This window comes from Ranitomeya imitator, chromosome 2 (genome assembly GCF_032444005.1).
Source record: "Ranitomeya imitator isolate aRanImi1 chromosome 2, aRanImi1.pri, whole genome shotgun sequence".
In the NCBI taxonomy this organism is placed as follows: Eukaryota; Metazoa; Chordata; class Amphibia; order Anura; family Dendrobatidae; genus Ranitomeya; species Ranitomeya imitator.
Genome location: NC_091283.1, coordinates 311,591,412 through 311,735,590, shown reverse-complemented (window position 1 = coordinate 311,735,590; position 144,179 = coordinate 311,591,412). Strand labels below are relative to the sequence as shown.

The 144,179-nt window shown below is 44.4% G+C and overlaps 1 protein-coding gene across 2 annotated transcripts; it reads right to left on the bottom strand.

The window, feature by feature from the left end:
- Positions 1-41,158: 41,158 nt before the first annotated feature.
- LOC138663402 (oocyte zinc finger protein XlCOF6-like) lies at positions 41,159-126,371 on the bottom strand. 2 transcript variants are annotated; one of them, XM_069749587.1, is made up of 9 exons: positions 126,322-126,371; positions 119,268-119,376; positions 114,823-114,972; positions 114,514-114,693; positions 114,307-114,430; positions 114,146-114,225; positions 113,859-113,949; positions 101,101-101,996; positions 41,159-43,752 (listed from the first exon to the last, which is right to left on the bottom strand). In XM_069749587.1, exons 3-9 carry the CDS (start codon positions 114,898-114,900, stop codon positions 42,616-42,618), a joined length of 2,586 nt encoding a protein of 861 aa, XP_069605688.1. In that variant the 5' UTR covers positions 114,901-114,972; positions 119,268-119,376; positions 126,322-126,371; the 3' UTR covers positions 41,159-42,615. The 2 variants fall into 2 exon arrangements, with proteins under 2 accessions (XP_069605688.1, XP_069605687.1); XM_069749586.1 differs by lacking the exons at positions 101,101-101,996; positions 113,859-113,949; positions 114,146-114,225; ... (3 more) ...; positions 119,268-119,376; positions 126,322-126,371 and adding exons at positions 53,505-53,595; positions 53,794-53,891; positions 53,963-54,086; ... (1 more) ...; positions 54,484-54,633; positions 85,346-85,413 and having other exon boundaries at positions 41,159-44,117.
- Between the last annotated feature and the right edge of the window lie 17,808 nt (positions 126,372-144,179).

The window sequence follows — 144,179 nt, the reverse complement described above, 5'->3', positions numbered from 1 at the left end:
GAAGACAATTCCATCAAATCTGCATTCCAAAGCTGCGCTCCTTCCCTTCCGAGCTCTGCCATGCGCCCAAATGGTGGTCCCCCCCACACATATGGGGTATCAGCGTATTCAGGACAAATTGCACAACAACTTTTTGTGGTCCAATTTCTCCGGATACCCTTGGGAAAATAAAATAAAAAATTGGGAGAGAAAAGATCATTTTTTGGGGAAAAAAAATGATACCGCGCTACGAGTGCCTAGAGCTAATCACAAAATTAGCAACTCTGCTATCCTGAAAGGTCATATTCACCACCACGTGCAAAACACTGATATGTGTGTCAACAAAGTCGCCCTGTAGAATACACACAAGCAACACCTCCTTATATTGCGCTCATATATGCTACAATCCTGATGCATGATTTAGTTAGAAAAGCAGTTACATGCCTGTTTGCAAATCTTTACATACCTAGTGTGTAGTGCAGGAAGGCGCATACTGGGTTACTGAGGACCTGAATACCCTACACGAAAAAATGTTTCTGGCTCCATAGGCCAGTGACGTCACATGCTGCTTGTCAGTGTCGGCCATTTTTTCCATGCATCCAGGGACGCCTCCGGCTGGGACGTCTCTGGCGCTGCACGGAGTAGCGTTAATTCTCCACCTGCTGCTGTCAGCCTACCCTCCAGAGCATACGGGTATTTTTCTGCCCCAGCTAGCACCGGCGTGTGCATGTTCCTCCCTCGCACCATCTGGAATGCGGCTAGCTCCTCAGTAACCCAATATACGCCTTCCTGCACTAGGTACGTAAAGATTCGCAAACAGGCATGTATCTGCATTTCTAACTAAATCGTGCATCAGGATTGTAGCAAATATGAGCGCAATATAAGGAGGTGTTGCTTGTGTGTATTCTACAGGGCGACTTTGTTGGCACACATATCAGTCCAAAAAAGAAAAGAATGTCCGGCTTCACCAAATCCGTAAAAAAAGAGTTTTCTTTACGAACCATATGGGTTAGAATCTTAACGCGTTTCTGGTCATGATTAAGGGAGCTTAGTCTCCAGAAACGCGTTGAGATTCTTACCCATATGGTTCGTGCTGAAGTCTGTATCCTCTATTTTCAAAGTTTGTGAATAAAGAAAACTCTTTTTTATGGATTCGGTGAAGCTGGACATTCTTTTCTTTTTTGGACTTTATACGCCTGGACACAGCGGGTCTGTGCTCCCGAAGATTGGTTTATGCATCACGGATGAGCTGGCTTATTTTTCTTCGCACACATATCAGTGCTCTGCACGTGGTGGTGCATATGACCTTTGAGGATAGCGGAGTTGCTAATTTTGTGATTAGCTCTAGGCACTCGTAACGCGGTATTTCTTATTAATTATCTGGTCTTTTTTTACTGACAGAATAGGCGCAGTATCTGTCTGATATACCAGCAGCACTTGTGCGCCAGTGTATTTTATTAATTTTAGGGGAAAAAAATGATGTTTTAATTTTCACTGCTCTATATTAAAAACTTTAAATAACTTTAAATAATTAGGCTTTCAATGTGCATACCACACATCTAGATAAGTTCCTTAGGTGGCCTAGTTTCCAAAATGGGGTCAATTGTGGGGGGTTTCTACTGTTTAGGCACATCAGGGGCTCTCCAAACACGACCGATCTCAATTCCAGCCCATTCTGCGTTGAAAAAGTCAAACGGTGCTCCTTCCCTTCTGAGCTCTGCCATGTGCCGAAACAGTGGTTTACCCCCACATTTGGGGTATCAGCGTACTCAGGACAAATTGCACAACAACCTTAAGGGTCTAATTTTTTCTGTTAACCTTGGGAAAATAAAAAATTTGGGGCAAAAAGATCATTTTTGTGAAAAAAAATAGGATTTTTTATTTTTACGGCTCTGCATAATAAACTTCTGTGAAGCACTTTGGGGTTCAAAGTGCTCACGACACATCTAGATAAGTTCCTTAGGGGGTCTAGTTTCCAAAATGGGGTCCCTTGAGGGGGGTTTCCACTGTTTAGGCACATCAGGGACTCTCTAAACGCGACATGGCGTCCTATCTCAATTCCAGACAATTTTGCATTGAAAAGTCAAATGGCACTCCTTCCCTTCCAAGCTCTGCCATGCGCCCTAACAGTGGTTTACCCCCACATATGGGTATCAGCACATTCAGCACAAATTGTAAAATGAATTTTGGGGTCCAATTTCTCCTATTACCCTTGGTAAAATAAAACAAATTGGAATTGAAATAATTTTTTTGTGAAAAAAAGTTAAATGTTCATTTTTTTTTTAGACATTCCAAAAATTCCTGTGAAGCACCTGAAGGGATTATAAACTTCTTAAATGTGGTTTTGAGCACCTTGAGGGGTGCAGTTTTAGAATGGTGTAACTTTTTGCTATTTTCTATCATATAGATCCCTCAAAGTGACTTCAAATGTGATGTGGTCCCTAAAAAAAAAATATGGTGTAAAAATGAGAAATCGCCGGTCAACTTTTAACCCTTATTACTCCATAACAAAAAAATGAATTGGTTCCAAAATTGTTTTCCGCTATGCCGCAAGTCTCTTCCTGATGCAGACTATTAAAGCCCATTGAGCTTCCCACGTATCAGCTGACACGCTCCCAACATGTACTCCAAGTCCCAGCTGATCCCCGTACCGTTGATTATAGCTGGAAGTGATGGTCCTGCTTTCTTGCACTGTTCCTCCACAATTGCCGGCGTCCCACTCCTGTCGCAGAAGTTGGCACAGGTCTCTCAGGCTCAAGGCAAAGAGGACTGAGCGTCAACTCTTTACAGGCGCAGTCGAGCCTCGGAGACTTTACCAGCGCAGGGTGCAGCTTCTGGCTTTGACCAGTGTAAGCTGTTCTTGGGGATATCTTCTGGGGAACAACACCTTGGTGGCGTAGACTCCCCTCTGAGGCCGCTGATCTCATTGGTGTCTCTGGAGCATATCTGCCCTGCTCCCTTCCCTGGCGCCAAATCTCCTCATGAATGGGTGTGCAGAGCTTTTATAGCAGGGATTTCCTACATTATGGCTGGTCCGAACAATTAAAGCAATTTTTACCATCAACCTTTCGTGTCTCCCCTATTTCCTCATAGATTGTAAACTTCCGAGCAGGGCCCTAATTCCTTTTGGTATCTGTTGACCTATGTGCCTATTGTTATGCTTAATGTCTATTGTCTGTACAAGTCCCCTCTAAAATGTAAAGTGCTGCAGAATATGTTGGCGCTGTAGACATAAAATTATTATTATTATTACTTTGGTTCCAGTTGATTTCAGCTGGCCAGCAGATGCCAGCCTCTCCTCATTAATGGCACCTCCTGCAAGAGTCCTCCAGATATGTCATCTTACTGTTACATTCCTCCCCCCTTTTTGCTCACCAGTCCTCGGGTGAGTGTAATTCTTTCTAATTCAAAGTTTACCCACAGGTAGGCCAAATTCGGCTAACAGTTGAATGCACCCCTTGGTCTTCTGCTGTATGTGGGACCAGACAGTTAGGAGGAATTCCAGCATTGGCCAGCTCAGTCCTGCTGAGCTCTTCCTGGAGAGGTGTGTCTGGGGTACTTGGAGACTCAACCACTGGAGGTGGTAAATTGACTCCAAGTTAGTCTTCTCTCCCACTCGAGAGCGTCAATAGCATCTCCGGTGTCATTGGCTATGCAAGCCATTGTTCCTCCAAGAGTCCGCATTGCATGACCTCAGCCACTTCTGTTGGGAGCCCCGCCTCATTACGGTCTTGTGTTTCAGAAGAGCAGGGTCGCATCATATTCCTGTGCAACACTCAAGGTGCCACAGCATTATCTCTCTCAGGAAAAACCTTGTTGATTGAGTTATTTGGGTGAATCTTCCTCACCACTTGGTAGGGTACCGCCTTTCAACGATGATCCAGCATGTTCCCAGGTCGTTTGGTCTGCACCAATACATGGTCCCCTGGCTGACGTTGTCCTCCTGACACTGTGGATCGACTTGAATATTCACCTTCCCAAAACTTTTGCTCAGCCAGGTTTTGGATTTGTAATTTCCTTAGATACAATACAGTTCAGCCATCACTCGCCCTTGGAGGAAGGCCTCTTAGTCGGAGTGAATTCGCTTCTGGCATCCATATATGTGAATGAAGTCCTGACAGATGGCTATGTCTGCAGCTCTGGCTGTCTGATCCAGAGTGGGAGTCACCACCGAGAACTTGGTGAAGTGATCAGTCATCACCAAGCAATACCTGTAGTCATTGTATGAAGCTCTGATCATCAGATAGTCGAACATCAGGACCTCTGAAGGTGCAGAGGTTCAGATAGCCTGAATAGGAGCTCTCTGATCCGGGGTTTGTTCAGTTCACACCAGTGACATTCGTCAAACTCCTTCGACCTTGTTGAGGCCAGTACACCAGTCATTGCAGCCACCAAAAGGTCTTCTCTATACCGAAATGGGCTCACTTCTCATGAGCTCTCATGTGCTTCTTTAGCCAGCTGTATTATCAGCTCTTCTTTAGCCACTACTTGCCAGATAACATTGAATTCTTGAGGGAGTTGAATCCTTCGGCACAGCAGCCCATCTTTCAGGAAGAGGCTTTCCCACTGGCCCAAGATCTGCAGGGTACTTGGTGGGGAAGCATCCCTAGCTTTCTGATCAGGCCTTTGCACCAGAGCGCCCCACTTCCTCAGCCTTGCTAGCTCGGGATCGGACTGTTGCAGGTGTATCCACTTAAATGGCCCAGAATTTGGATGGGTCTGGGCTCTTCTCTAGACTTCTGAGTGGTTGCTACAGCCACGGCAAACTGCCTAAAATCCAGGATCCATCTCCCTCAAGCTCTTCATCTATGTCTGTGTTTGCTCTGGCTTGGTGTGACTCAGAACATGGCATCTGCATGCATATTCTGGGACCTTTATATTTAATCATCTAAAAACCCTCTTTTAATTATTTTGGGTTCCACTATCTATATAATTAACAGCGTAGGGTTAATGCTCACGCTGTCGAATACTGGTTACATTAGGACCCATGCAGTGCTCTTATGAGTATCTATCGGTAGATATGATAGGCCTAAGGGGTTAATTTCCATTTTGGCCACGGAAATCCTTTCTAGGTTATATATATTTTGGGACCTATAGGAGATCCTGTACTGGTATTTAGACATCCTTGGGACCCACCACTGTTCTAGTGCTCCCAGATTCACATTTTCTAGGCAAGCCAGGGGGTTGTTGTCCATCCAAATGTATATTTCTGACCCTGACAAATACTCAGCAAATTTCTGAGTCATGGCCCATATCTGCGCACGCAACTTCAGTTTGAACGAACTGTAATTGTCTGGATACTTCTCTGTGTCTCTGTGACCAACTATATATAATATCGATGGATAGCACTCAACAAATTACTATGGGTATAAGGTGCTAGTGAAAGGGGACCACTAGCCCCATAAATACAAGTTCAATATGGAATCACTGCACTCATACAATGGGAAAAGTATGCTTCAGGTGAATATTTATTAACGGTGATGAGAGAAGCGACAGTGACCAACTGGCATACATGATCATCCACTCTCTCTTCCTTATTGTACCTGAGCCAGAACTGCTCCCAGTCCTTATAGCCTTCCATGAGTGTACAGCACGAAGGGCTGCGGGAAGTCAGAACAGCCCAAGATTGGGGCATCTGTCAATGTCACCATCAATGCCTGAAATGCTTCCTCTTGTTATTATTCCCATTGAATAGGTTGATGTTTGGCTCCCCCAGCCGTGCCCCGCAACAATTCGTTGAGTGGTACCGCAATCTTGGCGAAGTCCCTTATGAACCTGTGTTAGTATCCGGCTAGCACTAGGAACACTCACAGTTCTAACAGGTCTGTAGGTGGGGCCACTTCAGTACTGCAGCCACCTTCTCTGCGGTTGGGTTAACTCCCTCACTAGACATGGTGTGTCTCAGGTATTCAATTTCTTGCTTGAATAGATGACACTTCTGGGGCTTTATTTTTAATCTGTGTCTTTGAAGCTGCTCTAGCTCTTGCTCCAGCCGGTGAAGACGCTCTTCAAACTTGGTTTAATAAATGATTTTTGTCATCCAGACAGATCAAAGGGCTTCAAAGTTCAGGTCTGCCAAGCATCTTTCCATCAACCGCTGAAAGGTTTCTGGTGCATTCATTAGCCCGAAACGCATCCGGTTGAACTCGAAAAGGCCCATAGGGAGGACAAAGGCTGTTTTCTGACAGTCCTTCACAGCTACTGGGACTTGCCAGTAGTCACTGGCTAAATCAAATGTGGAAAAATATTTGGCTTTTCCTAACGCAGATTGGGACTTCTCCATTCTGGGCAAGGGATAAGAGTCCCTTACAGTACATGCGCTCAGCCTCTGGTAGTCCACGCAGAATTTCACGCAGTTTAACATGAAGGGACCACCCAGGGACTCTGGCTCTTGCGGATTACACCATTGCGCAGCATGTGGGCCAACAGTTCTTTCACCTCCTGGTGGATCTGAGGTGGGAATAGCCGACACCTCTCTCGAATGGGAGCAGTGGTTCCTGTAGGGATCTCATGAGGAATAGCATGGGTGCACCCAAAGTCATCTTTATGCTGTGCAAACACCTCTCGATATCACTGTAATAACTGTTCAAGCTGCCCAACTTACATGGAGGAAAACTCTGTGAGGTTGGCCTCCATCTGTTCTAAGAGGTGAAGTACAGTCAGTTGTTCGCTTCGGTTTTCCTGACTATCAAGTGACACCGCTAAGGTCCATGGGTCTCTTCCCACCGGTGTTAGTCCTATAGCATCAGCTCTGGCATCAACTGTAGAATTGCTTCATTTACGTTTTTACAGCCCTCTGTTACTCGTCCCTGTCGTACGGTGGCCAGGGTGCAGGCAACCAATAATCTGGAGATCGCTTCTTCTAAATATTTTTCTGGAACAAGCAACTTCTGGAAATTGACTCTGGAGATAGGCCTCAGGTATTGTGGTTACCTGAGACCCCGTGTCCATCAAGCAGTGAATGCATTGCCTATTGAATTCAGCCCAGGTAATGGGCCTCTCAGAGACAATATCCTCAGAATTCTCTTTTCCACCCACTGAGGCTTGAAACCCCATGGTATACTCCATAACCGTGGGGTGCATTAGTTTAATGGGTGCCCCGTCTCCTTGTTTCTCGATTCGGACAGTTTCTCGAAATGTGCCCCCTTCCACAGCATGTTCAACATTCTCACTCACATTCCGCTGATGGGCTACGTACGTGACATGATGTGGTCCGGAAAGAGCGACTTTCCCGCTCTGACCTCCTCTCACGTGAGGTCAGGTGATTAGCTAGAGGATTGGCAGCAAGGGTCCCCTTGATGCTGCACAGTTAACCTCGAATGTCCCAAATCTCTTGACCTATCTCCCGCACCCAGTCAGATTCAGTACGTGTTGACTCAGGGATGACCACTTCATGACTCCGGACTGCAGTGGTGAGAAAAGTGGCCTCCCTCTTTGAGACTCTAACTTCGGCCCCAACCTCAAGGTAGCTCAGACTAGGATTCAGGCATGGGTGCTCCTTTAAGATCTGCTTCAGAGAGGGATCCTTTAGTCCAGCAACGAATTGGTCCCGCATCACTTCGTCCAAGGGACCCAGTCTTCGGTGCCTGTCTTCGGTGCTTGTCGTCTTGGTGATATGGGCCATTACTTCCTGCAATGCATTAACAGACGTTATATTATACTCACCCAGGGGCGGTCCCGCTGCTGGTCAGGTCGGATGGGCGTCTCCGGGGGTAAACCACTGTTTGGGCACACGTCGGGGCTCGGAAGGGAGAAAGCACCATTTGACTTTTGCAACGCAAGATTGGCTGGAATCAATGGTGGCGCCATGTTGCGTTTGGAGACCCCCTGATGTGCCTAAACAGTGGAAACCCCTCAATTCTAACTCCAACACTAACCCCAACACACCCCTAACCCTAATCCCAACCCTAACCACAACCCTAACCCCAACACACCTATGGGCTATGTGCCCACGTTGCGGATTTGTGTGGGGATTTTTCCGCACCGTTTTTGAAAAATCTGCAGGTAAAACGCACTGCGCTTTACCTGCGGATTTACTGCGGATTTCCAGTGTTTTTTGTGTGGATTTCACCTGCAGATTCCTATTATGGAGAAGGTGTAAAACGCTGCTGAATCCGCACAAAGAATTGACATGCTGCGGAAAATACAACGCAGCGTTTCCGCGCTGTACTTTCCGCACCATGGGCACAGCGGATTTGGTTTTCCATAGGTTTACATGGCACTGTAAACGTGATGGAAAACTGCTACGAATCCGCAGCGACCAATCCGCTGCGGATCCGCTGCCAAATCCACACCGTGTGCACATAGCCTAATTCTAACCCTAATTGTAACCCTAACCCTAATTGTAACCCTAATTCTAACCCTAGCCCTAAGTGCAACCCTAGCCCTAAGTGCAACCCTAGCCCTAAGTGCAACCCTAACCCTAAGTGCAACCCTAACCCTAAGTGCAACCCTAAGTGCAACCCTAACCCTAAGTGCAACCCTAAGTGCAACCCTTGCCCTAAGTGCAACCCAATCCCTAAGTGCAACCCTAACCCTAAGTGCAACCCTATCTCTAAGTGCAACCCTAACCCTAAGTGCAACCCTAACCCTAAGTGCAACCCTAAGTGCAACCCTAAGTGTAACCCAATCCCTAAGTGCAGCCCTAACCTAAGTACAATCCTAAGTGCAACCCTATCTCTAAGTGCAACTCTAACCCTAAGTGCAACCCAATCCCTAAGTGCAACCCTAACCCTAAGTACAACCCTAAGTGCAACCCTATCTCTAAGTGCAACCCTAACCCTAAGTGCAACGCTAAGTGAAACCCTAACCCTAAGTGCAACCCTAAGTGCAACCCTAACCCTAAGTGCAACCCTAAGTGCAACCCAATCCCTAAGTGCAACCCTAACCCTAAGTGCAACCCTAACCCTAAGTGCAACCCTAACCCTAAGTGCAACCCTAACCCTAAATGCAACCCTAACCCTAAGTGCAACCCTAACCCTAAGTGCAACCCTAACTCTACCCCTAACCCTAACGGAAAAACAAAAATAAATATATTTTCTGTATTTTATTATTTTCCCTACCTATGGGGGGGATAAAGGGGGGAGTTTATTTACTATTTTTTATATTTTGATCGCTGTGATAGAACCTATCACAGCGATCAAAATGTACAGGGAACGAATCTGCCGGCCGGCAGATTCGGCGGGCGCACTGCGCATGCGCCCGCCATTTTCCAAGATGGCGGCGCCCATGAGAGAAGACCGAGGACACCGGGAGGGACATCGGGACTAGGTAGGTATGGGGGGGTGCGATCGGACAGTGGGGGGGGCGGAGAGGAGGACGGGGGAGGGTCGGAGGGGAGAGGAAGGCGCTTAGAACAGGACGGAGGGGTACGGAACACTGACAGTGGCTGCAGATCGCCGCCATCAGTCGGTGGGGGGGCCAGATCGGGGTCTCCAGCCATGGCCGATGCTATTGCAGCATCGGCCATGGCTGGATTGTAATATTTCACCAATTTTCATAGGTGAAATATTACAGATTGCTCTGATTGGCTGTTTCACTTTCAACAGCCAATCAGAGCGATCGTAGCCACGGGGGGGGGGGGGAGTGGGGGCGAAGCCCCCCCTGGGCTGAAGTACAACTCCCCCTGTCCCTGCAGATCGGGTGAAATTGGAGTTAACCCTTTCACCCGATCTGCAGGGACGCGATCATTCTGTGACACAGCATATGCGTCACAGGTCGGATTGGCACCGACTTTCATGACGCATACGCTGTGTCACAGGTCGGGAAGGGGTTAAACAATTTATGTTGGTTTCTATGAAATTTAACAGTAGAGGGAGTAACAACAGGTTTAGAATAAACAAGAAGGTCTTTCACTAGTTAACATTATTGTCATTTTCACAAAGGTGGTGCAAGTTTTCCTGCTAGGCCACAAGTCTCTTCCTGAAATAATCTATAAAGGCCCATTGAGCCTCTAACGCACCAACCGGCCCCCTCCCATACTACTCCTAGTAGCAGCTGACCCCGTTACCGTCGATGACAGCTGGAAGTGACAGCCCTGCTCACTCGCACCGTTCCTCCTCAATCGCAGTGACCTCTCCTGCCACAGTCTCTACACGAGTCTTCTTGGCTTGACCATCGGAGGAAGCCTCTCGGGCTCAAGACGGGGAGGACTGGGCATCAGCTCTTGACAGGCGTAGTCGAGCTTCGGAGACTTGACCGCAGTATTCAGCTTCTGGCTCTGACCAGTTTAAGCCGTTCTTGGGAAAAAAAATTTCTGGGGAATCCAGACCTTGCCAGACAGTGACCGACATCTAGGTGGCCTTGACTCCCCGCTGAGGTCTGCCACGCTGGTCTCAGCGGTGTCTCTGGAGCATGTCTGCCCCGCTCCCTTCTGGTGCCAAATCTCCTCATGGATGGCGCACAGGCTTTTATACCAGGGATGTCTTTCCTGTGGGTCACCCGATCGAGTCAAGTCCACAAGGTAAATCATCTTGCAAACCTTCCAGCACACTTTCGTTCCACTTGATTTTGGCTGGCCAGCAGATGGCAGCATCTCCTCATCAATAGCACCTCATGCAAGAGTGCTCCAGACATGTCATGGTTTCTTTATAAAACATCATTATTATCTATGGCAGGGGTGGGGAATCTTTTTTCTACCAAGGGCCATTTGGATATTTATACCATCCTTCGGGGTCCATACAAACTCAGCTCATAAAGTACATCTTGACTCTGGCACTGGTTTCAGGATGTATTCTTTCATTGCATGCCCTTCAGTGTTCAGTAGTGAATAGGGTTGAGCGAAACGGATCGGACAAATTCAAAAATCGCCGACTTTCGGCAAAGTCGGGTTTCATGAAACCCGACCCGATCCTAGTGTGGGATCGGCCATGAGGTCGGCGATCTGCTAGCAAAAGTTGCGTTTCGTATGACGCTTTCAGCGCCATTTTTCAGCCAATGAAGGAGGACGCAGAGTGTGGGCAGCGTGATGACATAGGTCTCGGTCCCCACCATCTTAGAGAAGGGCATGACAGTAATTGGCTTGCTTTCTGCGGCGTCACAGGGGCTAAAAAGGGGCGTGCACGACGACCGCCATCTTATTTCTGCCAATCGTAGCATAGGGAGAGGTTGCTGCAGCTTCATTAGAAGAAGGGATATAGTTAGGAAGGGAAGATTAACCCCCAAACCGCTTGTGCTGTAGCGATTTCCACTGTCCAACACCACCATTTTTTTGTAGGGACAGTGGAGGCTATATTTTTGTGCATCAGTGCTGTAGCTTATTAGGCTGCCTTATAAGGCTCCCTGATAGCTGCATTGCTGTTTGCACGGTGCTGTGCAAACCAACTGCTTTTTTAATAGCAAAAATCCTGTTGCTCCTTTCTGCACAGTTATATTGTTTATTTGTCCACACTTTTGTGTGCAGCAGTCCTTTTTATTGCAGCCATACTTTTCCTGAGATCATTGTAGGGAGATTGAAATTGTACTACAGTCCTTGTATTTTTTCATATATCTTCCAGCCACTTTCTGACACTTATATTGCGTTGTTTTATACACTGGGCCTGAGTTTTGGTTCAGTCTCCCCCCAAAAAAGTGAGATTCAAATTCTCACAAAGTGGATATACTGCAGTCCTGTTAGTTTCTTGTATGTCAGCCAGCCACTTTCAGCCACTTACATTGCATTGTTTTATGCACAGGGCCTGAGTTTTGGTTCAGTCTCCCAAAAAAAAAGTGAGATTCAAATTCTCACAAAGTGGATATACTGCAGTCCTGTTAGTTTGTCGTATGTCAGCCAGCCACTTTCTGCCACTTAGATTGCGTTGTTATATATACTGGGCCTGAGCTTTGGTTCCGTCTCCCCCAAAAAAGTGAGATTGAAATTCTCACAAAGTGGATATACTTCAGTCCTGTTAGTTTGTCGTATGTCAGCCAGCCACTTTCTGCCACTTAGATTGCGTTGTTATATACACTGGGCCTGAGTTTTGGCTCAGTCTCCCCCCCAAAAAATGAGATTCAGATTCTCACAAAGTGGATATACTGCAGTCCTGCTAGTTTGGTGTATGTCAGCCAGCCACTTTCTGCCACTTAGATTGCGTTGTTTTATGCACAGGGCCTGAGTTTTGGTTCAATCTCCCCCCCAAAAAAGTGAGATTCAAATTCTCACAAAGTGGATATACTGCATTCCTGTTAGTTTGTCGTATATCAGCCAGCCACTTTCTGCCACTTACATTGTGTTGTTTTATACACTGGGCCTGAGTTTTGGTTCAGTCTCCCCAAAAAAAGGGAGATTTAAATTCTCAACAAGTTTATGTACACCTTCTACCTTGTTTTACAGTACCATATAACGGTTGTTATTTTGGTTAGATTTTCCAAAAAATGAGAAGTCTGGTGGAAGAGACCATTGGCGGTGGTTGCCAGCTGGTACTGATGGTGGTGGTGGGGGTGCATCTGGTGGTAGTGGCAAAAGCACAATAGCACCTAAGGCTGGAGGTGTTGAGCCAGCGTCATCGTCTGGCTACACAAGGCCTCAAAGGCTCCCTTATCTGGGAGTAGGAAAACAGCTTTTAAAGCCGGAACAGCAGGAAAAAGTTTTGGCTTTCCTTGCTGACTCAACCTCTAGCTCTTTCGCCTCCTCTTCAGAAAGTTCCAAATATAAAAGCAGCGAGTCGTCAGTGGATGCTCCCGGTCAGGAACAAGACGTTTCCTTGTGTCCTTCACCCAAACCAAAAGTGAAGGATGCGTCAGGCGACACTACAGGTTACTCCATGGAGCTCTTTACACATACCGTGCCTGGGTTAGAAAGGGAAATTGTTAACTGCCCATTACAAGATGAATCGGACATGGAGTGCACTGATGCACAGCTACAGCTAGATTATTATACTGTTCCATTGACTCAGATCACTACATTGCCCTCGCAGTGTACTGAGCTAGAATCTGACCCTGCTGAGACTATAGTGCCCTGTCCCGAACGCTATAGCACCTTACACGGTGACACAGAGGAAGGTGCACATGACATTGAAGAGGAGGTGATAGATGACCCAGTTGTTGACCCAGATTGGCAGCCATTGGGGGAAGAGGGTGCCGCTGCCAGTAGCTCAGAAGCGGAGGAGGATGATCCGCAGCAGCCATCTACATCGCAACAGCTGTCATCTGGCAGGCCCATATCAGGCCAAAAACGTGTGTCAAAAACAAAAACAGTTTTAGGACAGCGTGGCCATCCGGTGAAAGTAGCACAGCGTGCAATGCCTGAAGAGGTATTCCATAGTAGGAAGAGTGCACGGGGGGGGGGAAGGAAATTTAAGTAGGGATGGGGGGATTTATTATGTGTGGAGAATTTGAGTGGGGATGGGGGTTTTTAATGTGTGGGGTGAAATTTGGAGTGGATGTGGGGGGATTTAATGTGTGTTAAGAGATTTGAGGACACAAAATGAAGAGCAACGGGGGAGATGGGGAAACGGTACAGGGGAATGGGGGCATGTATGAGGAAACAGTACTGGGGAATGGGGGCATGTATGAGGAAACAGTACTGGGGGAATGGGGGGCATGTATGCGGACACAGTACGGGGGAATGAGGGGCATGTATGCAGAAACAGTACTGGGGAATGGGGGCATGTATGAGGAAACAGTACTGGGGGAATGAGGGGCATGTATGAGGAAACAGTACAGGGGAATGACGGGGATGTATGAGGAAACAGTACTGGGCAATGGGAAGCATGTATGAAAGAAACAGTATGGGGGAATGGGGGGCATGTATGAGGAAACAGTATGGGGGAACAGGGGGCATATATGAGGAAACAGTACAGGGGAATGAGGGGCATGTATGAGGAAACAGTACAGGGGAATGAGGGGCATGTATGAGGAAACAGTACTGGATAATGGAGGCATGTATGAGGAAACAGTACTGGGGAATGGGGGCATATATGAGGAAACAGTATGCGTGGATGGGTGCAGACAGTATGGGGAGCGACGGGGGAATGTATGTGGACACAGTATGAGTAGCGATGTGAAAAATGTATGTGGACAGAGTACGGGGAGTGAGGATGATGGGATGTGTGGAGACACAGTATGGGGAGTCAGGTGAGCAGGCAGTATGTGAAAGGGGTAAGTGAGGGGGTAAATATATGAGGAGACAGTATGGTGAACAGGAGGGATGTGAGAGGAGACAGTATGAGGAGGGAGGGGAATAGTTTGAGGAGACAGTATGGGGGGACAAAAGTGAGTGGGCACAGAATAGAAACTGAGCAGTGGGTTCGTAGCATGGGGTGACAGTGTAAGGACACAGCCAGGAGGGGACAGTATTCTAAGGAGGGGGAGTGTGTAGAGAGAGTACGGTATAAATACTGGGCCCTACAGAGGGATCACAGTGTGAGAGGACAGTGTGAAGAGGGGGCCGGTATGGAAAGGAGAGGTCAGTGTGAAGAGCATGTACCATAAGAGGGACAATGTGGGGGTCATATTTTGTACAGACAATATAGTGAGGGGCATTTTTTTTATTCAGGAGCATTATAATGACACTTGTATCTTTAAGGGCATCATGTGGAGATTTTCTGCAAAAGAGCGGAGAAGATGGAAGTCTGCAGAGACGGCTGTGGATGAGAAAACTCATCATGGGGTCTGGACAAGATGAAGAAAAGAAGGAGAATGGCTCCAGAGACGACTTCATCTATAAGGTACCTGGATGTAAATGTTATTTGTGATACTGACTAATTCTCATGTTTTTATTTATGTTAGGAGCATTAAAGGGGATTTCCAGGTTTGTGATGAGTCTGCAGTCATTCTATGTGATTGCAGACTTCTGAATTCTCACAGTGTGCACTGCACGCTGTCAGGATTCTCTCGTGCTGGCGATTTACATTCATGAAACTGTGAGTGTGAAACTGTTAAACTGTAAAGCGCTGCTGAATATGTTGGCGCTATATAAATAAAGATTATTATTATTATTATGTGGTCACATGCTGACTAGACATGTGTGACCTCACATGAAAATGAACTGAGCGATGCCGGGCACGTCTAGTCGGAATGTGGTCAGAGGTATGCAAATCACATGTTTGTGCTGACATGACTGTCCACCGGCCAGGGAGAATCCTAAAAGTGTGCAGTACATTAGTTGTGAGAATTCAGTAGCCTGCAATGTCAGGATTCAGCTCTGCAGGTTCCAGTAGTCGTCACATGGACACTTCACTCATATGTGACTTTCATACTTATGGTCCTGTGACAACGAGCTTCTCTTCTGCTTCTCTGTTTTTCACTGAACATTGAGAGCATTAGGCTACTTTCACACTAGCGTCGTGCACTGCACGTCGCTATGCGTCGTTTTGTAGAAAAAAACGCATCCTGCAAAAGTGCTTGCAGGATGCGTTTTTTCTCCATTGACTTGCATTTGCGTTGCATTGCGACGCTTTGCCACACGTCACAACCGTCGTGCGACGGTTGCGCCGTGTTGTGGCAGACCGTCAGCTGCAAAAAACCTCCCCGCACCTCACAATGGGGCAGCGGATGCGCTGGAAAAATGCATCCGCTGCCCCCGTTGTGCGGCGCATTCACTGCTAGCATCGGTACGTCGGCCCGACACACTGCGACGGGCCGAGTACGACGCTAGTGTGAAAGTAGCCTTAGGGAGAGGAGCTCGTGGGTACATGACTAAGTGTGCAAATCACATATGTCCTTGGCGGGGGGCAGGCCAAAATAAATTCTTGCCCCGGGTGCCAGAAACCCTAGATACATCTCTTCCGGTATGCTACTGTGTGCTTTGATTACCGGGTCCGGTGGAGGGAGGTCTGTGCACAGTGCTGCACAGGCAGTGAGGCAGGGACTGAGGGTGTGCGCAGAGAGAGAGAATGGAGGCCCGTTGACTGCCCGTCCCAGTCTACGCCGTAGCCTGGAGCCCTCATTATCATAGGAATATGGCAGGTAATAGTGTAGTTTTAGGTCAGAGAGGGATGATTAGGTATGAGCTAGCAAGGTGCAGGGACAGGGAGTGATCGCTACTTGTAGACATGTGCGGCACTTGCTGATTTGCACTTACAGTGAGACAAAAAAACACTGCTAGCAGCGTTTTTTTTCCATTGCTGTAAGTACCGCATTTGCCAGATCGCTGCAAAACCGCAAGTGCCGTACATGTCCGCAAGTCCTATAGGGAATGAATGAGGCTGAACGCAGTGTTGCCGTAAGTGATTCGTTACGCAGCAGATGCGGGAAAACTGCCGGATCTGCTGCAAAAGGCTACTTTCACATCAGCGATTTATGGCAAAGTCATTGCTGATAGTGTCATGCTCACCAATGGGGGAGGCAGCCCTAAAAGTGCCTAGGGCAGCAGAAACTCTAAATACGGCCCTGTATATACTGTATACTGTTTGTAATCTATTCTATCTGTTCTATTTTGTTGCGTCACGCTGTGATTCTACTGTGCACGGCAGTTGAATTGACGGCTTTTCAATATACAGGTCCTTCTCAAAAAATTAGCATATAGTGTTAAATTTCATTATTTACCATAATGTAATGATTACAATTAAACTTTCATATATTATAGATTCATTATCCACCAACTGAAATTTGTCAGGTCTTTTATTGTTTTAATACTGATGATTTTGGCATACAACTCCTGATAACCCAAAAAACCTGTCTCAATAAATTAGCATATTTCACCCATCCAATCAAATAAAAGTGTTTTTTAATAACAAACAAAAAAACCATCAAATAATAATGTTCAGTTATGCACTCAATACTTGGTCGGGAATCCTTTGGCAGAAATGACTGCTTCAATGCGGCGTGGCATGGAGGCAATCAGCCTGTGACACTGCTGAGATGTTATGGAGGCCCAGGATGCTTCAATAGCGGCCTTAAGCTCATCCAGAGTGTTGGGTCTTGCGTCTCTCAACTTTCTCTTCACAATATCCCACAGATTCTCTATGGGGTTCAGGTCAGGAGAGTTGGCAGGCCAATTGAGCACAGTAATACCATGGTCAGTAAACCATTTACCAGTGGTTTTGGCACTGTGAGCAGGTGCCAGGTCGTGCTGAAAAATGAAATCTTCATCTCCATAAAGCATTTCAGCCGATGGAAGCATGAAGTGCTCCAAAATCTCCTGATAGCTAGCTGCATTGACCCTGCCCTTGATGAAACACAGTGGACCAACACCAGCAGCTGACATGGCACCCCACACCATCACTGACTGTGGGTACTTGACACTGGACTTCAGGCATTTTGGCATTTCCTTCTCCCCAGTCTTCCTCCAGACTCTGGCACCTTGATTTCCGAATGACATGCAAAATTTGCTTTCATCAGAAAAAAGTACTTGGGACCACTTAGCAACAGTCCAGTGCTGCTTCTCTGTAGCCCAGGTCAGGCGCCTCTGCCGCTGTTTATGGTTCAAAAGTGGCTTTACCTGGGGAATGCGGCACCTGTAGCCCATTTCCTGCACACGCCTGTGCACGGTGGCTCTGGATGTTTCCACACCAGACTCAGTCCACTGCTTCCTCAGGTTCCCCAAGGTCTGGAATCGGTCCTTCTCCCCAATCTTCCTCAGGGTCCGGTCTCCTCTTCTCGTTGTACAGCGTTTTCTGCCACATTGTTTCCTTCCAACAGACTTACCATTGAGGTGCCTTGATACAGCACTCTGGGAACAGCCTATTTGTTGAGAAATTTCTTTCTGGGTCTTACCCTCTTGCTTGAGGGTGTCAATGATGGCCTTCTTGACATCTGTCAGGTCGCTAGTCTTACCCATGATGGGGGTTTTGAGTAATGAACCAGGCAGGGAGTTTATAAAAGCCTCAGGTATCTTTTGCATGTGTTTAGAGTTAATTAGTTGATTCAGAAGATTAGGGTAATAGGTCGTTTAGAGAACCTTTTCTTGATATGCTAATTTATTGAGACAGGTTTTTTGGGTTATCAGGAGTTGTATGCCAAAATCATCAGTATTAAAACAATAAAAGACCTGACAAATTTCAGTTGGTGGATAATGAATCTATAATATATGAAAGTTTAATTGTAATCATTACATTATGGTAAATAATGAAATTTAACACTATATGCTAATTTTTTGAGAAGGACCTGTATATATATATATATATATATATATATATATATATATATATATATACTAGATGGTGGCCCGATTCTAACGCATCGGGTATTCTAGAATATGCATGTCCACGTAGTATATTGCTCAGCCCACGTAGTATATTGCCCAGCCATGTAGTATATTGCACAGCCCACGTAGTATATTGCACAGCCCACGTAGTATATTGCCCAGCCACGTAGTATATGGCCCAGCCACGTAGTATATTGCCTAGCCACGTAGTATATTGCCCAGCCACGTAGTATATTGCCCAGTCACGTAGTATATTGTCCAGCCACGTAGTATATTGCCCAGACACATAGTATATTGCCCAGTGACGTAGTATATTGCCCAGACACGTAGTATATTGCCCAGACACGTAGTATATTGCCCAGTGACGTAGTATATTGCCAAGACACGTAGTATATTGCCCAGCTACGTAGTATATTGCTCAGTGACGTAGTATATTGCCCAGCTACGTAGTATATTACCCAGTGACGTAGTACATTGCCCAGTTACATAGTATATTGCCTAGTGATGTAGTATATTGCGCAGCAACGTAGTATATTGACCAGTTACGTAGTATATTGCCCAGTTACATAGTATATTGCCTAGTGATGTAGTATATTGCGCAGCAATGTAGTATATTGACCAGTTACGTAGTATATTGCCTAGTGACGTAGTATATTGCACAGCCACGTAGTATATTGCCCAGTGACATAGTATACAGCACAGAGCCACATAGTATATTGCCCAGCGATGTAGTATATTGTCCAGTGACGTAGTATATTGCCCAGTGACGTAGTATACAGCACAGAGCTACATAGTATATTGCACAACGAAGTGGTATACAGCACAGAGCCACGTAGTATATTGGCCAGTCACATAGTATATTTGCCCAGCTACGTAGTATATTGCCCAGCCAGGTTTGTCACAGGTTAAAAAATAAAAAATAAACATATACTCACCTTTCTGAGGGGCCCTTGTAGTCCACGGCAGCTTCCGGTCCCAGGGTTGGTATGAGCGCAGGACCTGTGATGACGTCGCAGTCACATAAAGATGACGTCATGGCAGGTCTTTCTAGCGCAGGCGCGCAGGGCCTGTGATGACGTCGCGGTCACATGACCGTGAAGTCATGGCAGGTCCTTCTCCCATACCATCTTTGCCACCGGAAACTGCAATGGAAGATGGCGGCCGGCGCGAGCGACTACGGAGGGTGAATATAGCAGGTTTGTTTTTTTATTATTATTTTTAACATTACATTTTTTACTATTGATTCTGCATAGACAGCGTCAATAGTAAAAAGTTGGGGACACACAGGGTTAATATCGGCGGTAACTGAGTGCGTTACCCGCGGCATAACGCGGTCCGTTACCGCCGGCATTAACCCTGTGTTAGCGGTGACCAGAGGGGAGTATGCGGGCGACAGGCACTGACTACGGGGAGTAAGGAGCGGCCATTTTCTTCCGGACTGTGCCCCTCGCTGATTGGTCGCGGCAGCCATGACAGGCAGCTGGCGAGACAAACCAGCGAATGAATAACCGTGACAGAAGGACAGACGGAAGTGACCCTTAGACAATTATATATAAGATTTGATTTATTATTTTCCTGATTTTTCGCGGCCAGCCGGCGCGACATTGGCGCGGGATTTAAATCCCGCTTCCCTGATTGGTCGCGCCCAGCCGGCGCAACCAATCAGCGACATTGGCGCGGGATTTAAATCCCATGGCAATGTCGCTGATTGGTCGCTGCTGCGGAGGCGACGGAAGGTGAGAATGTCATGATTTTTTTTTTTTTATTATTTTCCTGATTTTTCGCACCCAGCCGGCACATCGTTGGCGCGGGATTTAAATCCCGCTGTCCTGATTGGTCTCGCCCAGCCTGCGCGACCAATCAGCGACATTGGCGCGATTTATATCCCGTGGCAATGTCACTGATTGGTCGCGCCGGCTTGGCGCGACCAATCAGGGAAGCGGGATTTAAATCCCGCGGCGATGTCGCTGATTGGTCGCGCCGGCTTGGCGCGACCAATCAGGGAAGCAGTATTTAAATCCCGCGGCAATGTCGCTGATTGGTCGCGCAGGGTGGCCTCGACCAATCAGCAAAGCGGTGGGACCGGAGCATCGCGAGTGGCAGGGCCGGTCACTCCCAAGAGTTCATTGTGGTCTCGCGAGATGATGACGTGGCGGTCTCGCGAGACCGCACGTCATCATCTCGCGAGACCGCAATGCATGGACCCGCGTGTCGGGAAGAGCGGGAAAGGCGCCGGAAAGTGAGTATGTAATGATTTTTTGTTTTTTTAATTATTTTTAACATTGGATCTTTTTACTACTGATGCCGCATAGGCAGCATCAATAGTAAAAAAGATGGTCACACAGGGTTAATAGCAGAGTTAATGGAGTGCATTACACCGCGGCATAACGCGGCCCATTAGTGCTGCCATTAACCCTGTGTGAGCGCTGACTGGAGGGGATTACGGAGCGGGCACTGACTGCGGGGAGGAAGGAGCGGCCATGTTGCCGTCTGACTGCGCCCGTCGCTGATTGGTCGTGGCTGTTTTGCCGTGACCAATCAGCAACTTGGGATTTCCGTGACAGGACAGACAGACGGAATTGACCCTTAGACAATTATATACTGTATATATAAATATACAGTAGAGACCAAAGGTTTGGACACACCTTCTCATTTAAAGATTTTTCTGTATTTTCATGACTATGAAAATTGTACATTCACACTGAAGGCATCAAAACTATGAATTAACACATGTGGAATTATATATCTAGAAATTATATAAAATATAAGGCATTGATATTGAAAAATAATAAAATCAGTTTTATTCTTGGCAGATGACTGTGGTGTCAAATCAGATACCTATCAAAAGCATGCCATTATTCCAGTTATACCTCCAGCCCTTCAGAGCAAAAATCAGTCATCGGAGCCTTTTCAATCAGTCACCTATTTGGATTCATCACAGACTGTTAAGCAAAATAAAAGCCGCAAAAGTGATGTTGAACATCAAATAATTCCCACAGAGAAGAAACCATTTTCCTGTTCAGAATGTGGGAAATATTTTAAATATAAATCTCAATTGCTTATACATGAGAGAAATCACACAGGAGAAAAGCCATTTTCATGTCCAGAATGTGGGAAATGTTTCAACCAGAAAGCACATTTCCTTATGCATCAGCGAAGTCACACAGCAGAAAAGCCATCTTCATGTTCAGAATGTGGAAAATGTTTTAACCTTAAGTCAAGTTTGATTACACATTACAGAAGTCACACAGGAGAGAAGCCGTTTTCATGTTCAGAATGTGGGAAGTGTTTTAACCATAAGTCAAATTTGATTACACATCAAAGAAGTCACACAGGAGAGAAGCCATATTCATGTCCAGAATGTGGGAAATGTTATAGTTTGAGTTCAAAACTTGTTGCACATCAGAGAATTCATACAGGATAGAAACCATTTTTTATGCTCAGAATGTGGTAAATGTTATTCCTGGGAATCATATCTTCTTCATCATCTAAAAACACATGTAGAGAGTTAAGGAAATAAATAATAAGGGAAATCAATAAGGCTGTAGACTTACATTTAGTTGACAAAGGGGTCAAACTTTATACTGTATATCAATATTGCAAGCACAAAGGGGTTTTTGCTGGAGGTAGGTGTCAATCCTGGCACTTTAGCTCCTGGATTCTCAGCTAAAGGTACCGTTACATTAAACGACTTACCAACGATCACGACCAGCGATACGACCTGGCCGTGATCATTGGTAAGTCGTTGTGTGGTCGTTGGGGAGCTGTCACACAGACAGCTCTCTCCAGCGACCAACGAAAAGACTTCGGCATCGTTGAAACTGTCTTCAACGATGCCGAAGTCCCCGGGTAACCAGGGTAAACATCGGGTTACTAAGCGCAGGGCCGCGCTTAGTAACCCGATATTTACCCTGGTTACCATTGTAAAAGTAAAAAAAAAAAAAACACTACATACTTACATTCCGATGTCTGTCACGTCCCCCGCCGTCAGCTTCCCTCCCTGCACTGACTGTGCCAGCGGCGCCGGCCGTAAAGCAGAGCCAGAGCACAGCAGTGACGTCACCGCTGTGCTCTGCTTTACGGCCTGCACTTAGTAACCCGATGTTTACCCTGCTTACAAGTGAACACATCGCTGGATCGGCGTCACACACCGATCCAGCGATGACAGCAGGTGATCAGCGACTAAAAAAAGGTCCTGATCATTCCCCATGACCAACGATCTTCCAGCAGGGGCCTGATCGTTGGTCGCTGTCACACATAAGGAGATCGTTAGCGAGATCGTTGCTACGTCACAAAAAGCGTGACGTTGCAAAAGATATCGTTAACGATATCGTTATGTGTGAAGGTACCTTTAGGGGGGATATCAAATAGTCTGTACTAGAAGGAATTTCTCCTATTGTCTCTGTAGGAAGAGACAAGTATTTGAAAGGGCACAACTTGGCTCATTGGCCATTCAAAGACAGCATTGTTTAACCCATTCCCGACTGGCGCTGTATATATAAGATTCTGCAGGAGCTGTGTTACCACAAACCGCTATACGGATATGGCTCTGTGATCAGCTAGATCAGCGATCTGTCATTATACAGTTGATGTCCCATCCGGGGACAATATAAAAGAGTAAAAAAAAGTTAATAAATTGTAAAAATATATATTTTTAAAAATCACAAAATAAAGAATAAAAGAAAGAAAAATTATTAATCCAATAAATACATTTATATATGTTTAAAAAAATAAAAAGTACACATATTTGGCATTGCCCCTTCTGGAACGACCCGACCTATAAAACTGTCCCACTAGTCCCTATAAAACTGTCCCACTGTTCCCTTCAGTGAACACCGTAAAAACAAACAAAAAAAAAACAAGGCAAAAAACTATGCTTTATCATCATATTGCTGATCAAAAAGTGTAAAAATACGCGATTAATAAAAAGCAATCTACATCAACTTGTCTTGCAATAAATAAGCCGTCATATGGGTCCTTCAGCAGAAAAATAAAAAAGTTATAGCTCTCATAATAAAGCGATTTTTTAAAAATAAAATAGTTTTTATTGTGTAAAAGCACTAAAACATAAAAAATAAATGAGGTATCATTGTAATCGTACTGACCGAAGAATAAAACTGCCTTATCAATTTTACTACACTGTGTGCAGAATTATTAGGCAAGTTGTATTTTGATCGCATGATACTTTTTTATACATGTTGTCCTACTCCAAGCTGTTCAGCCTTGAGAGCCAACTACCAATTAAGTAAATCAGGTGATGTGCATCTCTGTAATGAGGAGGGGTGTTGTCTAATGACATCAAAACCCTATATAAGGTGTGCTTAATTATTAGGCAACTTCCTTTCCTTTGGCAAAATGGTTCAGAAGAGAGATTTGACGGGCTCTGAAAAGTCCAAAATTGTGAGATGCCTTGCAGAGGGATGCAGGAGTCTTGAAATTGCCACATTTTTGAAGCGTGATCACAGAACAATCAAGCGTTTCATGGCAAATAGCCAACAGTTTTGCAAGAAGCATGTTGGGCCAAAAAGGCGCAAAATAACTGCCCATGAATTGAGGAAAATCAAGTGTGAAGCTGCCAAGATGCCATTTGCCACCAGTTTTGCCATATTTCAGAGCTGCAACATTACTGGAGTAACAAAAAGCACAAGGTGTGTGATACTCAGAGACATGGCCAAGGTGAGGAAGGCTGAAAAATGACCACCTTTGAACAAGAAACATAAGATAAAACGTCAAGACTGGGCCAAGAAATATCTTAAGACTGACTTTTCAAAGGTTTTATGGACTGACGAAATGAGAGTGACTCTTGATGGGCCAGATGGAGGGGCCAGAGGCAGGATCAGTAAAGAGCAGAGAGCTCCACTCCGACTCAGACGCCAGCAAGGTGGAGGTGGGGTACTGGTATGGGCTGATATCATCAAAAGTGAACTTGTGACCTTTTTGGGTTGAGGATGGAGTGAAGCTCAACTCCCAGACCTACTGCCAGTTTCTGGAAGACAACTTCTTCAAGCAGTGGTACAGGAAGAAGTCGGTATCCTTCAAGAAAAACATTTTCATGCAGGACAATGCTCCATCACATGCCTCCAACTACTCCACAGCGTGGCTGGCCAGTAAAGGTCTCAAAGAAGAAAAAAATAATGACATGGCCCCCTTGTTCACCTGATCTGAACCCCATAGAGAACCTGTGGTCCCCATAAAATGTGAGATCTACAGGGAGGGAAAACAGTCCACCTCTCGGAACAGTGTCTTGGAGGCTTTGGTGGCTGCTGCACGCAGGGGGTTTGTTTTTACATGTCAGAAATGTTTATTTCTAAATTTTGTGCAGTAATATTGGTTTACCTGGTGAAAATAAACAAGTGAGATGGGAATATATTTGGTTTTTATTAAGTTGCCTAATAATTCTGCAAAGTAATAGTTACCTGCACAAATAGATATCCTACTAAGATAGCCAAATCTAAAAAAAAAAAACCACTCCAATTTCCAAAAATATTAAGATTTGATATTTATGAGTCTTTTGGGTTGATTGAGAACATAGTTGTTGAGCAATAATAAAAGAAATCCTCTAAAATACAACTTGCCTAATAAATCTGCACACTGTGTACATGCGGAACAGCATAAAAAAAAGAAAAATATGTGAACCTTTTTTTGTTCATTCTGCCTCTCAAAAATAAAATAATAAAAATAAAAAGCGATCAAAAAATGTCATGCGTCCGAAAATTATACCAGTAAACATCAACTCATCCTGCAAAAAAGAGGCCCTCACATGACTCTGCCAGCAAAACTATGGAAAAATTATAGCTCTCAAAATATGGTGATACAGTTTTTGCAATAAAAAGTGTCTCTCAGTGTGTGACAGCAGCCAAACATGAAAAAATATATAAATCTGGTGTGATGACACAGCATTTTATCTTAATTACCCACACGTCTATTTTCTGTAAGCCAGGAGGAATAGACTGTTATCAATATGTTTGAGTTTTGAATTTATGCATTTGTTTTTCAGTTGGTCAAGAACCATATACTGTTGTCATATATTAGTCTTAAACATTGATTTTTTATCATTTTGAATAGCTAATGTTTGTCTCTTACATCAGCTCCTACAACTTATTGTCTATCTTTAGAATACAGTGATGTAGGGTAATTGAACACTGGATTTTTACTTAATCTGTTGAATGACCATTGTGTGGGTCCTGTGGCTTGTTGACTTTCAAAACAGAGGATTAAAAACTTTGCAAATTAATTAAGTAGTCAAACAATGCAAGGTAACCTCATCACATCTTCCTCTTGACCTCTGGATGCTGGCTTGAATGACAACAGTTGTGAGCTATATAAGTGGAATATGTCTCTAACAATATACAACCAGACATCCAAGACATCAAGAGAGCCCAGAGATCCAAATAACTAGAGACTCTTTTCAAAACCACAGCCAGGAACACTCTACAGGATAGCTGCCAGATCATGGCTCCATCACGAGGGAAACAGATTTGACATTTTACAGGATAGCAGCTTAGGGAACCATGGCTCCATCTGAAAGAATAACGATCTGCTCCATTGACTGTCACTGTACCATAGTTATGTTTGGGGTAGACAGGATTTGGACCCACCTGTCATCTGGCTCCATAGAGATGTTCAAAGAAGCTAGGATGTGATTCTCCAGTCACCTGGCCTTGTACTTCAATGGACTGTCAGCTTCCTAGGCTTGTTGCTACCTCCTCCTGTGCATTCCACAGGTGGGGTAGCCAGCCCTGGAAGCTCTGAAGGCACAGCTTCTCTTCTCTTATCCCAGCGAGTCAGCGGAAGTGTGAGACTCTATAAGTTTACACTATCTTGAGTATTTTTCTGGGACTGTTCTACAGGGTGGGCCATTTATATGGATACACCTAAATAAAATGGGAATGGTTGGTGATATCGACTTCCTATTTGTGGCACATTAGTATATGGGAGGGGGGAAACTTTTAAAGATGGGTGGTGACCATGGTGGCCATTTTGAAGTCGGCCATTTTGGATCCAACTTTACTTTTTGAGGGTCATATGACATATTAAACTTAATGAGAATTTAACAAGAAAAACAATGGTGTGCTTGGTTTTAAGGTAACTTTATTGTTTCATGAGTTATTTACAAGTTTTTGACCACTTATAAACTGAGTTCAAAGTGCTGCCCGTTGTGTTGGATTGTCAATGCAACCCTCTTCTCCCACTCTTGACATACTGATAGCAACAACGCAGAAGAAATGCTAGCACAGGCTTCCAGTATCCGTTGTTTCAGATGCTGCACATCTTGTATCTTCACAGCATAGACAATTGCCTTCAGATGACCCCAAAGATAAAAGTCTAAGGGGGTCAGATCGGGAGATCTTTGGTGGCCATTCCACTGGCCCACGATGACCAACCCACTTTCCAGGAAACTGTTCACGTAGGAATGCTCAGACCTGACACCCAAGATGGTGCACCACCACATGGGGTGCAGAGTGTACATTAATAAACAAAAATGAACTTTTTTGAATTTACCAAATGTCAGCAATGAAACAAAGAGTAAAAAATTTAAAGGGGTCTGAATACTTTCCGTACCCACTGTAATGAGGCAGATGAAGTCACTGTGGATGCTGTGTGGCTTCCTATGATCTTGCGGCGTCTATCTTTTTAGGAATGCATAAAAGCGCAGTCAACAGAGATTCCACGTCTCAGAGCTCGTTCTATTGTTTTTGGGTTTTTGTCAAATCACTGTATGTGCTCTGATTACTGGCACACTGTGTTACTGGATTGCAGTCATAACAGTACAAGGAGCCAAAACTAATGATTCTCAATAGAGGGAAAAAAGAAGTTCTGACATCATTTTTTTTTCTCAGCTCTGTGTTCAGTCTTTTTTTTCCCCTAGACATTAGGGTGCTTCAGGACACAGCTGTGGACATGGATATTCAGGCTCTGTGCTCTTCAATGGATAATCTCGTTATAAATGTACAAAAGATTCAAGATACAATTGATCGGAAATCTATGCTAGAACCAAGAATTCCTATTCCTGATTTGTTTTTTGGTGATAGAACTAAGTTTCTGAGCTTCAAAAATAATTGTAAGCTATTTCTGGCCTTGAAACCTCATTCTTCTGGTAATTCAGTTCAACAGGTTTTGATTATTATTTCTTTTTTGCGCGGCGACCCTCAGGACTGGGCATTTTCTCTTGCGCCAGGAGACCCTGCATTGAGTGGTGTCGATGCGTTTTTCCTGGCGCTCGGATTGCTGTACGATGAGCCTAATTCAGTGGATCAGGCTGAGAAAAATTTGCTGGCTTTGTGCCAGGGTCAGGATGATATAGAAGTATATTGTCAGAAATTTAGGAAGTGGTCAGTACTCACTCTGTGGAATGAATCTGCGCTGGCAGCTTTGTTCAGAAAGGGTCTCTCTGAGGCTCTTAAGGATGTCATGGTGGGTTTTCCTATGACTGCTGGTTTGAATGAGTCTATGTCTTTGGCCATTCAGATTGGTCGACGCTTGCATGAGCGTAAAGCTGTGCACCATTTGGCGGTTTTATCTGAGCATAAACCTGAGCCTATGCAGTGCGATAGGACTTTGACCAGAGCTGAACGGCAGGAACATAGACGTCAGAATGGGCTGTGTTTCTACTGTGGTGATTCCACTCATGCTATCTCCGATTGTCCTAAGCGCACTAAGCGGTTCGATAGGTCTGCCGTCATTGGTACTGCACAATCCAAATTCCTTCTGTCCATTACCTTGATATGCTCTTTGTCATCGTATTCTGTCATGGCGTTTGTGGATTCAGGCGCTGCCCTGAATCTGATGGATTTGGATTATGCTAAACGTTGTGGGTTTTTCTTGGAGCCTTTGCGGTGTCCTATTCCATTGAGAGGAATTGATGCTACACCTTTGGCCAAGAATAAACCTCAGTACTGGGCCCAGCTGACCATGTGCATGGCTTCTGCACATCAGGAAGTTATTCGCTTTCTGGTGCTACATAATCTGCATGATGTGGTCGTGTTGGGGTTGCCATGGCTACAAACCCATAATCCAGTATTGGATTGGAACTCTATGTCGGTATCCAGCTGGGGTTGTCAGGGGGTACATGGTGATGTTCCATTTTTGTCTATTTCGTCATCCACTCCTTCTGAGGTCCCAGAGTTCTTGTCTGATTATCAGGATGTATTTGAAGAGCCCAAGTCCGATGCCCTACCTCCGCATAGGGATTGTGATTGTGCTATCAATTTGATTCCTGGTAGTAAATTCCCTAAAGGTCGTTTATTTAATTTATCCGTGCCTGAACACACCGCTATGCGCAGTTATGTGAAGGAATCCCTGGAGAAGGGACATATTCGCCCATCGTCATCACCACTGGGAGCAGGGTTCTTTTTTGTAGCCAAGAAGGATGGTTCGCTGAGACCGTGTATTGATTACCGCCTTCTTAATAAGATCACTGTTAAGTTTCAGTATCCCTTGCCATTGTTATCTGACTTGTTTGCTCGGATTAAGGGGGCTAGTTGGTTCACTAAGATAGATCTTCGTGGTGCGTATAATCTGGTGAGAATCAGGCAAGGAGATGAATGGAAAACGGCATTTAATACGCCCGAGGGTCATTTTGAGTATCTAGTGATGCCGTTCGGACTTGCCAATGCTCCATCTGTTTTTCAGTCTTTTATGCATGACATCTTCCGTGAGTATCTGGATAAATTCCTGATTGTTTACTTGGATGACATTTTGATCTTCTCAGATGATTGGGAGTCTCATGTGAAGCAGGTCAGAATGGTTTTCCAGGTCCTGCGTGCTAATTCTTTGTTCGTGAAGGGATCTAAGTGTCTCTTCGGTGTGCAGAAAGTTTCATTTTTGGGGTTCATCTTTTCCCCTTCTACTATCGAGATGGATCCGGTTAAGGTCCAAGCCATCCAGGATTGGACTCAGCCGACATCTCTGAAAAGTCTGCAAAAGTTCCTGGGCTTTGCTAATTTTTATCGTCGCTTCATCTGTAATTTTTCTAGCATTGCCAAACCATTGACCGATTTGACCAAGAAGGGTGCTGATTTGGTTAATTGGTCTTCTGCTGCTGTGGAAGCTTTTCAGGAATTGAAGCGTCGTTTTTGTTCTGCCCCTGTGTTGTGTCAACCAGATGTTTCTCTTCCGTTCCAGGTCGAGGTTGATGCTTCTGAGATTGGAGCAGGGGCGGTTTTGTCACAGAGAGGTTCTGGTTGCTCAGTTTTGAAACCATGTGCGTTCTTTTCCAGGAAGTTTTCTGCTGCTGAGCGTAATTATGATGTGGGCAACCGAGAGTTGCTGGCCATGAAGTGGGCATTCGAGGAGTGGCGTCATTGGCTTGAAGGAGCTAAGCATCGCGTGGTGGTATTGACTGATCATAAGAACCTTACTTATCTCGAGTCTGCCAAGCGCTTGAATCCTAGACAGGCCCGTTGGTTGTTATTTTTTGCTCGCTTCGATTTTGTGATTTCGTACCTTCCGGGCTCTAAAAATGTGAAGGCGGATGCTCTGTCTAGGAGTTTTGTGCCCGACTCTCCAGGTTTATCTGAGCCGGCGAGTATCCTCAAGGAAGGAGTCATTGTGTCTGCCATCTCCCCTGATTTGCGGCGAGTGTTGCAAAAATTTCAGGCTAATAAACCTGATCGTTGTCCGGCCGAGAAACTGTTCGTCCCTGATAGGTGGACTAGTAAAGTTATCTCTGAACTTCATTGTTCGGTGTTGGCTGGTCATCCAGGAATCTTTGGTACCAGAGAGTTAGTGGCTAGATCCTTCTGGTGGCCATCTCTGTCACGGGATGTACGTACTTTTGTGCAGTCCTGTGGGATTTGTGCTAGGGCTAAGCCCTGCTGTTCACGTGCCAGTGGGTTGCTTTTGCCCTTGCCGGTCCCGAAGAGGCCTTGGACACATATTTCGATGGATTTCATTTCTGACCTTCCCGTTTCTCAAAAGATGTCAGTCATTTGGGTGGTCTGTGATCGCTTTTCTAAAATGGTCCATCTGGTGCCCTTGGCTAAATTGCCTTCCTCCTCTGATTTGGTACCTTTGTTCTTCCAGCATGTGGTTCGTTTGCATGGCATTCCTGAGAATATTGTTTCTGACAGAGGTTCCCAGTTTGTTTCAAGGTTCTGGCAAGCCTTTTGTGGTAGGATGGGCATTGACCTATCTTTTTCCTCGGCTTTCCATCCTCAGACTAATGGCCAGACCGAACGAACCAATCAGACCTTGGAAACATATCTGAGATGTTTTGTTTCTGCAGACCAGGATGATTGGGTGTCCTTTTTGCCGTTGGCTGAGTTCGCCCTTAATAATCGGGCCAGCTCGGCTACCTTGGTCTCTCCATTTTTCTGCAATTCTGGGTTCCATCCTCGTTTCTCTTCAGGACAGGTTGAGTCTTCGGACTGTCCTGGTGTGGATTCTGTGGTGGACAGGTTGCAGCAGATCTGGACTCAGGTAGTGGACAATTTGACCTTGTCCAAGGAGAAGGCTCAACTTTTCGCTAATCGCAGACGCCGTGTGGGTCCCCGACTTCGTGTTGGGGATCTGGTTTGGTTATCTTCTCGTCATATTCCTATGAAGGTTTCCTCTACTAAGTTTAAACCTCGTTTTATTGGTCCGTATAGGATTTCTGAGATTCTCAATCCTGTGTCCTTTCGTCTGACCCTCCCGGACTCCTTTTCCATACATAATGTATTCCATAGGTCGTTGTTGCGGAGATACGTGGCACCTATGGTTCCATCTGTTGAGCCTCCTGCCCCTGTTTTGGTGGAGGGGGAATTGGAGTATATTGTGGAGAAAATTTTGGATTCTCGTGTCTCTAGACGGAAACTCCAGTATCTGGTTAAATGGAAGGGTTATGCTCAGGAAGATAATTCCTGGGTTTTTGCCTCTGATGTCCATGCTCCAGATCTTGTTCGTGCCTTTCATGTGGCTCATCCTGGTCGGCCTGGGGGCTCTGGTGAGGGTTCGGTGACCCCTCCTCAAGGGGGGGGTTCTGTTGTGAATTCTGTGGCTGAATTCACTCCTGTGGTCACAAGTGGTACTGCAGCTTCTGGGCTTCCTCCCTCAGGTGTTCTGGTGAGCTCGTTGGCTGCCTTGTTATTTAACTCCACCTGATTCTGTCTTCCTTGCTCCTTGTCAATGTTCCAGTGTTGGATCTGAGCTTCTGGATCTTTCCTGTGGCCTGCTGCTTTGCTTAATAATAATAATAATAATAATTTTATTTATATAGCGCCAACATATTCCGCAGCGCTTTACAAATTATAGAGGGGACTTGTACAGACAATAAACATTACAGCATAACAGAAATACAGTTCAATACAGATACCAGGAGGAGTGAGGGCCCTGCTCGCAAGCTTACAAACTATGGGGAAAAGGGGAGACACGAGAGGTGGATGGTAACAATTGCTTTAGTTATTCGGACCAGCTATAGTGTAAGGCTCAGGTGTTCATGTAAAGCTGCATGAACCAGTTACCTGCCTAAGTATGTAGCAGTACAGACACAGAGGGCTAATACTGCATAAAGTGTATGAGAACATGATGCGAGGAACCTTTTTTTTTTTTTTTTTTTTTATTATAAATAGGCCACACAGGGATCGTTAGGTTAATGCATTGAGGCGGTAGGCCAGTCTGAACAAATGAGTTTTTAGGGCACGCTTAAAACTGTGGGGATTGGGGATTAATCGTATTAACCTAGGTAGTGCATTCCAAAGAATCGGCGCAGCACGTGTAAAGTCTTGGAGACGGGAGTGGGAGGTTCTGATTATTGTGGATGCTAACCTGAGGTCATTAGCGGAGCGGAGGGCACGGGTAGGGTGGTAGACTGATACCAGGGAGGAGATGTAGGGTGGTGCTGCTTAGATAAGTGCTTCTTGCTTTTGTTGCTGTTTTTTCTGTCCAGCTTGTCTATTCGTTTTTGCTGGAAGCTCTGAGACGCAAAGGGTGTACCGCCGTGCCGTTAGTTCGGCACGGTGGGTCTTTTTGCCCCCTTTGCGTGGTTTTTTGCTTTAGGGTTTTTTGTAGACTGCAAAGTTCTCTTTGCTATCCTCGCTCTATCTAGAATATCGGGCCTCACTTTGCTGAATCTATTTCATCCCTACGTTTTGTCTTTTCATCTTGCTAACAGTCATTATATGTGGGGGGCTGCCTTTTCCTTTGGGGTATTTCTCTGAGGCAAGTCAGGCTTGTATTTCTATCTTCAGGCTAGTCAGTTCCTCAGGCTGTGCCGAGTTGCATAGGTAGTGTCAGGCGCAATCCACAGCCGCCTTTAGTTGTGTGTAGGATAGGTTCAGGTATTGCGGTCTACAGAGATTCCACGTCTCAGAGCTCGTTCTATTGTTTTTGGGTTTTTGTCAAATCACTGTATGTGCTCTGATTACTGGCACACTGTGTTACTGGATTGCAGTCATAACACTAGAGCCTCGAACAGAAATGCTGGAGGCGGAGCCAAGAGCAGGAGGCGGAGCCAAGTGCGGATATGCAGGAGATGGGGCAAAGAGCAGGAGGCGGAGCCAAGTGCAGAGACGCAGGAGCCAAGTGCGGACACGCAGGAGGTGGAGCCAAGTGCAGAGACACAGGAAGCAGAGAAGGGAAGAGCCGCAAGAAGCGGAGCAAGGTAGAACTGCAAGGAGCGGAGCCACAGAGCGAAGCCACAGAGTGCAGAACTGAGAGCAGAGCAAAGTCAGAGTGCAGAGCTGAGTGCAAAACCATAGAGTGCAGAGCAAGGTCACAGAATGCAGAGCAAGGAGCAAATCAAGGTCACAGAGAGCAGAGACGAAAGCAGAGCAAAGCAAGACACAGAGTGCAGAGCTGAAAGCAGAGCAAAGCCACAGAGTGCAGAGCAAGCACAGCAAGGTCGCAGAGAGCAGAGCCGAAAGCAGAGCAAAGCAAGTCACAGAGTGCAGAGCAGAGCAAAGCTAGATAGAGTGCAGAGCAGAGCAAAGCAAGACACAGAGTACGCACAGCAGAGAAAGCAAACCAAGACAGGGATATAAATGAACACAGGAACAGGACTAGACTAAGACAGAGTCAGGAAGGAGACAAGGCACAGAGTCACAGACACAAGCCAGGGTACGATGCCCCACTGGGTGGCTACACAAGGACACAGGCCAGGGTACTTAGCCCCACTGGGTGGCGGACACAAGAGTCACAGAAACAGGGCCTGGCACCTCAGCAGCTAAGAACTGACTGAGGGAGTAAGTTGCACAGGCCCCCATCCATGGGTGGGGATGTCTTAAATACAGGAAGCCTCATGGCAATTGGCCGGGGACACCTTAGCAAGGTGCAGAGAGTCTCAATAAGAAACAGGAGTTGCCAGTGCGGCCCCCCTATGCACACAGACACAGCATGCACAGAGCAAGCAGCAGACATGAGGCACACAGCATGGAGCTGGCAGCAGAGAAAAGTCACAACATGGCCCAGAGAAGTAAGATAGTTTGAGTGTAATGCAGGTGGGGATGGGAGGTCATGCAGTGATGCCAGCAGGGTTGTTGCAACAGCCTGGTGCCCAGAGCCTCAGTTCCTGTACTGATTGTGCTGTAATGGTTTCTGTGTGTGCTAAGGGCGTGTGCGGCCACACCTCCCCTGCTTTTATCAGGGTTAGGGTGTGTACTTGAAATGTTGTCCTCAGCCAATTGCTGAGGGGCAGCTCCTATATAAAAGTTCCCATGCCCTATGGGCAGGACCTGAGCTACTCACAAAGCTCCTGAACTTTGCTATATCTGTTTGTGTAGCTGCACCTCTCCTGTCTATGTTTTGGTACCAAAGTCCTTGCCTTGATTCCTGTTTTGTTCTGTTCAGTCGCCTGTCCTGGAGGCGGTATATCCAGGCCCGAATCCTTGATCCTGTAACTGTCCTGTACCTAAACTGTGTCTGCTGTGATTATGTTCCTGGAATCCCTCTGCATCTGGAGCCTCGCCCCCATTGACTTTGAGTCTCTTGTAACTGATGTTTCTGCTGAGCATCTACTACACTGTGCTCTGGATACCATGCGGTGCTAGCTCCTGGCAGGCCCAGCAATCCTGTGGCTCTAGCACCATCCCGCTTGAGTTCCTTCCTAGGTCCGATGCCTGGAGCCTGATGACTGCTGTCTGGAGCTTGGAGCCTGATGACTGTGGTGGTGCCTGTAGGCCATGTCGGATGTCCGGAACCGAACGACTCCTGTCTGATGTCTGCCGGTGACCCTGGGTCCAGATGTCCTGTCTGTTCCCTGATGTCCTGCCTGCATCCTGATGACCTCATGTACCCCGATGTCCTGATGACCTCATGTACCCTGATGTCCTGATGACCTCGTGTACCCTGATGTCCTGACGTCCTCGTATGTCCTGATGTTTTGCCTGCATCCTGATGACCTCGTGTACCCTGATGTCCTGCCTGTGTCCTGATGTCCTGCCTCTGTATGTCTTGGAGATCCGTTGGTGCCTTGGGGTCCACTGGGTGGTACCCTTCTGGGAGGTGAAATCGGGAGCCTGGCATAGTCTTGTTTGGTTTATATACTGTGTGACTTTACTTTAGTAAACTTTACTGTCTCTATACCTGAAGTTGTGCGGTGTCATCAAGTCCTACCTGTCTCTTTCCTTGTCCACATGCTCAGCTGCCACAGAACCCTGGTCTCTGCCCTCCCCTAGTTTGGGTAGGCCCAGATCCCCCTCTGCGGTATAGAGTCCGTATTGCATCACTGGGGGACGCGCACCCCACGTCTTCTGAGGTCGGTCGGCTTTGGGGCGTCTAGGGGCTAGGCTGCACCAGTGGCTGCAGCTGATCATGACATGACGTTGGCCCCAATGGACGTGCTGATGATCGACTATGTAACGATTGGACCAGCCTGTCAAGGATACAAACATTGTCTGGTAATGTTGGATCACTTTACTAAATTTGCAGCAGTGACCCCAACCCGAGACCAAACTGCAGAGTCCGCAGCCTATTCCATCTGTAAAAATGTCATCCAAGTATATGGTTGCCTGAAGAGGATACATTCATATCAGGGAGCCTGCTTTCTGGGGAAAGTGATGGAAGAGCTGTATCGTTTATACCAGATTCAGAAGTCACGGACAACCCCTTACCAACCTCAGGGCAATGGAGCTTGGGAAAGTTTCAACCGCACCCTCATTCAAATGTTAAGGACCATGGAGGAGGATCTTAAGGCCCGTTGGCTGGAATTTGTGCCAGAGCTGGTATGGGTATATAACACTACGGGATACATACCTTACTTACTCACCACTTATCTGCAGGCCCGGCAAATAGATTACGGAGCTGGAACTGGACCCAGAGGAGGACAACCCATGGACAGGGGTGTCCAACTGGGTACAAGAACATCGGCATCGGTTACAGACTCTGCATCGCCTGGTATGAACTAGGTTTCAAGAGTTGGAACATGTTGCAGTGGCTCCACTGCGAGGGACAGCTCTGCCAGAGATCGGGTGCTGGTGAGACAAGCGTCCACAAAACAAGCTTGGCTATCGGTGGGAAGAAACACCACTCCAGGTGGTACGTCAGGTCAACCCTGGAGGGCCAGTCTACAAAATTTGACCCGAAGAAGAAGGTGCCCCTTTTCATGTGGTGCATTACATCATCAACATGCTCCGGCCATGTGTATCCAACGATCCAATTGTAAAAGAGGAAAAAGAGGTTCCTCCTGCCGAAAGACCTCCGTTAATTCATGTTGAGGAAGAGGAATATGCTGCACAATTGCCAGTGGGAGAGAGAGAAGAACGGACACCTGAGACATCTGAGGCTCCTGTAATTCCAGAAATGACTGTTCTACCTGAAATGGGTGTGTCCCCAGCCCTGTAAGTCCAATCAAATGCAGCCATCTCCCAGGACCCGACAGCGAGTCCCAGTTTATGTCTTTCTGAACTCTCAACCGTAGGAAAACATCCTAACCATTTTGATCAGGAACACTTCATCTGGTCAAATGCCTACTGCAAGAAATCTCGCCCCCGTGGAATGGTGAGCACAAAGGGCAATGTAAGGAGGAGAGCCGGCCTCGGCGTGTCTTGTCTGGGACGAGTCCGGAACTACTGGTGATGTCAGCCGAGTTGCAGGAGGGAGAGTTTAGTTCCCTGGACAGACCTTTGAATTTGAGACCAGGGGGCGTGGAGAGCATTAAATGGCAACAATGTGCTGGAAAAAGGTCAGTAGTGGCGGGATGCTGTAGTGTGCATGGGCTGAATGCGAGCTCTCTTGCACTGTACAGTCAGGAAAATGTAGGCCCAAGCCAAAGTGGTCTACGGAAGCTTACCGGAGACTTCAGGCGGAGACGCTTCCAGAGATCGCTGACAGTGCTGACTCCCATGACATCACTGAGCGTGAGTGATCCCTCCTTACAACTGGACAGCAGTGAGCATACTCCCAGACGTGACGACCAGGCTGCAGTCAGATACCTGTGACCGGATGTCCCAGGACCACCAACGACGCCGGGATTGAAGACCCCTTCTGCATCAGGACGACACCGGTATCTTTAAGCGTCCAGGCCGGGATGCTACCGTTATCATCTCAGAGACGGCTCCTCATCAATGCCGGAGCGATAAGTCTGATTCTTTTGAACTCCCCCCTACCTAACTACAGATCTGTTGCCCCTAAGTCTACCATACTCAGTTTCACTATCCTATTTACCATGTACTGCTTCCCTGCATGGAGTAAAGCTGTTCTATTAAATCCCTCTGTTAACCCTTGCTCTGCCTCCAACTATTACTGCATTCTTGTACCTGCTTCACCACCTCTATCTTTCCAACGCCCTATCTCATTTCTCACCACCCTCCTGGGCCTGGCAATTTGCAATTTCCTTTTCCTCCTCAGATCTTGCCATCTCCTCAACATTTCACTAGTAGAGATCCCATCTATCTCCTGGAATGAAACCCCACTAGCTATCAGGTCACAACACAACTCCTTCCTGCTCGAATTTGGGTATCATTCTCTTTTCTCCTTTTTTGATCTACTCTCTCTACTGTGCTAGTTTTGGACACTTTTTCTTTCTCTAAAGCAGATAACTGAGAAATTAAATTGCATGCTGTATAGACAGTAGTGGAATTTCCCATAAGTGCATTGAATATAGTGAATAATGGGGATTTGTAAGCAGCTGGGGCACTATGAATTTTTTCTTCAAATTATTCTTCATCATTACTGTCAACATTGCAGCGTCTGGTCCCTTCCAATCCTCTACAACAGCAAAGTGATCATTCAAATCCCATTGAGTTTGTGGTATTAATTCAATAGGAGAGTCATACACTTTTGCCACAGAATCTCTCACCAAGTGCAACAAAGAAGTTTTCTGCAGTGTACCTTGCACGTCTCATTTTTAGATGTACCATAGGATCAATACAAATACTACATAATCCTATAGCTTCTCCATTGTTCAAAATTATAGTATCTGCCCCATGATCCCATAATCTGACAATCCATGCAAACAAATTTTCTTCTGCTTGCTGCCTGTACCTGGTACCCAGTTCTGTTAGCACTCCTGCCAAGTACCCCCTAGTCTCTTTTGTCATTGCGGATTCTGCTCCAGTAGCTGCATTTCCTGTATCCATCCTATCTCCACTACGCTGTGTGACTTCACCTAGTTTTTGTTGTTACAATACGGCTAGCATGCATTCCTACCTTATCTATCTCACTGTCAGAACTGTTCCATTCTGGCAAGTCTGACAATTGTTCACAGGTGATCATAGTCCTGACCCGTCTTGTAAAGGAGTCTGACACAGGCTGCTGCCTTCTCCTGCGTCTACGCATATTCATATTTTTTTACAACATATGCTTCAAAATTCCTTTGCATATTGTTATGCTGTTTCATTTGGTCTTTCAAGGCTCATTGCAAGCTAATCCTTTGCTCTATAGCTGTATGCAGCTCTAAACACAATTTATCAATGTCCTCCTGCAAACTTTGAAGTGCCTGAACACAGACCATCCAACTGCTGCAGCAACTTTCTTTTCCTTTGCATCATACCTTAAGAGATCAAATTTGGCAGCCACATCTGGGGATTTGGACCATCATATACTTGTTACATTCCTGTGCCATTGGGGTCCACGTTCCTGATAACACCCATTCTGGCAAGGATCTGACACTCTCAACTACTTTCCTGTTCTTACCAAACTTATTCAATTTGGCACACATTTATATTTAAAACAATCCCACTTCTGACACCACTTTGTTTTGCAATGGATTCAAAGGATTGTGATGAATAAGAAATGTTAACAAGAGAATTGAGTAAACAAAATTGAATTTACTTAATAAATAACATTAAAACAATAAAGTAAAATACATGTGCATCAAAACAGGCATTATTCATGCATTACAAGGTAGATGTCATCTATCTCTGTATGTCCATCTCCCCTGTCTGTGTCCGTCCCTCCTTCTCATATAGTCCTCTTTTTATATGTTAAAACTGTCTATTGAAACTTCTTTCAATAGGCTTTGATCTATCATTGTATGCCAGTGTGAAAACCCATTAAACCAAATATATAAGATTTCACCATGTCATCCCTGGGAACCTTGTGATTAGGTGACTCCTCTTAGAAGATAAGTGTAAATGACCGGGTCATTACATTCCTTTGTTAGATGGGTTATCCGTTTAAACATTTAACTTTTGATGAACTTTTGCCAACTCACTAAACGTAATGAGATTATATATATATATATATATATATATATATATATATATATATATATATATATATACATATACATATACACACACATACATACATACACACGTTACAGCCCAAAAGTTTGGACACACCTTCTCATTTAAAGATTTTTCTGTATTTTCATGACTATGAAAATTGCACATTCACAATGAAGGCATCAAAACTATGAATTAACACATGTGGAATTATATACTTAACAAAAAATTGTGAAACAACTGAAAATATGTCTTATATTCTAGGTTCTTCAAAGAGGAGCTTCAAGAGGTAGTCACTGGGAATGGTCTTCCAACAATCTTGAATGAGTTCCCAGAGATGCTTAGCACTTGTTGGCCCTTTTGCCTTCACTCTGCAGGTCTGGTGACTGTGGAGGCCAGGTCATCTGGCGTAGCACCCCATCACTCTCTTTCTTGGTCAAATAGCCCTTACACAGCCTGGAGGTGTGTTTGGGGTCATTGTTCTGTTGAAAAATAAATGATGGTCCAACTAAACGCAAACCGGATGGAATAGCATGCCGCTGCAAGATGCTGTGGTAGCCATGCTAGTTCAGTATGCCTTCAATTTTGAATAAATCCCCAACAGTGTCACCAGCAAAGCACCCCCACACATCACACCTTCTCCTCCATGCTTCACGGTGGTAACCAGGCATGTAGAGTCCATCCGTTCACCTTTTCTGTGTCGCACAAAGACACTGTGGTTGGAATCAAAGATCTCAAATTTGGACTCATCAGACCAAAGAACAGATTTCCACTGGTCTAATGTCCATTCCTTGTGTTCTTTAGCCCAAACAAGTCTCTTCTGCTTGTTGCCTGTCCTTAGCAGTGGTTTCCTAGCAGCTATTTTACCATGAAGGCCTGTGGCACAAAGTCTCCTCTTAACAGTTGTTGTAGAGATGTGTCTGCTGCTAGAACTCTGTGTGGCATTGACCTGGTCTCTAATCTGAGCTGCTGTTAACCTGCGATTTCTGAGGTTGGTAACTCGGATAATCTTATCCTCAGAAGCAGAGGTAACTCTTGGTCTTCCTTTCCTGGTGCGGTCCTCATGTGAGCCAGTTTCTTGGTAGCACTTGATGGTTTTTGCCACTGCACTTAGGGACACTTTCAAAGTTTTTCCAATTTTTCAGACTGACTGACCCTAATTTCTTAAAGTAATGATGGCCACTCATTTTTCTTTACTTAGCTGCTTTTTTGTTGTCATAATAAAAATTCTAACGGTCTATGCAGTAGGACTATCAGCTGTGTATCCACCAGACTTCTGCACAACACAACTGATGGTCCCAACACCATTTATAAGGCAAGAAATCCCACTTATTAAACCTGACAGGGCACCATTCTCGGTGACTACCTCTTGAAGCTCATCAAGAGGATGCCAAGAGTATGCAAAGCAGTCATCAAAGCAAAAGGTGGCTACTTTGAAGAACCTAGAATATAAGACATAATTTCAGTTGTTTCACACTTTTTTGTTAAGTATATAATTCCACATGTGTAAATTCATAGTTTTGATGCCTTCAGTGTGAATGTACAATTTTCATATTCATTAAAATACAGAAAAATCTTTAAATGAGAAGGTGTGTTCAAACGTTTGGTCTGTACTGTATACATATCAATAATTAGTATTAATTAATTGGAGTGTTGACACCATTTATAATAACTTACTACACAGCCCCTCTATCCCTCCACAAGTTACTTATTCGGGGGACAGTATGTCCTCTGAGATGTGGTCTTACATTAATACTGTACGGGCTGCTCCAGTGTTTATCATGAATGAAACAGTTTATCTCTACCTAAAGGTACCTTCACACATAACGATATTGTTAACGATATCGTTGCTATTTGTGACGTAGCAACGATATCGTTAATGAAATCGTTATGTGTGACAGCGACCAACGATCAGGCCCCTGCTGGGAGATCGTTGGTCGCTGAATAAAGTCCAGAACTTTATTTCGTCGCTGGACTCCTGCTGACATCGCTGGATCGGCGTGTGTGACACCGATCCAGCGATGTCTTCACTGGTAACCAGGGTAAACATCGGGTAACTAAGCGCAGGGCCGCGCTTAGTAACCCGATGTTTACCCTGGTTACCATGCTAAAAGTAAAAAAAACCAAACACTAGATACTTACCTACAGCCGTCTGTCCTCCAGCGCTGTGCTCTGCACTCCTCCTGTACTGTCTGTGAGCCAGAAAGCAGAGCGGTGACGTCACCGCTCTGCTTTCCGGCTCACAGACAGTACAGGAGGAGAGCAGAGAAGCAGAGCGCAGCGCTGGAGGACAGACAGCGGTAGGTAAGTATCTAGTGTTTGTTTTTTTTTACTTTTAGCATGGTAACCAGGGTAAACATCGGGTTACTAAGCGCGGCCCTGCGCTTAGTTACCCGATGTTTACCCTGGTTACCGGCATCGTTGGTCACTGGAGAGCGGTCTGTGTGACAGCTCTCCAGCGACCAAACAGCGACGCTGCAGCGATCCGGATCGTTGTCGGTATCGCTGCAGCGTCGCTTAATGTGAAGGGGCCTTAAGAAAATGTGGACAGTGAGTGTGGGTCCCTGGGGAGTGACAACGGAGCACAGGGAGACATCTGGAAGACCAGTTTCCTATGGAGGGTTCAGGATTGTAGCTATTGATTCTGTAGAACATTTAGAATAAAAATTTCCTTTTTGCCCACAATACCAACATTTACTTTCCTGCAGTCTATTTCTTCCTTGCTAGTTACTTCCGCCTCTCCCACTTTCCTTTCTGGGCTGCACGGGTCCTAATTAACTCTTTTTTTTACATGCTTTCTAGTTCAGCACCCTGGGCTATTTCCTTCAGAAGAACCCATTGCATATTACACCACTTCGGACGACTAGTACATACTGCGGTCTGGACTAAAGGTCTAAAACCATTCATGAAACAATGCAGCAATAGTAAGGGGACACTATAAAATGACTGAGACTAGATCATCCTATGCGGCCCAATATGTCTCCACTGCACCCTGGAGACACATTCTGTTAGGGGTCCGGGAGCTGGTTAACGAGAGATAAGTTCACTGAGGGGCCAGGGCCAATGTTATGCTTTTGGCTATACCTGTGGATGATCATGTAACAGCAGGTTACTTTCTATCACAGAAGGTAGAAAGTGTACATGACTCGTCGTCTTCATGGGGACCAGAGGCACCTTAGGCATCCATGGCATGGGGACCCAAAAGACACAGTAATAAACCCCACAGAGATTTTGTTCGCCGCAATATCTGCAGTCTCATCCGATCATTCCTGCATAAGGTAGGGGTGTCAAAAAGGATGCAAGTCTCTGTTTTCATACTATCATAGATTATATTAACAGTTGTATGTCTATTTCATCTGATTTATCTTCACTCATTGAGATACAGGAAAGATCTTTGTACAGTGTTAGCCAGTAGATAGAAAAATATTTAGAACTGAGCGTCCTCAGTGGTTGATACCTTTTAATGGCTAACTGAAAATATAGTTACAAATTGCAAGCTTTCAAGACTAATCAAGTCTCTTCGTGAGGTATAGAATAATACAAAATCTGAAGAGTCACATTTATACACAACAGGGCACAGAAATAATGCAATAGATGAGACGAGTAACGTGAAGCAGAACTATTATTATGGGAGAGGGATAAACAGTTGTGTCCATAAATATTGGACCAGTTCATAGATAAGGAGTGTGAAAGTTTTATTGTCCTCTGATCGGGGTCTGATTCTGTGTTGTGATGCCTCCACAGGGTATGAGGAGCAAATTCCTTAATTGATGTAAAAAGACAAATCCCTGTGACACATTCATTCCTGCACTGAGTGTGTCAAAGGTTGTCATGAATTGATACTCCCACACTCTTTTGTCTCTGAGATTTGAAGAAACCTTTTAATACAAGTAATTTCATGTCCAAGCTTCTCTCCTGCATGAGTTCTTTGATGTGTAAAAAGAGCTGATTTATATCTAAAACATTTCCCACATTCTGAACATAAAAAAGCTACTCCTGTCTGTGAGTTCTCCTGTGGCTATCAAGTTGTGCTTTCCTGGTAAAACATTTCCCACATTCTGAACATGAAAAAGGCTTCTCCCCTGTGTGAGTTCTCCTGTGGCTATCAAGTTGCGCTTTCCTGGTAAAACATTTCCCACATTCTGAACATGAAAAAGGTTTCTCACCTGTGTGAGTTCTCCGGTGGCTATCAAGATGCGCTTTCCTGTTAAAGCATTTCCCACATTCTGAACATAAAAAAGGCTTCTCCCCTGTGTGAGTTCTCTGATGTTTAAAAAGAGCTGAATTATCTCGAAAACATTTTCTACATTCTGAACATGAAAAAGGCTTCTCCCCTGTGTGGGTTCTCACGTGCCTAAAAAGGACAGATTTTAAGTTAAAACATTTCCCACACTCTGAACATAAAAAAGGCTTCTCCCCTGTGTGAGTTCTCCTGTGGCTATCAAGTTGTGCTTTCCTGTTAAAACTTTTCCCACATTCTGAACATGAAAAAGGCTTCTCCCCTGTGTGAGTTCTCCTGTGGCTATCAAGTTGCGCTTTCCTGTTAAAACATTTCCCACATTCTGAACATGAAAAAGGCTTCTCCCCTGTGTGGGTTTTCACATGCCTAAAAAGGACAGATTTTAAGTTAAAACATTTCCCACATTCTGAACATAAAAAAGGCTTCTCCCCTGTGTGAGTTCTCTGATGTTTAAAAAGAGTTGATTTATCTCGAAAACATTTCCAACATTCTGAACAAGAAAAAGGCTTCTCCCCTGTGTGAGTTCTCCTGTGGCTATCAAGTTGCGCTTTCCCATTAAAACATTTCCCACATTCTGAACATGAAAAAGGCTTCTCCCCTGTGTGAGTTCTCCAGTGGCTAACAAGATGCGCTTTCCTGTTAAAACATTTCCCACATTCTGAACATAAAAAAGGCTTCTCCCCTGTGTGAATTCTCTGATGTTTAAAAAGAGCTGAATTATCTCGAAAACATTTCCTACATTCTGAACATGAAAAAGGCTTCTCCCCTGTGTGGGTTCTCATGTGCCTATCAAGGACAGTTTTTGAATTAAAACATTTCCCACATTCTGAACATGAAAAAGACTTCTCCCTTGTATGGGTTCTCTGGTGGCTTTCAAGATTTGCTTTCTGGTTAAACCATTTCCCACACTTGGAACAAGAAAAGCAATTTTTTGCTGTGTGAATTTTTTGATGTTTAAGAAAAGACGTTTTGACGGGAAAACTATTTCCACATTCTGAAAATGGCTTCTTTGCTTTAGGAGCAGTTCGTTTTTGAATTCTTATTTTGTGACTTTGATTTTCCTTAGTAGTCGGTAATAAATCAGAAGACAGGACCTGTTTCAAAGGATCAGATGATAGAGCTTTACTGTGAAGGGATGATGATATATCTAGAGTAATGGCATTCCCTTCAATTGTATCCTGTCGGATGTCAAGAACATCTGATTTAAAAATTGAAGCTTTCAGAAGTCCCTCTGGTCTTCTGGTACAGTCATCTGCCGAGAATAAAACCAATATTTATTTGTGAATTAAATATCCTTAATTTTTTTATTTTTGAACATTTCTACTTAAACTGTCAGTAAAAATAGCAAGTTATGTAAAAATACTGAATTATTCACCAAGACAATGACAGGTTTTCTATTAAACTGTAAACTAACAGGATGAACCAGTAGAGCATGGTGTTCATCTGTTTGCTCATTTTGCCTCCCAAATATGGAATAAAAAAAACACCAAACAATGTTAAAAAAAATATTGCTGGAAGGTAGATATCACAGGACACTACCTAGCTAAACTATCTGAGTAAAAAAAAAATGAATAGCTAACTAGATAAAACACTAAGGTTACTTACCGGTAGCCGTTTTTTTCCGGAACCCATGACAGCACATCTGAGAGAGGGGATCTGCCCAGTCAGGACAGGAACCCTACTGAAAATAAAAAGTCAGTACCTCTCCATCGCTTCAGTTGGTTTACAGAGCATGAGAGGCCCCCTGGTTAGTACACATGGCAAAACCATAACCACATCATATCAACTAAAAACACCCAAAACTATAGTGCACACCGAAGGGGAGATAAAGGGGGGGAATATACGAGTGCTGCCATGGGTTCCGGAAAAAACGGCTACCGGTAAGTAACATTGCTGTTTTCCTTTCTGCCATGATCCGGGTCGGCGTTTGCTTTGTTTCTCCTACTCCGGCCTGGTCATGGTGGGGTTAACTATTTCTGCCTCTCTTTGATTTGGGAGTGGCTATTTCTTGGTGCTCTTGCTGGCTGCTTGTATCAGTGAAACCCCAGTGTTCCTTTTGCCTCTGACCTCTCTTACCTTTACCTGACCTGTCTCCTGTACCTGACCTAGTGTGACTCTGGTGTGTATCCCCTCCATTTGTGACTCTGCTAAAACTCTGACTTTGTCTCCTGTTTTCCGTCTTTGTTACCACACGCCTGTCTGGCTTTTCGAGCATTTGGCTTACTCTGACTCCATTCTCTGTCTCACGTCTCTGGTACCTTTGCTCCTGGCTGGTTCTGACCCTCGGCTTGTATTTTGACCACGAGTTCGGTTTTCCCCTTTAAACTATACGATTACCGACCGTTACTGACTTGGCTTGTTTTGACCACTCCCTGTCGCCACCTGGTGGCCAACAACACCAAAAAAAAAACAAAAGCCTGGTGGCGCAGTGCAGCGTGCACTGAGCTGCAGTGCGGCAAGTGTGACCTCTTTTTCTCTCACCCACTCTCCCTCGTGGAGTCTGCACATACCTGCATTGCTGCAGCGTGACATTACCACTGACCCTGAAACATTTAAAAGAGATTTCACACTTTTTTTTCCTCTATCTCTGGTCATGGATCCGCTGCATACCTTGGCGGATCAAATAACTAACCTGACACAGATGATGCAGACATTATCCATGGAGCATAGGACCTTGACTACCTCTCAGAAGCAGGTGTAGACGAAGCTTGCAGAGACGTGTCACCTGACACGTTCTCTGGTGAGAAGGAAAAATTCCATGCGTTCAAGGAGAGTTGCAAACTATTATTTTCCCTTAGTCCCCGATCTTCAGGGGATGAGAATGAGCGGGTGGGGATAGTTATATCTTTACTTTGGGAGGGTCCGCAGTCATGGGCATTTTCCGTACCTCCAACCGCCCCTGAAAGAATGTCTGTGAATATGTTCTTTGATGCTCTGGGACTGATATGATGAACCCGGATTGTGTTAGATTGGCAGAGGACACTATTATGGGGCTCTCTCAGGGTAAGCTCTCAGCCGAGTGGTACTGTTCGGAGTTCCGGTGGTGGTCTTCAGAGGTTTCCTGGAGCAACTCGGCTCTCAGGTGATTATTCCAGAGGGGACTGTCTGAACATTTAAAGGATGCTCTGGCTCTCCATCCTTCCCCCAGTTTCTTGGAAGAGGCCATGACTCAGGCTGTCCGCATGGATCGGAGGTTACGAGAGGAGTCGTGCAATGGGAGGCACCTTTCGTTCCTGATAGGCCAGAGTCTTTGCCACCTGTTGAGCCCATGAAAGTGGGAGCCATCACTCTCAAAGAAAAGGAGAGGAGACATCGGCGACTTGGCAAACTGTTTTTACTGCGGAGATCCCGGACATTGGAAAATGGACTGTCCTTCCTGCTCACCGACTTTCAAGCGACTGAGTCTGGCCGATTGTTGTGGTGGTCACCCAGATTCACAGGTACCTTTTTCTTAATTTTCAAAGATATTGTTGAAAGTGGAACTAGCTATTATGGACTGTGTTTTTGCTACCTCGGCTTTTGTGGACTGCGGGTCCTCCATGAATTTTATTGATTCCAAACTGGTGGCCACCTGTAAGTTAGGGACAGTTAGGCTGGAGACTCCCATTAAACTAGTGGCTATCGACTCTTCACCTATCACAAAGAATGTAGTTAATTTAATCTCTGAGGAGTTTATCCTCAAGGTGGGGGCCTTACACCAGGAGCGTATATCATGATTTGTCCTGGACAATCTCCTGGCTGGACTGGTATTAGGTTTTCCATGGTTACAACTACATAACCCGGTTATTGACTTGGGGTCCCGTGATATTGTAAATTGGGGACCTAATTGTTCTAATGTTGCCTTATTTCGGTGTCTGTGTCATCCGTCAGTCTCGAGGGTATTCCGGAGTACCTGAGAGACTTTGAGGATGTGTTCTTGGAAAAAGAGGCTGAGGTTTTACCACCACATTACCCATTTGATTGTACTATAGACCTGGTTTCTAATGCTAAATTGCCCAAGGCCCGTTTATACAATCTATCTGGTGCTGAGAGATCTGCCATGAAAGAATACATCTCTCAGAGTCTTCATAAAGGGCACATTCGCCCCTCTGTATCCCCTGTGGCGGCTGGGTTCTTTTTTGTTAAATAAAAAAGAAAAAAAGATGGTGGTCTGCGCCCATGCCTCGATTTACGAGAGATAAATAAGATTACTGTGAGGAACACTTATCCTCTCCCGCTTATGCCTGATTTGTATAACCAATTGTCTGGGGCCAAGTGGTTTTCTAAATTAGACCTCTGTGGGGCATACAATCTTATCGGTATACGTGAGGGGGATGAGTGGAAAACTGCTTTTCTCACCTCGTAAGAACTGTTGGAGAATTTGGTTATGCCTTTCGGTCTGACTAATGCGCCAGCGGTTTTCCAGAATTTTATCAATCATGTCTTCTCTGACTTCATTGGATGCTTTATGGTAGTCTATTTCGACGATTTTCTGGTGTACTCAGTGGATAGACAGGATCACATAGGTCATCTTCGTGCAGTTCTCCAGAGGCTCCGGGAGAACTGTCTTTTTGCTAAACCTGAGAAATGTTTATTTGTTGTTCAGGAATTATCCTTTCTGGGGTTTATCTTGTCTGCTGAGGGGTTCCGTATGGACCCTAGAAAGGTTCAGGCCATTGTTGATTGGTGCAACCTAAATCTTAAGGGTCTCCAGCGTTTCTTAGGATTCGCAAATTATCGAAAATTTATAAAGGGGTTTTTGCAGATTGTCAAACCCCTCAGATTTAACTCAGAAAGGGTCTGATGTCAAGAATTGGCCGGCTCCTGCTGTAGCGGCCTTTTCGGCATTAAAAAAAGTTTCATGTCCGCCCCTGTTTTGATTCAACCAGATCCATCAGAACTATTTATTGTAGAGGTTGATGCCTCTGAGGTGGGGGTGAGGGCGGTGTTGTCCCAGGGGCCTGCCACTCTAACCAATTTAAGACCCTGTGCTTTCTTCTCTAAGAAATTCTCTCCCGCAGAAAAGAATTATGATGTGGGGAATCGAGAATTGATGGCCATTAAATTGGCTTTTGAAGAATGGAGGCATTTTTTGGAGGGGGCTGTCCATAAAATCACTGTAATTACGGACCATAGGAATCTGGCTTATATTGAGTCAGCCAAAAGACTGACTCCGAGACAGGCAAGATGGTCACTTTTTTCTCTCGGTTTCAGTTCTCTATCACCTTTCGGCCAGGTTCTAAAAACATTAAGGCTGATGCCTTATCTCGTAGCCTGGACGCGATGTACCTCCTGAGCCTTCTTCCTCCATTCTTCAGCCTGGTGTGTGTGGTGGGCAGGGTTTCCTCGGAGCTGCAGCGAGAGATTCGTGAGGCCCAGTCTCTGTCTATGCTTGTGGATAAGCTCTTTGTGCCTGTTCAACTTCGTCTCAGGGTTCTCCGAGAGTTTCATGATTCTGTTTTGAGTGGGCACCCTGGAATCACGGCCACCCATAGAGCGATCGCTAGGTTGTTTTGGTGGTCCTCATTGGCCTCGGATGTGATTAGATTTGTGTCCTCCTGTTTTGTATGTGTCCGTGCAAAGAACTTGCATAATCGGCCAGCCGGGGAATTGGTGCCATTGGCAATTCCCGATAGACCATGGACCCATCTGTCCATGGATTTTATCACCAATCTTCCTCCTTCTAATGGAAAAACTGTCATTTGGGTGGTGGACAGATTTAGTAAGCAGTCGCATTTTGTGCCTTTGTCAGATTTGCCGAATGCTGAGACGCTTGCTAAGTTGTTTGTGGAACATGTGGTGCGATTGTATGGTGTGCCTTTGAATGTGGTTTCAGACAGAGGGGTGCAGTTTGTGTCCAAGTTCTGGAGGGCTTTTTGTAAAAGGCTGGGTGTCTGTTTGAACTTTTCTTCTGCTTACCATCCTGAGACTATTGGTCAGACAGAGAGAACCAATCAGTCTCTGGAACAAATTTTGCAATGTCTGGTCACGGCTCGGCAGGACGATTGGTATTCTTCTTTGCCTGTGGCTGAGTTTGCTTTTAATAATCGCATTAATCAGTCCACAGGTACCTCCCCTTTCTTCTATAACTATGGCTTTCACCCTCATTTTGGGGAATTTTCCCAAATGGATTCGGGATGTCCTGGGGCTGATTTTGCGGTTCAACGGTTGGGGAGGTGTGGCAGGAAGTTCAGAAGAATATTGGTGGGGCTCAGGGTAAATATAAATTCTTTGCTGACAAAAATCGATCTGTAGGGCCTGTATTCCAAGTTGGGGATAAGGTATGGTTGTCTACCCGGAATATAAAGCTCAAGATTCCTTCAGCTAAGTTGGGGCCTAAGTTCATTGGTGCTTACGAGATTATGGAGGTGGTCAAACTTGTGACCTTTAGTTTACGTCTTCCTCCATCTTTCCGGATTCCCAACGTGTTCCATAAAGCTCTTTTGAAACCATTGGGTCCTTCCTCAGGGTGGTATCCTTCTCCTCCACCACGCGTGTCGGGGGAAGGCCAGAATGAATTTGAGGTGGAACAGATTGTGGACTCCCGCATGGTCCGTCGTTCCTTCCAGTATCTCATTCATTGGAAGGGTTACGGTCCTGAGGACCGGTCCTGGGTTCCGGTGCTGTCGGTCCATGCGGATCGATTGGTCCGGGCCTTTCACACCCGCTATCCTGGGAAATCTGGGGGTCCAGTGGCCCCCCCTTGAGAGGAGGGTACTGTCATGATCCGGGTCGGCGTTTGCTTTGTTTCTCCTACTCCGGCCTGGTCACGGTGGGGTTAACCATTTCTGACTCTCTTTGATGTGGGAGTGGCTATTTCTTGGTGCTCTTGCTGGCAGCTTGTGTCAGTGATAGTTTTGGGCTTGCTGGGACTGCTAACCTGTGAAACCCCAGTGTTCCTTTTGTCTCTGACCTCCCTTACCTGTACCTGACCTGTCTCCTGTACCTGACCTAGTGTGACTCTGGTGTGTATCCCCTCCGTTTGTGACTCGGCTAAAACTCTGACTTCGTCTCCTGTTTTCCATCTTTGTTACCACACATCTGTCTGGCTTTTTGACCTTTTGGCTTACTCTGACTCCGTTCTCTGTCTCACGTCTCTGGTACCTTTGCTCCTGGCTGGTTCTGACCATCGGCTTGTATTTTGACGAGTTCTGTTTTCCCCTTTAAACTATACGCTTACCGACCATTACTGACTTGGCTCGTTTTGACCACTCTCTGTCGCCACCTGGTGGCGCAGTGCAGCGTGCCCTGGGCTGCGGTGCGGCAAGTGTGACCTCTTTTCCTCTCACCCACTCTCCCTCATGGAGTCTGCACATACCTACATTGCTGCAGCGTGACACTTTCCTCCATGACAGCACACTTGAGACACTTTTGTAGAATGAAACACCTTAGGGAGGGACCACCACTTGCAGCACCCTTCTACCAAAGGTTGGGTCAGCAGAGGATAGATCTAGCCGGTAATGTTTGAAAAAAGTTGAGGGTGAGGACGAGGTAGCGGCATTACAAATTTGATCAATCGATACCTCAGCCTTTTCTGCCCAGGAGATAGCCACGGCTCTGGTGGAATGAGCATTGATGCCTTCAGGAACCGGAGTGCCACTCGCAGAGTAGGATAAACTAATGGCCTCCCTGATCCATCTGGCAATGGTACTTTTAGCTACCCCGCACCCTCTTCTGCTACCCTGAAAGTCTACGAATAGGGTCTGGTCTTTCCTCCACTGCTTGGTCATGGACATATATTGTAACATGGATCTCCTTATGTGTAACATATGGAACTTTTGTTCCCCAGGATTCCTAGGATTATTACAGAATGATGGTAAAGTAATCTCCTGACTCCTATGGAATTTAAGGACTACCTTGGGGAGATATGCTGGATCTGGTCTTAGAACTATTCTGTCTTCGAATACTTAAGTATAAGGAAGGCATATAGACAGGGTCTGTAAATCACCTACACTACGGGCCAATGTTAAGGCTACCAGTAGCACTTTTTTAAGAGTAACTTTGGTGACAACTCCTGCAGATGTTTACCCAGACCGGGAGGAAGAGAGAGAGCCTTCCCCCAACCTCTGATGTAATGTCATTGGGGGATTTTTTGGATGACGTAGAGGGCCCTTTGAACATGTAGCCCGACCCTCTTTTATCTTTAAAGTCCCAATTTCTCCTATCACCTGGGGGGCTACCTCTATTAAATCTTCTTCTCCAAAAGAAAGGCTTTTTGGGTTCTCTAGAGAAACTGGGAAAGCTTTTCTTTTTGTCCCCTGCTTGTTCTAAGATTTCTTCTAATCTTTTCCCAAAAAGGAATTGACCGTCACACTGGATGGAACACAGTTTATGTTTGGATGGTAAATCCCCCGGACATCCTTTGAGCCACAGGGCTCTTCTTGCCGCATTGGACAAGCCTGCTCCTCTGGCTGTTTATCTGGCAGAATCTGCTGAGGAATCTGCCAAAAAAACTGCTGGTCCATGTACTAGGGTTAAATTTTCTAGGATGTCGTCTCTTGGTACTTTATTCCTCAGCTGATCCTCTATCTGCAGTAGCCAGATCATGAGAGCAGGGGCAGTACAAGTCCCAGCTATTGCTGGTTTTAATCCCCCTGCCGATGCTTCTCAGATGTGCCTTAAGAAGCTATCTGCTTTTTTGTTAAGTGGGTTCTTTAGTACGCCAGAGTATTCCAATGGAAGAGACAAATTTTTTTAAAGATCTGGCCATGGCGTCATCAATTTTAGGGATTTTATCCCAAGTTTCAGTCTTTCTCCTCAAAGGGGTACCTCCTCTTTAATGAAGAAGGTAAGGTGGTCGATCTCTTAGGTTTTCTCCACTCCTTATCAATCAATGCTTTTATTTTTGCATTGACAGGGAACATGCGTTTTCTTTTCTCCTCCAAACCCCGAACATAACATCTTCTAATGACCTAGGTGTTTTTTCCTCCTATAGGCCCATTGCATCCCTGACTGCTTTAATCAATCTCTCTACATCTTCAGTTGGGAAACGTGGTCGACCCCCTATGTCACTGTCCGAGGAGGATTCTGAGGACTGGGGGGAGGAGGAGGTGGCAGAGGGAGACAGGGATCTTTCCCAGCCTTCCTGTCCTAGAGGCCTCCGAATCCGTAGGCACCTTGCGGCTTCTTTTTCTCATTTTTTTTAAAGGCCATTTTTAAGGAGTCTTTTATTTCTGCCTGTATTATGGCCCTAAGGCTAGTGGCAAAACTAGGGGTTTCTTCTTGTATGGTCTTATTGATGCAGTTAGAGCAGAGATCCTTTTGCCACTGTACTGCAAGCGGGTCTTGGCGACGGGCACAAACTCTGTTCTTTGTTTTACCGCTTGACTTCCTCGACCCCTAGTAATCAAGCAGAAAAATGGACCCTGTTACCATAAGAGTGACATTCACATAGATCACTCACCACCGCTGTCAATCAAGGGTACCGGTTTCAGAGGCTGGTCAGATGCACGTACAGCGCCCCTCCTGGATGCCGAGGAGTCTTGCCGGACAGGACGACTGCCGCTCCTAGCTCTCGAGCGGCTACTTTTCTTGGAATGCTGGTGGCTTGGCAAGGCATCATGCGATAGCTCCTGCTGCTGCTGTGGCTCCTGCTGCCCCACTTCCATGGTGAAGTTCTGGGCATGAGTGCGTCTTCTGTGGTCATCCCCCATTTATGAATGAACAACACTCCCCGCCTCCTTCGGTGCCCAATGGTTGTCCCTCCCCCTCTGCCACGCCGCCGGGATTGTTTTAGCCGGCCGGCGTTTTCTTCATGGGCGCCGCCATCTTGGATCCTGCGCCCGCCCTCGACTTGCGCGTAATGTCAGTCGCGCTACCTGGGAGCGGCTGGAGCTCCTGGACGCCGGCAGAGGGGCAGCCACGGAGGAGCCCTGGAAACCCAACCGTGCTGCACCGATGCGCGCTCGGACTCTAAGGCCCAGAGGACCCGCGGACAGCGCATAGGGCACCCGAGGACCAGCGCACAGGCCCTGCCTGTTCTTCCACGCTGGGACGGGAGTGGGTAAGTAGGAAAAAAATCTGCACAAGGGTCCCTGTCAGGACAGGAAACCCAACTGAAGCGATGGAGAGGTACCGCCCTTTTATTTTCAGTAGGGTTCCTGTCCTGACTGGGCGGATCCCCTCTATCAGATGTGCTGTCATGGTGGAAGGGAAAAACTAGCGGCTAACACTGCCAGCATCAGGAGAAGCCTCTCTGCGCTGTTACAGTGTCAAAATCGCGCTAAAACAAGATGTCCTCTATTTATATGGAGAGGGACATGTGATTTCAGCAGCTAATGACACAAGTCGTTGTGTCAGGACATTGTGGATGTTTCCTGCGCCCTGATTGGCTAGTTGCAATGTGCACACATAAAGTTAGGGGGAAAAAACATTACTTTATTCAAGCACGCCGCGCCTCTGAGCTTTGCAAACCCCTCCACTCATTAAACACGTGCCCCACGCTCATGAAACACCACTATTATGGTTGCAAAAGAGCTGAAAATACTTTTGTGGCAGCACACATATTTTCCCGCACTTTTTAACCGAATGTTTCCCATTTTTTTATATTTTATAAAATTTTGCTTGTGTTTCAGATTACGAATCTAAAGGTTCCATATTCGTGCCAAATTTATGCCTGACGATCGTTTTCCGAAAAAATTTGCTCATCATTACTACTCACCTGGGTAGTCATATGTAGGAATCTCCTCTTTACACCGCTCATCACCCCTCACATATGTCTCTGTAGTATTAATATGGGTCAGATCTTCACCCTGAAACAAATATTGTAAAAGTCACAGACAGATGGAGAATTCACATATATGATCAGCTCTAATCCTTCCATCTCCACTGTTCTCATTACACAAGTATAAAACATATAATACTGGTGGATAAAACAAGACTGAGCAAAAGACCTTCACAGCCATCTACACATCATAGGGGAGATCTCCTGACACCTTCTCTCTATCTACCTGATGATCATGAGGAACATTGGGATCTTCTTGTTTACAGTCCTGTGGAAGAAGAGGATGGGGACATCTCTCTAGTGTTGTCCTCGTACTGGATAGATCTGGAGGAAACAAACTGAATTAATTGTTTACATACAGATAATTATAGGCCGTGTGTATTTAGTCCTATTACCTGGTGATGTGAGGGGCTGGGGAACCTCCATCATGACATCCTTGTACAGATTTTTGTGTCCTTCTAAATACTCCCACTCCTCCATGGAAAAATAGATGGTGACATCTTGACACCTTATAGGAACCTGACACATACAATAATACCATCATTTCCCAGATCAGATCTTTTCATAGCATCACTACATAATGTAACAACATTCCTAGCAGTGTCACCTCTCCAGTCAGCAGCTCAATCATCTTGTAGGTGAGTTCTAGGATCTTCTGGTCATTGAGGTCCTCATGTATCAGGGGGTGAGGTGGAGGGCCCATTATTAGGCTCAGGGGTCTTCCCCATATCTCAGACACAGGGTCCTGACTGTGCTCACTAGAGGTCTTCTTCACTACTGTGTAATCCTGGTTATGGAGAGACACATTAATAAATCTCACTACAGACATTTCCAGAGTCCTCACCTCTCCAGTTCTGTCCATCTGTTATTCCCATAGATAAGAATGATGTAATGTGACGTCATCAGAATCTCTCACCTCTCCAGTAAGCTGGAAGAGGATCTCTAGGGTGAGGTGTAATATCCTCTCCACCATCTTGTCTCTGTCCATATCCATCTTTGATGGGTAATTCAGAAAAATGATTTTGTATGAGAGATCTTCACTGAGATGATCCGATATTGATGGGACCTGAATGAGATGAAGATGAGCAGATGTAACATCATAAAAATCCTGAATAATAATACAATTACTGGAGATAATGAGGGAAACATATGAGGAGATTTATTATTTTACACAATTTAGTGTAAAATAAAGACAGGCTGAATTAAGGGATGTGGAAACATCTGACAATCATCCTTTTGTTCCTCAAAATGATGTAGGCAGGCTGACTTGAGTTTGTAAGTGTTTCACTACGACTTAATTCAGGACTATAGGTCACATCTGAAAATGATAATAAGCAAAATGGACGTAATATGAAAACATTGTCAAGCAAAGAAGCTTAACTTTAAATCGCCTGGTATGTGGTGGTCAAATGGTAAAGTCAGTTTGCCATCTTTAACTCTACCTCCCGAACCACCTTCTTCATACATGTTGGGAACAACTCATGAGTCTAAACATTTACTGCAAATTATTAGGAGATACAATTCATATTTCAAGATTACATCCTTTGGTGAGACAGCTGGACTTGAAGCAGGATTTATGCTAACTTTTAAACAGGGCTGTGGAGTCGGAGTCGTGGAGTCGGAGTTAGTTTTCGTTGAAGTCGGAGTCAGTAGAAATGTACCGACTCCAGCTTTAAAAAAATGTATTAATATTTCATAATTGAACTTTCATATGAATTTTATAAATGTTACTCAAATATATATGTTCTATCAAACTATGAACAACAGTGATAAGCAGTTCTGCTGGAGATAGGCTACGTTCACATTAGCGTTCCGCTAATGTGCGTCGCTGTTGCGTCGGCGACGCAGCGGCGATGCGCCCCTATGTTTAACATGGGGGACGCGTACGTTTTTTTGTTGCGTTTTCCGACACGTGCGTCGTTTTCGACGCTAGCGTCGGACGCAAGAAAATGCAACAAGTTGCATTTTTCGTGCGTCCGATTTTCGTCAAAAAACGACGCACGCGTCGCAAAACGCAGCGTTTTTGCATGCGTTTTTGGTGCGTCGTGCGTTGCGTCGCCGACGCACCAGCGCGCAACGCTAATGTGAACGTAGCGTTCCGCTAATGTGCGTCGCTGTTGCGTCGGCGACGCAGCGGCGACGCGCCCCTATGTTTAACATGGGGGACGCGTGCGTTTTTTTTGTTGCGTTTTCCGACACGTGCGTCGTTTTCGACGCTAGCGTCGGACGCAAGAAAATGCAACAAGTTGCATTTTTCGTGCGTCCGATTTTCGTCAAAAAACGACGCACGCATCGCAAAACGCAGCGTTTTTGCATGCGTTTTTGGTGCGTCGTGCGTTGCGTCGCCGACGCACCGACGCTCAACGCTAATGTGAACGTAGCCATAGAGACATTTCTTACTTCTTGTGTGTCACTGTTCTCCACTGCCCTTATCTAATCTTATACTTGGTTAACCTCATGCTGCCCCAACCCCCTACTTACAATGTATGAAACTGAAAGTGAAAATGTGTTGCAAATTCTTAGTAGTAAAGCTCCTCCTCTAGACTAGATGTTTGGTGTGCATCTTCCAAGCATCTCACAGCTGCTACTCAGAAGAGGAAGACTGTAAGAAGTATTATCCTTTCAACAAACTTTGCATCAGTTAACTGTGAGTACATGAGGAATAACAGTATTACTGACCACTATATCAGTTGTACGACCTGGCAATAATTTTGTACAATTGTTTTTAGGAAAAATAATTGTCATTTGGATTGTGAATGCAGAATTAAAAACCTGAGAATGTCAAAGAAGCGTCACATTAAATCAGCTGTATTTGAACATTTCACCATCACTCAAGATAGAAAACATTATGTCTGTCAGTGTATGACAAATGATCCAGACGAAAACAAATGCTGTGAAGCCAAGATCAGTGCATATTCAGGCAAAGATAAAAATGCTCCTACCAGAGCTTCTAATCTAAAGATACATTTACAGCGCTTTCATCCAGAAGTACTGAAAGCAGTGGATGAGAAAGACTGCATCCAAACCAATGAACCAGTGCCCAGCTCTTCCAGCCAAACAAAGGAGCAGAGAACTTTACAGCCATCAGTTGCAAGATATTTTGTCAGTAACAAAGTTACTGTGACAATGACAGTAGATACATTTAAATAACAGATCATAGAGCTTGTTGTAAAGGATAGTGTGCCTATTTCATTATTTTCACGACCAGCTTTTATGTGTCTGAATGGGGAAATGGCCCGCAAGCTTGGTGTTTCTCTGGAGAGAGAGAGAGAGTATTAGAAAATTAGTAATCGAAGAAGCTTTTAACCCCTTAAGCCACGAGGGTGGTTTGCACGTTAATGACCGGGCCAATTTTTACAATTCTGACCACTGTCCCTTTATGAGGTTATAACTCTGGAACGCTTCAACGGATCTTGGCGATTCTGACACTGTTTTCTCGTGACATATTGTACTTCATTTTAGTGGTAACATTTATTCGATATAACTTGCGTTTATTTGTGAAAAAAACGGAAATTTGGCGAAAATGTAGAAAATTTCGCAATTTTCCCACTTTAAATTTTTATGCCCTTAAATCACAGATATATGTCACGCAAAATACTTAATAAGTAACATTTCCCACATGTCTACTTTACATCAGCACAATTTTGGAACCAAAATTTTTTTTTGTTAGGGAGTTATAAGGGTTAAAAGTTGACCAGCAATTTTTTCATTTTTACAACACCATTTTTTTTTTAGGGACCACATCTCATTTGAAGTCATTTTGAGGGGTGTATATGATAGAAAATACCCAAGTGTGACACCATTCTAAACACTGCACCCCTCAAGGTGCTCAAAACCACATTCAAGAAGTTTATTAACCCTTCAGGGGTTTCACAGGAATTTTTGGAATGTTTAAATAAAAATGAATATTTAACTTTTTTTCACACAAAATTTATTTCAGCTCCAATTTGTTTTATTTTACCAAGGGTAACAGGATAAAATGGATGCCAAACGTTGTTGTACCATCTGTACTGAGTACGCTGATACCCCATATGTGGGGGTAAACCACTGTTTGGGCGCATGGCAGAGCTCGGAAGGAAAGGAGCGCCATTTGACTTTTCAATGCAAAATTGAAAGGAATTGAGATGGGACGCCATGTTGCGTTTGGAGAGCCCCTCATGTGCCTAAACATTGAAACCCCCCACAAGTGACACCATTTTGGAAAGTAGACACCCTAAGGAACTTATCTAGATGTGTGGTGACCACTTTGATCGACCAATTGCTTCACAGAAGTTTATAATGCAGAGCCGTAAAAATAAAAAATCATATTTTTTCACAAAAATGATCTTTTCGCCCCCAATTTTTTATTTTCCCAAGAGTAAGAGAATAAATTGGACCTCAAAAATTGTTGTCCAATTTGTCCTGAGTACACTGATACCCCATATATGGGTGTAAACCATTGTTTGGGCGTATGGCAGAGCTCGGAAGGAAAGGAGCGCCATTTGACTTTTCAATGCAAAATTGAAAGGAATTGAGATGGGACGCCATGTTGCGTTTGGAGAGCCCCTGATGTGCCTAACCATTGGAACCCCTCACAAGTGACACCATTTTGAAAAGTAGACCCCTTAAGGAACTTATCTAGATGTGTGGTGAGCACTTTGACCCAACAAGTGCTTCACAGAAGTTTATAATGCAGAGCCGTAAAAATTAAAAATCTTATTTTTTCACAAAAATGATCTTTTCGCCCCCAATTTTTTATTTTCCCAAGGGTAAGAGAAGAAATTAGACCACAAACGTTGTTGTGCAATTTGTCCTGAGTACGACGATACCCCATATGTGGGGGTAAACCACTTTTTGGGCGCATAGCAGAGCTCGGAAGGGAAGGAGCGCCATTTGACTTTTCAATGCAAAATTGACTGGAATTAAGATGGGACGCCATGTTGGTTTGGAGAGCCCCTGATGTGCCTAAACATTAAAATCCCCCACAAGTGACACCATTTTGGAAACTAGACCCCCTAAGGAACTTATCTAGATGTGTTTTGAGAGCTTTGAACCCCCAAGTGTTTCACTACAGTTTATAACGCAGAGCCGTTAAAATAATTTTTTTTTTTCGCAAAAAATATTTTTTAGCCTCCAGTTTTGTATTTTCACAAGGGTAACAGAATAAATTGGACCCCAAAAGTTGTTGTACAATTTGTCCTGAGTATGCTGATACCCAATATGTGGGGGGGAACCACTGTTTGGGCGCATGGCAGAGCTCGGAAGGGAAGGAGCGCCATTTGGAATGCAGACTTAGATGGATTGGTCTGCAGGAGTCACGTTGCATTTGCAGAGCCCCTGATGTACCCAAACAGTACAAACCCCCAACAAGTGACCCCATATTAGAAACTAGACCTCCCAAGGAACTTATCTAGATGTGTTGTGAGAACTTTGAACCCCTAAGTGTTTCAATACAGTTTATAACGCAGAGCCGTGAAAATAAAAATTCTTTTTTTTTTTCACAAAAATGATTTTTAGCCCCCCAAATTTTTATTTTCCCAAGGATAACAAGAGAACTTGGACCCAAAAAGTTGTTGTCCAATTTGTCTCGAGTACGATGATACCCCATATGTTGGGGTAAACCCCTGTTTGGGCGCACAGGAGAGCTCGGAAGTGAAGGAGCACTGTTTTACTTTTTCAATGCAGAATTGGCTGGAATTGAGATCGGACGCCATGTCGCGTTTGGAGAGCCCCTGATGTGCCTAAACAGTGGAAACCCCCCAATTATAAATGAAACCCTAATCCAAACGTACCCCAAACCCTAATCCCAACTGTAACCCTAACCACACACCTAACCCTGACACACCCCTAATTCTAATCCCAACCCTAATCCCAACCGTAAATGTAATCTAAACCCTAACCCTAGCCCTAACCCTAGCCCTAACCCTAATGGGAAAATGGAAATAAATACATTTTTTTAAATTTTATTATTTTTCCCTAAGGCTAGGTTCACATTGCGTTAGGGAAATCCGTTTAGCGCTAGCGGATTGCGCTAACGCAATGTCTTTTTAGGTGTCGTGTTTAGTGGTCGCGTTAACGTCCCCGCTCTGGAAGATCGGGGATCGGACCTCGGGCGCGCCGCGGACGCTGCAAGCAGCGTCCGAGGCGCGCCACAAAAGAACGGCACCTTGCTAGCGCGAGCCGAAAATGGCACGCTCTAGCGATGCGCTACACCCGAAAATCACATTGCTGTCAATGGGTGTGCTAACGGACCCGTTGCACGGCGTTAATTGTGACATTTTCGCCGTGCAACGCTGTCCGTTAGCGTTAACCCATTAACGCAATGTGAACCTAGCCTAACTAAGGGGGTGATGAAGGGGGGTTTGATTTACTTTTATAGCGTTTTTTATATCGGATTATTATGATTGGCAGCCGTCACACACTAAAAAACGCTTTTTATAGCAAAAAAGTTTTTGCGTCTCCACATTTTGAGACCTATAATTTTTCCATATTTTGGTCCACAGAGTCATGTGAGGTCTTGTTTTTTGCGGGACGAGTTGACGTTTTTATCGGTTACATTTTCGGACACGTGACAGTTTTTGATCGCCTTTTATTCCGATTTTTTGTGAGGCAGAATGACCAAAAACCAGCTATTCATGAATTTCTTTTGGGGGAGGCGTTTATACCGTTCCGCGTTTGGTAAAATTGATGAAGCAGTTTTATTCTTCGGGTCAGTACGATTACAGCGATACCTCATTTATATCATTTTTTTTATGTTTTGGCGCTTTTATACGATAAAAGCTATTTTATAGAAAAAATAATTATTTTGGCATCGCTTTATTCTGAGGACTATAACTTTTTTTGTTTTTTTGGTTATGATGCTATATGGCGGCTCGTTTTTTGCGGGACAAGATGACGTTTTCAGCGGTACCATGGTTATTTATATCCGTCTTTTTGATCGCGTGTTATTCCACTTTTTGTTCAGCGTTATGTAAAAAAGCGTTGTTTTTTGGCTCGTTTTTTTTTTTTTTTTCTTACGGTGTTCACTGAAGGGGTTAACTAGTGGGCCAGTTTTATAGGTCGGGTCGTTACGGACGCGGCGATACTAAATTTGTGTACTTTTATTGTTTTCTTTTTAGATAAAGAAATGTATTTATGGGAATAATATTTTTTTTTTCTTCTTTATTTAGGAATTTTATTTATTTTATTTTTTTTTTTTTTACACGTGTGGAAATTTTTTTTTTTACTTTTTCACTTTGTCCCAGGGGGGGACATCACAGATCACCGATCTGATAGTGTGCACAGCATTCTGTTAGATCGGTGATCTGACATACAGCCGGGCAGGATTAGAGCTGCAGCTGCAGCCTGATCCTGACCCGGAAGTGCTCCCTGCAGGACCCGGATGCAGCCCCGCGGCCATTTTGGATCCGGGGACTGCAGGGAGAAGACGCTCGGTACACGGTGAGTACATCACCGTGTACCGATCGTCTCAGGGAAGCACGCAGGGAGCCCCCTCCCTGCGCGATGCTTCCCTGCACCGCCGGCACACCGCGATCATCTTTGATCGCGGTGTGCCGGGATTAATGTGCCGGGAGCGGTCCGTGACCGCTCCTGGCACATAGTGCCGGATGTCAGCTGCGATAGGCAGCTGACACCCGGCCGCGATCGGCCGCGCTCCCCCCGTGAGCACGGCCGATCGCATATGACGTACTATCCCGTCACTGGGAATTAAGTCCCAGGTCACCTGGACGGGATAGTACGTCATATGGGATTAAGGGGTTAAACAAAAGGAAGAACTTAAAAAAAACTCTCAAGGGACGCTTTCTGTTTCTTAAAATGGATGCCTGCACACGTCACAGAGTGAACTATTTTGCCATCAATGTCCGATTTGTTTGTGACAAAAATGAAATAGTTACCAAGACATTGGCAGTAAAAGACACCAAAGCTCATCACACCAGTGAGTTTCTCCAGGTCTTGGTGGAAAAGGTTCTGCAAGACTATGAACTTAAAAAAGAGCAAGTTCTTTCTGTCGTAAATGACAATGCTTCAAATATGATAAGTACTATTAAGCTAATGAATGAGAGTAATGATGGTGACCAGCAGCTAGAAGAACATTCTGGGTCCACAGACACAGAAATGTTTGAAATAGAGGAACACAGTATTGTAACTGAGGAGCACACTGAAGTTGCTTCAGATGAACAGCAACATGATAGTTTAGATGATCTTGTTGAAACTGTGTCAATACGTTCTTTCATTCATCACATGCGCTGTGTTGTGCATACGCTACAGCTGGCTATAAGAGACAGTCTGCAAGAAGGACATGCTGCTGCACTGATTGGCAAGGTGAGAAAATTGGCTACTGTTGCCAGAACCCCTAAAGTTGACTCAATTTTGAAGCGACGTGCTGGAAAAGGGGCAATTATTGATCAAGCCACACAATGGGGCAGTACTTACTTAATGATTCAGCGCTTGGTTGAACTGAAAACCTTTCTTGTAGACATGGCTAACCCTCAACTGACGCTAAATGAAAGTCAGTGGAATCAGGTGACTGAGCTGGAAAAATTGCTAGAGCACCCATTTACAGTGATTAAAAAATTACAAGCAGAGGACTTAACTCCAGGTATTTTCTTAAAGGAGTGGAAGAACCTGATGTTTTGCCTGTCCCAAAGAGGAGAGTTAATTGCAAGTGGCATTGCTACATCAATGAAACGGAGAGAAGAGCTACTATTCCAAAATAACATTCTTTTGACAGCTGTTTATGTAGACCCAATGCATCGGATTCTTCTAGATGATCAATAGCTAACTAATGGAAAAGAAGCTCTGTTTGAAATAGCAGTAAGGATGAAAGGGTTGCAGAACAGTCAGGAGGAACAAGAAGAATTTGGTCGTCCAGCCACATCTTCAGCCTCATCAACTGATGAAGAATTTAATTTCGAAAAATATTTGGACCGTGTAAAGCGTTCCCGCATAGAAGAGTCATCCCCATCAAAGAACACAGCCAGTACATTTCAGAATTTTTCATGTGCACTAAAAGAAATTGAGAAATTTGACCGTTCATCAAAAATAACAGTGCAACAAGCGATTCCTCTGTATCCTGACATTGTCAGAGATGTTGCCTGAGTGGTTACTGCTTTGCCACCAACCCAAGTTAGTGTAGAGAGGTTGTTCTGTTCTCTCAAAATAATTAGATCAGATTTGAGGGCATCCATGAAGGAGGATCTGACAGAGGCAATACTTTTTCTGAGGACAAATTTATAGATTTCTTCTTATTAACTGCATAACAGTGTTTATTGCATATTTACTTACAAGAGTTTAGAAAAGTTTATAAAAGTTATTTGCTATATTCTAACTGTATTCTAATAAATATAGTTTTTGCTCTAAGTGGTCTGATTACTTATATGATGTGAGAAACTGAATAAGCACGATGCTAATATTTGACAACAGTAAATTTATTGTTACGAATTGGCCATTTATGATGGAGTCGGATCCGGAGTCGGAGTCGGAACCTAATAAAATCCAGGAGTCGGAGTCGCAACTGTGGCTTACCGACTCCACAGCCCTGCTTTTAAAGTCCAGGGACAAATCTATCACACAATAGGTTGGATGCTTAATCAAGACCCAACATTTTTACAAATTTACTGTTTGGGAGACGAGCAGATGCAAACTGATCGACACTGTGAAGCTATACCTAAAGACAAAAAAAACATTGTTTTGAATTTGCAAAGAGTTTTTCCATCATACATGACGGCACCACGAGAGAGGGGATCCGCCCATCAAGGACAGGAAACCTTCAAGATAAAATGGGCAGCTCCTCTCTCCACATCAGTTGGTTTCCTGTCCTTGACGGGGAACCCTCAAGATGGAAGTCGTCTGAAGACAGAAGAAGATGCCGGGGCCTGGGTCGGGTGGATTTGGGCGGACGCTGTCTGCTGCACCCGTCACCAGGTACCCGTAGTCGCCTCGGGGGTCAATGTATATCATGCCCCCCCTGAGCGAAGCATGGCCACAGCCCACGAGGCGAACGCCTGGGTGAAGATACTCCACGGAGGCCGCAGGCGCGTTCCCCCCCTGTCGAGCGGAAATCCTGCCTGTCCACGGGGGTCACTTTATGGTGCCCTCCCTGTTGACCAAAGGTGGCCATGCAGCCCGTGAGGCACATCGGTGCCCGGGCGAGGTAAGCTCCTCGGAGGTTTGGTGGTTCTCCCTGTCGAGTGCAGGTCTCCCCCCTTCCCCCTCCTCCTTGACGGTACCTGAGGCAGAGGTTTGAAGCAGAGTCTGGTGAGTGAAGAGGCGCTGCCTGACGTTGTGGCATGGATACTCCCGGAAGCCTCCCTCCAGCCGACACCAGGTATCCGGGAAAGAGAGGTATGTGCGCAGCAGGGGGGGGACAGATTCTTCGGCGCGCACCGCAAGCAGAGCCGGGTGCGCGCCTGGAGGTAAAGCGCGCACAGGCGCTGAAGCCGGCGGCAGGGGGAACCCCCGTGCAGGAGCATGGCGCCGGGGGGACCCAGAAAGGCGGCGCGCACCGGAAGTGGTGACCGGATGCGCGCCTGGAGCATAGTACAGCGGCGCGCATCGGTAGTGAGGCCGGGTGCGCGCGCGCTGCTCTGACAGAGGCAGGATCAACCAGGTAAATGGTGGATATTAAAGCGCGCACCGGATGTGGTTGCCAGGTGCGCGCTTGGGCATGTTTTTACAGCGCAGGCGTTGCGCTAGCGATGGCAGGATCAACCAGGTGATTGATTGCATATAGGAGCACCGGAAGTGGTGCAGGCACGATCAGCCAGGTAATCATTCATGACAGGTGCGATGGTACACCTGATCACTGAAGCGACCAGTAAGGCAGGATCAACCAGGTGGTTCCTTTAAAAAAAAAAAAAAAAAAAAAAAAGGGGACTCTATTTAAACGAGCTAGTAGTGCTGCCATGTGTCACTAAAGCCAGGCAGGTTGAAGGTGACTACTCTTGTGTGCTGGTGTGTATAATGGAGAGTTTCTCGCCAGAGCATTTGATACCACAGCAAGAGGTGCAGGAGAGGCGGTCTCGCTCAAGCGAAAAGAGCCACACCCGCCATGTCAGCAGCAAAAGCCGCTCGGACAGTATAAGGACGGATCGGCGTAACAAGGAGGGGTCCCTAGTCTCACTGGGAGACACGGAGAAAACCAGCCAACCTCCGGATCAGGTACCCGTACTTTGAAAACGTCCGAGTGGTGAGTGAACTACGAGAAAGTCCAGTACGCTAATGTCTGTTATTTTCTCTTCTCTTATCTCCGTCTCTCCCCTCTTTTCTTACATACATTGCGGGGTGGAGTATAGGAGGTCCCCAAAAAGTATAAGGCGAAGACTAAAATAGAGAATGTCCCTTATGTAAAAAGCCTTTAATGTCATCTTGGGGTAAAAGACTGTGTCAGGACTGTATTAACCAGACTGTGGCGGAGGAAACACCCTCCTTTACGGACAGCCTAAGATCTCTGATTCAGTCCGAAGTCTCTAAGTCCGTAAGAGCATTACAGACACCTGACACAGATGCCAGATCTAGGGACAGATCCAGCCCCTCTATAGCATCCCAAAGGGATTCCTCGGGGTCAGAGCAGGATTCTGATACGGCCCGCTCTTCTGATAGTAGCTCTGAGGAGGAAGACACCTTTCCAGCAGAGGCTACAGATAAACTTATTAAAGCTGTTCGCTCTACCATGGGGCTGGTAGAGGAGAAGGCCAAAAAGACAGCCCAAGAACTCATGTTCAGTGGCCTACAAAAGAAGAAACGGAGATCATTCCCTGTTAACGATCAAATTCAAGAACTAATCAAAAGGGAATGGCAAAGGCCGGAAAAGAGGTCCAAAATAACTACCTTCCTAAAAAGAAGGTATCCCTTTGAAGAGGAAGCATCCTCATCTTGGGACAGAGCCCCAAAAATCGATGTGGCGGTCTCAAAAGTGGCCAGGAAGTCCTCCCTGCCTTTCGAGGACCTAGGTTCTCTAAAAGAACCTCTGGACAGGAAGGTGGACAGTTCCCTGAAGACAGCTTGGGAAGCCTCAGCGGGAGCACTAAGGCCAGCTATCGTGGCCACTTGTGTCGCCAGATCCCTTAAGATCTGGATAGACAACCTGGAGGAACAGGTGGAGCAAAAAGCTCCCAGGGAAGCTATTCTAGAGTCACTTCCAACTATGAGGGCAGCGGCTATGTTTCTGGCTGAAGCATCAGCAGAGTCTGCTAGGCTGGCAGCAAAATCAGCAGCGTTAGCTAACACTGGACGCCGTGCCGTATGGCTTAAATGCTGGCCAGGGGACACTCAGGCCAAAATGAAGCTTTGTTCTTTGCCTTGTGAGGGAAACTTCCTGTTCGGACCGGCATTAGATGAGGTACTGGAGAAGGCCGGTGATAAAAAGAAGAACTTTCCAAGACAGCCGTTTCAGCCCTTTCGTCGCTCCTTTCGGAGAGGCCAAAGATTCCGAAGACAGTAGTACAGGGACCGAGACAGAAGCAACCTGGACAAGCGACCCAGGGGAGGAAAGGGCTTCTATTTCGGCAAGTCCCCCAGAGACACCAAAAAACCCTCCCAGTGACGGTCCTTCTCAGGTGGGAGGGAGGCTCTCTCACTTCCTTCCAGCCTGGGAGAGGATCTCCTCCAGCATATGGATCCGGCAGATCGTAGGATCAGCCCTAAGACTAAAGTTTCACCACTGGCCTCCAAGAAGGTATATGCAGATCCCGGTACAGTCCTCCCAAGAGAAGCAAGACAGTCTGGAGGGGGAAGTAACATCACTCCTAGACAAGCACGTCTTGGAAGAAGTTCCTATAGACGAAAGGAGGGAAGGATTTTATTCCCCTCTTTTTCTCATAAAAAAAACGGACAACTCTTGGAGGACAATTATAAATCTAAAAGGCCTCAACAAATTTCTTGTAGTACCATCATTAAAGATGGAAACCATAAAATCGGCGGTGAAACTTCTCTATCCCCAATGCTACATGTCCGTCCTCGACCTCAAGGACGCTTATTATCACGTCCCAATCAGACAACAAGATCATCAGTTCCTCAGAGTGGCAGTTCAGATGGGGTCCCAGCTGCGTCACTTCCAGTACAGGGCTCTGCCCTTTGGGATAGCAACCGCCCCACGCGTATTTACGAAGCTGATTGCATAGGTCACAGCACATCTCAGGGAAAAAGACACTCTAATAATTCCCTACTTGGACGACTTCCTGATAGTGGGAAAGAACTTTTCTCACTGTCAGGAGCAGGTCAGGATAGTGATGGATACTCTTCAGACACTGGGATGGCAACTAAATCTCAAGAAGTCCAAGCTAGAGCCGGCAATGATCCAGAATTTCCTGGGGATAACGGTAGACTCCGTGGCACAGGAGTGTCGCCTCCCAGTAGAAAAAGAAGAAAAAATCAAACAGATGATTATGGCCACATTAAAAAAAACGGAAATGACTTTAAGAAGGGCCTTGTCGGTGTTGGGCTCCCTAACCTCCTGCATACCAGCAGTAAAATGGGCCCAGTTCCATGCAAGAGAACTGCAATGGTGTGTGCTGCAGAACGACCGAGAACTTCAGGGACAGTTAGAGCAGAAGCTCACTCTCCCACTCTCTGTGCTCCAATCTCTCAGATGGTGGTTACAGATAGAGTCATCCCCCAGAGGAGTTCCCTGGACATTCACAGCCTCCATGGTAATCACAACGGACGCCAGTCCATGGGGATGGGGAGCTCACTCAGACACACTATGGGTCCAAGACCCCTGGGCTCAAGAGGAGAAAGATCTATCCTCAAACGAGTGGGAGCTCCTAGCAATAGAAAGGGCGCTAGAGAGATTACTTCCACACTTGGCAGGGCATCATGTGAGAGTCCTATCGGACAACCGAACAGCGGTCGCATACGTGAACCACCAGGGAGGCACCCGCTCTCGGGCACTGATGCACATAACCACAAGACTCATGTCTCTAGCCGAAAGGCACTTCCTGTCATTATCGGCCCAGGATATCCGAGGTGTGGACAACATAAAGGCAGACTTTCTAAGCAGGAACCACTTGAGGCAAGGGGAATGGTCCTTAAAAAAGTCAGTTTTTCAATGGATAGTGCACATGTGGGGAAAACCCAGGGTGGACCTCTTTGCCTCAAAAGTCAACAAGAAAGTCCAAAAGTTCTGCTCCCTGGACCCTACAGACAGGCCGTTGGCAGTAGACGCCTTCAGCATAGAATGGACGTCTGGACTCCTGTATGCCTTCCCACCGATATGTCTAATCCCAGTGGTTCTGAGGAAGATCAGGGAAGACAAGGCCAGAGTGATCGTGATAGCGCCCTTCTGGCCGAAAAGACCGTGGTTTTACTGGCTGAGAGTGATGTCAGTGACGGACCCGTGGGTTCTCCCGGAAGACCAGGACCTTCTAACTCAGGGTCCCTTCAACCACCCGCAGAACTCCGGGCTTCATTTGACAGCCTGGCATTTGAGCGGTCGTTACTAGAGAAAGAAGGGTTCTCAGCTGGGTTAATATTCACCTTGCTCAGCAGCAGAAAACCAGTAACGACCAAGATCTATGGGAGGATATGGAAGAAATTCCTGTCCAGCTCAGGGCCAATACGGGAAGGGGAGGTCCCGATAGTGGCAATACTGGAGTTCCTGCAGAAGGGCTTAGATCTGGGGTTAGCTGTTAGTACCCTCAAAGTACACATTTCAGCCTTAGCAGCCCTATTCAACTGTGACCTGGCAAGTAATAGGTGGGTGGTGAGGTTTATCCGAGCCTGTAGTAGAGCTGACTCTGTCCCATCTCCTACTCCTCCACCATGGGATCTAAATCTAGTGTTAACTGCCCTGAAGGAAAGCCCCTTTGAGCCGTTAAATACAACTTCTGATAAAATACTAACATTAAAAACAGCTTTGTTAGTGGCACTTACGTCGGCCCGTAGGGTGGGGGATTTACACGCGTTGTCAGCTGACCCCCCTTACACACAAGTCATGGACGATAGGGTTGTATTAAAATTAGATCCGGCTTATCTCCCCAAAGTGGTATCGAGATTCCATAGAGCTCAGGATATAACCCTACCCTCTTTCTGTCCCAATCCCAGTAACAAAAAAGAGGAGAGACTCCATTGCCTAGACGTTAGGAGATGTATCCTACAGTATCTAGAGGTGACTAAATCCTGGAGGAAACAGAGGGCTTTATTTGTTTCGTTCCAGGGGTCAAGGAAGGGCCTTAAAGCCTCAAAACAGACTATAGCTAGATGGGTGAGAGAGGCCATTATTCTAGCATATAGTAGTGCAGGCAGGGTTGTTCCACAGGGTCTGAAAGCCCACTCCACGAGGGCCATGGCGACGTCGTGGGCGGAGAGAGCAGATGCTACCATCGACCAAATCTGTAAGGCGGCCACTTGGTCCTCTCCGTCTACATTTTTTAAACATTATAGACTAGACCTATCTGCTACCTCTGATCTCACTTTTGGGAGAAGAGTGTTACAAGCAGTGATCCCTCCCTAGAAGAGAATACAAATCTCTGTAACTCTCTCGTGGTGCCGTCATGTATGATGGAAAAACACGGGTATTACATACCTGGTAATGTGTTTTTTCATGAGACATGACGGCACCCTTATATTCCCACCCTTTTGATCACGTCATTAGTTGGGTGCATTATTAGCATTATTTGTATTATACACTCCCTGGGGTATCGGTGAATAGAACCGTATAGGATGTATTATTTATGTGTACACTAACCAGCGGAGTTCCTCTCGTACTCTGTAAAACAACTGATGTGGAGAGAGGAGCCGCCCCTTTTATCTTGAAGGTTTCCTGTCCTTGATGGGCGGATCCCCTCTCTCGTGGTGCCGTCATGTCTCATGAAAAAAAACATTACCAGGTATGTAATACCCGTGCTTTCCCATCAACACAGTCAGTTAGTAAACCTTTGTAAAACAGCCTTAGGCTATGTGCACACGTTGCAGATTTGCCTGCGGATTTTTTTGCACTAAATCTGCAGCTCTTGGCAGAAAACACAGATGCGTTTTTGATGCATTTTTTGCGCGGTTTTGATGCTTTTTTTGCGCCGTTTTTTTGATGAGTTTTTGAATGCGTTTTTGAAAGCTAAATAAAGATGTATTATTGAACAAAAAAAAAAGATTTGTGATGTCATGTCTTGTCAAACCTCCTCTTTTACATTTGTCCAACCCACACTCCATTACAAACATAGATAGACAGACAGAGAGATAGACAGACAGACAGACAGACAGATAGATGGAATGAGATAGATAGATGTAGATAGATACAGTTATATGAAAAAGTTTGGGCACCCCTATTAATCTTAAGCTTAATGTTTTATAAAAATTCTTTTTTTTGCAACAGCTATTTCAATTTTATATATCTAATAACTGTTGGACACAGTAATGTTTCTGCCTTGAAATGAGGTTTATTGTACTAACAGAAAATGTGCAATCTGCATTCAAACAAAATTTGACAGGTGCATAAGTATGGGCACCCCACCAGAAAAGTGACATTAATATTCAGTAGATCCTCCTTTTTCAAAAATAAAAGCCTCTAGTCGCTTCCTGTAGCTTTTAATGAGTTCCTGGATCCTGGATGAAGGTATATTTGACCATTCCTCTTTACAAAACAATTCCAGTTCAGTTAAGTTTGATGGTCGCAGAGCATGGACAGCCCTCTTCAAATGATCCCACAGATGTTCAATGATATTCAGGTCTGGGGACTGGGATGGCCATTCCAGAACAGTGTAATTGTTCCTCTGCATGAATGCCTGAGTAGATTTGGAGCGGTGTTTTGGATCATGTCTTGCTGAAAGATCCATCCCCTGCGTAACTTCAACTTTGTCACTGATTCATGAACATTATTGTCAAGAATCTGCTGATACTGAGAGGAATCCATGCGTCCCTCAACTTTAACAAGATTCCCGGTGCCGGCATTGGCCACACAGCCCCAAAGCATGATGGAACCTCCACCAAATTTTACTGTGGGTAGCAAGTGTTTTTCTTGGAATGCTGTGCTTTTTGGCCACCATGCATGACACCTTTTTGCATGACCAAACAACTCAATCTTGGTTTCATCAGTCCACAGGACCTTCTTCCAAAAAGAAATTGGCTTCTCCAAATGTGCTTTTGCATACCTCACATGACTCTGTGGCGTGCTGTCAGAAACTGCTTCTTTCGCATCACTCTCCCATGCAGCTTCCCCTTGTGCAAAGTGCATTGTATAGTTGACCGATGCACAGTGACACCATCTGCAGCAAGTTGATGCTGCAGCTCTCTGGAGGTGGTCTGAGGATTGTCCTTGACTGATCTCACCATCTTTCTTCTCTGCCTTTCTGATGTTTTTCTTGGCCTGCCACTTCTGGCCTTAACAAGAACTGTACCTGTGTTCTTCCAATTCCTTACTGTGCTCCTCACAGTGGAAATTGACAGGCAAAATCTCTGAGACAGCTTTTTGTCTCCTTCCCCTGAACAACTATGTTGAATAATCTTTGTTTTCAGATCATTAGACAGTTGTTTTGAGGAGCCCATGATGTCACTCTTCAGAGGAGATTCAAACAGAAGAACAACTTGCAAGTGGCCACTTTAAGTAGCTTTTCTCATGATTGCATACACCTGGCTATGAAGTTCAAAGCTCAATGAGGTTAGAAAACCAAAAAAAGTGCTTTAGTAAGTCAGTAAAAAGTAGGTAGGAGTATTTAAAACAAGAAAATGATAAGGGTGCCCATACTTATGCACATGTCAAATTCTGTTTGAATGCAGATTGCACATTTTCTGTTAGTACAATAAACCTGTTGCAAAAAAAACAATTTTTATAAAACATTAAGCTTAAGATTAATAGGGGTGCCCAAACTTTTTCATATAAACATAAGGATGAATGACCTCGGGGAGATCAAAACATCCAACACCGCGGAGACACCATCACGTGTTTCTCAACGCAGTGATCCAGAACACTGCCCCCATCCCTTATGCAAATGCATGTAGAAAAGCCGCGGAGACGCCATCACGTGTTTCTCAATGCAAGCAATAAATAGCCAGGTCTTTCACCGGGAAGGAACAACCACGGGAAGGGCAGCATCCCAAAGGGAAAACCACCTATGCTAAAACATGGTATCCATCCACAGACAGCTGTTTCGGGGTATTTGCCCCTCTTTTACATTTGTCCAACCCACACTCCATTACAAACATAGATAGACAGACAGAGAGATAGACAGACAGACAGACAGACAGATAGATGGAATGAGATAGATAGATGTAGATAGATACAGTTATATGAAAAAGTTTGGGCACCCCTATTAATCTTAAGCTTAATGTTTTATAAAAATTCTTTTTTTTGCAACAGCTATTTCAATTTTATATATCTAATAACTGTTGGACACAGTAATGTTTCTGCCTTGAAATGAGGTTTATTGTACTAACAGAAAATGTGCAATCTGCATTCAAACAAAATTTGACAGGTGCATAAGTATGGGCACCCCACCAGAAAAGTGACATTAATATTCAGTAGATCCTCCTTTTTCAAAAATAAAAGCCTCTAGTCGCTTCCTGTAGCTTTTAATGAGTTCCTGGATCCTGGATGAAGGTATATTTGACCATTCCTCTTTACAAAACAATTCCAGTTCAGTTAAGTTTGATGGTCGCAGAGCATGGACAGCCCTCTTCAAATGATCCCACAGATGTTCAATGATATTCAGGTCTGGGGACTGGGATGGCCATTCCAGAACAGTGTAATTGTTCCTCTGCATGAATGCCTGAGTAGATTTGGAGCGGTGTTTTGGATCATGTCTTGCTGAAAGATCCATCCCCTGCGTAACTTCAACTTTGTCACTGATTCATGAACATTATTGTCAAGAATCTGCTGATACTGAGAGGAATTCATGCGTCCCTCAACTTTAACAAGATTCCCGGTGCCGGCATTGGCCACACAGCCCCAAAGCATGATGGAACCTCCACCAAATTTTACTGTGGGTAGCAAGTGTTTTTCTTGGAATGCTGTGCTTTTTGGCCACCATGCATGACACCTTTTTGCATGACCAAACAACTCAATCTTGGTTTCATCAGTCCACAGGACCTTCTTCCAAAAAGAAATTGGCTTCTCCAAATGTGCTTTTGCATACCTCACATGACTCTGTGGCGTGCTGTCAGAAACTGCTTCTTTCGCATCACTCTCCCATGCAGCTTCCCCTTGTGCAAAGTGCATTGTATAGTTGACCGATGCACAGTGACACCATCTGCAGCAAGTTGATGCTGCAGCTCTCTGGAGGTGGTCTGAGGATTGTCCTTGACTGATCTCACCATCTTTCTTCTCTGCCTTTCTGATGTTTTTCTTGGCCTGCCACTTCTGGCCTTAACAAGAACTGTACCTGTGTTCTTCCAATTCCTTACTGTGCTCCTCACAGTGGAAATTGACAGGCAAAATCTCTGAGACAGCTTTTTGTATCCTTCCCCTGAACAACTATGTTGAATAATCTTTGTTTTCAGATCATTAGACAGTTGTTTTGAGGAGCCCATGATGTCACTCTTCAGAGGAGATTCAAACAGAAGAACAACTTGCAAGTGGCCACTTTAAGTAGCTTTTCTCATGATTGCATACACCTGGCTATGAAGTTCAAAGCTCAATGAGGTTAGAAAACCAAAAAAAGTGCTTTAGTAAGTCAGTAAAAAGTAGGTAGGAGTATTTAAAACAAGAAAATGATAAGGGTGCCCATACTTATGCACATGTCAAATTCTGTTTGAATGCAGATTGCACATTTTCTGTTAGTACAATAAACCTGTTGCAAAAAAAACAATTTTTATAAAACATTAAGCTTAAGATTAATAGGGGTGCCCAAACTTTTTCATATAAACATAAGGATGAATGACCTCGGGGAGATCAAAACATCCAACACCGCGGAGACACCATCACGTGTTTCTCAACGCAGTGATCCAGAACACTGCCCCCATCCCTTATGCAAATGCATGTAGAAAAGCCGCGGAGACGCCATCACGTGTTTCTCAATGCAAGCAATAAATAGCCAGGTCTTTCACCGGGAAGGAACAACCACGGGAAGGGCAGCATCCCAAAGGGAAAACCACCTATGCTAAAACATGGTATCCATCCACAGACAGCTGTTTCGGGGTATTTGCCCCTCATCAGTGTGGAGTAGGAAACTGGCTATTAGGAGCAGTGCCTAGTACAAGGACTATAAACATAAGGATGAATGACCTCGGGGAGATCAAAACATCCAACACCGCGGAGACACCATCACGTGTTTCTCAACGGAGTGATCCAGAACACTGCTCCCATCCCTTATGGGAAATATGCAAATGCATGTAGAAAAGCCGCGGAGACACCATCACGTGTTTCCTACTCCACACTGATGAGGGGCAAATACCCCAAAACAGCTGTCTGTGGATGGATACCATGTTTTGGCATAGGTGGTTTTCCCTTTGGGATGCTGCCCTTCCCGTGGTTGTTCCTTCCTGGTGAAAGACCTGGCTATTTATTGCTTGCGTTGAGAAACATGTGATGGTGTCTCCGCGGCTTTTCTACATGCAAACTTTTTCATATAACTGTATATGGATAGTTAGGCTACTTTCACACATCAGCTTTTTGCCGTAAGGCATAATATGGCGAGTTTTGAAAAAAAACGGATCCATTTTTTTTTTGCCAGATACGTTTTTTTTCTTATAAAGCTGTATTAGCACCAGATTGCGCTTGATCGTCACACGTTTCATCCGTTTTTTGCTGGATCCGTCAAAAGAAACTGTTTCCAGCGAACGGAAAAAACGTACAGAGGAAAGTTTTTTCTGTCCTGCGAAAAAACGCACAGCGACGGATCCGGCGAAAAACGTATGAAACTGAGATGTGAAATGATGAATCCGGCCTCTGAATCTGTTTTTTCATGCATGTTTCCATTGAAATCATGCACATTTTCCATTCTCTCTCTCGCTCTCTCTCTAAGGCCGGCGTCACACTGGCATATTGCATCTGATGCGAAATCATCGGATGCGATATGCTAATGACACTCAGCTCCTGCTCGCAGCAGAGCAGGAGCCGAGTGTCATGCGTCTGTCCTCCGATTCTCTCGCACAGGGATCGGAGCACAGCTGCGAAGGAGGCGGAGAAATGAATTTCTCCATCTCCTCCATTGCCAGGGTCCGCTTATAACGCACATCACTCGGATGCTATCCGAGTGGTGTGCGCTGTCTCACTCGCACCCATAGGCGTATATGGTTGCGAGTGAGCCGAGAGTTTTCCTCGGTCCGAGACAATCACAGCATGCTGCGATTGTCTCGGACCGAGGAAAACGGCAGACAAAATGTCGGCTGGTGGGAGCTGCCCCATAGATTAACATTGGTCCGAGTGCAATGCGATTTTTTAACACGCCAGTGTGGCGCCGGTCTAAAAAAACAAACGGATCAGTTGCATCAGTTTTTCACTATTTGCAACGGATCTGTTTTTTCAAAAATTTGCACGATCCTGCATGACGGAAACAAACTGATGTGTGAAAGCAGCCTAACTATCCATATATCTATCTACATCTATCCATCAGGCAGGATCCGGCGAATTTTTGAAAAAACGGATCCGTTGCAAATAGTGAAAAACTGATGCAACTGATCCTTTTTTTGAAAGAGAGAGAGAACGGAAAATGTGCATGATTTCAATGGAAAAAATGCATGAAAAACTGGATTCGGAGGCCGGATTCATCATTTCACATCTCAGTTTCATACGTTTTTCGCCGGATCCGTCGCTGGGCGTTTTTTTCACCGGACAGAAAAAAAAAGGTTTTTTTGTACATTTTCTCCGTCCGCTGGAAACAGCTGTTTTGACGGATCCGGCAAAAAATGGATGAAACGTGAGGCCCTCAGGCGCAATCCGGCGCCAATATAACTATGAGAAAAAAAAGGATCCGGCGGAAAAAAAAACACGGATCCGTTTTTTCAAAACTCGCCGGATTGTGCCTGACGGCAAAAACCTGATGTGTGAAAGTAGCCAGATAGATATATGGATTGATATACTATGTATCTATAGATATAGCTATCTATCTATAAATATACAGTATCTATAGATAAATATAGCCATAGTTATATCTATAAATATATCCACAGTTATATCTATACATATATCGTATATACTCGAGTATAAGCCGACCCGAGTATAAGCCGACCCCCCTAATTTTGCAACAAAAAACTGGGAAAACTTATTGACTTGACTATAAGCCTAAGGTGGGAAATGCAGCAGCTACTGGTAAATGTCAAAAATAAAAATAGATATCAATAAAAGTAAAATTAATTGAGACATCAGTAGGTTAAGTGTTTTTGAATATCCATATTGAATCAGGAGCCCCATATAATGCTCCATGCAGTTCTTTATGGCCCCATAAGATGCCCCATATAATGCTCCATGCAGTTCTTTATGGCCCCATAAGATGCCCCATATAATGCTCCATTCAGTTCTTTATGGCCCCATAGATGCTCCATATAATGCTCCATGCAGTTCATTATGGCCCCATAGGTGCTCCATATAATGCTCCATTCAGTTCTTTATGGCCCCATAGATGCTCCATATAATGCTCCATGCAGTTCCTTATGGCCCCATATAATGCTCCAATGCAGTTCTTTACGGCCCCATAGATGCCCCAAATAATGCTCCATGCAGTTATGTCCCCATAGATGCTCCATACAATGCTCCATGCAGTTCTTTATGGCCCCATAGATGCTCCATATAGCCACATGTAATGCTGCTGCTGCTGCACTAAAAAAAAAAATGACATACTCACCTATCGTCGCTGCTCCTCAGCATCCCGTCTCTCCACACTGACTGTTCAGGCAGAGGGCGGCGCACACACTAATTCATCATCGCGCCCTCTGACCTGAACAGTCACTGCAGAGGACGCGGAAGACGAGGCGGCGGTGGAACGGGGAAAGGTGAATATGACATACTCACCTGCTCCCGCCGGCGCTCCTGGCGCGGTCCGTGCATGTTCCACAATCTCCGGAAGCGGCAGCTTCTTCCTGTAGTGAGTGGTCACGTGGCACCGCTCACTACAGTAATGAATATGCGGCTCCACCCCTATGGGAGTGGAGTCCATATTCATAACTTTAATGAGCGGTAGCAGTGAACACTGAACAGGGGAAGAAGCTGCCGCGCCCAAAGACCGTGGGACATGCGGGGACCGCGCCAGGAGCGCTGGGAGCAGGTGAGTATTTGACAGGCGTCGCTCCCCCTCACCCGCCGACCCCCCCGCCTTCCATGACTCGAGTATAAGCCGAGAGGGGCACTTTCAGCCCATTTTTTGAGCTGAAAATCTCAGCTTATACTCGAGTATATACGGTATCTATACATATATCCATAGTTATCCATGTACAGATATATAGATTTATCTATGCATATATCTATAGATACATTCATAGATACAGTGGGGCAAAAAAGTATTTAGTCAGTCAGCAATAGTGCAAGTTCCACCACTTAAAAAGATGAGAGGCGTCTGTAATTTACATCATAGGTAGACCTCAACTATGGGAGACAAACTGAGAAAAAAAAATCCAGAAAATCACATTGTCTGTTTTTTTATCATTTTTTTTGCATATTATGGTGGAAAATAAGTATTTGGTCAGAAACAAACAATCAAGATTTCTGGCTCTCACAGACCTGTAACTTCTTCTTTAAGAGTCTCCTCTTTCCTCCACTCATTACCTGTTTAATTTTGTTATCAGTATAAAAAGACACCTGTGCACACCCTCAAACAGTCTGACTCCAAACTCCACTATGGTGAAGACCAAAGAGTTGTCCAAGGACACCAGAAACAAAATTGTAGCCCTGCACCAGGCTGGGAAGACTGAATCTGCAATAGCCAACCAGCTTGGAGTGAAGAAATCAACAGTGGGAGCAATAATTAGAAAATGGAAGACATACAAGACCACTGATAATCTCCCTCGATCTGGGGCTCCACGCAAAATCCCACCCCGTGGGGTCAGAATGATCACAAGAACGGTGAGCAAAAATCCCAGAACCACGCGGGGGGACCTAGTGAATGAACTGCAGAGAGCTGGGACCAATGTAACAAGGCCTACCATAAGTAACACACTACGCCACCATGGACTCAGATCCTGCAGTGCCAGACGTGTCCCACTGCTTAAGCCAGTACATGTCCGGGCCCGTCTGAAGTTTGCTAGAGAGCATTTGGATGATCCAGAGGAGTTTTGGGAGAATGTCCTATGGTCTGATGAAACCAAACTGGAACTGTTTGGTAGAAACACAACTTGTCGTGTTTGGAGGAAAAAGAATACTGAGTTGCATCCATCAAACACCATACCTACTGTAAAGCATGGTGGTGGAAACATCATGCTTTGGGGCTGTTTCTCTGCAAAGGGGCCAGGACGACTGATCCGGGTACATGAAAGAATGAATGGGGCCATGTATCGTGAGATTTTGAGTGCAAACCTCCTTCCATCAGCAAGGGCATTGAAGATGAAACGTGGCTGGGTCTTTCAACATGACAATGATCCAAAGCACACCGCCAGGGCAACGAAGGAGTGGCTTCGTAAGAAGCATTTCAAGGTCCTGGAGTGGCCTAGCCAGTCTCCAGATCTCAACCCTATAGAAAACCTTTGGAGGGAGTTGAAAGTCCGTGTTGCCAAGCGAAAAGCCAAAAACATCACTGCTCTAGAGGAGATCTGCATGGAGGAATGGGCCAACATACCAACAACAGTGTGTGGCAACCTTGTGAAGACTTACAGAAAACGTTTGACCTCTGTCATTGCCAACAAAGGATATATTACAAAGTATTGAGATGAAATTTTGTTTCTGACCAAATACTTATTTTCCACCATAATATGCAAATAAAATGTTAAAAAAACAGACAATGTGATTTTCTGGATTTTTTTTTCTCAGTTTGTCTCCCATAGTTGAGGTCTACCTATGATGTAAATTACAGACGCCTCTCATCTTTTTAAGTGTTGGAACTTGCACTATTGCTGACTAACTAAATACTTTTTTGCCCCACTGTATATAATAGCAAGGCCTATGTTTCTTACTGAACAATTAATGTTAAAAAAAACGGGAAAAAATGGCGAGGACTCCTGCGCAATTTTCTGCGACAGAGGGGGAAAGCCGACGGCCGGGGGCCAATATTTGTAGCCTGGGAAGGGGGCAATACCCATGGCCCCTCCCAGGCTATGAATATCAACCCGCAGCTGTCTGCGTAGCCTTTACTGGCTATTAAAATAGGGGACCCCCCAAACAAAATGATGTGGGGTCCCCCTATATTTTATAGCCAGAAAGGCTAAGCAGACAGCTGCGGGCTGATATTCATAGCCTAGAGAGGGGCCATGGATATTGGCCTCCCCCCGGCTACAAATACTAGCCCCCAGCCGCCCCAGAAATGGTGCATCTGTTAGATGCACCAATTCCAGCACTTAGCCCCTCTCTTCCCACTGCCGAGTAGCGGTGGGATATGGGGTAATAAAGGGTTAATGTCACCTTGCTATTGTAAGGTGACATTAAGCCAGGTTAATAATGGAGATGCATCAATAAGATGCTTATCCATTATTAATCCTAGAGTATTGAAAGAGTTAAAAAAAATAAAGACATAGCCAGAAAAAAGTAATTTATTATTCTTAATTTAACCATACTTACCATACTCGATCGCCTGTAAAAAATGTAAAATAATAAACCGTATACTCCCTGTCCGACGCAGCCCAATTAATAACGAGTGTCCCACGACGATCTCCCCTATAGAACAGTGACATGTCACTGCTCAATAAGGCCTTCAGTGACACACTGACAGGAGACAATGGCTCCTGCAGTGTATCACTGAGGTTACCTTAGTTCAGGGTCTCACTTTATGGCATTGCTGCATGGGAACTTTCTCACACAGCAGTGCCACAAGTGAGACTAGGGATTATTTCTCACAGGGGTGGAGGAATACAGATGCTGCTGCTCTCCACGGGAGTTTGTCGTGGGACACTCATTTTAATTGGATGTCTGCGGATCAGGGAGTATATTGGCTGTTCATTATTTTAGTATTTTTTTTTTACAGGTGACACTCGCTTCGGGGATCAAAGTGACAAGTGATGGTGAGTATGTACTCTATGTTGTATGTACTGTATGTCTAGATGTTGTATGTATGTTGCATGTATGTTGTATGTACTGTATGTTTAAATGTTGCATGTTTGTAGTATGTTGCATGTATGTAGTATGTTGCATGTATGTAGTATGTTGCATTTATGTAGTATGTTGCATGTATGTAGTATGCTGCATGTATGTAGTATGCATGTTGTATGTAATATGTTGTATGTTTGTGGTTTTTTTTTATACATTCAACACATTAGCCGGATGATGGGACTACTACTGTCCCATCATTGGCTAATGTGTCAATCACTGTCACTGTAGCAGGCATAGCCCGATGGGACTTGTAGTCCCATTGGACAATGCCTGCACACACACATGCACACACACACAGTGCCACACACACCTGGACAGGCCGCAGACCCCCCGGACAGGCCGCAGACCTCCCGGACAGGCCGCAGACCCCCCGGACAGACCGCAGAGCTGGCACGGAGAGCCCGCAGACCACTCGGACAGCCCACAGACCCCGCACGGAGAGGCCACAGACCTCCGGACAGCCCGCAGACCACCCAGGCAGCCCGCAGACGCGGCACAGAGAGCTTGCAGACCCCGCCCGCACACATAGTCACCGCCCACACTCTTCCCCCCCCGAACTTCAGCGTTTCCTCCTCAGCTAAACCGCAGATCTTTTTTACATCTGCGGTTTTGCTGCGAAAGTGCCCGACTCAATGCAAGTCAATGGGTGCAGAAACGCTGCAGTTCCGCACAAAGAATTGACATACTGCGGAAAAAACAACGCTGCGTTTCCCCGCGTTTTTTTCCGCAGCATGTGCACAGCGGATTTGGTTTTCCATAGGTTTACATGGTACTGAAGACCGCATGGAAAACTGCTGCAGATCCGCAGCGTCAAAAAATGCTGCGGATCCGCGGTAAAAACCGCAACGTGTGAACATGGCCTTAGAGAGAATGTCAAGTGCGGAATATCAGGCTGTAATAAGAGCAGACAAGACACTGGTTGATGAGCACAGAATTCTCTCAGTGTTAACGAAGTAGCTATTGTAATGGTTGGACGGGACTTTCTAAGCCGAGATATAATTATTCAGCGACGAAGCGAAAATCTTCAGCGTATTACAGAAACACATAGATCATATGATGCTCTGCAATATCCTATAATATTGTGGAATGGCCAAGATGGCGATCACTATAATCTAACGCAGACTGATCCCAACACTGCGAGGCCAACCAATAAACCAACTGATAAACATATCAGCTATGGACTTCAAAGCCTATCAAATAATGATCTGGGTAAATCTGGGTAAATCTGACAGGGAGAAGGACTTGGGGATCCTAGTTAATGATAAACTTACCTGGAGCAGCCAGTGCCAGGCAGCAGCTGCCAAGGCAAACAGGATCATGGGGTGCATTAAAAGAGGTCTGGATACACATGATGAGAGCATTATACTGCCTCTGTACAAATCCCTAGTTAGACCGCACATGGAGTGCTGTGTCCAGTTTTGGGCACCGGTGCTCAGGAAGGATATAATGGAACTAGAGAGAGTACAAAGGAGGGCAACAAAATTAATAAAGGGGATGGGAGAACTACAATACCCAGATAGATTAGCGAAATTGGGATTATTTAGTCTAGAAAAAAGAAGACTGAGGGGCGATCTAATAACCATGTATAAGTATATAAGGGGACAATACAAATATCTCGCTGAGGATCTGTTTATACCAAAGAAGGTGACGGGCACAAGGGGGCATTCTTTGCGTCTGGAGGAGAGAAGGTTTTTCCACCAACATAGAAGAGGATTCTTTACAGTTAGGGCAATGAGAATCTGGAATTGCTTGCCTGAGGAGGTGGTGATGGCGAACTCAGTCGAGGGGTTCAAGAGAGGCCTGGATGTCTTCCTGGAGCAGAACAATATTGTATCACACAATTATTAGGTTCTGTAGAAGGACGTAGATCTGGGGATTTATTATGATGGAATATAGGCTGAACTGGATGGACAAATGTCTTTTTTCGGCCTTACTAACTATGTTACTATGATCAGACAACAATGGAGGCAACTTTTTCATAAATTTATATAATATGTATGCCAAGGAGGAGAGCGAGTGTCTTATGTACATACAGTACGGCAAGATTTAAAGTGAACCTGTCAGCAGGATTGTGCACAGTAACCTACAGACAGTGTCAGGTCAGCGCCGTTATACTGATTAAAAAGTTACCTTGGTTGATGGAATCTGTCTTGTGGTGGTTGTCTAATTTCAGAAATGCTATTGTCAATGATGGCAACGTGATGGACATTGGGGGAATGGTTATTTTACTGGCAGGAAGTCCCAGACATATGCACGAGTACGCTCAGGACGCCATGACATATGTTCACATATATGGTCGTTCAGATTTGCTTATTATAGTCACGTGTAATCCAACTTAGCCAGAGAAAAGGGAAGAGCTTCTGAATGGTCAGGGCCCCTCAACATGATTAAACCCTCCGTCAGGGGCAACTGATCTGACAGGCGCAGCTCACTGTGTTTCATTTCTCTATTTTCAGTGGTTTGTCTGGGAAACACCATCCTCCCAGGACCTTCCTAATTTTAAAGGCTGTGGGAAACCTGAGAAGCCTCTTGAGCTGCAGGAGATCAGATATCAGTGTTTTGGCTTCTCAGGCTCTTTGCCCCTGAATGCGTCACACCTTTGACAATTAGAATTTGCTGTTTTTATTCATCCCAATTGTTTTTTTTAGCTTGTTTTAAGAATAGCTAGTGCTAAATTTGTGGATTTGTCATAGAAGGTTTTGTTAGAAATAATAGTGTGCTTCTCAGGCACATTGCGCCCTAACACATATTCTGTCTCTTGCTTCTGCTTTTGTTATGAAATGGCGAGGAGAATATTTGACTTGTCCAATGCCCTTCATGTTGAGCAAGTGCAAAATATACTGCTTGATGATGAGACAGACCCCTTACAGCTAGAAGATTTAGGGGAAGAAAGTGAGATTGATTCAGAAGATGATGTGGAAGAATGTCCAGATGTGTCTGATACAGATCAAGATGGAGAGAGTGAGGAGGATGCTCAAGACATAGAAACACATTACTTTTCTGGTTATTAAACATTTTTTTTTACACCTGATTATGTGTATTCCCATTTATTACATTCCTATTAAGGTAACTGATTACTTTTAGAGCAATGAAATTTTAAAAAAGGAAAATATAGCCAATTTTCTAGCCTGTGCCGGACAGGCGCAATGCCCCTAAACTCGTAATGAAACATATTGCCCCTGACGGAGGGTTAAAGGGAACATGTCAGCTGGATTGTGCACAGTAACCTACACACAGTGTCAGGTCGGCATCATTATGCTGATTAAAATGATACCTGGTAATGAAATCCATCTTGTGGTTGTTTAATCTTTATTTACAATTCTCAGTTAATGAGATTCTCGTGCTTCGGGGCGGTCTGTGAGCGGGGCTCTTTGTATGGTGCTCTGCTTACATATTAATTACATAAAATAATTAAATGGGTATTATAGATGCGATCATGCTACAGCGCAGGCATCGCCGCCAGCAAGTGCCTGCTGAATGTGCATTTATTTTTTTTAAAACATATTATATTCAGTATGTAAAATAGGAGGCAGGTCAGTGAGGGATAAGTGACCTGTCAGAAGCCATCAGTATGAATATCTAAGAGAGCACCACATAAAGACAGGATAAGTTCTGGATCAGGACCGTATGGCTGGTAAAAGGACAGGTACTGGATAGAAAACAGACATGATACGGTCAGGAACATAGGATGGACTCGGGTACAGGATCACACAGGTGCAGGTTCAGACTGCACTGGTGAGGGTAGGGGTATAAGAGTGATATATTGTATGGTGGGAGGTGGCTTGATTGCGATTGGTGCACTGTGTGGCATTGACGCTATTTAAAGCTGACCCCTGACATGGTTTGTTATGCTTGAAAAAGACCTTCGGGTCGAAACGTTGCTGTAACATGGCTCAATAAATTTCTATTTTGGAATACTACACCCGAATGGAGCGTTGGTTCTTTATTCATCTTTGGGTACTGGATAGAAAACAGACACGATGCGGATACAGGACGGACTCGAGTACAGGATCACACAGGTGCAGGTTCAGACTGCACTGGTGAGGGTAGGGGTATAGGTGTGTACTGGTAGATGCAGGATGGGCTCAGGAGCAAGTTACAGAAGGATGCACATGATCAGGTTCAAACAGGGCAAGCATGATGGACAGGATCAGGTTAAGGGAGCACACATACAGGGACCTTACAAATAAGGCTACTTTCACACATCAGGTTTTTTGTTTCAGGCTAAATCTGGCTCTTTGGAGAACAACCGGAACCAGAAAAAATAAAAACCGGAACCGGTTTTCCCCCCATTGACTTGTATTTGCGCTGGATTGCGCCGGATGGCCTAATGTTTCTTCCATTTTTTTCCCGGATCCGGGGAATATTCGATTCCGGCGTCTGGAAAAAACGTCTACTGTAACGTTTTTTGTCTGCGGTGAAAAAGCCGGAAGTGCCGGATCAGGCCTTTCCGGCTTTTCACTACAACGCATGTCTATGGAAAGGCGGATCCGGCGGTCTGATCCGGCTTTTTATACTGAGCATGCTCAGAAACTATGGGCTTGCCCCCAGGAGACATAGGGGGCGTTTTCAAAAACCGGATCCGTCATAAAACAGATGGAAAAATGGACAAAACGGATGAAAACCGGAAGGAACGGATCCGGTTTACCGCCGGATCCGTTCCTTCCGGTTTTCACATATTAGGCCGGATACGGCGTGATGCCGGAATCGGCATGGCGCCAAAAGACGGATGTGTGAAAGTAGCCTAAGTAGCAGAAAACACACTGATTACTAATGTTGCTAAAATACCTCCCAATAATGGAGAGTGCCTTAAATATCAAACGTCTCCATCATGTAACGTGAAGGAAAGGCTATGTGCAACATGAAGAGATAAGGAAAAGGGAACCAAACACTAGGGAAGGGGGGAGTGGAGACCCCTAGACAGATCTAATGTCACCCTGTCTGCCCTATTGTCTCAACATAGGTTCCGCACTTATCGCCGAGCAGGATACCTAATCCCTGCGTGACCCTGGCGATAAGCCCTGCAACGGGAAGGACAGGATGCGCGCTAGACAATCCCCACTACTGCTAAAGACAGCTACGACACATAAAACAAGGAAACTTAGCTTGAGTAGACTCAGAGAAACACCGTCGTCCTTCAAACGCCACAGAGGACGCCAGGCGACTGCTGCAGCTACTAGCCTCAACAGGGAAGTGCAAATAGAAAATATCACCCGGACTTGCCAGCAGCAAGTATATCACACTCAGGTCCAGGTGTGGCCATTAGCACCGGGGAGGTGACCACTCGTCTGCAAAGCAAACTACTGAGACCTTCTGCAGACAGATGCAGTGTAACGGTCTGCAGCCTCTGACACATCCGTCTCCCGGCTATTGGCTGAGGATGTTTGCAGACGTGCAGGTGCTGCCCCTGTGATAGGCCGGAGCGCGCCCGCAGCACACTGCCAGGAGACCTGCGTCACAACTGCCTAGAAGTCACCTCAGCGTCCATCCTGACAATGGAGAAGATTATTTCACTGCAAACAATGCAGAGGAACGAGCGGCTCCACCACCGAACACAACAGAACTATAGATGGAGGCGCACGGCTCAGTCACACTAGGACTGACCTGAATCCAGCGCTCTGGAAACTCCTGTCTATAATATCACTAAGATCTGGGGGATCCAGTCACTTACTGGGGGGAATTGTTCTACTTTTTGCAACGTTACCTGTTCTTAAAGGAGCAATACCAGCAGACGAGCTGAATGGCTGTTCTGTGCGCACAGGACCTGTGATGAGGTCACAGGAGGGGAGGAGTCAGGGGTCACATGATCAGGGGCCTCAGTGTGTGCAGGACTCTGCTGTGCTGGTTGTCATGGTGCTGGATGAGGGGAAGTTTCTGTGTGAGGTCAGGAGGGGTTTACAGTGCGGATGTAGCAGAGCCGTGTGTGTACGAGATGTGAGGAGCGGAGCCGTGTGTGTACAAGGTGTATTGAGCAGAGCCGTATGTGTACGAGGTGTACAGAGCAGAGCATCTGTATGAGGTGTACGAAGCGGAGCAGCGTGTGTACGGGGTGTATGGAGCGGAGCCGCGCATGTATGAGTTGTGCGGAGCCGCGTGTGTACTGGGTGTACGGAGCGGAGCTGTGTGTTCGAGGTATACGGAGCAGAGCCGTGTGTGGATGAGGTGTACGGAGCAGAGCCGTGTGTATACGAGGTGTACAGAGCAAAGCCGAGTGTGTACTGGGTGTACAGAGCTGAGCCGCATGTGTACGAGGTGTACGGAGCGGAGCCGTGTGCGTACAAGGTGTACGGAGCGGAGCCGTGTGCGTACAAGGTGTACAGAGCGGAACCGCATGTGTACAAGGTGTATAGAGCAGAACATTTATAACGTGAATATTGTGACATTTTGGTGTAGTGACCTTTCTCAGACACTCGCTGGATGGGGGCGCTGTGGGCAGGAATATCTTATAGGACGCTGCACAATTTATAAAGCAATTTCTGGAGAATGAGGCGACTCCCAGCAGGAGATCTCTGTTATGACCTGGTGGTCAGGACAATAATGGACATGGTGGTTAAGAGCACACGGAATGACCTGATAGTTACTGATAATAAGGACGAGCTCTGGGACGTGGGAACTCTGCTGACCGCAATCCCTAAACCTATCAAACACACTAGAAATAGCCGTGGATTGCGCCTAACGCTCCCTATGCAACTCGGCACAGCCTAAGAAACTAGCTAGCCCTGAAGATAGAAAAATAAAGCCTACCTTGCCTCAGAGAAATTCCCCAAAGGAAAAGGCAGCCCCCCACATATAATGACTGTGAGTAAAGATGAAAATACAAACACAGAGATGAAATAGATTTAGCAAAGTGAGGCCCGACTTACTGAACAGACCAAGGATAGGAAAGGTTACTTTGCGGTCAGCACAAAAACCTACAAAAAGACCACGCAGAGGGCGCAAAAAGACCCTCCGCACCGACTCACGGTGCGGAGGCGCTCCCTCTGCGTCCCAGAGCTTCCAGCAAGCAAGACAACAAATTAAATAGCAAGCTGGACAGAAAAATAGCAAAACAAAGAAATACAAGCTGGAACTTAGCTTCTGATGGGAAGACAGGTCACAAGAACGATCCAGGAGTGAACAGACCAATACTGGAACATTGACAGGTGGCATGGAGCAAAGATCTAAGTGGAGTTGAATAGAGCAGCAGCTAACGAATTAACCTCGTCACCTGTGAAACTCAGAAACACCCACCAGAGGAAGTCCATGGACAGAACCAGCCGAAGTACCATTCATGACCATTCATATCTCCTCCCTCATTTCTGTCTATCAGCCTAACAGACCACTGCGCTCTGCAAATGACTTTCGGCTAACCTCTGCACTAATCCGTACCTCCCACTCCCGACTCCAAGACTTCTCCCGTGCTGCGCCAATCCTCTGGAATGCTCTACCCCAAGATATTAGGACCATCCATAATTTGCATAGTTTTAGGCGCTCGCTCAAAACACATTTGTTCAGAGCAGCCTATCACGTTCACTAATCAAAGTTATGTTATGTTTGTGTGTAGCCCATTCACTATCCCCATCTATTCCCCAACCCCTGAAGATGGCTGGACCATGATTGTAAATACATCATTGTAAATACACACCTGTACTTTGTATCTCCCCCACCTCATTGTAGATTGTAAGCTCTCACGAGCAGGGTCGTCTTATTTTGCTTTAATTATTGTATTGTTAACGTTGTTACTTATGACTTTTGTGTTTGAAACTGTTAAACTGTAAAGCGCTGCGGAATATGTTGGCGCTATATAAATAAAGATTATTATTATTATTATGACCACAGGAGGGAGCCTGACAACAGAATTCACAACAGTACCCCCCCCCCTTGAGGAGGGGTCACCAAACCCTCACCAGGGCCCCCAGGCCGACCAGGATGAGCCAAATGAAAGGCACGAACCAGATCGGCAGCATGAACATCAGAGGCAAAAACCCAGGAATTATCTTCCTGACCATAACCCTTCCACTTGACCAGCTACTGGAGTTTCCGTCTCGAAACACGAGAATCCAAAATCTTCTCCACCACATACTCCAACTCCCCCTCAACTAACACCGGGGCAGGAGGATCAACGGATGGAACCACAGGCGCCAAGTATCTCCGCAATAACGACCTATGGAACACATTATGGATGGCAAAAGAAGCAGGAAGGGCCAAACGAAATGACACAGGATTGATAACCTCAGAAATCTTATACGGACCAATGAAACGAGGCTTAAACTTAGGAGAGGAAACCTTCATAGGAACATAACGAGGCGACAACCAAACCAAATCCCCAACACGAAGTCGGGGACCCACACAGCGCCGGCGGTTAGCGAAACGTTGAGCCTTCTCCTGGGACAATGTCAAATTGTCCACCACATGAGTCCAAATCTGCTGCAACCTATCCACCACAGTATCTACACCAGGACAGTCCGAAGACTCAACCTGCCCTGAAGAGAAACGAGGATGGAAACCAGAATTGCAGAAAAACGACGAAACCAAAGTAGCCGAGCTGGCCCGATTATTAAAGGCGAACTCAGCCAACGGCAAAAAGGACACCCAATCACCCTGATAAGCAGAAACAAAGCATCTCAGATATGTTTCCAAAGTTTGATTAGTTCGTTCGGTTTGGCCATTTGTCTGAGGATGGAAAGCCGAGGAAAAAGACAAATCAATGCCCATCCTAGCACAAAAGGATCGCCAAAACCTTGAAACAAACTGGGAACCTCTGTCAGAAACGATGTTCTCCGGGATACCATGTAAACGAACCACATGCTGGAAAAATAATGGCACCAAATCAGAGGAGGAAGGCAATTTAGACAAAGGTACCAAATGGACCATCTTAGAAAAGCGATCACAAACCACCCAAATGACCGACATCTTTTGAGAGACGGGGAGATCCGAAATAAAATCCATAGAAATATGCGTCCAGGGCCTCTTCGGGACCGGCAAGGGCAAAATTAACCTCGTCACCTGTGAAACTCAGAAACACCCACCAGAGGAAGTCCATGGACAGAACCAGCCGAAGTACCATTCATGACCACAGGAGGGAGCCCGACAACAGAATTCACAACAGATCTCGTGGCTCCGGAGGGAAGAATCACTGTTTGGTTTCAGGATTACAAATCTGTCTGGAATAATGTGCAGCTGCCAGAACAGCGACCCCCCACCCCCAAAGTGACCCCATTTCAGATTGACAGTCCTCAGGGAATCCATCTGGGCCTGGGTGGTGTTTTTTTTCCAACATAGATCTTTATATTTCTGGGTCGTGGAAAAATTATTTTTTCCACTAAAATGTTTTGGGTCCAAACGTTTCAATTTCACAAGTAAAATGGAGCCACAATTAATACAGAAATTTCTCCCAAACCTGAGGTCAGGAATGACTGCACATGGCCGGGCTCCAATGGGGAGAGTCACTATTTTGCTTTTGGAGCAGTAATTTGGCAGTCCTCGCTTGTGTGGACCAATTACAAAGCCCCCGTGGTGTGTGAAGACATATAACCTCCTAAAGTGACCCCATTTCAGACACTGTACCCACCAGGGAAGTCATCTCAGGGTGTAATGGGCATTTTTATCCCACAGGTGAAACTGATTTCTTTACCATTTGGCTGTGAAGATAATATTACATTTGTTCTGAGGCGCAGCAAGGGGCTCAGCTCAGGGGGAAACATCTGAGTGGGCTCCTAACCAGGTGTTACGCTGGTACCTCACCTGCCCTCTCAGCGCCTTCCTACTCACTATGGTCACCGCACGGCTTCTCAGCATGTTGCTTCCATGTGGCCTTATGGAAGGATTGGCCAGTCTCTACAGGAATATAACCCTGCTGTGTCCTTCAGAGATTAGGTTCCCAGCCTAGCCTGTGCAGGCAGGTCCTATATTAGGCAGCTCCACCCACCGCCCTGCTGAATGTTGGTTCCTAGGCTGTTCAATCTGCTAGTGGTTATGGTGTGTTACCTGTTCTTGTTGTACCTCACACTTGTGTTTCTAATCCTGGTGTTTTCCTGCTGTCCAGCCTATCCTCCTCATCAGTAGCTCCAGTTAAGACCTGGCGGACACCTAGTTACTAGTGATGAGCGAGCACTAAAATGCTCAGGTGCTCGTTGTTCAGGTCGAGCAGATTGGAATACTCCAGTACAATGTAAACCTATGGGAAATGCAATCCGCAGTGCACATGCTGCAGAAAAAAATGCGCGGAAACGCAGTGGTTTACATTCCGCAGCATGTCAATTCTTTGTGCGGAATCCGCAGCGGTTTTACACCTGCTCCATGATAGAAAACCGCAGGTGTAAAACCGCAATGGAATCCGCACAAAAACCGCTGTAAATCCGCAGGAAAAGTGCAGTGTTTTTGCCCTGCGGATTTATCAAATCCGCTGCGGAAAAATCCGCAGAGGACCATTCTACGTGTGCATATAGCCTAAGGCCAAATATTTAACCCCAGACCAAAAATTTCCTCCCCCACTTAGGCTTAGTACAGACGCAGCGTTTTTGAAGCATTTTTGAACTTTAACATTGCTTTCAACCACTACAAATGCGTTCACTGGGAAATGTCATTGTAACATTTAACAACCCTAGCTGGCCATGTGGTGTGTGACACATAAGCAGACCCATCTTGTTTCATTTACGAAGGAGGAACTCTTAAAGTCACAGGGCCTAATTTTACTGATGCATCAGGTGGCATTAATCTTCTTAAAGGGCCATTGTGAAAAAGCGTGTCTCCTAAGCTGTTGTAGCCTATGCTGTGAGTGGATGGGCTGCCAAGAATTACGACGCACCACAAAACCCCTGTCCTAAGATGTCCAGGGGGGACTTCTGAAAAAATGTTGCATTGAATGCAAGGCCTGCCCTACTACTAATTCATATGCACCCCAATAAGCCTTTGAAACCACATACTGGATGGGCCCATGAAAATCCACTTCACAATATGCATGTTGTACTCCCGTACTCCTTTGTTTTACACATTGGCAGCAAGGCCACCCCTGCTGCGTAGTCAGTCATATGAACCCCATTATGCCATTGAACCCACATACTGGATGGGCCCATGAAAATCCACTTGTATTTTTTAATGGTATGATGGTTCTCTCTTTGCACAATTATTTACAGGAGAATAAAATTTGGCAATTTTATTTGCCATGTTTTTAACACTAAGGTTCAGATACGGCTTTAAAAAAGGCTAATACTTGCAATACAACGCAATTTTATTGCAAAGTTCAAAATTCAAGGAATAGTATGATTGAATAATGTGAGTGTGTACACTTTTGTATATGTTAACATACAAAGGTTAATAAGTACATATAAGTATTAAATAAATATAGTGATTACGTATATATGAAGATTAACTACATACAGTATACTTAGATCATCACCAAGAGGCTTTTAAACATCATCCGTCTGGAATATCAGAGAAGCAACACCAAGACAGAAAACCCTGGGAGATTACCTACACTGCATGGGCGTCCCCAATTATGCAGGTATCAGCACACTGTACATGTACAGGTACCCCAGTTTTGGCATCTGTCTTAGTCATGTTTCTCTGGTCTTATATAGTGATTTACACTATTTAGTAACTCTTGTTTCACCCAGACCTTCAAGTGGCAACTTTTCAAGGTTGGATGAAACTGAGATATGGAGTCATCAGACGAGGGGCAATAAACCCCTAGAAAATAAAAGCGACAAGGATTTAGATCAAACCACCGCAGGCATAGTTTCAGTAAACCTTAATGTTTTACAATGACAAACAGCAAACATATAGAGGCTTAGAACTGTTTTGAACTGAATGAACAAACATTTATCAAGATTGTGCTACTATGAGCATTGTCTGCCACATCTGTAAATGTTTTACAAGAAATGTAGCTATGTGATTGTCTGAATGCATTCGGTATACAGTATTTTAATCTTGTTTTCAAATTGCCATTTGTACATTCGCTATTTGTACATTTGAGGCAGCCAAAGTTATGGCTCTCAAGGAGAGAAACTAATATAGTGGACAAAGCTATATTTTTAATTCACTACAGAGCCAAACTAACAGCATTGCTTTATCAAATATATGATTTTTAAAGTGTATTGTGCCTAATGTGAGCAACAAGGCAACACAAAAAGGAGCTTTTTAAGGGAGCTCTTTAAGGTACGCAAATGTTATGAAGTCAAGGATGTGGTTTCACCAATGTGGGGTACCTTTTTTAAAATATATTATTGCCATCACAGCCCCCCTTGCCCAAACTTCACCGGCCTATAACAGTACAAAGCACGTTCACCCTGGTGATCTAGTGGCATGTAAAGGACACAATGCAGGAGACAGAGTTAAGAAGTAGGCCCAATGTAATGTAATGCCCAATTCCCCAATGTGGGGTTCTTTCTTTACAAATTAAAATAGTGCCATTACAACCACCTTGCCCAAAACGCACCGTACAGAGCACTTTCACATTAGTGATCTAGTGACAGGTGAAGGACACACTGAAGGAGACAGAGTTAAGAAGTAGGCCCAATGTAATGTAATACCCAATTCCCCAATGTGGGGTCTTTTTTTTACTAAATAAACTAGTGCCATCACAGCCCCGTGCCCAAAATTCACTGGCCTATAAGGGTATGTGTCCACGTTCAGGATTGCATCAGGATTTGGTCAGGATTTTTCATCAGTATTTGTAAGCCAAAACCAGGAGTGGAACAATTAGAGGAAAAGTATAATAGAAACATATGCTCCACTTTTGCATTTATCACCCACTCCTGGTTTTGGCTTACAAATACTGATGAAAAATCCTGACCAAATCCTGATGCAATCCTGAACGTGGACACATACCCTAACAGTACAGAGCGCGTCCACCCTGGTCATCTAGTGGTTGTGGATGATGAGGATGAGGATAAGGATAACAACAAACAGACCAAATGTGGAAGCGTATACCCATGTGTGGTTGTGAAGAGGTGCATGAGAATACACCTCCCAAAAACAGAATGTATTTGAGGTTATGTTTCACTGTTTTCAATTGGTGGTGTACAGAAGTCTTTCTCAATCCAGCCCTTGTTCATTTTTACAAAAGTCAGCCTGTCAGCATTTTCAGTTGACAGGTGGATGCACTTATCTGTTATAATTCCACCAGCGGCACTAAAAACCCGCTCTGACAGAACGCTAGCAGCAGGGCAGGCCAGGACCTCCAAAGCGTTGAGAGCCAGTTCATGCTACGTGTCCAGCTTGGATACCCAATAATTAAAAGGCACAGAGGAATCACGGAGGACATTTGTACGATCTGCAAGGTACTCCCTCACCATCTTCACAAACATTGCACTTCTTGTGACAGCACCCCTTGCCTCTGTGCCGTCAAGATGGGAGGGTCTGAGAGAACTGTCCCAGAACTTTGTGATTGTTCCCCTGTCTGAGCTGGATTGCACTTCTGTCTCTCTTGCTTGGACACCTTGGTTGTACAACAAACTCTGACGTCTGCTGCCAGCATTCTCACATGGGAATTTTCTATGTAATTCCGCTACAAGGGCCCTCTGGTACTGCAACATTTTAGTACACCTCTCTGCCTCTGGTAGAAAAGATTGAAAGTTATCCTTGTAGTGTGGGTCTTGAAGTGTTACCAACCAGTAATGAGTGTCACCCAAAATTTTTATAGTGCGAGGGTCACATGAAACGCAGCGCAACATAAAGTCAGCCATGCGTGCCAGACTGCTAACAGGCAAGACTTCCGAGTCCTCACCAACATGACGACTGACCTGTCCTCCTCCTCCTCCCTGTCCTCAGGCCATCCCCGCTGAACAGAAGGTATGACAGCTGTGTTTGTAGTACCGTCTATAGCGCATGAAAGTAGCTCCTGTTCTTAATCCTCCTCCTCATTGACTACCAATCCACGATGAGAAGACATGAGGCTGGGCAGAGTGTAATCCCCCTGTATGGTTCTTTGCTCGATGTCCTTGTGCTCTGCCTGCAATGCATGCTCTTTAATTGTGAGCAGAGAGGTTTTCAGAATGCTGGGAAGCGGGATGGTGACTGGTGAATGGTAATTATGGTGTCATCACTTCTCACATTTTGCTGCAGTCCTCAAAGTTTTGCAGGATGGTACATATGTCAGACATCCATGTCCACTCCTGAGGTCTTATGTGTGGAGTCTGAACTGAATATCGACTGCCTTGTTGATGTTGGTAGTCAGCAACTGCCCTCTTCTGCTCAGAAAGCCTTTCCAACATAAGCAGCGTAGAGTTCCAGCATGTAGGGACATCACACACCAGCCGGTGAGCTGGAAGCTGCAAACGCTGCCGAAGCACGGCAAGGGCGGCTGAAGCTGTAGCTGACTTTCTAAAATGGCAGACAGATGGCGTACTTTCACTAGCAGATCCAGCATCTCCGGGTAGCTTGTCAGAACACATTGAACCACGAGGTTAAGCACATGCACGAGGTTAAGCCAAGCAAGGTATGCCTGTGAGCTCACCTTGCCTCAGAGCTGCCACCAGGTTATGGCCATTGTCACACACGACCATGCCTGGCTGTAGGTTCAGCAGTGTCATCCAAACATCTGAATGCTCTTTCAGCGCTGTCCACAACTCTTCTGCATTATGCGGTTTCTCACCTATGTAGATATGTAGATTAGCTTCAGCACAGCCTGTTGCCGCTTTGCTGAGGCAGTGCTGCAGTGCTTCCAGCTTCTGACTGATCTGTTGATTTCAGAGATGGAGGATGAAGAGGAGGAGGTGCAGGAGCTGTAGACTGGGGGCAACCCTGATTGATGTAGGGCCAGCAATCCTCAGCGTGGGGAGGATGTGCTCCATCCCAATGTCCAACTGGTTCCCGGCTTCCACTATGTTAACCCAGTGTGCCGTCAGTGAGATGTACCGTCCCTGCCCACAAGCACTTGTCCATCTGTCCGTGGTTAGGTGGACTTTCCCTGTAACAGCATTGCTGAGGGCACGGGTAATGTTGTGGGACACAAGCTGGGAGAAATAGTGGCGACTGGGGACCGAGTACCTTGGGATGGCCACCGCCATCAGGTTGTGGAAGGCTTCCGTCTCAACAAGCCTGAAAGGCAGCATTTCTAGCGCAAGCAGAAGAGAAATATTTGAATTTAGGACTGTGACCTGTGGAGCATTGGCGGGGTATTTCCGCTTGCGTTCCAAAGACTGGGTTATAGACAACTGCAGGCTGTGCTGGGACAAGGACGTGGACGTGCTTGATGATGGTGCTGCTTGACTGTGTGCCACAACAGGTGCAGGGCTAGAGGCATCTTCACATGCACGGTGTACTGGGGATTGGCTTCTCCGCAAAACAGTCAAAGAAGCAGTGGTGTGACCTGCAGGCAGTGGTCCTGGAGCCTGGGGTTCGGCACACAAACTCAGGTGCTTTGCTGCCATGTGCCTGATCATGCTGGTGGTGTTCAGGCTGGTTGTTTTGCTACCCCTGCTGATGCGCGCATAGCCGGTGCTGCAAATGGCCTGTTTGGTAGAGTCTTTAAAAAATAACCAGACTCGGGAAGATCTAACAGTTGGAATGGCTACTTCCCTAATGTTGATGTTAGGGGAATGGATGCACGCCTTCTGTATGTGGCCACACTGCTTCTTCCTGCCTGTTGTGGTGATATGCCTCCTTCCCCATGTGTGCTGCTGCCCTCGCTCTGCATGTCCTCCTGCTAGGTTGGGTCAGTCACTATGTCATCCACCACCTCGTATTCCACATCTGCACCCTGCTCCTCCTCCTGACTTTCTGGCAATTGTGTCTCACCATCGCCTTCGTATGACCCGGGCTTGTCAAAGCTTTGGGCATCAGTACATGCAATCTCATCTGTCCCCACTTCAAGTTAATCGGCAGAGAGTTCTGAATCTTGAAATGGAAAACTGAACAGCTTTTCAGAGTGTCCAAGTGTGGGATCAGTTGTCTTAGGGCACTCGGCATAGTGGGAGGAAGGAGGATCAGGGTGAGGAATATCCTGGCCACACTCATGGCTACTCAGTCTTGACTGTGTGGAAGACATGGTGGTGGTGGCTAAGTGACTGGAAACATTATCCCCTATCCAACCAACTGTTTCACACTGCTCTGGCTTCAATAGTGGTGTGCTGCGGTCACCTAGAATCTGGGACAGGAAGGTTGAGTGAGAAGATGTGGGTCTTTGTTGTTGCCCACTTTCACCTTGGCCACAGCCTTGTCCTCTGCATGCACCATCATCATCACATCCAATTCCCCACCCCTTGCCTTGCCCATTTTAAATGGACTACTGCACTATTTCAAATGCTCAACACAAATATATTTATTAGCAGCGAAATAATATCTGATCAGTATGCCTGCAAATCTACGATTTTTAAAACCCAAACACCAGGCAGGCCTCAGCCTGATATAACAGACTGTATTCAATTTTGGGGGCTTTTTTGTGAAGTAAATTTATGCAAAATAGTGCTGTATAGAATTAGAGTATCAGACAGCACCAAAGGGGTATACCAGCCTACAATGACAAAACTTGGAGCACACAGATATATGACGGCTGTCACGTAAATACCACACTGGCAAATGTGGCCTTTTTATATATTTTGAAGCAAAATAGTGCTGTATAGAATTAGAGTCTCAGACAGCAAAAGAAGGGGTCCACTGGCCTACAATGACCAAACTTGGAGCACGCAGATATATGAGGGATGTCATGGAAATATCACACTGGCAAAAATGTGGCCTGTTTTTTTAAATGCAAAATAGTGCTGTGTTGAATTAGAGTATCAGACAGCAAAAAAAAAGGGGTCCACCAGCCTACAATGACCAAACTTGAAGCACGCAGATATATGCGGGCTGTCACGGAAATACCACACTGGCAAATATGTGGCCTTTTTATATATTTTGAAGCAAAATAGTGCTGTGTAGAATTACAGTATCAGACAGCAAAAAAAGGGGTCCACCAGCCTTCAATGACCAAACTTGGACCACGCAGATATATGCGGGCTTTTACGGAAATACCACACTGTCAAATAAGTGGCCTTTTTATATTTTTTAAGCTAAATAGTGCTGTATAGAATTAGAGTACCAGACAGCAAAAAAAGGGGTCCACCGGCCTACAATGACCAAACTTGGAGCACGCAGATATATGAGGGCTGTCACGGAAATACCACAGTGGCAAATATGTGGCCTTTTTTATAATTTTGGAAGCTAAATAGTGATGTATAGAATTACAGTATCAGGCAGCAAAAAAAGGGGTCCACCGGCCTACAATGACCAAACTTGGAGCACGCAGATATATGAGGGCTGTCACGGAAATACCACAGTGGCAAATATGTGGCCTTTTTTATAATTTTGGAAGCTAAATAGTGATGTATAGAATTACAGTATCAGGCAGCAAAAAAAGGGGTACACCGGCCTACAATGACCAAACTTGGAGCACGCAGATATATGCGGGCTGTCACTGAAATACCACACTGCCAAATATGTGGCCTTTTTGTAATTTTGGAAGCTAAATAGTGCTGTATAGAATGATTGGTTGTATCACCATTTATTACCCAGCACCTGCCTCCCAGTCCTTGCTGGACAACAGTGCTAATCCGCTAGTGTTCTGGCTTGTTGACGTGTTATCTTTCTGTGTATGACATTGTGCAGTTCTGAGATCTCTAGTTCTGCCAGTTTTGTTTTTGTTTTTCCATTCGTTTCTGTACCTTCCTCTATTTTCCTACTAGGAGGTTATCTGCGTTTGAAAATCCCTTCTAAAAAAACCGGGGCCCAAGTTTGTAGGACCCTTCATAGTGGTTCAGGTTGTCAATTCAGCTGCGGTGAGAGTGGACCTCCCCTCGTCCTGGAGAATTAATTCAGTTTTTTATGTATCTTTATTGAAGAGAGTTGACACACCAGATAAGGAGACGATGCTGATTGTTCCTCCAATTGATGAGGACGGCGAGTTTGAGATTTCACGCATTTTAGATGCTAGGTGGCACAGAGGAGGGTTGCAGTATCTCGTGTCTTGGAAGGGTTTCGGTCCCGAAGATAATTCCTGGGTGAAAGCTGAGGACGTCTCAGCCTCAAGGCGTAAGGTGTTTCACAGGAGATTTTGGAATAAGGCTCAGCCAAGAGGATCCGGTGGATCCTCGTAAAAGGGGAGGCACTGTTAGAATCTATTTCGTTTTGACCATCTGCCATCTTGTTGTGGTTTTTAGGCTGCCGGTCTTTTTCCTCTGGTGCTGGGTTTGTCCTAGGTCAGGTGATTGTATCACCCTTTATTACTCAGCACCTTCCTCCCAGTCCTTGCTGTACAACAGTGTTAATCCGCTAGTGTTCTGGCTTGGTGCCTTGTTAGCTTTCTGTGTTTGATAATGTGCAGTTCTTGGATTTCTAGTTCTGCCAGTTTTGTTTTTGTTTTTTTGTTCATTTCTGCAGCTTCCTCTATTATCCTACTACGAGGTTACCTGTTTTTGTTCTCAGTCCCTAGATCGTTCAGGGATACCCTACCCCCCTATCTGTAGGTTTTCGTTTGATTTTAGCTTAGGAAACGTCGGTGGGTCTATTCACAAGGAATAGTCGCCCACTCCATCGTAGAGTTTCAGCCTAGTCCCAGTACAGGGTCAGCTTTTCCCCCTGCTACCCTATTCCTGAGTTGCAGATCCGTAACAGGTATTATACAAAATTGGATATAGGAGGATTATGACAGCCTGATTAATAATGCCTTCAAACAAAACATCTTAAATAAAAAATAAAAATGATTTTTGACGAATATACACCCAAATAAGCCCTATTTTACCACCTACCAAAAGTTCATAAAGATCCATTGAATCCACCAGGGGGCCCAACTATATCAGGCATAGGATCATTGACTTGCTACTTGTCACACTACCATCTTTCTTGCTAGATGCTAGTCAACTCATTACAGGATGTAGGAATGTCATATGGGAGGAATACTGCATATTGATAACCATGGATATTACTGCACTCTACTGTAATATAGAACATGATTTTGGTATATAATCATTTGCACATTATTTAACAAAATAACTGATATGCCAGAAAAACAAAAGGAGTTTTTGTTGGATGGTCTAAAGTTTATTTTGGAGCATAACTTGTACACTTTTCAGGAACATCAGTATTTACAGTGGCTTGTTACAGTGATGGGGACTCGATTGGCACCAAGTCTCGCAAATCTTTTTATAGGGTGCTTTGAATCCTCATCGCCAATTTCCCAGCCACCATATTGCCATAACATAATATATTATAGTCGCTATATAGATGATTTGATCTTTTTTTGGAAGGGTGAAGAGAAGGAGGTACAAGAATTCATTAGCTCAATGGACATGAACCCCTGGGGGATCTCCTTCTCCGCAGTGTTAAACAATGAAAAATTAAACTTTTTGGACCTAGAAATTAGCCATCAAAACAAAAAAAACTTTTAAAAAAAAACTGATACTAACGGCTTTCTGGACTATTGCAGATCCCATTATCCAAAATGGAAACAAAATATTCCTTTTAGTCAGTTTCGCAGTATAACAAGGAACATTACTAGAGACAAAGATTATATAGAACAGTCTAAAATATTGTACAATAGATTTATGGACAAAAAAAATCCCTAAAAAACTTGTTATGGGGGCATACAAATCTAATTTGAAAAAAAGTCAGGAAGAATGCCGCAGCAGGAAAGAGGTTAATAAACATCAAGAAATAGAGAGTAAAGGGGAGGAAAATAATAGATAGTCGCGATATAACTTTATTACTGCCTTCAATAGTGACAACATCCAAATAAGAAATATGTTAATCAAATATTGGTATTTGCTAAAGGAAGATCCATTTTTTAAAAATTATATACCAGAAATACCTTTCGTAGGGGCCGTACGGTTAAGAGCATTATAGCACCAAGTAACATCAGAAAAACACCAAATGAGTGACAAAAAAGCAATAAATAAAGAGAAAAAATTATCTAAAATACATATAGATGTAAAACCAGGGGTGTATAAATGTGATTCTAGGTAATGCGGTAGTTGTAACATCATTGGACATAATAGCAGATCTATCACATCCAACAGCAGCGGTGAGACATAGGAAATCACACAAAATTTAACATGTGACAAAGACTATGTCATATATGTGATTACTTGTGCCTACGGCCTGCAATATGTGGGTCTCACAACACAATCCTTGCGGGCCCGCATGATTGGCCACAGGCACAATGCACAGTCTATCCAGACACCTATGTGTAAAACATAATAAATAATTCAATGTTATTGTCACCCCAGTTGAACAAATAACTCCAAATTGTTTAAACAGAATACAAAGGCTTAACCAGAAAGAATCCTTTTGGATCTTTCGATTAAGGACACTATATCCTTATGGGCTAAATGATGTGGTAGAAGGGATTTAATAAAAAGGACGAGAAGGGAGAAAGAAGGGAGGGGGTAAAAGGAGAAAAATAGAAAAATTCAAACATGTTTTTTTTTCTTCACCTCCCAAATAAGAGATAAATAATAAAGCGGTAATGAAGTTTTTGTATAGGACTTTTCATACCTTTTTGAAAATATCTGCTTTTAGAAAATATTTATATTCATACATATATACGACCTTATAAAGCGTAACATATTTTTTCCTTTTAAAAAAAGAAAATATTTTTTATTGAGATATGAAATATTTTCTTTATGAATTTCATATATGCCATTAGAAAAATGTTTTAAAAATATTTTTTGTTTTTAAAATTGGATTTTATTTGGATTAGTTTTTTTTAATGTTTATGTGTTTATGCGTTCAAAGCTCTGGATAAAGTTGGAGTGATATGGGTGTGTCTAGAAAGGGTTAAACCCTGGTATGGCACTCACCTAAAAAAGATATGCAATGACTTCCTTTATATATAAAATGCAAAAAGCAGTAATAGCTTATAATATCTGAAGAAGACTCACAAGAGTAGAAACATGTTGTATACTGTACTAATAAAAACTTGGTTTTGGAATATATCATCGTATCTCACCCACTGTGTTCCAGGAGCGCACGCGACCTGGAGAAGAACTACACATGCAGATATACAATCAGGTAGAGGTCTGGAACTGACAACTCAACTAAGTAGCTGAGAAATCACCTGGCATAGGGAACACCTGAAAGGAACTCAGCATCAGATTGGACAACTGAGCTGTCAGTCAATGCGCTAAAGACACACTTAACTAGGGAATCAGTGACATTCTGATGTTTACTAAAAGTTGATTTCCATGAAAAACACTTCCCACATTAATAACATGAAAAATGCTTCTCCTCTGTGTGGGTTCTCTGGTGCTTAACCAAATCTGACTTCTATATAAAATATTTCCCACAATCTGAAAAAGAAAAATGCTTCTAACCTGTGTGAGTTCGCTGGTGCTTAATCAAATCTGATTTCTGGACAAAACATTTCCCACATTCTGAACATGAAAAAGGCTTCTCCCCTGTGTGAGCTCTTTGGTGTAAAATAAGACTCCATTTCCAGTTAAAACATTTCCCACATTCTGAACAGGAAAAAGGCTTATCCCCTGTGTGAATTCTCTGGTGACTAACATGATCTGATTCCCGGTAAAAACATTTCCCACATTCTGAACATGAAAAAGGCTTCTCCCCTGTGTGATTACTCTGGTGCCTAACCAAATCTGATTTCTGTGTAAAACATTTCCCACATTCTGAACATGAAAAAGGCTTCTCCCCTGTGTGAATTCTCTGGTGCATAACAAAATTTGATTTCCGCGTAAAACATTTCCCACATTTTGAACAGGAAAAAGGCTTCTCCCCTGTGTGAGTTCTCTGGTGCTTAACTAAATCTGATTTCTGTGTAAAACATATCCCACATTCTGAACATGAAAAAGGCTTCTCCCCTGTGTGTTTCCTTTGGTGTATAACAAGATATGATTTCTGATTAAAACATTTCCCACATTCTGAACATGAAAAAAGCTTCTCCCCTGTGTGTGTTCTTTGGTGATTAACAAAATTTGATTTCTGGTTAAAACATTTCCCACATTCTGAACAGGAAAAAGGCTTATCCCCTGTGTGAATTCTCTGGTGACTAACATAATCTGATTTCCGGTAAAAACATTTCCCACATTCTGAACATGAAAAAGGCTTCTCCCCTGTGTGATTACTCTGATGCCTAACAAAATTTGATTTCCGTGTAAAACATTTCCCACATTCTGAACAGGAAAAAGGCTTCTCCCCTGTGTGAGTTCTCTGGTGCTTAACTAAATCTGATTTCTGTGTAAAAGATTTCCCACATTCTGAGCAGGAAAAAGGCTTCTCCCCTGTGTGAGTTCTCTGGTGCTTAACCAAATCTGATTTCTGGACAAAACATTTCCCACATTCTGAACATGAAAATGGCTTCTTCCCTGTGTGGCTTCTCTGGTGCATAACAAAATGTGATTTCTTTGAAGATGTCGGTTGTGCCTCTGATCTCCTGGTACAGTCACCTACGACGAATAAAACAAATTATTATATTTGAATGAAACATTTCTACTGAAACTGTCCATAAAAATGCCAGGTTATGTAAAAATATTGAATTATTCAGGAAGACAATGTCAATTCAGCCTAATAGACAAACACATAGGATGAATCAGTGGAGCGTGGTGTTCAACTGTTTGCTCATTCTGTCTCCCAAATATAGAATAAAAAGCCATCAAACAATGTTAGGTAGGTGAAAATAATACCAATAAAAAGATCTACTCATCTCACACAAAAACAACTCCCCACTTGGATCCATCATTTGTCAATGGAAAAACAGAGGCTTCACATTATTAGTGTCTCAAAGGCTCTTGAAAAGCCACATGTTTCTTTAAATCAATCCAGCAATATCCGCTCTCCCAAAGTCAAATCTTCCTCTTGCTTCTGAGTCTTGAAGTGTGCCGAAACCACATTTAGCATCCATGTTTATGGCACAATCTGGGCACTAAGTGTTGGGCAATAAAATGGCAAATGTTCAATTTTCACTCTCCAACATCCGCTGCGTTCTAATTTCCATAAAGTGCCTGTGGAGTCAAAATAGTCACTACTAGAGATTAATTCACTGAGACTTATAATTTCCAAAATGAAGTCACTTTATGGGGATTTCTACTACTCTGGTTTTCTGCCATTTTATCACATTAAGGGTTCTGCAAATGATGTGTCCTATCTTCTCTGGGACCTGCTCTTCAGTCACCAAGTGCCGCCTTATTCATTCTGGGTAGCACTGTGGCACGGTGGCGCAGTGGTTAGCACTGCAGCGCTGGAGTCCTGGGTTCAAACCCCACCAAGGACAACATTTGCAAAGAGTTTGTATGTTCTCTCCGTGTTTGCGTGGGTTTCTTCCAGGCACTCCGGTTTCCTCCCACATTCCAAAGACATACTGATAGGGAATTTAGATTGTGAGCCCCATCGGGGACAGTGATGATAATGTGTGCAAAAAGTAAAGCGCTGCGGAATAAGTTAGCGCTATATAAAAATAAAGATTATTTATTTATTATTCTGCAGGTGGTGCTGGTAAGGGAGAAGACATCGGAACCAGAAGCTCTGAGTGGCGCAGGCTCTGTCCAGTTACTAAGATTAGGGTATCTGAGGCCAGTAGTACCATCCAGTATAGTTGTATGGGTGTGTGCTGTCTACCTGCAGTAATCTGCTACCTGCTCCCACCAATTGTAAAGCACCACACCCTACTAAAACTCGAAGCATATTGCTGGAAGCTGTCAGATACAGCCTTGTTCTCCTCTGGTTCAGTCCTCTGTGCTCAACTCCCGTCTTGTGCATTTGTTTTCTGTTGTGACCTCGGCCCATTTACTGACTGCTTTTGTGTCTTCTGATTTTGTATTTTCTCTGCAATCCTTGTTTTCACCCAGCTATCTGACTATTGCCATATAACACCACAAAATAGCAGGTAACACTGAAGACACAAAAGAGAATAGTAAAACCAAAAACACTCAGTTTGAAAAAAATTGCAGTAATCCGCAAGTGCTAGTAAAAGATGTAAAAAACAGGGTATTTGGTTGATACGTTTTTTGCAAAAAATGTATACTAAGCTGCTCTACCAAACTTCACGGTATACCCTTATCAGAGCAGTCCTAACTAGTGTATGCAATCCCTATCTGATGTATTTAAAAACCTGATCATCTGTATATTACCTGTATGAACAGGGTTCAGAGAGGAAAAGTCCATGTGTGCATACAGAGTAGAACAGCTTATGTGCAGATAGCCCAGGAGGAGTGGTGGGTACCTCCCCAGTCTTGTAGACACAAGAGAACAATTATGGAAACAGGAACACATGGGCTACTTGCACAGTGAACAAGTCTGTAAGATCATGTTCACACACCACCAAGAAACCTGAAGACACAAAAGAGAATAGTAAAACCAAAAACACTCAGTTTGAAAAAAATTGCAGTAATCCGCAAGTGCTAGTAAAAGATGTAAAAAACAGGGTATTTGGTTGATACGTTTTTTGCAAAAAATGTATACTAAGCTGCTCTACCAAACTCCACGGTATACCCTTATCAGAGCAGTCCTAACTAGTGTATGCAATCCCTATCTGATGTATTTAAAAACCTGATCATCTGTATATTGCCTGTATGAACAGGGTTCAGAGAGGAAAAGTCCATGTGTGCATATAGAGTAGAACAGCTTATGTGCAGATAGCCCAGGAGGAGTGGTGGGTACCTCCCCAGTCTTGTAGACACAAGAGAACAATTATGGAAACAGGAACACATGGGCTACTTGCACAGTGAACAAGTCTGTAAGATCATGTTCACACACCACCAAGAAACCTGAAGACACAAAAGAGAATAGTAAAACCAAAAACACTCAGTTTGAAAAAAATTGCAGTTATCCGCAAGTGCTAGTAAAAGATGTAAAAAACAGGGTATTTGGTTGATACGTTTTTTGCAAAAAATGTATACTAAGCTGCTCTACCAAACTTCACGGTATACCCTTATCAGAGCAGTCCTAACTAGTGTATGCAATCCCTATCTGATGTATTTAAAAACCTGATCATCTGTATATTACCTGTATGAACAGGGTTCAGAGAGGAAAAGTCCATGTGTGCATACAGAGTAGAACAGCTTATGTGCAGATAGCCCAGGAGGAGTGGTGGGTACCTCCCCAGTCTTGTAGACACAAGAGAACAATTATGGAAACATGAACACATGGGCTACTTGCACAGTGAACAAGTCTGTAAGATCATGTTCACACACCACCAAGAAACCTGAAGACACAAAAGAGAATAGTAAAACCAAAAACACTCAGTTTGAAAAAAATTGCAGTAATCCGCAAGTGCTAGTAAAAGATGTAAAAAACAGGGTATTTGGTTGATACGCTTTTTGCAAAAAATGTATACTAAGCTGCTCTACCAAACTTCACGGTATACCCTTATCAGAGCAGTCCTAACTAGTGTATGCAATCCCTATCTGATGTATTTATTATTATTATTATTATTATTTATTATTATAGCGCCATTTATTCCATGGCGCTTTACATGTGAGGAGGGGTATACATAATAAAACAAGTACAATAATCTTGAAAAATACAAGTCACAACTGGTACAGGAGGAGAGAGGACCCTGCCCGCGAGGGCTCACAATCTACAAGGGATGGGTGAGGATACAGTAGGTGAGGGTAGAGCTGGCCGTGCAGCGGTTTAAAAACCTGATCATCTGTATATTACCTGTATGAACAGGGTTCAGAGAGGAAAAGTCCATGTGTGCATACAGAGTAGAACAGCTTATGTGCAGATAGCCCAGGAGGAGTGGTGGGTACCTCCCCAGTCTTGTAGACACAAGAGAACAATTATGGAAACAGGAACACATGGGCTACTTGCACAGTGAACAAGTCTGTAAGATCATGTTCACACACCACCAAGAAACCTGAAGACACAAAAGAGAATAAGGGTATACCGTGAAGTTTGGTAGAGCAGCTTAGTATACATTTTTTGCAAAAAACGTATCAACCAAATACCCTGTTTTTTACATCTTTTACTAGCACTTGCGGATTACTGCAATTTTTTTCAAACTGAGTGTTTTTGGTTTTACTATTCTCTGTTGTGTCTTCAGGTTTCTTGGTGGTGTGTGAACATGATCTTACAGACTTGTTCACTGTGCAAGTAGCCCATGTGTTCCTGTTTCCATAATTGTTCTCTTGTGTCTACAAGACTGGGGAGGTACCCACCACTCCTCCTGGGCTATCTGCACATAAGCTGTTCTACTCTGTATGCACACATGGACTTTTCCTCTCTGAACCCTGTTCATACAGGTAATATACAGATGATCAGGTTTTTAAATACATCAGATAGGGATTGCATACACTAGTTAGGACTGCTCTGATAAGGGTATACCGTGAAGTTTGGTAGAGCAGCTTAGTATACATTTTTTGCAAAAAACGTATCAACCAAATACCCTGTTTTTTACATCTTTTACTAGCACTTGCGGATTACTGCAATTTTTTTCAAACTGAGTGTTTTTGGTTTTACTATTCTCTTTTGTGTCTTCAGGTTTCTTGGTGGTGTGTGAACATGATCTTACAGACTTGTTCACTGTGCAAGTAGCCCATGTGTTCCTGTTTCCATAATTGTTCTCTTGTGTCTACAAGACTGGGGAGGTACCCACCACTCCTCCTGGGCTATCTGCACATAAGCTGTTCTACTCTATATGCACACATGGACTTTTCCTCTCTGAACCCTGTTCATACAGGTAATATACAGATGATCAGGTTTTTAAATACATCAGATAGGGATTGCATACACTAGTTTGGACTGCTCTGATAAGGGTATACCGTGAAGTTTGGTAGAGCAGCTTAGTATACATTTTTTGCAAAAAACGTATCAACCAAATACCCTGTTTTTTACATCTTTTACTAGCACTTGCGGATTACTGCAATTTTTTTCAAACTGAGTGTTTTTGGTTTTACTATTCTCTTTTGTGTCTTCAGGTTTCTTGGTGGTGTGTGAACATGATCTTACAGACTTGTTCACTGTGCAAGTAGCCCATGTGTTCCTGTTTCCATAATTGTTCTCTTGTGTCTACAAGACTGGGGAGGTACCCACCACTCCTCCTGGGCTATCTGCACATAAGCTGTTCTACTCTGTATGCACACATGGACTTTTCCTCTCTGAACCCTGTTCATACAGGTAATATACAGATGATCAGGTTTTTAAATACATCAGATAGGGATTGCATACACTAGTTAGGACTGCTCTGATAAGGGTATACCGTGAAGTTTGGTAGAGCAGCTTAGTATACATTTTTTGCAAAAAACGTATCAACCAAATACCCTGTTTTTTACATCTTTTACTAGCACTTGCGGATTACTGCAATTTTTTTCAAACTGAGTGTTTTTGGTTTTACTATTCTCTTTTGTGTCTTCAGGTTTCTTGGTGGTGTGTGAACATGATCTTACAGACTTGTTCACTGTGCAAGTAGCCCATGTGTTCCTGTTTCCATAATTGTTCTCTTGTGTCTACAAGACTGGGGAGGTACCCACCACTCCTCCTGGGCTATCTGCACATAAGCTGTTCTACTCTGTATGCACACATGGACTTTTCCTCTCTGAACCCTGTTCATACAGGTAATATACAGATGATCAGGTTTTTAAATACATCAGATAGGGATTGCATACACTAGTTAGGACTGCTCTGATAAGGGTATACCGTGAAGTTTGGTAGAGCAGCTTAGTATACATTTTTTGCAAAAAACGTATCAACCAAATACCCTGTTTTTTACATCTTTTACTAGCACTTGCGGATTACTGCAATTTTTTTCAAACTGAGTGTTTTTGGTTTTACTATTCTCTTTTGTGTCTTCAGGTTTCTTGGTGGTGTGTGAACATGATCTTACAGACTTGTTCACTGTGCAAGTAGCCCATGTGTTCCTGTTTCCATAATTGTTCTCTTGTGTCTACAAGACTGGGGAGGTACCCACCACTCCTCCTGGGCTATCTGCACATAAGCTGTTCTACTCTGTATGCACACATGGACTTTTCCTCTCTGAACCCTGTTCATACAGGTAATATACAGATGATCAGGTTTTTAAATACATCAGATAGGGATTGCATACACTAGTTAGGACTGCTCTGATAAGGGTATACCGTGAAGTTTGGTAGAGCAGCTTAGTATACATTTTTTGCAAAAAACGTATCAACCAAATACCCTGTTTTTTACATCTTTTACTAGCACTTGCGGATTACTGCAATTTTTTTCAAACTGAGTGTTTTTGGTTTTACTATTCTCTTTTGTGTCTTCAGGTTTCTTGGTGGTGTGTGAACATGATCTTACAGACTTGTTCACTGTGCAAGTAGCCCATGTGTTCCTGTTTCCATAATTGTTCTCTTGTGTCTACAAGACTGGGGAGGTACCCACCACTCCTCCTGGGCTATCTGCACATAAGCTGTTCTACTCTGTATGCACACATGGACTTTTCCTCTCTGAACCCTGTTCATACAGGTAATATACAGATGATCAGGTTTTTAAATACATCAGATAGGGATTGCATACACTAGTTAGGACTGCTCTGATAAGGGTATACCGTGAAGTTTGGTAGAGCAGCTTAGTATACATTTTTTGCAAAAAACGTATCAACCAAATACCCTGTTTTTTACATCTTTTACTAGCACTTGCGGATTACTGCAATTTTTTTCAAACTGAGTGTTTTTGGTTTTACTATTCTCTTTTGTGTCTTCAGGTTTCTTGGTGGTGTGTGAACATGATCTTACAGACTTGTTCACTGTGCAAGTAGCCCATGTGTTCCTGTTTCCATAATTGTTCTCTTGTGTCTACAAGACTGGGGAGGTACCCACCACTCCTCCTGGGCTATCTGCACATAAGCTGTTCTACTCTGTATGCACACATGGACTTTTCCTCTCTGAACCCTGTTCATACAGGTAATATACAGATGATCAGGTTTTTAAATACATCAGATAGGGATTGCATACACTAGTTAGGACTGCTCTGATAAGGGTATACCGTGAAGTTTGGTAGAGCAGCTTAGTATACATTTTTTGCAAAAAACGTATCAACCAAATACCCTGTTTTTTACATCTTTTACTAGCACTTGCGGATTACTGCAATTTTTTTCAAACTGAGTGTTTTTGGTTTTACTATTCTCTTTTGTGTCTTCAGGTTTCTTGGTGGTGTGTGAACATGATCTTACAGACTTGTTCACTGTGCAAGTAGCCCATGTGTTCCTGTTTCCATAATTGTTCTCTTGTGTCTACAAGACTGGGGAGGTACCCACCACTCCTCCTGGGCTATCTGCACATAAGCTGTTCTACTCTGTATGCACACATGGACTTTTCCTCTCTGAACCCTGTTCATACAGGTAATATACAGATGATCAGGTTTTTAAATACATCAGATAGGGATTGCATACACTAGTTAGGACTGCTCTGATAAGGGTATACCGTGAAGTTTGGTAGAGCAGCTTAGTATACATTTTTTATAAAAAACGTATCAACCAAATACCCTGTTTTTTACATCTTTTACTAGCACTTGCGGATTACTGCAATTTTTTTCAAACTGAGTGTTTTTGGTTTTACTATTCTCTTTTGTGTCTTCAGGTTTCTTGGTGGTGTGTGAACATGATCTTACAGACTTGTTCACTGTGCAAGTAGCCCATGTGTTCCTGTTTCCATAATTGTTCTCTTGTGTCTACAAGACTGGGGAGGTACCCACCACTCCTCCTGGGCTATCTGCACATAAGCTGTTCTACTCTGTATGCACACATGGACTTTTCCTCTCTGAACCCTGTTCATACAGGTAATATACAGATGATCAGGTTTTTAAATACATCAGATAGGGATTGCATACACTAGTTAGGACTGCTCTGATAAGGGTATACCGTGAAGTTTGGTAGAGCAGCTTAGTATACATTTTTTGCAAAAAACGTATCAACCAAATACCCTGTTTTTTACATCTTTTACTAGCACTTGCGGATTACTGCAATTTTTTTCAAACTGAGTGTTTTTGGTTTTACTATTCTCTTTTGTGTCTTCAGGTTTCTTGGTGGTGTGTGAACATGATCTTACAGACTTGTTCACTGTGCAAGTAGCCCATGTGTTCCTGTTTCCATAATTGTTCTCTTGTGTCTACAAGACTGGGGAGGTACCCACCACTCCTCCTGGGCTATCTGCACATAAGCTGTTCTACTCTGTATGCACACATGGACTTTTCCTCTCTGAACCCTGTTCATACAGGTAATATACAGATGATCAGGTTTTTAAATACATCAGATAGGGATTGCATACACTAGTTAGGACTGCTCTGATAAGGGTATACCGTGAAGTTTGGTAGAGCAGCTTAGTATACATTTTTTGCAAAAAACGTATCAACCAAATACCCTGTTTTTTACATCTTTTACTAGCACTTGCGGATTACTGCAATTTTTTTCAAACTGAGTGTTTTTGGTTTTACTATTCTCTTTTGTGTCTTCAGGTTTCTTGGTGGTGTGTGAACATGATCTTACAGACTTGTTCACTGTGCAAGTAGCCCATGTGTTCCTGTTTCCATAATTGTTCTCTTGTGTCTACAAGACTGGGGAGGTACCCACCACGCCTCCTGGGCTATCTGCACATAAGCTGTTCTACTCTGTATGCACACATGGACTTTTCCTCTCTGAACCCTGTTCATACAGGTAATATACAGATGATCAGGTTTTTAAATACATCAGATAGGGATTGCATACACTAGTTAGGACTGCTCTGATAAGGGTATACCGTGAAGTTTGGTAGAGCAGCTTAGTATACATTTTTTGCAAAAAACGTATCAACCAAATACCCTGTTTTTTACATCTTTTACTAGCACTTGCGGATTACTGCAATTTTTTTCAAACTGAGTGTTTTTGGTTTTACTATTCTCTTTTGTGTCTTCAGGTTTCTTGGTGGTGTGTGAACATGATCTTACAGACTTGTTCACTGTGCAAGTAGCCCATGTGTTCCTGTTTCCATAGCAGGTAACACTGTAGCACAAGCCTATGAGTCTCTGTGTAAGTCCAGATACATGTACAGGAGTTGAAAGATGAAGGTTAAGACAATCTCTGGGATCTGAAAAATAGAGCAGATAGTGCCAACCTTGTTCCTGGTGGCCATTTTTTCAGCTGCCAGGCGATCATAAACAGTGCCCCATTACATTGTGCCTGCAAACTATACCAGCAAGATCTGCATTCAAATAGCTAAATAGCGCTCCTTCAATTTTTAACTCTGTCACGTGCCCAGACAGTAGTGTACAACTGCATGTAGGGTATTGTCGGATTCAAGGGAAGTTGGAAAATAACTTTTTAAGGTTCATTTATTTATCTTTTGTGAAAAATTCCAAAGTTATTACCACATAAAGTGATACATGTCAGATGTGAAAAATGGGCCCTGATTAGGAACACAAATCTGTCTGCTTGAAATAAGCAAACTCAACAGTCGTCTTCAGAGAAAAAAAGTAGTGATAAAACCTCTCTGGAGTAATTAGAGTATGGGGATCAATAGCTCTTGTCAATCTAAACTATCGTAAGGACCAATATTTTCTGTCAGATGAGTTTCTTGAAGAAATACTACACATTTAAAGAAAACTTTTTAAAATACTACAGAGCTGAGGTGTTTTAAATTGAGATCTTCGACATTTGGACGAGGCAATGGAGACCTTTTTTATGGACTACCAGGGAATAACAGATTCACATAAGTGAGGCAGGCTGATCCCAAAACAATCAAGCTATTGTACAGAATGAAACTGTAAAAAAGACATAGAATGAAAAAAGTTACACCCCCATAACAATGTATGTATGAATGGAGAAGTCCAACACTATACCAAAGTTGAAGCAGAAGTCCAGCGTGGGTGATGTCCATAAAAAAATACCTTTTATTCCATTTTCATTAAAAGCACATAAGTCCAAAATCAATTTTTATATCCAAAGACACAAAAATGGGTGATTCATACCAGGGACAGTCACAGGCTTAAAGTGCATTAAAATCAAACGCGTTTCAACAGTCGTGCCTCCTTAGTCATCGTGATATACCAAAGTTGCACTCATTTATGGTGGACTATTGAAGCAACTATGAGTTCTGATCTCAGGAGAGATTGTGCAGTAATCTGAATCCCTTATGATAGAGAACATATTATTTTTGGTGAAGAATCAACAACAAGTGGAACACAATTGTGAAGTTATTGGTTATTTTAAATTTTTGTGGAAATTCAAAAACGGAAAAGTGGGGAGTCCAATATTATTCAGCCCCTTTAACTTAATGCTTTGTTGCGCCACCTTTTACTGCGATTACAGCTGCAAGTCGCTTGGGGTATGTCTCTATCAGTTTTGTACATCGAGAGACTGAAATTCTTGCCCATTCTTCCTTGGCAAACAGCTCGAACTTAGTGAGGTTTGATGAAGATCGTTTGTGAACAGCAGTTTTCAGCTCTTTCCACAGATTCTCGATTGGATTGAGGTCTGGACATTGACTTGGCCATTCTAACACCTGGATATGTTTATTTGTGAACCATTCCATTGTAGATTTTGCTTTATGTTTGGGGTCATTGTCTTGTTGGAAGACAAATCTGTCCCAGTCTCAGGTCTTTTGCAGACTCCAACAGGTTTTCTTCAAGAATGGTTCTGTATTTAGCTACATCCATCTTCCCATCAATTCTAAACATCTTCCCTGTCCCTGCTGAAGAAAAGCAGGCTCAAACCATGATGCTGTCACCACCATGTTTGACAGTGGGGATAGTGTGTTCAGGGTGATGAGCTGTGTCGCCTTTACGTCAAACACATAGTTTGGCATTGTTGACAAAAAGTTTGATTTTGGTTTCATCTGACCAGAGCACCTTCTTCCACATGTTTAGTGTGTCTCCCAGGTGGCTTGTTGCATACTTTAAATGACGCTTTTTATAGATATCTTTGAGAAATGGCTTTCTTCTTGCCACTCTTCCATAAAAGCCAGATTTGTGCAGTGTACGACTGATTGTTGTCCTATGGACAGACTGTCCCACCTCAGCAGTAGATCTCTGCAGTTCATCCAGAATGATCATGGGCCTCTTGGCTGCATCTCTGATCAGTCTTCTTCTTGTTTGGGATGAAAGTTTAGAGAGACGGCTGGGTCTTGGTAGATTTGCAGTGGTATGATACTCCTTCCATTTCAATATGATCACTTGCACAGTGCTCCTTGGGATGTTTAAAGTTTTGGAAATCATTTTGTATCCAAATCCGGCTTTAAACTTCTCCACAACAGTATCACGGACCTGCCTGTTTTGTTCCTTGGTCTCCATGATGCTCTCTGTGCTTCAAACAGAACCCTGAGACTATCACAGAGCAGGTGCATTTATACGGAGACTTGATTACACACAAGTGGATTATATTTATCATCATTAGGCATTTAGGACAACATTGTTTCATTCAGAGATCCACAATGAACTTCTGGAGTGAGTTTGCTGCACTGAAAGTAAAGGGGCTGAATAAAATTGCACGCCCCACTTTTCAGTTTCGAATTTCCACAAAAATGTAAAATAACCAATAAATTTCATTCAACTTCACAATTATGTTCCACTTGTTGTTGATTCTTCACCAAAAATTTACATTTGGTATCTTTATGTTTGAAGCATGATATGTGGGAAAAGGTTGAAAAGTTCAAGGGGGCCAAATACTTTCGCAAGGCACTGTATATTACAGGCATCAGCCACGCACAGCTTAGAGATATATCATGGCACAGGTATAATGTATTTTATGTAGTTTATCACAATCCTGTTTGAAATCAGTCAGTTTTAAAAAAAAACTGAAAAGTCAGGATAAAGAGAAACTGTGTTATTATTGTACAGAAATTCACACTTGGCCTCACTGCACATTTAATGTAGTTGATCATAAAAGTGAAGTTTGGCCAGAAAGGCTGGATCTGGTCTTCTATGGGCCATATGAGCACATTGTTCAGAACAGAAGAAAAAGAAGGTAGATTCATCCCCCCAAAAATATCAGGGTTCTGGGAAGCTAACAGCATCATTACCCTCCGCTTTCTCGAACAGGCCCATCATAATATTTTTCTTGAAGTGATTTTCTAATTTGTCACCACATTCTACGTACGCTGTCATTTGGCTTTGTAGTTTACAGATCTGGGCAGGTAAGAGTCAGCGTCTCCTAATACCAGAGGGTAGGTGGATCCTCCAGGTTGTAAGTTCTCTAGAAAAGGGCTTTCAATCCCCAAAGTAATTGGAATAGTTATGGGTGGAGGAAAAATGTTGCGACCTAGAGAAATAATGGTGATCACACGATTGTGATACGGCCACACTACACCACCGATAAAGCAGCCACAGCTGGTGACTGAGAAGAATCTGTGACTTCTCTGCATTTAGTGGTTACTACTCACCTGAGTAGTCATATGTAGGAATCTCCTCTTTACACCGCTCATCACCCCTCACATATGTCTCTGTAGTATTAATATGGGTCAGATCTTCACCCTGAAACAAATATTGTAAAAGTCACAGATAGACGGAGAAGTCACATCTATGATCAGCTCTAATCCTGACATTTCCACCGTCCTCATTACACAAGTATAAAACAGATAATACTGGTGGATAAAACAAGACTGTGCATCAGATCTCCACAGCCGTCAACACATCACAGGGGATCTCATGACACCTTCTCTCCATCTACCTGATGATCCTTAGGAACATTGTGATCTTCTTGTTTACAGTCCTGTGGAAGAAGAGGTGTTGTCATCTTACTGGATATATCTGGAAGAAACACATGTGAACTGAATTAATTCTTTACATACAGATAATTATAGGCCGTGTGTATTTACTCCTGCCTATTACCTGGTGATGTGAGGGGCTGGGGAACTTCCATCATATTGTCCTTGTACAGATCTTTATGTCCTTCTAAATACTCCCACTCCTCCATGGAGAAATAGACGGCGACATCCTGACACCTTATAGGAACCTGACACATACAATGATACTGTCATCCCCCCGATCCCTTCATAGCGTTACTGTATAATGTCCCAGCATTCCCAGCAGTGTCACCTCTCCAGTCAGCAGCTCAATCATCTTGTAGGTGAGTTCTAGGATCTTCTGATCATTGATGTCCTCATGTATCAGGGGGTGAAGTGGAGGCTCCGTGATAGGGCTCCGGGGTCTTCCCCATCCATCAGACACAGGGTCTTGACAGCGTTCACTAGAGGTCTTCTTCACTACTGTGTAATCCTGGTTATGGAGAGACACATTAATAAATCTCACTACAGACATTTCCAGAGTCCTCACCTCTCCAGTTCTGTCCATCTGTTATTCCCATAGATTAGAATGATGTAATGTGACGTCATCAGAATCTCTCACCTCTCCAGTAAGCCGGAAGAGAATCTCTAGGGTGAGGTGTAATATCCTCTCCGCCATCTTGTCTCTGTCCATATCCATCTTTGATGAGTAAATCAGGAAAATTCTCTTATATAGAAGATCTTCACTGAGAGGATCCGATATTGTGGAGACCTGAACGAGAAGAAGATGAGCCGATGTAACATCATAAAAATCATGAAAAAAAAGCCGATGTAACATCATTGTATTTTGGGTGATATTGACCACTTAATACATATTTCTTTTCTTGCTTGGTCATTTTTTTTCTTTCCTCTGGATATGATGTTTTAGGATAAAAATTCCCATCCATAGACTTTCATATATTACTTAAAAAACACCCCCCAAAAAGTTAAAATGTTACAAAATAAACTTAATGATGGAGGTACTGAAGGAAGATTATACTGTGTGTGTGAACCAAGAAAGGGGCACCATACTGCATCAAGAAGTGAGGAATCATTATCTAGTGGTTTGGGTGTTAGCATATTGTACAGGGCATATTGTGTTATAATATGTTTGAAGGTTGGCAGTACTGTGGGAACATTATACTGTATTGGAGGGGATGGTGGTACTGTGGGTACATTATACTGTGTTGGAGGGGATGGGGGTACTGTGGGATTATACTGTGTGGGGGCCAAGAAAGAGGCACCATACTATGAGAGTAATACATGTCTCCTTAGTTCCCGTCTTTCATAGTTGGGTCGTTTGTATCTATTAGCAGAAAAGAAACAAAACCATTGTGATTCTTATAAAGAGACAACACAAAACCCCCCTAAATATAACATTTTATAACAACCCCACAATCTGTGACTCTTCAGGGTAAATTGCTCTCTCACCATTGGATTAGAGCTGATGCTATGAAGCTAAAGTGACTAAACAGACTTTCTGTCACCTCCATAAAGGGGCACTTTTCCGTGTTTGTCAGAACTGTCCGAGGATTATTAGAGGTGATAGTTTCCCCCCAATCATAAGGGACACCTGTGGATATTGGGGTCTTTACCTGCTACAGTTCTGGTGGGATTTACTCAGTAAAGTGCTGAAATAACTTTCTTCCAAAGGGTTAAATGGCGTCTGTGACTTCAATGTCTTTCTATGAAGCTTCTTCTCTGAACTTTCTTACTCTGTTTTCTGCCGTATTTCTATTACTCTCCGGAATCAGGAATGTATTAAGTCCTATAGAAACTGCGGAGAAAGAATCATTTCTAATTCAGTGTTTCCAGGATTCTCCTGGTGGGAATTGGCTGCGATATCCCCTGTGCAATATATTTCTAGTATTAATCCTGTCACTCTATGGAGGTGCAGTGGTTGTTTGTCTTTTCCTCTTTGTTGTTGTTTCTTGTGTCATTTATTATCTTTATGTCACATTTGTGTATTGGTTCTGATTAGTGATGAGCGACTATACTCATTGCTCGGGTTTTCACAAGCACGCTCGGGTGGTCTCCGAGTATTTATGACTGCCCGAGCACGCTCGGGTGGTCTCCGAGTATTTATGACTGCCCGAGCACGCTCGGGTGGTCTCCGAGTATTTATGACTGCTCGGAGATTTAGTTTTCCTTGCCGTAGCTAGATGATTTGCGGATACTAGACAGCTTGATTACATGTGGGGATTCCCTAGCAACCAGGCAACCCCCACATGTACTCAGGCTGGCTAACAGCTGTAAATTATCCAGCTGCGGCAAGGAAAGCTAAATCTCCGAGCAGTCATAAATACGCGGAGATCACCCAAGCGTGCTCGGGGAAAACCCAAGCAACTAGTATATTCGCTCATCACTAGTTCTGACATTTGGTATCCCCTTGTCATGTGATAATCACTATAAAAGGAACACCCAAGGGATATGACACGTGCTTAAAAAATGCGTCTGACCTCAGAACGTGGTAACAGGTGAATTTTCACACTTTAACTCCCTTTTCATGATATCGCCATGAAACACTGTGTATGCCGACAGCTGATTGATTTCACATCACGGTTCTGACAAGATCTTCTCCTGGATTGTTTAATAAGACTTACAGGAGGAGCCGATCCAGAAAGCAGAAGATCCATCAAGTATTCACCACATATTCCTCCAAATTCCCTGAAGTGTTGTCAATTGTATCCATTAGTGATGAGCGAGAACTAAAATGCTTGAGTGCTTGTTATTCGAATCAAGCAGGTTGGACGCTTGGACTCGAGCACCGAGTATAGCGAAAGTCAATGGGAAAGCATTTTACCAGAAGACCTCAGCAGGAGGGCTGGGGGGCAGCAAAATCCTGAAATGTTTGAAATCACTGTTCAAATGGAATGGGAACAGCATGGTGAAGACGCCTGGACACAGACTGGTTACTAAATAAATAAATAATTTAAAAAATCACATGGGGTCCTTTCCCATTTTTGATAACTACACAGCTGACATCAACCCTCAAAAATATTACCCCGATTGCCCATGCACCTGGAAAAAGCCAGGCAAAATGCCAGGATTGATGCATCTAATATAATGCGCCAATTTGGGGGCTGCTGCGGGCTGGTATTTTTCGGCTCGAAAGGGGCTTTTTTTATTAATTATTTAAGAGGTTTAAAAAAGTTAACCCCTTACCACCATGCGCGGTATGTTTACTGCTCTGTGGGAGCTGGTTCTCGCAAAGCAAAGTATATATACGGCACTGCTATTTCTGGTCACCGCCTGCATCGTGCGGTGACTACTTTAAGATGGGACAGCAGACCATCCATGCACGTTGTCCTGGGGGGGTCTGAACCCCCCCCCCCCCCCCACATCAGCAATGTGTCAAAGTTTTAAAAAAAATACAAGCCACATGGTGTTTCATTGGTGGCCAGTGTGGTGGTGCGACTCATCTGTGATCATAGCAGCACCAGCAACTCACCCATCCCAGACCACACCATCCCAGTTCCAGTCCCCACATCCCCTCTCTCCTCCAAATTTAATTTTTAGTGCACTTTTTGCGCCTTTTTTTTTGTTTTCCATGGCGTTTGTGCTCTTTCCATGTCAGAGATTGCGCCAAGGGACTTTTATTAGTTGCTCAGTGTAGCAGATTTTTCAGTGTAAGCGACTTCCGATTGTTTAAAAAACAAAACAAAACCATAATTAGTAAAGTGTAGTTTCATAGGTAGAGGAGTAGCGAGTTAATGTAGCGGATGTCACAGTGTTTGGTGCCGTCTAATCTTGTTTTAGAGAAGAAAAAATTGTACACAGTAGATGTATACATAGGGAGTTAGGGTCTTTCTTTTGCATTAAAAAAATTGTTATTTCCTGGTAATTTCTAGTGCATTAGGGGACATACGTTACTTTGTTAGTGACGTTCCTTTTTCTTTTTGCACAAAAAAGAATTACAGTGGATACGGAAAGTATTCAGACCCCTTTAAATTTTCATTCTTGTTTCATTGCAGCCATTTGGTAAATTCAAAAAATTTAATTTTTTTTCTTGTTAATGTACACTCTGCACTCCATCTTGACTGAAAAAAACAGATATGTAGGATTTTTGGCAAATTTATTAAAAAAGAAAAACTGAAATATCACATGGTCATAAGTATTCAGACCCTTTGCTCAGAATTGAGAAGACGCCCCTTTTGAGCTAGTACAGCCATGAGTCTTCTTGGGAATGATGCAACAAGTTTTTCAGAACCTTGATTTGGGGATCCTCTTCCATTCTTCCTTGTAGATCCTCTCCAGTTCGGTCAGGTTGGATGGTGGACAGCCATTTTCAGGTCTCTCCAGAGATGCTCAATTTGGGTTTAGGTCAGGGCTCTGGCTGGGCCAGTCAAGAATGGTCATAGAATTGTTCTGAAGCCACTCCTTTGTTATTTTAGCTGTGTGCTTTGGGTCATTGTCTTGTTGGAAGGTGAACCTTCGGCCAAGCCTGAGGTCCAGAGCACTTTGAAAGAGGTTTCATCCAGGATATCTCTGTACTTGGCTGCATTCATGCTTCCTTCAATTGCAGCCAGTCGTCCTGTTCCTGCAGCTGAAAAACACCCCCATAGCATGATGCTGCCACAATGTTTCACTGTTGGGATTGTATTGGGCAGGTGATGAGCAGTACTTGGTTTTCTCCACACACACCGCTTAGAAATATCACCAAAAAGTTATATCTTCATCTCATCAGACCAGAGAATCTTTTTTCTCATACTCTGAGAATCCTTCATGTGTTGTTTAGCAAACTCTATACGGGCTTTCATATGTCTTGCACTGAGGAGAGGCTTCCGTCGGGCCACTCTGCCATAAAGGCAAGACTGGTGGAGGGTTGCAGTGATAGTTGACCTTGTGGAACTGTGAGCATGCTGCAGGATGCAGTGATGGACAGGAGACAGAGTAAGGGTTAAGAATTTTACTTAACACAGGGATACTACATGCAGGGAGATTAAAGGTTAACTCAGGGGGGTTGGGTAGGCATATCAACAGTTTGGATAAGATGCAGGGGTTAAGAAACAGTGGAAAAGGAATTACCAGTTCTTCGGGAGGTAACTTATCCTGTCACACGTTTATCAAGATGTGGTCATCCCGGAACAGGTGATGGTGCCAACAACAGCTGACACGGCGCTTGTCCAATATGGTCCTGGAAGAAAACATGATCCATCATCTGGCAGCAAGGAGGATCACAAGGAAATGAACAGCATGTGACTTAAATATGAGTGTCTGAGCAAAGGGTCTGAATACTTATGACCATGTGATATTTTCAGTTTTTCTTTTTTAATACATTTGCAAAAATTTCTACATTTCTGTTCTTTTTCAGTCAAGATGGGGTGCAGAGTGTACATTAATGGGGAAAAAATGGAACTTTTTTGCATTTACCAAATGGCTGCAATGAAACAAAGAGTGAAAAATGTAAAGGGGTCTGAATACTTTCCGTACCCACTGTATTTGCATTGAGTAAATGTTATGGCTATATGCACACATTGCGGATTTGACACTGTGGAATTTTCTGTGCAGATTCTGCATTTCTTGGCAGAAAATGCAGGTCAGAATCTGCCCTTTTTTTGCGGATTTTGTGCATTTTCTTTTGCGGATGTGCTGTGGATTTCTTCCTTTTTTTACCCCTGCGGATTTTTTTTACGGAATGGGTGCAGAAACGCAGCAGATACGCAAAAAGAATTGACATGGTTCATTATTTGAATCTGCTGTGTTTTCCATGCCGCACTATTAGCACAGCATTTTTTCCCATTGATTTACATTGTACTGTAAATCACTTGCGGATCTGCAGCATTTCTTCACAGAAAAGAATGCTGCGGATCCACAGGAAATCTGCAACGTGTGCACATACCCTTAGGTAGTGCATTAGAGGAGCGTACGTTGTTTTGTTGGTGAAGTCCATTTTTGTTTTGCAAAAAAATAATGCTTAGCGCTGGGTAAATTTATAGGGAAGGCATTAGTGTAGTGAAGGTCTCTAAAATTTTTTATACAAACTTTTTTTACATCTGATTTTTCTTTTCAATTTTTTCTTCTAAGTGTTTTCTTCTATTTTTTCACTCTACTTTTTTTTTCGACTTTTTATAATAGATAGTATCCTATACACAAGCCCCACACATTACACGTATAAAGTAACGCTTACACACACATTCCCGGGGTTCTGAAAAATAAAATAAAACTGGCTTATTCATAAAGACACTATTCACCAGAGGAGGAATACGCTTTCCTTGCCTCTGACACTGATTCAGCCAGTGAGGAAGATGCCACATTCTTCTATTCCTCCTTCTCATATAGTGAGGAAGGACCCTCAGAAAGGCACCCTAGGACCCAGGCAACCCCTGCAGCAATCGATCCCACATAGATTGCATCTCCCGAAAATTATCAGCCCGTCATTCCGGATTTCATCAGCAGCTCTGGAATACAGTTTGATGATACAGACCTCACTGAAATTGATTTCTTCAAATTCATTTTCAGGAAACAATTAATCTTATGGTGGCCCAGACATCTTACGCCAGTTACCAAAATTGGGTCACTTGTGGGGGGTTTCAACTGTATAGGCACATCAGAGGCTCTTTAAACGTGACATGGCGTCCACTCTCAATTCCAGGCAATTTTGCGTTTAGAAAGTCAAACGGTTCCCCTTCCGTCCCAATACTTGCCGTGCACCCAAAAAGTGATGTTCCCCTACATATGGGGTATCAGCGTATACAGGAGAAATTGCACAACAAGTTTTGAGGTCCACTTTCCCCTGTTACCCTTGTGAAACTAAGAAATTGGGCTAAAAGATAATTTTTGTGACTAAAAAGTTAAAAGTTCATTTTTTTGCTTCCATGTTGCTTCAATTCCCGTGAAGCACCGTGAAAGGTTAATAAACTTCTAAAATGTGGTGTTGAGCACCTTGAGGGGTGCAGTTTTTAGAATGGTGTCGCGTTTGGGTATTTTCAGCCATATAGACCCCTCAAACTGACTTCAAATGTGAGATGGTCCCTAAAAAAAATGGTTTTGCAAATTTTGTTGTAAAAATGAGAAATCGCTGGTCAAATTTTAACCCTTATAAAATACATTCCTAACCAAGAAATTATGTTGCAAAAATTGTGCTGATGTAAAGTAGACTTGTGGGAAATGTTATTTATTAACTACTTTGTGTGACATGACTTTCTGACTTAAAGGCATAAAAATTAACATTTTGAAAATTGCAAAATTTTCACCTAATTTAGATTTTTTTTAACAAATAAACGTAAGTCATATTGACCCCTTAGCGACCGTCGATACGCCTTTTAACGGCGGCCGCTAAGGGTACTTAAACCACAGCGCCGTTAATTAACGGTGCTGTGGAAAAAGTAAATAGCGCCCCCCAGAGAACATGATTCGGGGGAAGTTTTACCAACCCCGCATTTGCGATCGCCGGTAATTAACCGTTTACCGGCGATCGCAAAAAAACAACAAAACGCGATCTCTTTTTAATTTCTCTGTCCTCCGATGTGATCGCACATCAGAGGACAGAGAAAAGGGGTCCCAGATAGCCCCCCCGATACTCACCTATCTCCCCCGGTGCTCCTCGTGGCTCCCGGTGAGCGCCGCCATCTTCAAAATGGCGGGAGCATGCGCAGTGCGCCCGCCGGCCGGCACCGGGAGAATCTTTGGGGTCTCGGAACATGATCGGGGTCGGTTTTACCGACCCCTGTTTTGCGATCGCCGGTAATTAACTGTTTACCGGCGACCGCAAAAAAAAAAAATCAAAGTGTAATTCTCTGTCCTCTGATGTGATCGCACATCAGAGAACAGAGAAATAGGGGGATTCGGGGACCCTATTACACTTACCGGTGTCCCTGGATCCTCCTGCTGCTCCTCCTGGCTGCCGGGGAAAAGAAAATGGCGGGCGCATGCGCAGTGCGCCCACCATCTATCGCCATCTGCCGGCCGACAGGAGAAGAGCAGTTGGGGCTAAAATTAGGGTTAGGGCTAGGGTTAGGGTTGGGGCTAAATTTAGGGTTAGGGTTGGGGCTAAATTCAGGGTTAGGGTTCTTTCACACTTACGTCGGTATGGGGCCATCGCAATCGGTCGGCCCGACATACCGATGCACGTTATGAAAATTGTGCACAACGTGGGCAGCGGATGTAGTTTTTCAACGCATCCGCTGCCCAATCTATGTCTTGGGGAGGAGGGGGCGGAGTTACGGCCACGCATGCGTGGTCAGAAATGGCGTACGCGATGTACAGAAAAACGTTACATTGAACGTTTTTTGTGCCGACGGTCCGCCAAAACACAACTGATCCAGTGCACGATGGATGCGACGTGTGGCCATCCGTCACGATCCGTCGGCAATACAAGTCTATGGGCAAAAAAACGGATCCTGCGGGCACATTTGGAGGATCCGTTTTTTGTCCAAAACGACGGATTGCGACTGATGCCAAATGACGCAAGTGTGAAAGTAGCCTTAGGGCTAGGGTTAGAGTTGGGGCTAAAGTTAGGGCTAGGGTTGGGGCTAAAGTTAGGGTTAGATTTGGGGTTTGGATTAGAATTGGTATTAGGGTTAGGGTTGGCATTAGGGTTACGCTTGGGATTAGGGTTAGGTTTGGGATTAGGGTTAAGGTTAGGGTTGTGATTAGGGGTGTATTGGGATTAGGGTTAGGTTTGAGGTTAGGGTTGAGATTAGGATTAGGGGTGTTTTGGATTTAGGGTTTTGATTAGGGTTATGGTTAGGGTTGACATTAGGGTTATTTTGGGGTAAGGGTTGTGATTATCGTTAGGGTTAGTGATTAGGATTATCGATCGGGTTGGGATTAGGGTTAGGGGTGTGTTGGGGTTAGGGTTGGAGCTAGAATTGGGGGGTTACTACTGTTTAGGTACATCAGGGGCTCTGCAATCGCAACATAACGCTCACAGACCATTCTATCAAAGTCTGCATTCCAAAACAGCGCTCCTTCCCTTCCGAGCTCTGCCGTGCGTCCAAACAGTGGTTTACCCCCACATATGGCACATCAGTGTACTCGGGATAAATTGGACAACAACTATTGCGGTCCAATTTCTCCTGTTACCCTTGTGAAAATAAAAACTTGGGGGCTACAATATCTTTTTTGTGGGAAAAAAAATATTTTTTATTTTCACGACTCTGCATTCTAAACTTCTGTGAAGCACTTGGGCATTCAAAGTTCTCACCACACATCTAGATAAGTTCCAAGGGGGGTCTAGTTTCCAAAATGGGGTCAATTGTGGGGGGTTTCCACTGTTTAGGCACATCAGGGGCTCTCCAAACGCGACATGGCATCCAATCTCAATTCCAGACAATTCTACATTGAAAAAGTAAAACGGCACTCCTTCTCTTCCAAGCTCTGCGGTGCGCCCAAACAATGGTTTACCCCCACATATTGGGTACCTAACATACCTAATAGGAATATACTCACCCTCGGACGCGCCCTGCTTCTTTCCGGCAGCCTTCCTTCCTAAGAATCAGCGCTTCCAGGACCTTGCGGTGACGTCGCGGCTTGTGATTGATCGCGCGAGCTGTCACATGGGCGGTCGCGCGACCAATCACAAGCCGCGACGTCACCGCAAGGTCCTGCAAGCGCTGATTCGAAGGAAGAAAGGCTGCCGGTTAGTACCAGGGCGCGTCAGAGGGTGAGTATAGCGATATTTTTTATTTTAATTCTTTATTTTACACTTAAATATGGATTCCGATACCGATTTCCGATATTGCAAACATATCGGAACTCGGGATCGGAATTCCGATACCAGATTCAGAAGATCGCCGACTTCATGGCCGACCCCACACAGGGGTCGGGTTTCATGAAACCCGACTTTGCCAAAAGTCGGCGACTTCTGAAAATGGCCGACCCGTTTCGCTCAACCCTAGTGCTCACCACACATCTAGATAAGTTCGTTAAGGGGTCTAGTTTCCAAAATGGTGTCACTTGTGGGGGGTTTCAATGTTTAGCCACATCAGGGGCTCTCCAAGCGCAACATGGCGTCCCATCTTAATTCCAGTCAATTTTGCATTGAAAAGTCAAATGGCGCTCCTTCCCTTCCGAGCTGTGCTATGCGCCCAAACACTGTTCCACTGTTTAGGCACATCAGGGGCTCTCCAAACGCGACATGGCGTCCGATCTCAATTCCAGACAATTCTACATTGAAAAAGTAAAACAGCACTCCTTCTCTTCCAAGCTCTGCGGTGCACCCAAACAGTGGTTTACCCCCACATATTGGGTATCGACGTACTCAGGAGAAATTGCAATACAACTTTTGTGGTCTAATTTCTCCTTTTACCCTTGTGAAAATAAAAATTTGGGGGCAAAAAGATCATTTTTGTAGAAAAAATGTGATTTTTTTATTTTCACGGCTCAACGTTATAAACTTCTGTGAAGCACATGGGGGTTCAAAGTGCTCACCACACATCTAGATAAGTTTCTTAAGGGGTCTTGTTTCCAAAATGGTGTCACTTGTGGGGGGTTTCCACTGTTTAGGCACATCAGGGGCTCTCCAAACGCGACATGGCGTCCAATCTCAATTCCTGCCAATTCTACATTGAAAAAGTAAAACGGCGCTCCTTCACTTCCAAGTTCTGCGGTGCGCCCAAACAGTGGTTTACCCCCACATATGGGGTATTGGCGTATTCAGGAGAAATTGCATAATAAAATTTATGGTTACATTTCTGTTTTTACACTTGTGAAAATAAAAAAGATGGTTCTGAATTAAAATGTTTGCAAAAAAAAGTTAAATGTTCATTTTTTCCTTCCACATTGTTTCAGTTCCTGTGAAGCACGTAAAGGGTTAATAAACTTCTTGAATGTGGTTTTGAGAACCTTGAGGGGTGTAGTTTTTAGAATGGTGTCACACTTCATTATTTTCTATCATATAGACCCCTCAAAATGACTTCAAATGTGATGTGGTCCCTAAAAAAAAAGGTGTTGTAAAAATGAGAAATTGCTGGTCAACTTTTAACCCTTATAACTCCCTAACAAAAAAAAATTTTGGTTCCAAAATTGTGCTGATGTAAAGTAGACATGTGGGAAATGTTACTTATTAACTATTTTTTTTGTGACATATCTCTCTGATTTAAGGGCATAAAAATACAAAGTTTGAAAATTGCCAAATTTTTAAAATTTTCGCCATATTTCCGTTTTTTTCATAAATAATCGCAAGTAATATCGAAGAAATGTTACCACTAACATGAAATACAATATGTCACGAAAAAACAGTCTCAGAATCAGCGGGATCCGTTGAAGCGTTCCAGAGTTATAACCTCATAAAGTGACAGTGGTCAGAATTGCAAAAATTGGCTCGGTCATTAAGTACCAAATTGGCTCTGTCACTAAGGGGATAAAGAAATTTTACAACTGTCATGAAGTACAAGAAGTCAGGAGAAAAAAATCTCAGAATCAGTGGGAACCACTGAAGTGTCCAGGGTTATTGCCTCAAAGTGACAATGGTCAGAATTGTAAAATTTGGCCTGGTCAGGAAGCTGGAAACAGGCTTCGGGGTGAAGGGGTTAAATACTTCCTATAGCGCCACATGAAAGACTCTAAAGGATACAGCTTTATAATCCTTAGGGGGCTGACAATAATCTAAGTGCTCCCTCCTATAACAGCTCTCCCTAACCGGCTTCCTGAGGACCGTGTGCCGAGCATCGTGTCACTGGGTCTTCTATAAACCCGATAACGTGATGCGGCCGGACAGTCACAGTAATACCAGAAGCAAACATGGCTGCAGCATCACCGTGTATGGCGGGCAATCCCTGCATGTTTATTGGCTGGGAACTCCAGCACGGCGCTCCATCACCTGCGATACTCCAGTAACAAGCTTGTCCGAGCTCCCGATGCCGGATCGAGTAGTGGAGAGCGGCTCACTCATCACTGGTATCTACATTATTGTGCTGGAGCCAGGAGAGGAATCATCGCATTGTGGGAGAACTTCTCTGGGCTTCTGTCCGCTCATCCTGCAGGTGTCTGACTGGAAATAATGTGGAACCAGCTAAGCCGCATTCTGTCCACAGCGGTTACCTCACCGTTCACACCACACAGAGGCCCCAAAAGAGTCTCCTCAGTGCTGAAATGGTTAATGTCCTTCCCTCAGTAATGGGGAATTTCCAGCACTTACCTCCACCTGCAGAGCAGCACTTCACATATACGGCTGTTCTGTTCCCACAGGACCTGTGATGAGGTCAGAGGAGAGAAGGAGTCAGGGGTCACATGATCAGGGGCCTCAGTGTATGCAGGACTCTGCTGTGCTGACAAGTATTCAGCTCGTCTGCTGGTGTTGCTCCTTTAAGAACAGGCAACGTTGCAAAAAGGAGAACAATTCCCCCCATTAAGTGATTGGATCCCCCCAGATCTTTCATAGATCTTAGTGATATTACAGACGGGAGTTTCCAAGAGCGCTAGATTCAGGAGTAATCCTATCTAAGAGAGCGGCCACAACCCCAGACGATGCAGCGGCCGGAGCAATGTTATTGATTGAGGGAATTTCTGAGAGCAGCAAATTAATAAGAATGTTTTACCGGAACCTCCTGGGGCATCAAGGAAAATCGTCTGCCATTTCCACCTGGAATCTGAGCCATAATTGCCAAATCCCCCGATCTGTGGTCATCAACCAGAAGAGGCTTATTTACTGGGACAAATCCTCTCATCTTCCCAAATTCTGGCTTTCCTCTCCCAGAATATCTCTGCCCATGACACAAAGGCTGGTGGAGCTGGTGCTGGTAACCTGTTGCTATTAGAGGGTCACTACTGATACATCGGCTCCTTTCTTCTAGAGTCAGGAGGACTGTGGTGAATCTGTCGGCAGTGACATTGATGTCTAAGTCCGGATTACCTCTCCTGTGCTCTCTATGAAGATCTTCTCTAGGATATTCTGTGTATTTGTCCCACAGAGCCCGGGGATTGGAAGGTGCACAGGTTGTAGTCATTATAGGGAGCAGGTTAGAAGATGAGGAGGAAAGCGAGTGAGGGACGCCTCCTGCAATGTCAGGTCCCAGTGTGGACCATCCTCCATCAGACCTCGCTTTTGGCATGGGCTCCCTGTAAGTGTTTGTTGGTTCAGTTGTATGTACAGAAGACGCTCGCTTTCCACCTTTTCATACAGATCTACTATATATTGATGAGAAAGTTGCCTCCATTGTTGTCTGATCATTATTTGGTAGGCGTAGAAGTCCAGCTGATGTGTTTATTGGTTGGTTTATTGGTCGGCCTAGCAGTGTTGGGATCAGTCTGCGTTAGATTATAGTGATCGCCATCTTGGCCATTCCACAATATTATAGGATATTGCAGAGCATCATATGATCTATGTGTTTCTGTAATACGCTGAAGATTTTAACTTCGTCGCTGAATAATTATATCGAAAGTCCCATCCAACCATTACAATAGCTACTTCATTAACACCGGGAGAATTAAATCTCCTTTTGTGCCACCAACCGGTGTCTTGTCTGCTCTTATTACACCCTGATATTCCGCACTCGCCATTATTTATAAGGCTGTATTATAAAGGTTTACTAACTGATTGTGTTGATGGAAAAATCTTTGCAAGTTCAAAACAATGTCTTTTTGTCTCAGGTATAGCTTCATAATTTCGATCAGCTTGTATCTGTTCATCTCCCGAACAGTACATTTGTAAAAATATTGAGTCTTAATTTGCTAAAGGAAGCATCAAACCTTTTTTGTATTGTACAGTATTTGTTTCGGGACTTTAAAAGTCGGCATACGAAAATCCTGCTTCCTTGAGTCCAGCTGTCGTACCAAAGGATGTCATCTGGAAAGATAAATTGTATCTACTAATACTTTACAGTAAATGCTTAGACTCATGTTTTGTTACTGATATGTATGAAAGAAGTGGTTCGACAGATAGACTTAAAAGTGGCAAACTGATATTACCATTGACCACCACATACCAGGCGATTTAAAAATAAACATTTTTGCTTGACAATGTTCTCATATTACGTCCATTTTGCTTACTATGACTGTCAGATGTGACCTGTAGTCCTGAATTGGGTCGTAGTGAAACGCTTCCAAACTCAGGTCATCCTGCCTACATCATTTTGACGACATTCATCCTTTTGTTCAGATGATTACGCTGCCTTTGACTCCGCCTGTCCCATTCATTTCCCTTCAAGCCAGGACTAACATTGCTCACTTGTCTCAGCTGTTTGAGACAGTTTTGCTTTCTTAGCTTTTGGATTAACTTGCCCAATAGATGGTCATTTTTTTGGGGCGGCATTTAAAAAAAACAAAAAAACAGCTCTTAGTATTATGACTCATAGTAATCACCTCACACTGATTAGAGATGTAATAGATGAATCTATATATATAAAGCAGGAAATGTGAGACTGCCTCACAGACTGTTCTAGTTGTCCATAGCAACCAATCACATCTCAGCTTTCACTTTATATCAGTAGCTTAAGGCTAGGTTCACATTGCGTTAAGGCAGTCCGCTTAGCGCATAGCCCTACGGACTGCGCTAACGCAATGTCCCAAAAGGGATCGCGTTTGCCGATCCCGCTAGTGCAGATGCCCAATCTGCACTAGCGAGGAACGGACCACGAACGCTGCAAGCAGCGTTCGAGGTCCATCACTCAAATGACGGGACATCGCTAGCGCACGCCCAATGTGGGCGTGCGCTAGCGATGCGTTCGCCATTACAAGCAATGGCGGCGTTAACGGACTACGATACACCTCGTTATGCCGCGGTGTAACGTAGTCCATTAAACGGGTTCACATAACGCAATGTGAACCTAGCCTTAATGCTGAAAGCTGCACTCTGATTGCTATAGGTAACCAGAGTAATATTACTGTGAGGCAATTTTCCTAAATAGGGCCCCAGTTACTTCTACAACAGACGTCACTATAATTACAGGCTTTAGAGTGACTTATCAGGTTGCCCACCTTAGCGAATATATGGTTGCTGCCCCTTTAAGAGCGACTCTTTGGGCCCTCTCCTTCTAGATCTTTAGGACCATTTGGGCAATAACTGTCGTTTTGCATTCAACACACAGACGCCCATTTTATCCTTTATTTCTATAGAGTCTTAATTCTGGGGGTCAGACCTTGTGAAGGGGGGATATTTTGAGTTTTAATGTTTGCAGTATTTTTAGTCTGGTGTTAAAGACGGGCCGAGCAAAATTTCCCTAAAACCAGGTGAAAAATGTGGTTTTGTGTCCCACGGGCTACCGCACACAGATATTCTGCTTTATATATATGGATTATAAAAAAGAAAACTAAATGCTGTAAAATAATAAATCTCCTCATATGTTTCCCTTATTATCGCCTCTAATTGTATTATTACACAGGATTTTTATGATGTTACATCGGATCATCTTCTTCTCATTCAGATCTCTACAATATCAGATCCTCTCAGTGAAGATCTTCTGTATTAAATAATTTTTCGGAATTACCCATCAAATATGGATATGGACAGAGACAAGATGGCGGAGAGGATATTACACCTCACCCTAGAGATCCTCTTCCGGCTTACCGGAGAGGTGAGAGATTCTGATGACGTCACATTACATCATTCTTATCTATGTTAATAACACATGGACAGAACTGGAGAGGTGAGGACTCTGAAAATGTCTGTAGTGAGATTTATGAATGTGTCTCTCCATAACCAGGATTACACAGTAGTGAAGAAGACCTCTAGTGAGCGATGTCAGGACCCTGTGTCTGAGGGATGGGGAGGACCCCTGGGCCTAATAATGGGGCCTCAAGATCAACCCCTGATACATGAGGACATCAATGACCAGAAGATTCTAGAACTCACCTACAAGATGATTGAGCTGCTGACTGCAGAGGTGACACTGCTGGGAATGCTGGGACATTATACAGTAACACTATGAAGGGAACGGGGGATGACGGTATCATTGTACAGTACAGACCAAAAGTTTGGACACACCTTCTCATTTAAAGATCTTTCTGTATTTTCATGACTATGAAAATTGTACATTCACACTGAAGGCATCAAAACTATGAATTAACACATGTGGAATTATATACCTCACAAAAAGGTGTGAAACAACTGAAATTATGTCTTATATTCTAGGTCCTTCACAGTAGCCACCTTTTGCTTTGATGACTGCTTTGCACACTCTTGGCATTTTCCACTTTCTGGTCTTTTCTTTGTTAAGTGCGCTGCTCACGTGCAGTGTGCTGTTCCAAAATGAGGCATGGATGAGTGCGTGTCACAGAATGTTTAGTCATGTGACCGCGCATAGTTACTGAGAGAAGCCCGTAGTGTTAGTAAGAGGAGCCGCAATGTTGGCGATATACCCCCTCAGATTAAAGAGGCAGTGCCGAGAACGAATGGTGCTTGCTAATCATGAGGACCAGGCTAAGGGACAAAAAAAGATAAAATACAGCAAGTGTATGTTTGCTAGTGGAGAGTCAGGTGAATGATGGGATGTGTATGAAAGGAAAAAACAAAGCATGCTGACTCTGGAGTGGTATAAGGGGAATTATAGGCTAAAGTATGGTTATGTGTCCTGTTTGATATGTGGCTAAATATAAAATTAATATGGTGGAAAGTTTAACAGGAGAAAAATCTAGATAAGCAGACACCGCCAATGGGACTACAGTGGGCATGTATTATGGGATATCTATATATAGACCCTTGGACTGCTGAAATCTACAGATTTTGCTACTGTATCCTGTGTCATGATGGATCTTTGCATGGAGTGCTTTTATTGTGTGTGGAAAGATTTGTAGTGGGGATGGGGCGCTTTAATGTGTGTGTGGAAGATTTAAGGACACAAAATGAAGAGCAAAGGGGGAGATGGGGGCATGTATGAGGAAACAGTACAGAGGGAATGGGGGGCATGTATGAGGAAACAGTATGGGGGAATGGGGGCATGTATGAGGAAACAGAATGAGGGGTATGTATGAGGAAACAGTATTGGGGAATGGGGGCACATATGAGAAGTTTGGGGGGATGGGTGCAGACAGTATGGGGAGCAAACAGGGGAATGTATGCAGACACAGTATGAGTAGCGATGTGAAAAATGTTTGTTGTATGGGGAGTCAGGTGAGTAGGCAGTATAGAAAGTGAGGGGGTAAATATATGAGGAGACAGTATGGTGAACAGGGGGGATGTGAGAGGAGACAGTATGAGGAGAGAGGGGATGTTAAATGTTAATTATGTATTGAATTATTCTTATTCTCAATTCTGTACTGAGCACATTGCTTCTTGCTGATGTTACAAAAGCTATTTTTATATATATAGCTCAGAGTATACGTGATCTGTGGGACATATAAATAACGTCTCTTAGGAGGACAGGGGAGTTGTCACATGGGGGTTATCACCTCCTGCCTTCACCATCATTCTCCATGGACGTCAGACAAGTCACACAAGGAAGGAACAGCTGGTAGTCATGATGACTTCAGACTTTACATAGACAGATGGCTTTTACCATTCAGAACTTTGGGAAAGATGAGTAACAAGCGCTGATATTTACAAATGGACAATCTGTTCGTAACTATTTCATCTATTTTTATGTTTTGCTGCAATGTAGTTTTTCTGTGGACAATTTAATAAACCACTACATTTTTATGAAAATATGATGACATTTTTTCTTTAAGAGTAACGCACCTGGTAAAGTCCTATTTAAATAAATGTGCATATTTTAACGGGAATAGTGTGAGGAGACAGTATGGTGAGAAATGTGAGTGGGCACAGAATAGAAACTGAGTAGTGGGGCGTAGCATGGAGGGACAGTGTAAGGCTGGTTTCACATTTGCAGTTGTGTCCACAGCTTTTATGCCGCAATTTTCCGCATGCATCGTGTATTCCTATATTTAACAGGTGCCTGCGATTGTATGCATTTTGCCGCATTTGGCGACGCATTCGTCGTTTATTTGTCTGTGGCTTGGCGAAGTAAATGCTACATGTTGTAATTTCAGAGGCGTGAATTTGTGGCCTCGAAACGTATGCGGTTGTTAGCGGAAGGAATGCGGCTAAAAAACGCATTACAGTCTGTGAGAACGCATGCCTTCGCAAGCACATGCGTTTGTGAATGCATGCTTTTTACCACAGGAAAACCTGTTTAGACACTGATTAGCCACCCCCCACATACAAACTGATAAAAGGAGGGAGTGGGCATTTGCAGATCACTACTCAGCAGACTGGGAACAAGAGAACAAGCTCTGAAGCTGTGAGGAATCTACACTCTGAACAATGTGAGTATCAAAGCCAATGTCTTTATTTTCATTTTTCTCTCTCTATATGTCCTAATAATTTCTATCTTTTTTTTCTTACTGCATGCATCAGAAGGTCATCGTCTTCTTCTGAGGAGCATCTTGGGCCTGAGCAAGGTGGAAATGACAGTGAAGTGAGTACTCGCCTCTTCAGATTGGTAAGTATTCTCTGTCACATCTACACATGTGACAATTTTTTTTTCTTTTAATTTTTAGAACAGTTCTTCAACTGCGGCAGAGGCCGTCGTGTAGCAAGGCGGCGTGTAAGTATACCTGACTGATTGTACTCTGTTTATTCGATCCTGACTGTGCTATTCTTAACTGTTAATTTCTTTACTTTGCTTTCTTTACCTTTTTCTTCTTTACTTTAATTTTTGACTTTGAATAATCTTGCCTGTTTTCTGTCTCTGTTGTTTTCTTTTCCTTATGTTAATGTCTCAAACAATAATGTATTTATTTATTTATTTTTAATGCTCCAGAACGGGATGAGGACCTCATTGATAAAGATATCCTCATCTCCCTGGTCCATGAGCAAGTCCCGTTGTGGGACACCTGGGTTCCGCCGCACTCTGACAACTTGACGATCCGGCGGCTATGGAATGATGTGGCCCAAGCGATATGAGATGGCTGGGACAATGCACCGGCTCGGGTCCACAAGGCATTTCTTAAGTATAGCAATGCGGTGTGATGCAGGAGTGACCTTGGCCGGGATCACACAACTGTGTGTGATGAGAGAAACTCCTCACACTGACCTCTCCTTTCCATACCGGCCCACTCTTTCCACTGTCCTCTCATACTGTGTCTCACTATAGGGCTCAGCCTCTATACTGTACTCATCACACTCCCCCCTCCTTAGTATAGGGTCACGTCCTGGCTGTGCCCTTACACTGAGACCTCATGCTACGCCCCCACTACGGTTTCTATTCTGTGCCTACTCACTTTTCTCCCCCCATACTGTGTCCTCATACTAATCCCCTCCCTCCTCATTCGTGTCTCCTCTCACATTCCCTGTTCACCATACATGCTCCCTAATATATTTACCCCCTCACTTTCTTTACTGCCTGCTCACCTGACTCCCTATACTGTGTCTACACACATCCCTTTACCCTCACTCCCCGTACTTTGTCCACATACATTTTTCACATCGCTACTCATACTGTGTCCACATACATTCCACCGTTCGCTCCTCACACTGTCTACATCCATACTGTTTCCTCAGATATGCCCCCATTCCCCCATACTGTTTCCTCAGATATGCCCCCATTTCCCCATACTGTTTCCTCATTCATGCCTCCCATTCCCCAGTACTGTTTCTTCATACATGCCCCCATTCCCCCATACTGTTTTCTCATACATTCCCCCATACCGTTTCCTCATACATGCCCCCAATTCCCCTGTACTGTTTCCTCATACATGCCCCCCTTTTCCCTGTACTGTTTCCTCATATATGCCCCCATCTCCCCCTTTGCTCTTGATTTTGTGTCCTCAAATCTCCCCCACACATTATATCCCCCCATCCACACTCCAAATCTTCCCCCACACAATAAATAACCCCATCTCCAATCCAAATCACACCACACACATTAAATCCCCCATCCCCACTCCAAATCTCACCTCACACATAATAAATTCCCCAATCCCCACTCAAATACTCCCCACACACAATAATCCTCCTATCCCCACTCATATTGTCCCCACACATAATAAATACCCCTGGAAGAGACAGCACTGTACATAATAGCAGAGGAAGCTATATAATAAGGGACGGCACCATATATACCGTATATACTCGAGTATAAGCCGAGATTTTCAGCCCAAATTTTTGGGCTGAAAGTGCCCCCCTCGGCTTATACTCGAGTCACGGTAGCGGTGGGGTCGGCGGGTGAGGGGGAGAGGGCGCTGAGGTATACTTACCTAGTCCCAGCGATCCTCGCGCTGTCCCTGCCGTCCCACGGGCTTCGGCGCTGCAGCTTCTTCCTCTCTTCAGCGGTCACGTGGGACCGCTCATTACAGAAATGAATAAGCGGCTCCACCTCCCATAGGGGCGGAGCCGCCTATTCATTTCTCTATTCAGCGGTGCCGGTGACCGCTGATAGAGAAAGAAGCTGCGGCACCGAAGACAGCTGTGACAGGAGGGGACAGCGCGAGGATCGCCAGGACTAGGTGAGTATGTTATATTCACCTGTCCGCGTTCCAGCCGCCGGGCGCCGCTCCATCTTCCCGGCGCCTCCATCTTCCCGGCGTCTGCGCTCTGACTGTTCAGGTCAGAGGGCGCGATGACGCATATAGTGTGCGCGGCGCCCTCTGCCTGATCAGTCAGAGCGGGGAGATGCCGGGACCGGACGCTGGGAGCTGCAAGCAAGAAAGGTGAGTATGGCTTTTTTTTTTTTTTATTGCAGCAGCAGCGGCCAAGGCACAGATTTATACCGAGCATCTATGGGGCCATATGAACGCAGCAGAGCACAGTATGGGGCCATATGAACGCAGCAGAGCACAGGATGGGGCCATATGAACGCAGCAGAGCACAGTATGGGGCCATATGAACGCAGCAGAGCACAGTATGGGGCCATATGAACGCAGCAGAGCACAGTATGGGGCCATATGAATGCAGCAGAGCACAGTATAGGGCCATATGAACGCAGCAGAGCACAGTATGGGGCCATATGAACGCAGCAGAGCACAGTATGGGGCCATATGAACGCAGCAGAGCACAGGATGGGGCCATATGAACGCAGCAGAGCACAGGATGGGGCCTTATGACCGCAGCAGAGCACAGGATGGGGCCATATGAACGCAGCAGAGCACAGTATGGGGCCATATGAACGCAGCAGAGCACAGTATGGGGCCATATGAACGCAGCAGAGCACAGTATGGGGCCATATGAATGCAGCAGAGCACAGTATGGGGCCATATGAACGCAGCAGAGCACAGTATGGGGCCATATGAACGCAGCAGAGCACAGTATGGGGCCATATGAACGCAGCAGAGCACAGTATGGGGCCATATGAATGCAGCAGAGCACAGTATGGGGCCATATGAACGCAGCAGAGCACAGTATAGGGCCATATGAACGCAGCAGAGCACAGTATGGGGCCATATGAACGCAGCAGAGCACAGTATGGGGCCATATGAACGCAGCAGAGCACAGTATGGGGCAGATATGGGGATATATAAACGCAGCAGAGCACAGTATGGGGCAGATATGGGGATATATGAACGCAGCAGAGCACAGTATGGGGCAGATATGGGGATATATGAACGCAGCAGAGCACAGTATGGGGCAGATATGGGGATATATGAACGCAGCAGAGCACAGTATGGGGCAGATATGGGGATATATGAACGCAGCAGAGCACAGTATGGGGCAGATATGGGGATATATGAACGCAGCAGAGCACAGTATGGGGCAGATATGGGGATATATGAACGCAGCTACTGATGTCTCAATCAATTTTACTTTTATTGGTATCTATTTTTATTTTTGAAATTCACCGGTAGTTGCTGCATTTCCACGCTAGGCTTATACTCGAGTCAATAAGTTTTCCCAGTTTTTTGTGGCAAAATTAGGGGGGTCGGCTTATACTCGGGTCGGCTTATACTCGAGTATATACGGTAACTAGAATGAATGGTCCAATGGTCCATGGAGGGTGGGGTTAGAACAGTTAATAATTTAAGAAAGAATAGAGGTGCAGAGAGATACATAAAATGTATGTATACTAATGCCAGAAGCCTCGCCAACAAAATGGAGGAATTAGAACTAATGTTGGAGCATAATTATGACATGGTGGGGATAACTGAGACATGGCTGGATGAGAGCCATGACTGGGCTGTTAACTTGCAGGGCTATAGCCTGTTCAGAAATGACCGTACAGATAAGCGAGGGGGTGGGGTGTGTCTCTATGTAAAATCATCCTTAAAACCCATCCTGTGTGATAATATAGGTGAATTTAATGAAAATGTAGAATCCCTGAGGGGGGGAAAATAATAAATTACTGATAGTAAGTAAGGATTTTTTTCGGGCAAGACCTTCAAAACCAAAAGAGGCAAAAGGGGAGGGAAACTCACCAAAAAGAAAATAGGGGGTGTGGTTTCTAACTCCCAAAAAATATACAATTTGAGTTCATACCAGTTAATGGACAATGATATATCCCTCCTACAAAAAGGTCTAAAATTTGCCCCATCTACCTCTGCCAAACCATTCGAGTTATATATTGGAATGAAAAAATTTCTACGCAATTTGGCTCTGAAGAAGTATTTTCTGAAGAGAGAACATAGTGCTACTGTGGCCGGCACCCTAGAAACACCCAAATTCATCCACACCACACTATCTAATCCGTCTTCCTTCAATCCTATACAGGAATACTCGAATGTATTCCACACCTTCGACACCTTAGTGACTGCAGATATTAGAAAATTACAGAAAAGGAAAAAAATGTATACACCGAACAATTTGAATTCTCAAGAGAGAACATCCCTGAAAAATCTGCAAATGAACAATGATATTATTGTCCGCCCGGCAGACAAGGGTGGCGGAATTGTGATTCTTGATAGGACGAAGTATCAGGAGGAAGCGGAACGACTTCTGGGTGACACAGTCACATATAGAAGGTTATGCGGGGACCCTACGCCACAATATGTGAGGGAATTGAACCTCTTAGGTCAAAAGGGGAAATCATTGGGCATCCTAAATAAAAAAGAATGGATGTTTATTACTAATTCCAATCCGAATGTGGCCTTCTTCTACCATATACCAAAGATACACAAAAGCCTGGTGGACCCTCCAGGTAGGCCCATCATCTCGGGCATTGGCAGTCTCACGGCCAATTTGTCTAAATACGTGGACACCCATTTACAAAGATGTATGTCCCTCATCCCGACATATTTGAAAGATACAGGCCATACCCTGGAAATACTAGAGACAATAGAGTGGAACCCCAGATACTTCTTAGTAACTTTGGATATTAAATCCTTATACACTGTTATCAATCAGGAGATGGGTTGCCAGGCGTCCGGCTATTTTCTTGACAAATTGGGCATGTACTCCACAATCCAAATTGAGTTTATACAGGAGTGCATTATGTTCATTGCCCAACATAATTATTTCATATTCGAGGGCTGTTTCTTTCTACAACAATGGGGGACGGCAATGGGGACGCGTTTTGCTCCTGCATTTGCTAACCTATATGTAGCCAAGTGGGAGGAGTCAGCCATCTATAATAATGGCCAGCTTCGTATGGGGGTGGTATTATGGCGTCGATTTATTGACGACGTCATTCTGATTTGGGAGGGGTCTCGGGTAGATCTGGATTCATTCATTTGTGGCCTGAACAGTAACAACTTCGGCTTAGAGTTTACACCCACCATTAGTGATAGCACTATTAACTTCCTGGATCTGACTATTTTTATTGAGGATGGCCATCTTCGCACTAGATGCTACCGGAAAGAGGTGGATTCTAATAGTTTCATTCATATCAGCAGCTGCCACCTTCCGGTTTGGCTCACTAATATTCCGAAGGGACAATTTACCAGAATTCGTCGTAATTGCACGAATCTGGGGGATTTTGATTCAGAAGCAGCACATCTCACTCAACAATTTCTGGAAAAAGGGTATTCTATGCCACTGGTGGAACAAGCAGTGAATGAAGTTAGGATTATACCAAGAAGTACTTTGATTCATAAACCCGAATCCGTACCCCAGGGTTTTTCATCCATTTCTGATCAAATCAAACAACTGCCTATCATAACGCAATTCCATGCTGGGTATAGGCAGTTCCAGGGGATTATTCGGAAACATTGGGCAATCCTCCAGAGGGATAGAATCATAGGGGACCATCTACCTATGCATCCCAAATTTGTATACAGAAAAGCTCGCACTTTGACCCATTGGCTAGCTCCCACAGCCAAACTGGCTTTTAGTGCTCAGGGCCCGTTGGCTATTCAGAAATCTAAATCTGAGGGGGGTTTTAGGCCTTGTGGAGGTTGCTATTGCTGCACGCAAACAGGTATCGAAAGGAGGTGCCAAGCCTCATTTAGTAACTCTGCTGGCACAGAGACTTTTAACATTCGGGATAAAATTACGTGTTACTCTACAGGTATTATTTATTTAATTTTATGCCCGTGCAACAAACTGTATGTGGGCAGAACCAAGAGGAGATTCATGGTACGAATTAAAGAGCACCTTAAGAATATTCAGAAGGGGTTTCAGGGTCACCCCCTATCCCGGCATTTTAAGGAGCAGCATAATGGCAATGTGAAGGATGTTCGGTTTTGTGGGATTCAAAAGGTCCATCCAAGTAGGAGGGGAAGTAATTTCCTGAAACAAATGTCCAAAGTCGAGTCAGAATGGATATTCAGGCTTGATTGCCTTACCCCTAGGGGCCTCAATCATGATTTCGAATTATACGCATTTTAATGGTGGGAGTGGCAGCTAAACATGACATGTAGCACTATAATGCACTTTGGACCATGCATTGGGCATATAAATAGCCTCAATAGGTGAATTTAGGTGGTGTTCATCTAGAAGTGGGAATTCACCTTTCGTATGCATTTGAATGGGGTAGTAACAGGGCATTGTGCAAGTTGCAATATGGAAATAGGCGTATGTCTGTTTAATTTTATGGTTTTTTAATGTATTTAATTTAATTAGTTTCATTTCATTGTAGGGGAACACCTACAGGTTTTAACCTTTACCATTAGATGTTTTAATAATAAAATTTCACTTTTAGCAGCCATTTTAGTTTGTAAATTAGATTAATGCTTTTCATCCATCATCATTTTTTACTTATTTATTATTAGACATTTTATATGTTTTTTTTTGGATGATTGTCTCCCAATATGCGGCATACACAGGTCACATACAGTTGTGGGGCAAGAACTCCAATGATTAATCACACTTTGCCATTATGGGCAAGTATAACGATTGCTGAATGTGGATAGGTGCGAGTGGACACTGATCATCTTAGGGACTGGGGCGGGCTATGTATCGTGGTGGGCGGAGACATAGGATGGGAAAAGATATATAGTGAAGTCCCCCTGTAGGGCCATAACCCTGATGAAGAAGGGCGTCCTCCCTTCGAAACGCGTCGGTTTACCTTTTTGGTCCTTGGGTGCTTCCGTAGGCCCGTGACGTCACACGCTGCGTGTCAGCGTCGGCCATCTTTGTTTTTCCAGTGTAACCAGGAACGCCTCCGGCCGGGACGTTCCCTGGCTCTGCATCTGGCAGCGGCGTTCTATACCGCTCTCATCCACGTGTGCTCCTGCACGCCCATCCTCCAGTCACCGCTATCTGCAAGTCCTGTACCGCAGCCGCATTCAAGTCCATCAGCAGCGGAGGGGCTCCTTTTCATCATCTACGGTAAGAGATCCATTCCCTGTTGATGGGCTCATAGTATTGTTTTGTTTGGGATCAAGCATGTCTGGCGCATATTAGTGCAGCGCCCTATCCACAGCGCGATTCCCGGGGCTGCGGTTGCAGCACGACACACGTGTCCACCAGTCTTATAGGAGGCTATTACGCCCCTGTTATCAGGGGAGGTATTGTAGCAACCCAAGCGCGGTACCGTTTTCTATATATATATAGTTTTGACCTTTACAGAAAGCGGCACAGGTTCTGTTTGGCTACCAGCAGCTGGGTTGTTATAGAGGTTATCCCCACTGTTTGTAGTGGGTTCAGGTGTTGAGCGCCGTTGACAGTTTGTTTTTTACTTAAATTACTGATAGGGGTTTGTTATAAATCTCCAAAAATAATGGAAGCAATGGAGAATATCCTCATAAAGCAAATAGATGAAGCTGCGACTCAAGGAGAAGTCATTATTATGGGGGACTTCAACTACCCTGAAATAGATTGGGAAACAGAAACCTGCAGTTCCAGCAAAGGTAATCGGTTTTTGACAACTATGAGAGACAATTACCTTTCACAACTGGTTCAGGACCCAACAAGAAGGGGGGCACTGCTAGACCTAATATTAACCAACAGGCCAGACCGCATATCAAATATAAGGGTTGGGGGTCACTTGGGTAATAACGATCACAAAATAATAAGTTTTCATGTATCCTTTAAAAAGATGTGTAATAGAGGGGTTACAAGGACACTAAACTTCAGGAGGGCAAATTTCCAACGGATGAGAGAGGATCTTGGTGCAATTAACTGGGACGATATCCTGAGACACAAAAATGCACAAAGTAAATGGGAGACGTTTATTAGCATCCTGGATAGGACCTGTGCACAGTCTATACCGTATGGGAATAAACATACTAGAAATAGGAGGAAACCAATATGGCTAAATAGAGCTGTAAGGGGCGCAATAAGTGACAAAAAGAAAGCATTTAGAGAATTAAAGGAAGTAGGTAGTGATGAGGCATTAAATAAATACAGAAAATTAAATACATTCTGTAAAAAGCAAATCAAGGCAGCAAAGATTGAGACAGAGAGACTCATTGCCAGAGAGAGTAAAAATAATCCCAAAATATTCTTTAACTACATAAATAGTAAGAAACTAAAAAATGATAGTGTTGGCCCCCTTAAAAATAGTCTGGGTGAAATGGTGGATGAGGATGAGGAAAAAGCCAATTTGCTAAATGACTTTTTTTCATCAGTATTTACACAAGAAAATCCCATGGCAGACAAAATGACTAGTGATAAAAATTCCCAATTAAATGTCACCTGCTTAACCCAGCAGGAAGTGCGGCGGCGTTTAAAAATCACTAAAATTGACAAATCTCCGGGCCCGGATGGGATACACCCTCTAGCACTGCAGGAATTAAGTACAGTCCTTGATAGACCATTATTTTTAATCTTTAAAGACTCCATAATAACAGGGTCTGTGCCACAGGACTGGCGTATAGCAAATGTGGTGCCAATATTCAAAAAGGGGACAAAAACTGAACTCGGAAATTATAGGCCAGTAAGCTTAACCTCTACTGTGGGTAATCCTGGAGGGCATTCTAAGGGATGCTATACTGGAGTATCTGAAGAGGAATAACCTCATGACCCAGTATCAGCACGGGTTTACTAGGGACCGTTCATGTCAGACTAATTTGATCAGTTTCTATGAAGAGGTAAGTTCCGGATTGGACCAAGGGAACCTAGTGGATGTAGTGTATATGGACTTTTCAAAAGCTTTTGATACGGTGCCACACAAAAGATTGATACATAAAATGAGAATAATGGGGATAGGGGAAAATATGTGCAAGTGGGTTGAAAGCTGGCTCAGGGATAGGAAACAAAGGGTGGTTATTAATGGAGCACACTCGGACTGGGTTGCGGTTAGCAGTGGGGTACCACAGGGGTCACTATTGGGCCCTCTTCTTTTTAACATATTTATTAATGACCTTGTAGGGGGCATTCAGAGTAGAATTTCAATATTTGCAGATGACACTAAACTCTGCAGGGTAATCAATACAGAGGAGGACAATTTTATATTACAGGATGATTTATGTAAACTAGAAGCTTGGGCTGATAAATGGCAAATGAGCTTTAATGGGGATAAATGTAAGGTCATGCAGTTGGGTAGAAGTAATAAGATGTATAATTATGTGCTTAATTCTAAAACTCTGGCCAAAACCGTCAATGAAAAAGACCTGGGTGTATGGGTGGATGACAAACTCATATTCAGTGGCCAGTGTCAGGCAGCTGCTACAAAGGCAAATAAAATAATGGGATGCATTAAAAGAGGCATAGATGCTCATGAGGAGAACATAATTTTACCTCTATACAAGTCACTTGTTCGACCACACTTAGAATACTGTGCACAGTTCTGGTCTCCGATGTATAAGAAAGACATAGCTGAACTAGAGCGGGTGCAGAGAAGAGCGACCAAGGTTATTAGAGGACTGGGGGGTCTGCAATACCAAGATAGGTTATTACACTTGGGGCTATTTAGTTTGGAAAAACGAAGACTAAGGGGTGATCTTATGTTAATGTATAAATATATGAGGGGACAGTACAAAGACCTTTCTGATGATCTTTTTAATCATAGACCTGAAACAGGGACAAGGGGGCATCCTCTGCGTTTGGAGGAAAAAAGGTTTAAGCATAATAACAGACGCGGATTCTTTACTGTAAGAGCAGTGAGACTATGGAACTCTCTGCCGTATGATGTTGTAATGAGTGATTCATTACTTAAATTGAAGAGGGGACTGGATACCTTTCTGGAAAAGTATAATGTTACAGGGTATATACACTAGATTCCTTGATAGGGCGTTGATCCAGGGAACTAGTCTGATTGCCGTATGTGGAGTCGGGAAGGAATTTTTTCCCCCAATGTGGAGCTTACTCTTGCCACATGGGTTTTTTATTATACAGAATTAGTGAGTACACTATATACTAAGGGACTGTGCTATATATAAATGAGTACACTACATACTAAGGGACTGTGTTTTACATAATAAGTATGTATACTCTATACTAAGGGACTGTGCAAGACATGATAAGCGATAATAATGTCTTCCTCCCCTGTTCCTAAGTCCGTTATAAGTCCCCCTTCCCAATCTCCAACATCCCTCATTGTCCTCCTCCCCCCGCATCCCATTATTGTCCTCTACCCCACCCCATCATTGCTTTCTCCACCACCATCATTGCTTTCTCCCCCACCACCCCATATAATTGCCCATTCCACAACCTCCATCATTTCCTCCTTCCCCACCACTCCCATCATTGCCCATTCCACAACCTCCATGATTTCCTCCTCCCCACCATCATTGCATTCTACCCCACCACCATCATTGTTCATTCCACCTCCATCATTGCCTCCCCCACCCCAATCATTGCCCATTCCACCACCTCCATCATTTCCTCCCCCCACCCCCATGATTGCCCATTCCACCACATCCATCATTTCCTACTCCCTGACCATCCCCATTATTGCCCTCTCCCAATCATTGCCCTCACCTCTCCTCCTCATACACAAAACCATTTACCTCTGCACATTCACCCGCAGTGCTACGCATGCATGCACACACACACACAACACACACACAGCACCCCTCACCTCTATAAACACACACACATAACCTCTCACCTCTCCACACCCTCTGCTGCAGCATCTCCATTGCCTTCCTCCAACACAGCCGGCCGCTGAATGATGACATCATCCAGCGACGCTGCCTGTATGAGAGGAAGCGCGGGCAGGAAGACAGATCGCTGCAGCTCCGCTGCTATTTTCTCTTGTAGGCAGCGGAGCTGCATGGATTTCTCCCTGCCCGCCGCAGCCACCCTGCTGGGGCCCCCCTCCACCTGCGGGCCCCGATGCAGCCATACAGGCTGCCCATGCGATATGTCCGCAAATGTTGGGAGCTGGCGCGCTGCAGCTTCTCTGTGCCGGCTGTCAGCTTGACAGTCAGCACAGAGAACAGCCGACTCTCAGTCCAAGTGGCAGCAAAATGCAGCTGCCGGGGGAGACACTGTGGACCACCGCATTAGGTGGCCCGACTGCGCCACCTGCCGGCTGCGCCCGGGGCAATAAAATAAAAGCATTAGTGGAAACACATTAATTTACCAAACTGTGATTGAATTTTGCAGACTTTGAGTAAAAATGCTCGTGCAAGCGAATATGAATACGAATGTGTTATGTTCATGCCAATTTGAGATTTGAAAACATTTTCCGAACAAGTAATCTATAGTCTTTAGCAATACGCCCTGTGCGGAGGAGAGTAAAATATTAGGGAGTAGGAAAAAGACACAAGATGATAATACACAGATGGAAATAATAGAGAGAAAATAGTGGAGAACAAAACACGGAATATTCAGCTGGATCCAATCATTGAGTTTTGTTACAAAACATC

What these genes read in the sequence shown, in the direction of transcription:
- LOC138663402 (XM_069749587.1), bottom strand. Translation starts at nt 114,900, where the DNA reads ATGGATATGGACAGAGACAAGATGGCGGAGAGGATATTACACCTCACC. An exon ending in CCAGCCCCTCACATCACCAG is followed by an intron (nt 114,226 to 114,306) that starts GTAATAGGCAGG and finishes TGTTTCTTCCAG; the next exon opens with ATATATCCAGTAAGATGACA. An exon ending in TCCTACATATGACTACTCAG is followed by an intron (nt 101,997 to 113,858) that starts GTGAGTAGTAAC and finishes TATTCGTCGTAG; the next exon opens with GTGACTGTACCAGGAGATCA.